This window comes from Cyprinus carpio, chromosome B25, assembly GCF_018340385.1.
Source record: "Cyprinus carpio isolate SPL01 chromosome B25, ASM1834038v1, whole genome shotgun sequence".
Lineage (NCBI taxonomy): Eukaryota > Metazoa > Chordata > Actinopteri > Cypriniformes > Cyprinidae > Cyprinus > Cyprinus carpio.
In genome coordinates, this window is record NC_056621.1 from 11,032,303 (window position 1) to 11,176,481 (window position 144,179).

Genomic DNA, 144,179 nt, shown 5'->3' on the forward strand with positions numbered 1-144,179 from the left:
ATTCAGCCAAAGAGAACTGCGACTGCAACGCATCGTCATTTTGATTACATTTGGTACTGCTTTTGACATTTTTTATTGTAATATCATTTATCTGTCTGTCATGTTTTTCTTATACTGTACAGAAATAGTTATGTTTAGGTTTAGAGGCAGGAGTGGGATTAGTGACTATAAAAATATTTGTAATGCTATATTGTTACTAAGATGGTTATTTTCCTGCATATTTCGGTCAATTGCGTTTTATATCCTTTTTTATTCGCTATAAAATGGGTTGGTTAAGGTTTGGAGGTAGGTTAAGGGTTCCAAGACTCCAAATCACTTATTGATAAAATGATAAAACTGCATCTTCTCTATAAAATTGGTAGATTTAGGTTTGGGGGCAAGTTAAGAGGTCTAAAAATTTAAATCACTGATTGATAAAATTATAAAAATGCATTGATACGAATATCTTAATGATATAAACAATACGTAAATAGTTTACGTTTTTTAGATAAAAATACGTAACTATTTGTACAAAATTGTACTAAATTGTATGTTTCAGCATTAATAAAAACATACAAAAATGTAAGTTTTGTGCTTGTAAATGTTACGTATTAATACCTACGTATAAACAATGAGACCAGGCTGGCTAATAAGATGCTCAGAGCTCACGGACGCAGAGGATTTTACTGATGCGAAAAGTAAGTTACCAAACTAATGTCGAACTTAAATTGAGCTTAAACCTACAGTAGTCCTATAAAAGCTGTATTCTACTTGTTTAGGACATCCTGCCATATTAAGAAACATAACTGAGTTTTAAAAATACAAATACTTTACCTGATTTGTATACTTCATCCGGCACTAATATGTTGTTGAAACGGAAATGGTGAGAGAATACCTGAATGACACATAAGCTAGATGAAAAATGTAATAATGTTTTGCTTCAATTAAGCCGAATGCAGCACTATACTGAGAAAATAATGAGTTTTAGTTAGCACTAGGTCTCACCTCATCTTCTTTGCTGAACTCCCTTGTTCACACACAACACCCACTTTTTGCTATTTCTGCTGAGAAAAAAAGACCATAGGTTTTTCCGGGCTCCCCCAAGGGGTTGGAGAAATTCTGTAGATGTCTATTGCCGCATTTCTAAAACAACAGCAGAGAAAAAGAATGGCTCCCCTGGCCATTCAAGTGCATTTTTCCATTTAACAAACAACAAATTATCTTAAAATAAAACCTAGCCGACTTTTACCCAAGTGCTCCACAGGCTCAAGAAAAACACAGCGGTCCAAGTGACCCTGAAAATATTTTGTTTTTCCAAAGCTTGCTATTGCATCAAAGAGATCTGACTTCAAGGTAGAACCTCTACCGACTTCATTTGTACAGCAGACTAATTGATAGCCCCAGATGATTTCCACTTGTTTGATGAATCTCTCTTGGAGTCCTCGGAGAGCATTTAAAGGAAATGAGAAATGTTACTGCTCACCCATGACAAAGGACACCGAAGTTTGAGTATGCTTGTGGAGTCTTGAGCTAACAGATTCCACTTGAAGCGGCGATTTATTGTAAACATGAGAAGACTTCTGATTAAAGTCATAAGTAATGAAACGGACAGGTCCGAAGACCATGGACGACAAATGTAACGGATGTCAATGCTGACAGAGAACACACTATCTTTGTCAAATAAATAAAAACTCTGTTAGCCACAGATGTGTGGTGAAATGAATCATCGTTCTTCTTATCAGCAAGGGGCTTTGGTGAAATGCTACGTTACATCTCTGGACGTGAATTTTCCCTTGTCTGCTTTGAAACAATGCCCCACTGTTCATGCTGATTTTTCTCACACTCACAAATATGCAGGTTAACATGATTGGTCAGTGTTTCTGATGTTAGAAATTCCTTTTGATACACAAAGTGTGTCCTAGATAGACAGGGAGGATGGTAAAGCCACTGATATTGAGGGTGAAAATTAAGAGCGCTTTTGTTTGGCGGCTTAAAAAAGGCCTTGGTCACTCCCTTAGCTTTTATCTGCTGATATGGGGTCCGTTCACAACAGTGCGGTTTGCTGACCCAAATGCCACGTGCAAAGTACCAGAAACACTGCTGCACAGGTGGCTCAGGGAGGTTCAGTACCGCTTTTTTGTGGCAGATTATCACAGAAAATACTGTTTCAATGCAATGCGTAGGAAACAGACTGTTTTAAAAGTATGGCCACAAGTAATTATGCTTTAAAATAAGACTAGACCAGAAAAGCACCATTTACATAAAATTACACTGAATTTGCATAATCAGAAGTTCATCCACAAACATTCCCCCTTGAAAAAGATTCATCTTCAAATTATACATTATATCGTGCCCTATTTTTTACAGATTTTGGTAGAGTGTATATCCATTATTTATTTATCTATCCGCTATTTAATTATTTTAACCAAGGATATAATCAACTATAATATATAATTTGGGGAAATCATGATGCTTAATATGGTGGCTATAACTCCCACTTTACAGTTCATAGAGGAAAAAAATTTACAAATTATTTTTTAACAATTTTCACTGAGGAATTGCCAGTAAAATTCACAAATAATTACAAAGAAACCGCAAGTAACATTGAATTACACATGAAATTTTGAAGTAGAAGATTGAAATAGCACTTTCTTGTAAAACTCTAATATTACTGCAAAACTCAAATAATAATTTTTTTTTTAAATATTTAGTTTTTTAGTGATTTGAGCTTATGAAGTGCAATATATGACTCTATGATTATCAGATTTTTATTCCTGAATTGAAATGGTATTGAAATATAATTTTGACAACGTAACATAGATTTTGGTCTTCACCACACTTAAAACTGTATCTGTACATGCAAGACTGCAAATAGCGTTAAAGGAATAGTTCACCCCTAAAATGTTGTTATCATTTACTCACCCTCATGTTGTTCCAAACCTGTGTAAGTTTAGTTCTTATGTTGAACACAAAAGAAGATATTTCAAAGAATTTTGAAGAGCCGAACGGTTGTTGGTCCTCATTGACTCCCATAGTAGGGAAAGAAATACTATGGATGGCAATTGGGACTATTTATTTTCAAAGAATTTTGAGTTGCATTATGGTTGTTGGTGGTCATTTTGTTGGATTCGTGAATGTAAACACACAGCAAGTAGAACGAGAAGAAACAGAGTTGGGAGAAAGAAAAAATATGTTAAAATCGCGAAAAGGTTGTGGGATTTACAGGGATACGCTAAATAGGGATGCCAGGGATCGGTATGTGGACAAAAATCGGCACTATTTTTTTGGATCAATATGAAAATCCCAACAAAGAGTGGAGCACCGACGACGAGTTGCTGCCGCACTTTTGCATTACAGATATCTTCGGCTACCTTGTTTGTTTTGTGAGCGCCTACACTTCAGAACAGTTCCGAAGCTACAAGTCATTGGAGTCTCATGTGCAGTTCACAAATGGATGGGGTAAGGAGCTGCAGATCATAAAAGCCGCCAAACAGTATACAGTAATCCGGACAAAGGTAAACTGCACTCCGTCTAGTTGCTAGTTTAGTAACCGTTAATGCTAACAACCATTCACATGTACTTTTAACTAACTTATGTGTTTCAAAAGTTTAGTTAGTAGCTGTCAACCCTCCCGTTTTTTTTCCGGGGTTCTCATGTATTTGAGCTCTTTTCCCGCTGTCTTCCCGTTGTAGTATTTTCCTGTAAAATATCCCGTTAGCCCTTCCATCGGACTGTTGTCCTGTTGCTACACAGTTGCCCTTCCAGCAAAACAGATATTTTCAAACCATCGTTTTGCTTAACGTTACTTGAAAGCAACCTTAGCGTGATATGGCCTTTTTAAGATAACAGCGTGGTTGTTGTGAGAGCAGGATTTCACACCAATGTAAGCAAAGTCACGTTAGACATAGCTTCACAATCTCGCTTAGTTAATGCAGCAGTTTTGTAGTACGAATTTTTGCTGTCAGCAGAGGGACAGCAACAGAAAGATGTAGAAATTTCCCTTATTTTCAGTGTTTACTTAAGCTATATAATTTAATATTCAGATATTATACCTCACTTGGTCTCCGTGGTCGCGCCTCCAAGCAGGAAAGCAGTGGCAAGTTAATCCATTTTTTTTTCAAAGGGCGATTATGTGTTGCGCTATTACACCCCACAATACAGCAACGGTTTACCATGGTTGAAATAGATTTTTAATTAATCAAATTAAGACACACGGCTGAGAGGGAGTATGTCTAAACACTGCGCAGTAGTCCAAGTAGCAGTAAAGGAGGCCATCAGCATGGCGGCCACGCCAAGTAATGACGTCACGACGCCCAAGCCCTGTTGTTGGTCCTCATTGACTCCCATAGTAGGGAAAGAAATACTATGGATGGCAATTGGGACTATCAATTGTTTGATTACAAGTGTTGTTGAGTAAATGTTCCCAAAATGTTCATTTTTGAGTAAACTATTCCTTTAAGGTGGCCTCCAAGTGATGACCAGAATTTTGTTTTAACTGAGGGACGTGTCCAAATCATTTTCTGTGCTAATTTACATATTGGAAATAGACTAGTGTGCCAATTTATTTATTTTTTTGTGATCTGTCTGGTTCTTTTCAAACGAAATGTCAAGTGATTCCACATATTATGAGAATAAATTCTAATATTTCAAACTGAATCATCTTAAAACTTTTTGATATGTTTTGTTATTTTATTATGATATTTCAAGTTGTTTCATATTTTAACTATTTGGTGCTACACAAGGCCTGAGGCACTGGGAGATGCTATTAAAACAACATGGTTGTGGATTTCTATCGGTGAACTGCCGATAAGGCAAAGGCTGAGAATCGTCTGAGATGAGATCGCTGAGGTGTTTAAAACACCGGCTTGCCTTTGAAAAGTCCGAACGCAGAGAAATTCAGCATTTTACGGATGTAGGAAAGCGTCCAACATTACCTAAACACGGAGAGGGTATCAGCCAGAGTGGTACCGCCAGCTGCAAGGCCATTAATTCATTCGATTTGGTATGCTCACACTGGAACAACCCTGAACATGTGGAAAGAGAAAAGAAAAACATCAAACATTTGATTTAATTAGAACTCCGAACCCCTCTGACTTACATATCATCCTGTCAAAGCACCGTTATATATTGCTCTTATACATTATGTGCTATACATACTATTGTTCTAAACGCAGGGTGATAGTTTTGGATGGGAGACATTGTGAAGTCTTTCACTCTACAAATAGCACACAATGGAACACTTATGAAGAAAGGGCTCCTTGTTTAATAAAAGCTGAGAGGTCTATATCCTAAGCACACACTATCAATCTCTGGAGATGAAATTTTTCAGTCTCCACTTAAGTTTATGGGGAGAGAAAACTTTACAGAGGCTGGCCGGGCTCCAGGAGAGAGGAGAAATTATGTCGGGACATTTCTTCAAAGATAGTATCTCTATGTTTGAGCGCCATTTCATCGGTTTAGTAGGAATCGAATACCACATCTACAAATCACTACAAAGTGCTTATCTTGAGCCAAATCATGAGCGCTGAACTGAGCAACAAGTCAACTTTGTTGCAGAAAAGGGATCAGATCTGGAAATAATAAATGCTGAGGATGGACTGGTTTGATAAAAAGTCAAAAGCGCATGTAGATGCACCAACACAAGAGGTTGTTGTGGGTGCAGTTACAGGCTCTTGTTGTGATGTTTTTGGTTCCATGACTCAGCTAGATAGCGATATCACTCTGTAGTTTGTTTGTGTACTGGTTGTTTTCGGTGGTAGGGCATGCTGTGGAGTACGTGCTACTGTCTAAGCATTATTTGAGGAGACATTCTGTCCCGTATCTTCTAATCCACAACACTATTTTTATAGTTCAGCAATTAAAAATGCTAGTTTGGCATAGAGACGCTCGCAAATCCTTTCATGCCAGATCATTTGGCAACAAACTTACAAGAGTAAAGTTACTTGAAGAGAGATGTCTCTGACTGCGTACGGGTTCATGGGCTGGTCAGGATGAGGGGCTTTCCGCAGGCAAGACTGTTTTTAGTCTTATCATTCTGCTGAAGACTTTCACTCCAATTAGCAATGAAAGCATCAGCATTCAAAACAACACAATGTGTTGGATCACTTAAATATTTTGTGATGGCTGCAAATAATTTTAAGCAAATCATTTAAATTATCTAAAATGGCTAATTATGATTAATTTGGCAGTCACCATAAAAAAAACCCTTCCAAGTTCTTATAGTCTGTGAAAATATTAAGAAAAAAATCTAGTTGTATATCTCACAATTGTGTCGTTTTTTCAAAGCAACTGGAACTTTGTAGCTTCAGTTGCAACTTAGTCTCAGTTGTGACTGTTTTTCACAACTGCGATTTATTTTAAATCTTGTAATTGTGTCTCCACTTCTCAGAATTGTGCCATTTTGTCTAACAATTGCTGTTTTATCTTGGAATTGTCAATTAATTTGTATCAATTGCGACTTTCTCCTAATTTTTATTTTAAATCCCACAATTGTCTGCTTTTCTCAGAAATGCGACTTTTATAACTCACACTTTGACATTATATCTTGCAGTTATGACTTTCTTGCAGTTGCGACTTTTTATTTCACAGTAATGACTTTATCTCGCAATTGTGACTTCATTTGTATCAATTGCGACTTTCTTTTAATTTCTTCTTCAAATCTAACAATTGTGACTTTCTTTTTTTTGTAAAGCTCACAGTTTGACAAATCTTGCACTTATGACTTTCTCGCAATTACAACTTCTCAGAATTGCAACTTTATAACACAGTTTGACATTACATCTTGCAATTATGACTTTCTCGCAGTTGCGACTTCTCACAATTGCGACTTTATTTCACAATTGTGGCTTTATCTTGCAATTGTGACTTCATTTGTATCAACTGTGACTTTCTCAATTAACTAATTTAAATCTCGCAATTGTAACTCTCAGAATTGCGACTTTAAAACTCACAGTTTGACAAATCTTGCACTAATGACTTTGGCCCAATTGCAACTTCTCAGAATTGCAACTTTATAACTCACCATTTGACATATCTTGCAGTTATGACTTCAAACCACAGTTGCAGCTTTATATCATGCAATTGTAAATTTATATCGCACATTGTGGCTTTATTAACCTAATCTCGCAATTACCTTTTTAGCTTTTTATCATGCAATTGTACATTTATATCGCACATTGTGGCTTTATTAACCTAATCTCGCAATTACCTTTTTTTAATTTTGTTTTCTGAGGCAGAAATGGGCTTCCATAACAAACCCCTCAAATCTAACCAACTTATTCATTTTCTCTTAGCCGGTCAGCAGGGTGAGCGGTTCAGTGAATGCACACTATATAAACACTCCTCAGGGACCAGAAAGTGATCCATCATTGTGCACTGCCATTGTAATGCCTCTAAGACTGATTAAGTCAAAGCCAGCTAAATCATCTGAATTCCTGCTGTGCTGTGGCCCTTGCTTTCTAGATTAAGATGAAAAGGCCTGCACATTCCTCATTTGATAATTAATGATGCAACTGTAACCCGTTTCTGACGGTTGCGTAAGAGCTCATTAGCCATTTACCTTCAATAAAACACATTTGGATGAACACATTCTTTATTAAATGTCTACAGCCTGAATGAAGCATCAACTGTTTACTTTTAGTTAAAGAGCATGCGAAAGGTGAACGTCCTCACTGAGGTCCAGAGACACAGTCTGGGTTCAAGGAAGTCGTAAAGTATATTTGTAAATGCAATATGGGTGATAACCAAAAAAAGAAAGTCTGCTTGTGGCTTTCGATTTTGTTTAGGAATGATCTAAAATTGGAGTCGGTGGCACCAATAAGGCAGAATGGAACAGATCTGAATCTATGACCTCTGAGCTCATTTTTCCTGTAATCGGACAGGTCATAAGGTTACAACAGTGGTCATTAATCTAGCAGTAGGGGATAAATACACATCTCTACTTCCCGCGGAAAATCTGACAGACTGATTTGCAGATTATATTGTGCTAAAATCAGCGAGTTAAAAAACATAGACATAAAAATCAGTCAAGTCATGCCCATTTTTTTTGTCTTTAAAGGGGAGTTTGGTTATTAGAAAAGTAAACAAGATATCCAACGTGGAGTTCCAAATGCCAAAAAAGCTTTCTTTGGAAACAAATAAGTTCTCATTATTTGACAAAGGAGCTGCCACACAAACATAAACACTCTGAAGAGTTTTGTAAACCCACTGAGTTCAGCCAAATCTAAGATATGTGTTAAAATGTGAATATTGTGTACTTAGCATTATGTGTAATAAATAAAAAAGGCAAGTGCAACCTGTCTCTTATGCCTCTACTAAAAACCAAACTAAAAATGGATAAATATTGGAGTTCAAATTAAACACATTATTTTATATACTGTCCAATCAAGATGGTTTAATTATAAATGTAACAACATTCAGTTGAAAATAAGCAAAATTATAAAGTGCAAAATAAAAGGCTGTGTTAAAAAAACGCACAGGATATGGCGTTCATGCCGTATACAGTATGTGATAGCGAGAAAGAGCAATTGAGAAGCTTAGCTCATCACTGAGGAGCAGTTAAGGGTCGCCGACTGAACGTAATGGTGCACATCATTGAAGCCTCACTGAGGGGGAGGCTCTCCGTATCTATTTTCTCTCTGGGTTACAGAAACAGTCTGCCACTTAAATATCAAAAGCAAAATGAGTGAAACAAAAAGGTCTGAAGCATTAAGCCATGAAGAAATGTTGACAAAGGTAAAATCCAAACTGCTCGCGGACAGTATTCATATTAAGCTTTTCCCCTGTGGATTACATATATACTACCATTAAAATGTTTGGGGTCAATAAAATTGAATCATTATTTTTTTTTTTTACATTAATGCTTTTATTCAGCAAGGACACGTTAAATTCTAAAACTTTTTATTCAACAAAGAATCCAGTTTTTTTGTTTTAATAATGTTACAGACAAATTGAGAATAAAACATATGACTAAGTTTTTGTTTGTGGATATGTAATATTATGCAAATTTCAATAAGCATTTTTTTTGCAAATACTTATAACCATTGATCAATTGTGATTATAAAGGCTGAAATCTTACCTTTTAGTTAAACTCACTATATCTAACTTGACTGTGAAGTTTAACCTGACAAACTTTACAAGCATATAACTTTTATGAGTTTTTTTGAGTGTAGTACTTCAACCAGGAAGACCCTAGCAATGCCCTTAGTAAGTAAGTAACCAAATACATTTGTTGCTTAATGGATCTCAGCATGTCATTCACTAGTTCTGATTTAGCACGAAGGGAGTCCGTGTCGAGGAGGAGGCTGGACTCGGAGTAGAGACCAGGGGCATGCAAGTTTTACAAGATCCCCTGGAGTGAAGAAGCGCTCTCCATCATCTGGCTGTGACATCCCACTGAGTAAGACTTATGGGCTGACACCTCAATAGGGACACGGCTAATGCAGGACGGCATGTGGGTTAAGATAGGGCTCCTGATCACCCCCCTCCCATCACAGCCGAAATGGCTCATCCTTTAAGAGGTGCACAATGGCGGCTGAACAGATATATAGGCGGGGATGACATACTCCACGTATGGGGAGTACCGTGTACCCATGTGATCGCTTCTTACCTCTTCAGAATTAAAAGCGTATGGGCCTGCCATGGTGGTCCTTGAGGGGTATAATTCAATCAAAAAAGCCGTCCGCTGAGCATTCCTATTTCTCATTGGATTTGAAGTACGACGAGAAGATTAACAACTGGTTGAAAGAGAGAGGAACAGTCAGAACTTTGCGTTTGGGCTAATTTAAGGCCATATAAATGATGTGGATGGTGAACTTTAAACTGTGCTGACCTTTGACAGTAGTGGGCAGGCTAGGATTATCTTCTTGTCTCTCAATGTGAGGTAAGATGAGAAGGCCAGAGTGGAGGTTATTCACAGCTATAGAGGGAAAACAACAGTGTACTGCCTTTAAAAAAAAAAAAAGAAAAGAAAAAAAAAAGGGGATTGAAGAAAGATGTTAATGCAATTATTCATCCACGTGTCTGGTTTGGTGCACACTTTTGTCACTTAGGGCTTTCCTATTGAAAAAGGAGATTGTGGCAGGAGATTTCTAATGGCGTTTGGATACGCTATACTGAAACAACAGAGCAAAACCAATCAGTGTAGTCCGATTCCCAAACAAATGATTCAAATAAGATGGCTCTTTTTAGTGAATTATACGAATACACAACCAGTGTTTGTTTTCCAAAAGAATGATTCTAATGAGTCTGATTCCCAAAAGAATGATTCTAATGAGTCCGATTCCCAAAAGAATGATTCTAATGAGTTGGTTCTTTTTAGTAAATTAAACAACTACAGCGCAACTACTTTAGTTTGATTCCCAAACAAATGTTGGCTCGAAAAGAGAATCAAAAACAAAGTGCAACATCAGCGCCAATGGCCATGTGGGCAATGCGTTGACATGTAGTGCCACTGCACTTCGCGTTGCCAGTTCTTTAAGTGAATCAAAAACATAAACCAATGCTCTCTAATACCCAAAATGAATGATTCATATGAGCTGGTTGTTTTTAATGAATCAAACACAAAATGCAACCACTGCAGGCTGATTCCTTAATGAATGATACTAATGAGTCAGTTCTTTTTTTTTAGTGAATTCAACAAATAGTACAGTGAAACCAGTGTAGTCAGAGTGCTGAACTATGCTATTCTATAATTATTATAAAGAGTTCTTCTTGTGATTTAAACAAATACGACACAACCAGATGATTCCTGAACAAATTACTCTAAAAGAGTTGGTTCTCTTTCATGAATTAAACAACTACATCACAGCCAGTTGGCTGATTCCTAGTCAAAAATTCTAATGAGTTGGTTCTTTAAATGATTCAAAAACATACAGTGCAACCAGTGCACTGATTCCCAAACAAATGACTCTTATGAACTGGTTCTTTTTAATTAATCAAATCCAAAGTGATTCTAATGAGTCAGTTCTTTTTAGAGAAATAAATAAATAGTACAGTGAAACCAGTGTAGTCCAATTGCTAAAACATTATTCTGAAAGCATTGGTTCTTTTTAGTGAATTAAACAACTACAGCACAATCAGGTTAGTCTGATTCCCAAACAAATGATTCAAACAAGTCAGTTCTTTAAGTGAATCAAAAACATACTTTGCAACCAGTACACTCTGATTCCCAAACACATTGTATTTATGACTCTTATGAGCTGGTTCTTTTTAGTGAATCAAAGTGCAACCAGTGTAGTAACGGTTTCTAATGAATGAGTTATTTTTAGTGAATACAACAAAAACAGTGAAACCAGTGTAGTGTTATTCCCAATCTAATGATTCTATTTAGTCACTCCAAATATTTCTCAGTCCATTTTAAGCAAAGCACAGTGACCTAAAATAGTAGCATCAACAACCCTAATAAGCAGAAGTGGGCTTGTTTGTGCTGAATGTTATTCTAAAGTTAAAGGAAGATGCAGCGGCCTAGCGGTGTGCACACAGACGGGTCAGGCTAATTTGTTGTGGCAGTCAGGACACGATGATGGAATGTGAATGTCAGCAGGCTCTGTATTTACACACGATATAAAACTGACTAGTAATTAACACTAGGGCCCTCCCGCGCTCAAGTGTAATTGACTGTTTCAAAGGACTGCCACTTCATAATCCAGTGTGTGTATTAAAATTACGCTCTCCATATTGCCCACTCCCTCTAAGGATAAGGGTCAGTACTGCTGGCACAGTGGCTGGAACGCATAAGATTTCTTTATGAGGACATTAACATTTTGACATATTAATAATGAGTAAGTGTATTAAGGTGAACCTCTGAGGGACCTTGTGCTTTCATCTGGAGGTGCGCATTTGCTTTCTGCTGGATGATTTTAGTACTAGGCAAACTGTTTTTGTGAGGCACTTAAAAGTGCTTAATTTGAGATAGAAACTCATTTGGTTTATTTTCCTAAAATATAGCTTATTAAATATTACCGCATGGGCTAATAAACCAGGTTAGTGCTGTAAGACAAAATGCAAGAAAAAATAAAAATGAAGATCTACAGATACCATTTCACTCATATTGTTTTTAATAAATAATAATAATAAATTAAAAAAAATACTCATTTGGCTCAATCCAAGTATCCACTTTCATTGTGACCAGTATCGACATATGCAACACATTTTGTCATCTGTATCGCCCTAACATGTGTCCACGTGGTCCCCACAGCCTATTTACCAAGGACATAAACTTAATGGGAGACTCATTTGCATTTGTTAATTTGGCTTGATATGTGCTAATTGATTCTTCTTACTTGTGTATTTTAATTATCTCAAGTTATAGTTGAACACAGTTTGTGTATCAAATGTAAATTAGCAATGTTTGGCCATTAAATGCCCTCTGAGGAACGAACATGCTGGTCTGGGAGTAATGAGTGTTAATTAGCTTGTGCATTGTAATTAACAGGTTTTATGTGTATCACTTACCTTGTTTAGCAATAGGTTAACATGCAGCGGATGCAAACATTTGAACCTTTAAAAAAGTCTGCAAAAATAAAGCTGCTTGAAATATTTAACATTTATTTAGCTAAATTATTTGGAAATATAGTAAGCAATTAACACAAATATCATATTCACTATCTACTCCCAAGGAGGGTTAGAAACATATCTAAGAAAAAACATTTTAAACTCTGTAACGACTTACGAACGCATGCATTTCTTGCACATATCAATCGGTTTTGAGTCTTTTTTGAGGCATTAAACCTTCAGCTGACATAAATTCCTCAATTTTTGCAATTTGGGACATTATGTCAGATTGTTTTTGTTCTTCTTTTCCTTCAGAACTAGATGCCATAGGCCGGGTCAGTTTCTCCATGCATTGGAGTTTGGGAGGAGGAACGGTAGGAGTGGAGTTTTGTCGCAGCCCATTACCCACAGAAGAAGAGGTTGGACTGCCACTCAGAGTCGAGCTGTAGGAGATAAGAACTTGATTCTCCTGCGGGAAAATAAAATGGGTAATAAAAGCACCATGGCACTATAACTTGATTTAATTCTGATGGAAGTATTGATGGAAATGAAAAGTGAAATCCAAAAGATTTGGACTACTTTGAGTAAAAAACACTGCAAACAGAGTGTTGTGTAGAATTAAATGAATAAATCAATTTAAATTCCAGACACTTCTGCAGTGGATGGGTGGCATTAGAATGAGAATTTAAACAGCTGATTAAAGCATCACAATAATCCACATGACTCCAGTCTATTAATTAACGCCTTGTGAAGCGAAAAGCTTTGATTCTGTTTGTAAGAATCAAATCCAGTGTTAATGCATTGTAACCCAATCACTGCAGAGGATCCATTGGTGAGCAAGTGATGTGACACAAAAATTTCTCCCAATCGGTTTTGATCTACATCTTTTATGGCCTGAGGGTGAGTAAATTTTGATTGATTTCATTTGAGTTATCAAGCAAAAAACTGTTGAAACCGGATACTACCATGTTATCGGGAACAACAGCCTTCAAAACGATCTCTGGTTTATTCCATATTAGCCTCTCAGCTCCTTTTGGAGATGGGTTGCATCTCTGTGATTTATACACAGAGACTTTTGTCCTGCTGTTTTCTATCAACATTTAATTGAGAAAAATGCTGCCATTTCACCCTGCTGAAAGACTTCTGGGAATGGAAGTTGTCTTTAGGCACTCAGCGTGTGCTGCAGTGCATGCCCCTTATGTTAACTCACTAGATTCTTCACTAGCCTGTGTGGAAACTTACTTTCTCTGTTAACATTTCAGAAAAAGACTGCTTTATAGCATTCCACTCTCCTTGCCGCTTGCTTGGGGTTTCCAGTCTGTCAGGAGTCTTCACCATGGCTGTGAAAATAGGATTTGAATTTTTAATTTATTGTGGTCAGATACTGAGTCTTGTTATAATAAAATACTATTACAAGACACACCTGTTTTTGGCAACTTATTCTTCATAAATATGGGAGAACAAATTGGAGAAACAAGCTCATGAAATCCAGAGGACCACAGCTCAGTTTTTAACGGTGTTGGATGTGGCATCTTTTTCCCTTTCATAAATGTGTCCCATGCAAAAGATGACTGATATCTTTTATTTCCAGGATGGTTTAAAGTGTCTACAACTGCAATGCTCTTCTGGTCAACATCTGATTGGTCATTTGCTGTTGTAGACCCAGGAGAAGAAGAAACTTGTTCTGGGTTTGTGATCTTGGCTTCTTCAGTAGAAACACCCATTTCAATCTGTTGAGATTTCAATGGTTCTGAATCATTGTTTTCATTGTTATTTTCTGATATGACCTCCACTGTGTCAACTGCAGTCGTTGAAGTGGTCTGATCAACAAGAGGCAGCTCTTTAGATTCCAGTTTGTTGACCACATTGTAGAGGCTTGTTTCAGTTGAGCTGCCCACTTGGGATACCTCCTGGCTTTGTGAATGTTCATGAATCAATTCAGGTGGAGAGAACTGATCTTTGGATTCATAAAGAAGTGTATCTGAAGTTATGGTGGCACTCGCAGTATCAAAGTTGGTTTCAGGCTCCTCATGAATGGTTTGGTGGCATGGGCTTGGTTGGGCGTCAATCATTTCTTCTGTAAAGGTCGTTTTGTCGTAAAACACAACTGTGTCTTGTGGATTTGAGTTTGAGGTTTTGTCTTCTGAAAGTCTCTCTGCAGTTGTTTGACTTTCCTTTTGTGAAACTTTGTGGAGAAATTCAGGTGCGGTCTTCTGGTGGTCTTTGACTTTGGACTGAGATGTAGCATATCCCTGGCTGTCCATGTGTTTATCTGATGTCTGGGATTCAGTCACTTCAGAAATACACAGATTCTGCTCCAGCAGTCTATCTTTCGGTTCCAAAGCCAAAGGGTTGCCGTCTACACCATAAACAGACCTGGTTTCAGGCCCTGATAGCTCAGTCAGACGACTGTCTGTGTCACTTTGGACTGGGTTTGAGGTGCATCCTTTATCATCTGTGTTGCAGACTGGCTCACTTTCACTGACACCGGTTTTTGTTTCATCACACAGCTTTGACAGATGCTTCATCATGGGATTGAGATCCTCAGGCCTTGAGTTGTTATCAGTTGAAACCGATGGTGAGACTACAGGTACTGTTCTATCTGCCTGCATTGGAATGTCAAGTTCCTTGTTGTTCTGAGAGCAGCCATCTTTTCTAGCCTTTTGAAACTTGATGCTTTCATCTGTGTGAGGAAATGAAATGCATGCATCATAAGAGAAAAATGAGAAGTAAAGGTAAGCTTTCTTGATAAAGAGACTCCAGTAACCACCTCCCTGCACTTCACATCATTCTGTATAAAAATATTAGTTATAGTGGCGCCAAGCTTGGCTGGAGAAGACAACTGTGCACTCTTTCTTACTTACCTGGAACGCCTTTATCAGGGTGACATGTTGGTTCATGGTTATCTTGAGGACTAATAAGACTCTCCTCAAGATCTTCATGGAGACTGTTCACCTTTACAAGGTTAACCTCATTAGATGTTTTACAAAGAGAATTTTCTTGATCTTTTATGGCAGTCTGTAAATAAAAAGACCCCACAGTTCAATTAGAATTCAGATCATTTAATAAATCAAATAATATTTAAAAATCATGAAGTTTAGACCTATTTATCCATGTCCAATCTACAAGCTTATTAAACAGTCACTGGTTATGAATGTATACGTAATCATCCCACCTCAGAATTATGAATTTCTTTGGCTTTATGAACGGCAGGAATAGACAGCTGTTTGTGCTCTTCTTGAAGTTGATTATATGCCTCTTTTACCGCTTGCAGCTCTTCTTTACCGGACTCCGTTGACATTTGCATTCGCAGAATCTGTGAGAACACCAATATTCACTTAAAAAAAATTCAAGATTCTCAATTCCAGATCCTTTGTTTTTGTGTGATGCTTTTCCGGAACTCATCGTCACCTCTTTTTCCCAAGCAAGTTTAGAATTTTGGTATTCATCTCTCAAGTGAGCAAAGCTGTCGTCTTTTTCTTTAGTCCTCTCTTGGTTCAATTCATGTTCTGTTTTAAAGACCTGCAATGAAATTAATTACCCAGAAAAATTTTAATGCAATAATAAATTTTTATGTGTTTGTTTAACCTAGACAGAGGATTCTAAACAGATGGAGAGGCCAATACAAATCAGTTGGCTTTTGTCATGTTAATAATGGTTTTAATCAGTGAATGACTAAGTGAATTAAATAGAGGAATGGGGGGAATAAAAGAGAAGGAGGCTGTAAACGGACATTAAACACACTTACTATTATTGAGTTGCACTTCATGTGTTGTAAATGTGCAAAAGTGATTTTCAGTTCATTCAATCAATTTTATGAGTACTTGGTGACCATTGTTTACTCCTGAATATGTATACCTTACTAAGTTTATCATTTTAAGAAAACTAAATTACAATATCTGGAAAAAGTTGACAGATTTAGCTTTTTTTGTTTTGCAAAATATTTTATTTTGTGTATAAATGTGTATAGAGTTAATTATCCTTTATTTAATTAGCTCATTTTATTTATTGTTTATTTTATCACATAATTAATATGTGAATTGTAACTGAAGCCTGTTTGTGGCTGTAACCTGTAAAAAACATAATAATAATAATAAAATGTACATATTAAAATAAAAAAATGTCAAAGTAAAAGTAGTTGCTTTTTTGTGTGTGTGTTAAGTTGAAAGTGATACTGCTGGTGGAGTTGGGTTTTGGGAAGCCTGACCTGATATTCCTCACGGAGTTTGCGAAGCTCCTGCTCTGCTCGACTCAGAGCTTCTGTCTGTCTCTGCAGCAAATTCTGACTCTGGTGGAGGGACCTCAATACCTCCTGACACACACTCACACACACACACACACACACACACACGCATAATTCATTTCATCCAAGTGTTAAGTCCGATGTTACCCTTGTTAAATGATACTAACGCACAAAAAGTTCAAGCTTTTTCTGACGGGCTTACCTGCTTCTCTGCCCTTTCTGTGGCCATTTCATTTCTCAGCTTTTTGTTAATTTCTATTTCCTAAAGACATAAAGTAAAACATTTACAGACATCCTTGTATCACCTTTTATGTTTAACAAACTTAAAGAGATTCTACCACAAGGAGTTTCTGCTGCAGCAGTTGCAACTCTTGCTCTTTTAGAACATTCTGTAAACGTTCCTCTCCAGGTTTGCAGACCGAAGACACTTTGAATGTGACCAGCTCTTTGTTGATTCTCTCCAAATCCTAAATATGAAATTAAACGGTTCAACAATTTGTGATCCAAAGATGTAGAACTTCTTTTAACTTCAAAGCAAATCAATTTACAAAGCAATAGGAGTATCGTCAATGGTACAACAATGACTTTTTTTTATACCTCTTTCAAGGCTTTAATCGAAGATTCTTGTTTTTCATTGATGGATGTGAGCTTTTTATTCATTCGCATGGCCTCTTCAACAAGAAAAAAAAAGAAGAAAAAAAAAAGATTTAAAAAAGTGCTACACAGGCTTTCTTTTAGGATTCACCTACAAATGCCAAATAATTCATGCTCAAAGAATGACAAATCGATTAATTGATTTAAAGCAAAGAAGAGTTTTTTTTTTTTTTTTAACATCAAATCTGTCCAGAGTGAATAAAGAAAAATTATGAATACCAGACTGAATGTTTTCCAGCTCTTTTAAATTAGCTGGAGAGTTTAAAGGCAAAATTTAATCAGGTTTACAGCCATGACTCAACATAAAGTTAGATTTTTTTTTTTTCACTAAGACAGACAATGTCTGTCAGTCATACCATTTTGTTCGAGTTTGTCATGGGCCTGTTTGACCATGGCACACTGTCTGGAGATGGCGGCGAAACGCCTCTCCACTTCTCCCAGCTGGTTCAGGTGGCTGTCTTTCGTTTGTGTCTGCAGCTGCAACTTTTGCTCCTGAAAAGTTTAAAAACACATTGTCCTCCCTTCTAAGAGGAATATCCCCATTCGGCCGTACAAGTAATAACAGTTCTTCTTCTCGGCAAGGGCAGACCGTGAATATATACTGCATCGGAGAGTTTGAAGACCTTTGTTTAACATCTCGGCTGAGTGCTCCTTTCTGCTAGATAAGGAGTCAACTTCCAAACATGCCTGAGGGGCTTTTATGTGAACCGCAGCCCGTTACTGTTTGATTGTCTGTATCAAACTGATTCCCCTCTGCGCCATCGAAAGGTTAAACAGAGCGAGGCTCCGATATAAAATATTTTAATAGTGGTATTTTCACAGCGGCGCTGGCGGTTCACGTGTCACGCCCTCCCTATCCGTTACTCCTGATGAGCCACTCTCCCTCTCAGTTCCTCCTCTTTAATTCTTCCCACTCCCACTTGCCTCTGTCAACAATTTATATAATTGGAAATCCTTACCAGCTCGCCTAATTTCTTCTCCGAACTGTACCTGAGCAACTGTAAGACAGTAGTAAAAGAAGAAGAAAGTGGTTTAGTGAGTTGTTTTCACTGAAAGAGCACATAGTGACCTTACTAAGAGTTGCAAAGCACAATGAACAGATTCAGTGCTGTGTGGATTGAGGATAATTGCTGAAAATCTTTACACTGAAGTAGAAATAATTTAAATGTCATTTTATTATTATTTAAATATGATATTATTATATCATATTAGTAAACATGGAAACAAAAAGGCACTTAAATAAGAGAAAAGAGTCTTCAGATATGAATTAAATTGCATTATCAAATAAAAGGGTAACAAGGGCCTTTATCGGCCAACCTACGGGTTTGATGAACCGTAGGAGAAACCATTCATCACCCGTGTGACATCATTTATCTGATAACACCAAATAGACCTACACAGACCCCCACTCAAAGGTCAGCGGTGAGATGGATTTTCCCACTGTTTTATGTATATGTCCCTAAAGCAAGAGAGAGGTATGGAAGATCTGGTCATGTAAAGGTGTGTGTTGTTATTGTATTGATCATGTGTACCTGCAGCTGTTTTAGTTCCTCTTTGAGGCTGATGATCTCTTTGTCTTTCAGCTCAGCAGCCAGCTGGTTTTTACCCTTTAAGAGGTCATTAGTCAAGCAATGATTAATTAATATATATATATATATATATATATATGTATATATATGTTTTTATATATGTTATATATATATATATATATATATATATATATATATATATATATGTATGTATATATATATATGTTATATATATATATTATATATATATATATATATATAATATATATATATATACAATAAATTAAATAAAGTTATATTTATATAATTTTTTGTTTTTTTTTTAAATAAAGTTACTGTTTTTTGTTTTTTTTTTAAATCCTGAAACTTTAAAATAAACAGCCTTTGCTCGTGTATAAACTGTTCAAATCATTATATTGTAAACAGCTTTTGTTTGTATATATATATATATAGACATGATGTATTTATATATTTATGTATGTTGAGTGTGATGTCATACCTGCTTTTTTACAGCGGCAAGTGACTCGGAATTTTCGCTCGACATTCTAGAAATCTGACTTTGTAAAGACTCCTGAAAAATAAGAAGCTGTTAATATTGACAAACTTTAGCCATATAAATGGTTTTATATATATAAATGCTCAGTCATTTCCTCACAATCAATCCCTTTCGCAAAAGTGTACAAAAAAAAAACCTCTAAGAAGGTAAAAAAAAAAAAAATAATGGGAATCTTAGGAAGTTAATTAAAAAAAAAACAGAAGTATTTTTATTATTCCTAACAAACCTTTTTCCATTCCAACTCCTGCTTCTCCAGCACAAGTTTACACATCTGCTCCTCATATCTTGTTTCAGTATCCTGCATCCAAAAATGTATATAAAACACATCAATAATTAATATAAGAAGAAGAAAGGACTATTTGCAATTAAATGATTTACATTTAATGGAAGGACATTAAATTGAATAAATGGGGTTTGAAAGTTAAAAAAAAAAACACTCAAATTAGTGGGTCATGTGAATCTTTCAGGACAGAAACTGATTGCATACTGTATGTGATTGGATGAAATCTAACAAAACAAAGGACACATAAAATGTGTTGAAAAAAAAAAAAAAAAAAAAACAGCATGCAAAGTATCACTTTAGACTAGTGTCATGCATCAGGACAATGCACTTTCAGCAGCTGGATGATCAGATTTCCTGTATCTGGCAAAACGACTGACAACATCGCAAGCTAATACAGTCATTTTAATGGAACACACTTTGCACTCTCTTAAAAGAACATGAGAAGTGACGGCATTCAGCTGAGCGTGTTTGTCTGGCAGGAAATCCTCCATCTTAACCCCGGCCCTATAAACCAGAGAACTACAAAGTGTTAGTTTAATGGCATGCCTGAGGATCACATTGATTTAATGTCTTTGTTCCTCACCAACATCATAATAACAATAAAACATGAGAGATACAATTGTTTATTTTTGCTCGTACAACCTTTAAACATGTCCAGCGTAGGGGTTTTAAGTGCTTTGCTCGAGGGTACCAGTCGTGCAAGCAAATATGTGAATTTGTCAGGTCCTGCCGCATGACCCCATTCTAATGTAAGTGTAACTTCTGCTGGATTATATCCAGATGGACAGAAAGTGCTGCTTGCTTTTTCGTCTTCTGAATGCTCATGACACTCCTCCCACAAAATTACATTCCTCAGTGTAAAAATAGAGCCATCATGCCATTCGGATTAATAGACTGACATTCCTAATATACGGAGATGCCATTTAGCAACCTTTTAGGGTGCTGATATTTGTCTGAGATTGCTCAATATGTGCACACATCTTAAGTTAAAACTAATACGAAGATTTCTCAGCCAAGAGAAACATTTGTAAGTAAACTGAGTGTCTGATCTGACACTTACAAAGTGATTCAATGTTGATAGGCCAATTTTGGCATTTCAGAAATTTCTGAGTTGAATAAAGCAGCTAATTTAGATGTTGCCATATCTCAAATTATGTTCTAACATTTGCTTTGTTGCACAATTTAAATGTTATTATTTTTGGAAATCCTGATCAGTAATTATCTATGAAAATAAAAAAGATCAGTAAAAAAATAAATATATTTAGAAAATGAAAACATACAGGAGTTATTTCTACCTGATCTGATGATTAAAAAACTTTCTTTACTGTAACCTAATGTAGCCATGTTAATTTAGTCATTTAAAAAATATTTAAAATATAATTTTATTGATTTCTGTCAGTTATCACACAATAAACATGGAGCACTATTATACATTTAATTATTTAAATTTATTTGTTTTTTACATATTGTTTTTTAAATTTTAATTTTTGTACTTACTTAATTGTATATTTTTGTGTGTTTTGTTTTGTATATTGTGTTTTTGCTATTTTGCACATTGTCCGTTTTGTATATTTGTATATTATTCTTTTTATTATCTGTGTCTTGTCTTGTCACTGTCATTCTGTGGCACTATGGAGCTTCTGTCACTAAAACAAATCACTCAAAATAAAGCTCATTATGATTCTGATTTAAATATTAATATTTTTGCCAGTTGTGAAGAAAAAACTAACTAAATACAAAATATATTTATTTATATCTGAAAAATAAATAGAGACATATTAACTAAATAAATATATATATGAATAGTAAGAAGACAAACAAGTTATTTCTACCTGAACTGACACTTAAAATATTTTCCTTACTGTATCCTAATGTAGGTAGTTTAATTCAGTCTTTTCAAATATTATTTTAAATATATAATTTCATTGCTTTCTGTCTTAGTTATACAGTAGCACTATTTAATTAAATTAATAAATACAGGGCAATGGAAAGGTGACACTGAGGTCACTGTTGCTCCTCTATGCCCTGCCTTTCTGAAACGCGTCGTTTTTTACAAAGCTTATCATTCTGAAAAGCGAGGTGTTTTCTGATTGGCCAGCTATCCATTGCATTGTGATTGGCCGAATACCTCAAGCATGTGATGGAAATGTTACGCCCCTTACCATACTGTGATGCTGTGTCCCGGCGTGACGAGACAAAACCAATAAAACCCATTACAAACGAGGCATTTGTTGCATCCAGTGGGGACATAATTACTGATTAATTACACAATATACAAAATTAGACAATTTAGTATGTGACTTATACTGTCTTTTTACGTGTTGCGTTGCGTATCGCGTCGCGTAAACATAAAACCATGTCTGCATTTGTGATCGGAGATACAACAAACAACAAGCGCTACTCTACACTGCTCAAAACTTGTGTTTGAATCATCAGTGGCAAATTCTTTAAATATGAAAACATACTTACAGGCTGTGAGTCAGAACAGCCGGCATTGTAGGCTACTCTCCTAGGTTCAGGAAACAGTCCTCTGTAAAATGTGCTGCACATATCTGAATATTTGGGTTGAACTGTTCTGGAACAGTGTTGTAAATACAACTTAACCACTGATTTCTAGTTGTGTCCTCTTTTGGAAGTTATGCACATCCTCCCACATCGTGACGTAGACATGTGGGGGCGTGTTAGAACGAGCCGTTTTAGGAGGCCGTGGATGAGTCTTAACTTTTATAAAGAATATCTCTTTGGGTTTGAGACTTTAGTCTTTGCAACTTTAGGGATCTTATCTATTCATGAACAGCTTGTTACTCCAAAGAGAAAGGAAAACTTGAAATCGCATCATATGACCCCTTTAAAAAAACAACAATGAAATAAACATCATTGTCTCCTCCAACCTTACATCTCTTGCTTTGTTTTCTCACATGAAAGGATAAAAGTAGGACCTCATACCCTGTGAATATGCAGCTCTTCGACCGCCTCCAGGAGACTTGTTTTAAATTCCAGTACTTGCAGTGAGATGGTACGCCCGTCATTCTCTTCAACAATGTTTGGGGTCTTCGGTTGGCTGAGGGCACCTTTATCTTCCATCTACAGACAAAAACAGCAAGAGTGTGTAAATCTTGTAGTTTCATTTGTATATGATTTAAAACACATCGCTCTACTTTGGAATATTTCCACTTACCAAGGAGAAAAGCTCTGTTCCAGAGTCCACACTCGACTCCATGGCACTTGGGAAGAAAAAAAAAGCATTAAATCAAACAATCTAAACAGAACCTAAAGATCCATTCAATTTTGGTATATAAAACAGCAGGCAGCAGCAATAAGATTAAATACATACATGTTTCATAAATCATTTAACTAATTTAAATGATTATAATGAAAAAAAACATTAAATCAAACAATCTAAACAGAACCTGCAGATCAAATCTAGTGTTTCTGCTTTAGAAAACTGCAGCAATATGATTTTAGCCCAATTGTAGGCTGTCTGTGGTTCCGAATCAACATCCACATTAACATAAAATTAAACCAAAGTGTGGTTATGCTTCAACCAATTTAATATCATTTAGATAATATTATAGTTTTTAGTAATATTTTTAATTTCTATTTTTGTATTTTTCCTTTTAATTTTAGTTAAAGTTCTAATTATTTTGCTGTGTGTTTTGTAATTTTTATTCATATTTTTTAGTGTTTTTAATCATTTTTATTTCAGTTTTAGTTACTACTATGGAAGCCCATTTCTGCCACAGGATAAAAAATAAAAAAGATAATTGTGACTTTGTTTCTTACAAATATATATATATTTTTTTTTGCAGTTCACAGTTAACATATCACAATTCTGTCTACCAACAGAATTGCAAGAAAAAAAAATTGTGAGACATAAACTGAGAATTGCCAGAGAAAACATTTGAATTGAGAGATAAAAATTACCGCAATTACCTTTTATGTTTTTTTTTTAATCTTGTGGCGAAAAAGCAGTCTTCCATATTTCCATATCCAATTTTGTATTTATTTATTTATTTATTTATTTATTTATTTTTTAATCGATTTGCTTTCAGTTTTACTTAACTATAATATGTAATACTGAAAAATATTTTTTTATTATTTTTATTGATATGCTTTTAGTTTTTTTATTTTGTTATAGAACTATTAGTTTTATCATACTGCATATAACAAAAACAATGCTACTACATAAATTTTGCCTCGTAAGAATATATAAGCCACAGCTATAGACAAAGTTCAAGCCGTTGCATCAAAAAAAGCATTTTAAATCCCATCTCGAACCTATCAAGGTGAAAATGGCAGCATGGTGAGAGTGTAGGCTAATAGGGGTCAGGGCCATAACACCGGATGGACAGATGGCGCTGTCATTCAGAAGGAATTATATAAGATATTTAATTTGACCTGTGCTTGGTCCGCTGTATCCCCATCTTCATGACTGACTTGGAAAGTGGGAGGTCTTCATTCTGCCTGGTGTTTTAATAGAAGAAAGGCTTTCGTCCATTTAGCCGCTGCTGATATATCAATCATGTGCAGGAATTAAATGATCCCGTTAGAATTTGCTACTATCACAAATGACCTGGAGGGCCAATGTCTGTATTCGCTTCCTCCGCTGATTCACCTCAGCAGATATTAAACAACTTTATAAGCCATGAAGGCAAAATTAAAAGGACACCATCCATAAAATGGGATAATTCCCTGTCTGCGGTATGATGTCCATATTACCGTCATAGCTGCTGATCTGTAAATGTGAATGGCAGTGTACGGGACTTCAGGTGAAGTTAGAGCAGCCATCGGATTTAACCTCTGACCTCAGCTGATCAAACATTAGTTTAGTTTACGGGGAGAAATTTGGATTTAATGTCTGAGAAGACTTTAAACCCCTAAATAAACATAACCACCATAAACACTGTTCTGAGATATTAAGTAATATTCTGTCAGGGTGAACAATGCTGGTTTACCTAAACTGAAGTAAATGAAAGCACCTTATCATAATTTTTTTAAGTCATTTTATTATTGGTAATATTTTTTAATTAAACTAGTATTTTTGCATAAGCTATTATAGTTATAACCATGGTACATTATTGTTATAGGCTGAATAGGCTATAAACATTTTTACCACTCTAAACTTACCCAGTTTAATAAGTTTGGAAGATTAAAAAAAAGCACATTTTCGAAATCCAAAATATCATATTTATATAACTGTTACAAATATTTTAGTAAGGAAAGAAAATTTAGCTAGCTAGCTAAACTATCACAACATTTATTTATTAGTAACTTAGTTGTTTTTTTTTTTTCTCATAAGTGACTTAACAGCTAAGACGAGTGTTGAAAATAGTTAAAAGAAAACTAACGATTGTTTAATAAGCATACATTTATTTAATTATTGCTTTAAACGTGCCTTGTCGACTTTTGTAGCCGCACTGACTGGATTTGATGCGGTTGAAATCCAGTCAAGGTTACGGTATATCTTAAATAATACATTCTGGGATTTCTGTGCACTTTCCTCTCAGATATCATCACTGAAGATGTTTAAAAGCAAATAGTGATTTATTATTTTTCCGAGCTCGTATTTTAAATCATGTCACTGTGTAAACCGACTCGTCCTACCTGTGTCGTCCATTCAGGCGCTAAGAAACGATGCCTTTGCTGCCACCTAGTGTCCTTTGTGCACCGATAGTAGAAAAAAACCTGCCCCGTTGACTTTTGTACCATTATACTTTTGAATATGTAACAACATATATTTACACGTTTATTGCATGGCATAGTAAAAGAGAGAAATAATTAAATAATCTAATTATTAACCATTTTATACATCCATCCCTGTCCGAAGCACATGCGTTCTGTTGGGAAATGTAGTTCTGTGCTTCAAAACATCGCTTTGGCGTCATTGAAAGTCACATCTCAAAAAACTACAAAGGAGCGTTGTGAACCGTACTTCCGTAAATACACGCATCAGGTTGTATGGATTCGTCCAGAACAGTTCGTTCAGGCTGCTATTTTGAGGCGAATTGCAGTTACATTAACAAAAAGTTTAGACGGGCGGTCGGTGCTATAACTAATCAAGGTAAGCGGAAAAAGAGTCTAATGTAATTTTTAATATTTTGGCTGAATGAATGACCGGATGTTAGAGTGCAGACAGATGTGACCGAACATCAGGCTCTCAGAGATTTGAGTAATGAGATCAGACTGGTTCTTTATGCCACAACCCACTAAACAAGATCAAAGTAGATAAGTTAGCGAGTTTATAGAAATATTTTTTTTTGTTATTGTTGTTTTGAATATGAATAATAGAGGGATGAGGCTACTAGAGAGCAATTGTTTATCCCCTTAAAAGGCACTCTAGTCTTTTCTTCCTGTTTTAAAATAAAAACAAAACAACTTCACACTCAGCTGGTTGTCAGAAAACTTTCAGTGTTGGCATTTTAGTGTGGAACTTGATAGAGCAGCTGATGCTGTAGTCTGTGTACAGATTAGTTTATTTTCTCAGCTTCTTCGTTTTCAGCAGAAGATGCCCAAGGAATCTGATGAGTCCTCCAAGCAGGAACAGAGCAAGATTGACAAGGACGGGACAGAAAACTCTGTGGAAACATCAGAAGAGATGATCCGGAAGAGGATCAGAAGAAATACTCCCAGTCCTCACAGACTCACCCCTCAGTGTAAGCAGAGAATTGATTATTTTACTTAAGAACTATATGGCAATTTTAACTCTAACAGTGTTAACATTGCATATAAAACACTCACAGCCAGTCCACCCAGGTTTGTGTCAGTGGAAGAGCTAATGGAGACAGCCAAAGGAGTCACTAATATGGCACTGGCCCATGAGATATTAATGAACAGTGCTTTTCAAGTCAAGCCTTATGAGCCAGAAGAGGGAAGGTAATAGACTCTATAAATGTTATCATGAGACTGTCATAATGTTCTCAGTGGGCTAAACATATATTTGAAATATTAATTTGTTAATTTAAATTCATTTTGTTTTTTGTTTTTGGTTTTTGTTTTAAATGGTTTGATTTGAGAATGTTTAGTAATGTTTCAGCAAATCTTTCCTGTGTACTCAGTTTGGAGAAACGGGTCAAGGAAATAATGCACAAAGCATTCTGGGATTGCCTTGAGTCACAGCTGAATGAGGACCCACCATCGTACAGCCATGCTATCACACTAGTTGGTGAAATTAAAGAGGTAAAGAAAAGAATCCAGATCTACTCATTATCATATTATGATATTGCATATTATTTAAATTTGTAAACTATCATCAGACACATGCTCATATATTTTTATAGTATTAAAATGACATTAAAACAAAATGTTAATATTAAATATATATATACACACTACCAGTTAAAAGTTTTTGAACAGTAAGTTTTTTTATTGTTTTTTAAAGAATACTCTTCTGCTCACCAAGCCTGATCTAAAATACACAAAAAAACAGCAATATTTTGATTTTTTTTTTTTACAATTTAAAATTAACTGATTTTTTACAATTTAAAATTAACTGCTTTATATTCCTGTGATCAAAGCTGAATTTTCAGCAACATTACCCCAGTCTTCAGTGTCCCATGATCCCTCAGAATTAATTCTAATATGCTGATTTGCTGCTCAAAAAACATTTATTATTATTATTATTAATAATATTTAAAACTGTTAAGTACATTTTTTTAGGATTCTTTGATTAATAGAAAGATCCAAAGATCAGCATTTATCTGAAATATAAATCTTTTGTAACATTATTCATTATACATCATACATATTTTTTTGGGTGGGGGGGATTATAGAAATAACAATGATGCTTTAAATGGATCAAGAGTGATGATAAAGACATTTATAATATTGCAAAAGATTGCTATTTCAGATAAATGCTGTTCTTTTGAACTTTCTATTCATCAAAGAAACCTGACAGAAAAATTCTACTGTTTTCAACATAATAATAATAATAATAATAATAGTATTTTGAGCAGCAAATCAGAATATTCGAATCATTTCTGAAGTATCATGTGACTGGAGTAATGATGATAAAAATTCAGCTTTGAAATCAGAGGAATAAATTACCTTTTAAAATATATTCAAATAGAAAGCAGTTATTTTACATAGTTAAAATATTTCACAAAATTACTGCTTTTGCTGTATTTTGGATCAGATAAATGCAGGCTTGGTGAGCAGAAGATAATTCTTTAAAATTCATTAAAAATCCTACTGTTCAAAAACTTTTGACCGGTAGTGTAACATATATAATTCAATCTTGATTAAATATATTAATATTATGTACTTTCTTAACATATCTGCATCTTAACATTTCCCATAACTAAAAATGTTTGAAGGTGTTCATTAGTTCCCTGTCCCCCTGTTTTTCAGACCCTGCTGTCTTTTCTGTTGCCAGGACAGAGCCGGCTGAGAGGGCAAATTAAAGAGGCCCTGGACCTCTCATTGATCCAGCAGGAGGCTGAGAACGGAGCTCTAGACATCAGTAAGCTAGCCCAGTTCATAATTGACATGATGGGCACCTTTTGCGCACCTTGCCGTGATGAAGACATCAAACATCTGCGTGAAATCACTGACATTGTGCCCCTTTTTAAGTAAGTCACTTAAACAGATCAAGGTGAAGATCACGTGACTCAAACTCCAAGTAAAATCATGCTTCTTTGCAGGTCTATATTTGCAGTGCTGGACAAGATGAAGATCGACATGGCCAACTTTGCTGTAAGCAGCCTGCGACCTCACCTCTTACAGCAGTCGGTGGAATATGAGCAGAAGAAATTCCAGGAGTTCCTACAGAAACAACCCAGTAAGAAAAATCAGTTACTTATATAGTAATTATACAAAATCAATCAATGGTATGTTATGCAGGGATAACATTGGATTAAAAAAAAATCAGGGATAAGCTTGCATTTTAGTAAATGCTAATCTCTTAAATTGAGTTATGTATTCATGTTTGCAGATGCTTTGGATTTCACAAAGAAATGGCTCCAGGACACATCAGATTATGTAACCGGTGGAGCAACATGCACACCAAACTCTGCTCAACTTCCTCTAACTATACACAATCATGCCTATTTACGCCTGTTAAAATGGGACCATGATACGGAGGCTTTTCCGGAGGTAATGTATTATTAGTGATAAGTGATGCTTTAATCTATTAATTTATTTAAAAAATGTATTATAAATGCAATTCATACATATTATACCTCTTGTTTCTAATTTCTAAATTAAAATACATTTTTTGTGGAAAAAAGACTTTAAATATTTTTTGACCGGCATATGGCCAAAATATCTTGAAACAAATGATCTGATATCATAATGAAGAATTTTAACAATTAATTATTGTTATACACATACATACACACTCAAATATATTCGAAGTGTAAGGAAAATGCATTTTATTTTACTTAATGGTTGGTATTTTCTTTTAAATGATATTTTTTCCCCTCAAAACAATATGAAAAAAAAGGAAAACAATGTGTCAATTTCTAATAACTTGCACTTGTGTTTTAAACTCTTTTTTTTTTCTTTTGTCATTGATCCCAAAACTATTCTTTTCCTCTGTTTTCTCCCTCCTGTTATCAAACAGACTCTTCTCATGGATCAGGGCAGATTTCTGGAGATGCAACAGGAGCTGGAGCAACTGGCACTTGTGGCCTCAGTCCTGCTCATAGTCTATAACAGTGCCGGCGAAGCCATTTCTGGACTCCCAGGCCTGATGGAAAGACTGAAGAAAACCATTAAGATTCTGTTAGCAGAGATGCACACTTCGTATGTTTGTAGATTACATTACATTGTGTTTTCTAAAGTCTTTACACTTCTGTAGACAAGACCATTGTACTTTTCTTTATAGGTCCTTTAAAGCAGATGAAGCCTTTGCTGCGGTTGCAGAAAAATTGTGTGTGGAGCTCAGAGGATGCTTGTTTTGGCATGGCTTTTCCCCATTTCCTTCTGACAGAGAGAACACGTTGAAAGGCCAAATTTTAGCTGTGAAGTCTGCGGACAACCCCATACGCAAGGTCATTGGTAAGCGTGCTGTAACTCAAAAAGCAGTTGGATTTTATTTAGAAGTGAAGAACGCTAATCTAAAACTCTACTTTCCCTATCAGACTCCCGAATCCAGACATACCTACTTGGCTTCCTGGAGTCAAGTGCCCTCCGGTGCGCCCCGGCTCTCCCTGGAGGTCTGACACCCATCGGCAAAGAGTTAGAGGAGATTGCTGTTAAGCTGGAACGATTGGTGACCTTCAACAAGCTAGTTTACTCTCTGTTCTACCACAAGATCCTCCAAGATATTCTGAAACAAGGGGAAAGTTTAGATGTGTAAACAAAACACCTGAAATACTTACCACTAGTGTCCCTGGCTTTCACATTCTGTAGCTATGTACAAATTAAAGTGTCTGTAAAATAGCTAATCAACCCCTTAAAGCTCACATGCTAGCACTAACAGATATTTAAGGGTTAAGAATCCTGACCTCCTCTCATTGGGTTCTATATCAGGAAATATTTATGAATGTATCAAGACATTTGAATTGCCTAAAGCTTGGATTACTTTAGGCAATAACTGATAACTGTTAGAATAGCGTACTGAAATGTAATAAAGGAGGACCTTGCAAATACTGTTATTGTGTGCAACAAAATAGAAAAGGAATACTTGCATTTTACACATTTTTTTTTTTTTTTTACATTTTATTGTGTAAGGAAGAGGATGTACAGTACAGCATTTGACTGGTGCCTTAGTTTGTGAAGTGCCACCCATATTTAAGTGCACATTTTTGTCTTTACTGCTAATTTTAGCCTACAGATTACTCCCATGTTGTTCCCATGTTCACGGGAAACTTGGAACACCAAGCATGGTCTTTTTAGAGTATTCTTGATTTTTTAAAAACAATGTTTCTGTCAACACTGAGCATGTTTTACAGAAGACAACTTCACCTCACAAGCAGCTGTATTCCCCGACAGCCCCAACTGCACATTTCTCTGTTCTGCTCTCATGAACCTCTAAGGTGTCTTATTAATACAGTATTACTAATGGTTATTTTGAATTGAATGCTGGCTCCCAATAAAAATAGTTAATGGAGGTGTGTAGAAGCATTGATTGTGCTTACGCTTTGTTTTTTTTCTTCTACTTTTTTTTTTGCAATTCATTTGGTATTATATTACATGATATTTAGTTTTGATTTATCCAGTATTAATTAGCTATCAATATTGAATCAAATAAAATTAGATAAAAGATTTTTAGATAATGTTTACAATTAAAAAAAAAAATAATTGTAATAATTAAAAAAATTGTAAGTACATGTTATTTGTTATACATACAATACTTCAGTTATTGTAATAATTAAAATATTTTAATTCTAAAAATATTATTTTATATAAAATATACTTTATATATGATGAGCTATATTTTATATTTTAATGTTATATATTTATAATATATTAAGTTTCATCTACTTACAAGTTTTAAGTTATGTTTACTAATTACTACATTGTTTTATATTTTATGAAAGATTTTTAAGTTATAAACTTACCAATTATTGTTCATCAATGTCTACAAGTTGCATTACTTTCAGATATATTGATCTATTTTATTTTACAGTTTTACAGTAAAATAAATTATAATTTTACTTAAATACTTTTTTATTTTGCAGTGTAAGTGACTTTTTATTTTGCATATTTTAATAATTTAATGTTTTACTTTTTATTTTGCATATTTTAATAATTTAATGTTTTAATTTTTATTTTGTATATTTTTTTTTTTTTTTGTTATAATATTTTTTGAGTTTTTTTTTTTTTATATATGTATTTTTATGTTATCAATTATTGTTGTAAGTTTAATTAAATTTGTTAATTAACGGTTACAAGTTACATTGCTTTCAGATATACCAATCTATTTTGTAATTATGTATAAATACAGAAAAATTTATATATATTATATAATACATTTTAAAGATAAAAATATTAGATTTAAATAATTAAAATTTTATTTTTATTACATGGAACGCAACATTTTCAGCTATTTTATGGCAAAATTATTAATTATATAGACAATATAGCAATATTTACGTGTTATAATGTTATATTGTATACAAATGTTTAATTAGCATGCAAAGATTTATTTTAATAACATTTACATATTACACTATGACATTTATTTTTGTGTTTTAGACCTGTGCTTTGTCCAAAACATTCCTCACCAGAATTTACCCACCAGAAGGGGGCACTACACCTCAGAACTGTGTCCTAGTTCCGTGGGCGTCTCGTGTGCTGTGCGGTGACTCTCCAGTCCTGTCCACGGCAGTACAGCTCCACAGCAGCAGTTCTGATTCCGCTCTCAAACTCACGGGAAGAAGCGGCGCGAGCGCATTCTCGAGCGAGCGCTCAGCTGAGAGAGCTCCAGCGAGTTGAGCTGACAGAGTTTGTCAGGAGGAAACAAACCAGGGGGACTTAAACGTCCTCGACATGACGACAAAAACCTGCCCTGACCGAAACGGATATTCTTAACTACACGCTGGACCCTGTTCGGTTCCCGTGGATGGCTTAGCAGGCGAGTTATGCGCAGTTGAAAATGAGGGAGCTTGTGTTTTTTCTCCCTCGTCGTCCAGCGAGACGACAAGATGGCAGCGCGAGCGCGTCGAGCATGTAGTGGGTGCGAATTAAACCCGAACATGTTCACAAAAAACCCGCAGTCCGACCACAGCTGCTGTCTGTGAAGGTAAGGAAGATTTGAACGAGTTGCAAATGCGTAAATAAAGTCTGATAGGTAATAGTGAAGCTATCAAATCAGGCTCGACTCCGGAGTTGTGATCGCGAGCTCGTAACTGTTGCGAAAAAAGTTGCCACGCCACACCAAAAACATTAAAGCAATGTTTTGCTGGGGCTGGTAATGTGTCCTGGTAGCTCTTGAGCTTCTGGGTTTACTAAAAAAAAAAACATAAACATTTTTTGTTCTGTCCCGCAACTTTTTTTTTAATCGTTAAATGTTCGCGTAGACTAATCTTTACCCAAATCCTGCTGCTTAAAAGCATGACTTAAAGAAGTTCAGATGTTGTTTTTAAGCATTAATCATTTGCATTGTTGGTGCTCGTGCATATGATTTGTAGGTTTTAAAATGAGGTTTTTTTCTGTTTAAACTTGCCAGTTGTTGCTCTTGTACTGTAATCAATCAAGCGAATGTTACTCAATCCTCCTAAAATGCACAGGCATGGTAATCGGTCAGCAGCTGACTTCTCCTTTCTTCTGTAACTTGACAGTATGCTGGTAAGACTCAGCAAAAGTTGTACCTAAAATATATCTAATGTACTATGCAAGTTGCATTTCCTGTCTACACATTGAAATAGAATCTCTCAAGCATTTCCTATAGAAGCTTGTTCAGAAAGATGTTTTAAACGGTTCTTTAATGTTAGAATAATGCTTATTTCATGCATATTTCCAGTAGGGAAAGTTTTGTTCGTTCCAGAACTTCATTTAGCGTTCCTATTGTCATGGAAAACCTGGAAATGTCATGGAATTTCCAGACCTGGAAGTGAATATAGATCCCCTCACTGTTATGGTCAGCTGTAAAAAATTATTTGCTTAATTTATTATTTTTTTATTTTTTATTTTTTTGGTAATATGCTAAAGAGTAAGGCATAAAAAGTTTTTACATTTTATAAAACATATATATGTAATAACATAAGTTCCCAATTGTTGTTATTATAGCATTATATTATATTATAGCAAAATATTTAAATGCTGTATTCAAAATACCCTGTATTTTTAAAATGTATTAAATTATTTTTTTCTACTTGTTTCAAATTTATTTTGTGAAATGAATAAATATCGTAATTATTTCATTATCAATTTTAAATCAAATTCAACTTAAATTACTACTGTTATAATATTATCTATAAAATATAGAAAATATATAAATGTGTTTTATTCTAGCATATTTTATAGTGAAATGGTATATTTAAATAATTAGGTAGGGCTGCACGATTACGACAAAAATAATTGTCGATTATTCCCTTGAAATTGTAATTGCGATTATTAATTACGATGATCGCAATTTACATTGAATGATGTTTATACCATTGTTTGATGCAACTGCATGCGGTATTTTTATATGAAAATAAACGAGCTGAAAACACTCTAACTGAAAAACTTTTAGTGCTTTTCTATAGTATTAAGCTTTAAATGTCAAATATACATCGGATTGGTTTCTTCTTTAAATTATAAAAAAGTAAAAATATGAATGGTATTATAATGTTATACTAAAACTAAAATTTAAAATAATGGGAAAACCCCTTAAGATGACATGTAGAAAAAAAAAAGCATCTTAAGCACTCTTAAGAATAAGATAAGTGGACTTCGAATGATTAATTTGCCCTTTGAACGATTACGTAATTGTGGCATCCATAATTGTAATAGTGCAGCCCTATAATTAGGTTATTTTTACTAGGTGTGTTAATTCTGGAAAACCCTGTTTTCAGATATATTATTATTCCTTTTTTGTGCATTTTATATGTAAAATGTATGTGTGACTTGAAAAAGAATCATGGAAGAATTATGGAATTTCATTCAACCCCATTTCAATATGCCATAGAATACGCCAAAGAAATGTTGTCACTTTTTTTTTCTTTTTTTTTTTTTAAATAAAACATGTATTACAACATAATGAAACAGGAGTATTGCAAGTTCCTCATTGATATTACTATCACTTTTCATCAGTGGGAAAATTTGTGCCTGTCAGTTCTGTAAAGTTTACTTCTCAATCATTTCCTGCCGTTAAACTTTTATAACCCAAGCAGTTGCAATATCAACAGGTGTTTTCCCTGTGCCATCCCTTGCCTAACCCCATTAGGTCTTGACATGGGAAAAGGTCAGTCACCACCTGCTTATAGCAGAAGACAGAGGCGTTTAAAAACAGTAGAGAGGCCTGTAACCCAAAACCTTTGCTGGTGCCTCCTTGCTACTGGGGGATTACACTACTATGGGACAGACCTCATAAAAACACTCCTCCAGATGGGACTGTCCTTTAAAAGCTGTTGAGTCAGTCTCTCTTTGCAAACCTAGATGTTGTTTACACAGCCAGGAATACAGACGTAATTGAAATGCATGATTTAAACCTGGAGTTTGGTATGGTGGTGTGAATGAATGAGGCCTTTTATAACGGCTCTGGAAGTGAAATCCATCGGATGTGCATTCCCCATAAAACAATGTGACATGTTTGCACCACTTTTATGTTTTATAACCTCAATATTCACTGTTATGAAATCCAACCTAGTGTGCCAGAGTGTTAGCAGGCTTATAAGTGTGTGAGAGAGTTAGTATATGGGTGTGTAAGAGCCACACCTGTCCTCGTGTCTGAACTTGTGCCATATGTTGTGCCAGCATAAGCAGGCCTAGTCTGTCTCCCATGAAACTAAGACAGCTAATCCCCATTGGTCACTTGTCTGTCTGAATCTGCTAATATGATATCACTGGTTTTATTGCACACTAGGGCTGAACGATTAATCACAACTAAAATCACAATTGCTATTTGGCTTATTAATCGAAGTGCAAATGCTGAGATTTATTAAAACAAACATATTTGTGTGTATTAGAGTGAAACGTGATGCTGTGTTAATTTATACGCATAACGGTGTTTAGTGTTTCAGTACTTTACACAATCTGTATTTCTGCAATCACTGCAGTTGCTTTGCTTATAACATGCTTTTGAAACGCAACACTCGCCAAACAGAGAGAAGTTTAGAAATGAAAAAACAAGAACCTTTTTGCTAAAATAAAAATTGAATTGTTCAGTGTTTAAAAATGAAGAAATTAAGGCATGAATATTAGTATTGCAATTTGACTGTTTTACAGTAAAGTATATTATTAGAATTTTACTTAAATACTTTTGTTTTGCAGTAATGCAGTAAAATGTATTATTTTTGCATATTTTAATCATTAAATGAAAAGAATATTCATGCCTTAACTCCATTTAAAAATGAAGAAATTAAGACATGGATATTATTGCAATTTGACAGTTTTACAGTAAAATAAATTATTATAAATTAACTTTTTTATTTTGCAGTAATGTAGTAAAATGTCTTATTTTATGCATATTTGAATCATTTATTGTTTTATATATTGATAATAATAATAACTTATTATTATTATCTGTGTTATTTATAGTTGTATAATACTATAAACTATAAATGGCATAATCATACAATTTTGGCCAAATTGAGAAGCGCTACAAACAGGCACAATAATTGTGCAGCGCTTTAAAAAAATAAATCAGATTTTATAAATCACAGTTGAAATTGCAGGTTTTTTTTTGTTTGTTTTCTGTTCCAAATCGTGCTTCCTTATGGCACACTTACAATGCTTTTGGAGCTTTCTAAATTTTCCCTTCAGGCGTTAGTGAGATCATCTTTGTTATTTGGCCTCTGTTTATTATTTGGTTTTGTTTTGATGATTGTGACTGTATAAAAATGTCAACAGCATCTGTGAAAAAATGCCTAACACAGGCTTACACTTTTGTTCCCCTCTGTCCTTTATAGGTATGGCCTCACAGGTTACGGTCTGCCCACCACATGTTTATCAACCCCAGACAAGTGCCTTTTGCAGAGCGAAGAAAATCGATCCCAGCAGCTGTGTTTACTATGAGAAGATCCCTCGCACTTACGTGGTCGGTGTGAATCTAGGCATTGCACACCCTACGGATATTATACCTTTATCGAAAATCGAAGCGTTGATTAGTGAGAGACCCTGCGTCGCACGGGACGTCTCGAAACACACTGATACAGCTCAACAGGAGCTCCTCGGAAGGGCTTCCTCGCCATACAAACGTGTGGCATCGGAGGGCGACCTTCAGTACTTCTCCAGAGAGGCTGCGGCAATTGAAGAAGAAAGTGGAGACAGTGGCCAAAACAGCCAAAGTAGTACTAGTAGAAGCAGTGGCGGTTCTCCAGAAGGGGCGGAGAAGATCGAGAGGAACGGTGGTTTGAATTTGTTTGACGGAACCCAAAGATGTGGGTTTAAATGCAAAGGGGAGGAGCTTGAGAACGGCAAGAGCATCATGCAGATAGTAGAGGAGCATTCGACTCTACCTGCCATGTTGCAAACAAACGTTGGGAGCACGGCCGCAGTAGGCGTGGCCCCGCCCGAGCAGAATGCAACCAGGACGGGAGCCGTGAGCGGGACAGGCGACGGTGACTATCAGTTGGTTCAACACGAAGTGCTGTGCTCCATGAAGCACACCTATGAAGTGTTGGAGTTCTTGGGACGTGGTACGTTCGGTCAGGTGGTCAAATGTTGGAAGCGAGGCACCAATGAGATTGTGGCAGTGAAGATACTGAAGAACCACCCATCGTACGCCCGCCAGGGCCAGATCGAGGTGGGCATCCTGGCCCGACTGAGCGGGGAGAACGCCGAGGAGCACAGCCTGGTGAGGGCTTTCGAGTGCTTCCAGCACAGAAGCCACACCTGTCTGGTGTTCGAGATGCTGGAGCAGAACCTGTATGACTTCCTCAAGCAGAACAAGTTCAGTCCGTTGCCGCTGAAGGTGATTAGGCCCATTCTGCAACAGGTGGCCACGGCGCTGAAGAAGCTCAAGAGCTTGGGCCTGATCCATGCCGATCTTAAACCGGAGAACATTATGCTGGTAGATCCCGTGAGGCAGCCCTTCTGTGTGAAAGTGATTGACTTTGGCTCTGCCAGCCATGTCTCCAAAGCTGTGTGTTCGACGTATCTACAGTCTCGCTACTACAGGTAAGCTGTGCTTTTTTGTTTCCTATAATAGGCTGACTACCGGTTGTCATATCTGTGTTTAAGCATAAATAGACTTTTGGAATTTGTGGCAAGTATAAAGATATAATTTGTGGTGTTCGTTTGGAGGAAGTTGAGCTGAGGAAGGTTTACTTAAGCCGCACTTCCTGTCAGGACAATTATGTAATTCTGTCTACAGCTTTTGTCAAAGTTTGATGGTAAGCTCACTTTGTAACCGCCATAGAGCTACACCCATAATAACTTTATGTAACTCCCAAAAAATAAATAAATAAATAAAGATGCACTTAGTTTTCGACTAGTTTGATTCCATCTCGTTTGCTTTTTTTTTTTCTAATGGGGTCAGTTCAGTCCGTGATGGCTGTACTTTGTGTCTCTGTGGGGTTGGCAGTTCTTTAGGAAGAATGTGGTTTGCTGAAGTGATTCATGGGACGTGGAAGAACATGGAAACAGTCTTAAATTAGAACATTCCAGATGTTTGTGTTTTAAGTTCTCTGTCAAACTTAATTAGAATTTTTTAACCCCAAAATTTCCCTTCATGCTTTTGGTCTATATTGCAGTAAATGGATAATTCAGCCAACCTCTTGTTGTTCTAAAGATGTATGACTTTCTTGCTTTTTCAGAAAACACAGTGCACAATACATTATGCATTATTATGCATTCAAAAGTTTGGAGTCATTAAGAATTTTTTATCTTTTTTTTAAATATTTTTATTTTTATTCAGCAAGGATGCATTAAATGATCAATTGGCACTAAATACATATATGTTATATATATAATGTTACACAGAATTTCTATTTGAAATTAATGCTGTTTTGAATGTTTGAGCTTTCTTTTAGTCAAATAATCTGAAGAAAATGTATCACAGTTTACACAAAAATATTAAGCAGTAACATTAAAAAAACATTTCTTTAGCAGCAAATCAGCATAATTAGATTTTTGAAGGATGATATGACACTGAAGACTTGAATTATGATTCTGAAAATTCAGCTTTGCATCACAGAAATAATAGAAATAGAAAATGATTTTTTGTCTGTTGGTGGAATCCAAGACAACATTAAACTCTGTAACTTTCACTTTGTGGACAAAAACACTTTTTTTAAAACATCTGAGATAAGAAGATTGTTCAAGTTTGGAACAGTGTGTGGAGGAGTAAATTATTTTATTTTTGGGTGAACTGTTCCTTTAAGACATTTTTGTCGCTTGAGATGCCTACGAATACGTTTCGAACATATTTTAAAATTGCGGTGCAGAGTAAGGTCTGTCTCTGTAAATGTGCTCTGTTCGTGGGGAAGCTATCAGCGAACAAGATAAAGAGGAACTAGGCTCTAGTTTTAAAAAGCCATTTGAACTCTTTTTACTTTGGCACAGCCACACTTTGATGCCTGCAACTGTACAAACTCACGGCCCAGGCAGGTGGCACGTGAATGTCACTTTGCACGGGAATGAGATGCACTGAGGATCATGTCTCTGCACTCAAATGAACTGTGATAACACAGATGTTTTTATAGAAGGTTATGAATTATCAATCACTCTTGCTTGTTTTTCCCTTTTTCTGGGAATTTGTTTATGGCTCTTTACATAGTGTTTTTGTTAAATCATTACATAAGTACTGAGTAATTTTAACGAACAATGTACTCAATGTGCAATTATTTTGAGTGGTTTGTAATTGCGCATTGTTTGCTATTGTAAGTAATTTGTCACAACTAATGTTTTTTAACATCATTGTAATATAAAGTGTTAACTTCATTGTTAACATCTTCCCCTTCTTTTTGTTCATAAAGTGCACATTTTGTTCTATAAACAAACATAAGTGCTTATGGTTAACTCAGTTAGTGTTCAAGTATTTTGTTAAACCTAGTATTTTTAGTTATCAAATTTGAAAGATTCTTGTATATTGTTCTGTCTTTGCATGTCAGATATTGCTGTTTTTTTCCGTAAGCCCCATGTTGTGGCCTATATCTGTAATGTTTGCATCCCAAATTGGGGAAAAAGGGCAGCGTGTGCTTCTGTTTTCCATTTGTCCCCTGTTTCTTTCAGCATGATCGATGTCACAGGAATCTATAGCTTGTTCCCAGCACAGATCTGGCTCACCTAAATTTAGGGCGGATCTTGTTGTGTTCATAGCCGCTGTGGTATGTGAGGTTGTCATGACAAGCATTTATTTTTTCATACTTGAAGCAGGCTGTGTTGAGCACGCACCCATGTGTCAGGAAGTGAAATTTTGCAGGTGTTGTCGAATAGCAGAGCTGTTTTTATATTTCAGACTGTTTTAGAACTGGTGTCTGTATGTTTGTGTGATGAGTGATATTTTAAATGAAACCTTATAATAATTTAGGCTAATCTTTTGTACAGAGATGTAGTATTTATGTTTTTAGTTCAGTAGCACAGAAGGATTTGCATTCTCATTAAACTGTTAAAAACGATTTTTGTTTATAATTTAAGCTTAATGTTCACCCCAGTCAAGTGATATTGTGTAGAAGTTCATGAAGAAATGTCAGTGTATTTTAGACATTAGTTTAGACAAATGTCGCTGAATACTGATGCTTCAAAATATTATTATTATTATTATTATTATTATTATTATTATTGTTAACAGCAGAGCCTAAATTAAAGTTTTCATATAGCTGAAAACTGAAACCAAAAATTTTGGTAATTAACTTTGTGTATGCTTCTGTATGCTGGGATATTTCAGCCATGCTTTTTACATGTTTCTTGTAGCTTATCCACATTAGCCATGTTTCCATTACCCTTCAAATTGTGCAAATTGAAAATACACCCAATGGAAATGCATCAATTTCGCAAAAACTCCCATATATCGCAAAGGTTTTTACGCTCACATGAGGGGGTTCTTCAGGCGATTCGAAAAAGAATATATCACAGAACTGCAATGGAACCAATTTATTTTCTTTGCATTTGCAGGTCATCTGGCATACCTAAAAGTCATTCTGATCATTCTTTAAAGTGACCTTTATATGCCATTTTCTATTTGCCTTTCATGCGGTGCGTAATGTAGCTGTATGTGAATGTAAACAATCTATAAAAGTTGTAAAGCCGAAAGTGCACGATAAAGTTATCTCCCAAAATAAAGAATTGACTCTGTACAACCTAAAGAGTCTTTAGTAATTCAAATCCCACGTCACTGTATAACATGTTTGCATTATTATCACCTACGCATAATTCCCTGCTCTACATTGGCTGGTCGCAAAAACAACTTGACCCTGCCCACAAACACGTAATTTTACTGATACTCTAATCTCAGGGAATTTTACACTGGATTCACTGGCAATCTCAGTATCTGTCAAAAAAAAATTGCAATTAGATATTTTCCCCATATCGCACAGTCCTAATTTCGACCTCTGATAGCAACCACTAGTCAATGTTTGTTTATACCAGCTTTGCCACTGCACAGTTCAGAAGCGTCCCAGAAGTGGCTCTCCACGCTGCTTCACAAAAGATACACACCTGTAGAAATGCTGTCATTTTGCAATGGCTTTTATTGACCCACAAATAATATAAAAAATTGCAAATATTGCAAGTTTTGTGCAAATCAGTAAGAGAAATGCAGCTATTGTGTGCATGAAATAAGCAGAAAAAAAAGCATCATCAGAGAAGTGCTAATTTAAAGTAACTGTTTTGGCCTTCCAATACTATTTTGTCCGAAACTGAAGAGTTCGGTCACATTGGAAATTGGTTTCCCAAATTTTGGTGCATCATTACTTGATAATTTTGAAGAAAAGGATATCAAGTGGTATCCCTAGTTGTAAGTCTGATTATGTACTAGTGGCCCTTTGTTAAAAAAACCACTGTGGCTCATTAATAATTCACCGTGTTGCTAAGGTCAGTGTGTGTTGAGTTCCAAAGCGAGGTACCTGCTTTGGTTTCAAGTTGCTACAGGAAAGGGTTATTAGGTGCCATGGATTTTTTTTTTTTTTATGGCCTCCTGAAGTGACTCATCCTGTTGTTTCCTTGACACCATGCTGCCTTTGTTTGGCTGAATCATAGGATTCTTTTTTTTTTCAAATCATAACCTGGAAAGGCAATGCACTTAATTTGATTTTAGTCTGCTTTAAGTGACCCAATACATTTGATGAAGCCACTTTAAGTGAAAATAATAAATTTGTAGTGTTGCAAACTTGATTTTACTCAAATCTGCTCCAGGTTTCCCCATTTAGCTCTGGGTTTTGAAACAGGCTATTTAACCACCAGAATGATAATGGTATCAAAACATTGGAAACTGTTAAAACCCAGGAAAACTGATATACACAGGGCCGTTGCATAACAAGCCGCTTGCATTTAACAGAAGGCCAAGTGACGGGACCGAGTCTGGCTGGCCTCCATGGTTTGTGTGTGCTGGTCAAATAACCAGCAGTCTGTACTCAAGAGTCCTGCACTATAAATCCTAAATTTGGGCAGGTGAGAGAGCCCCTCCTTGTGGTTTTGCTGAATTTGCATAATTTTGGAACGCTAATTAAGTGGCTGTTTTTATGTGCAAAGGGAACCTTTTTGGTACTGCTTGTAAATGTCAACTTGTTTTTCCTAGATTTTCAGATACCTTCAGGTTTTTTTTAGTTTCAAAATAAATACAACAGTAGCTGTGCCTAATTTTAGCCATTTTCGTGGTATTTCATACCCTGTAATGTGCACCTTAGCAGTTTACTTCATACCTAGAGAAGTGTGAAAGACATTGGCCTTGTTTTAAAATGCGGACTCTATCATATCTGTGCAGGCACACCCATTGAAACCAAATGACTGGTTTTGCCACCAGCCCATAATAAGCATTATGCAACACTTCTCCTCTTCTTCTTCTTTTTTGTTTGTCTGCCTTATTAGTCATAAAGTTTAAAGTCCTTACACTGGTCTCTCTGCTTTAATAAATCTGTTTTTGCTTCAGGAAGATGTGGAGTGAATCATTCAGATAAAGTGTGTTCAAATTTAAGACATTGACTTTGCCCAATGTCAACCATTTATTCTTATGCCCACACTTTTTTTTTTTTTTTTTTTTTTTTTGCATGTCTTCCCACTTAGCTTCCTTGAAGCCTCACAGTAAACAAGACTAATGGTTTGCAAATTAAGGGTGCTCCGATCAGGATTTTTGAGGCCAATCACCGATCCCAGAAAGCAGTTTCTGCCAAAAAGAACACAGATACCGATCTTTTTAAAGCCTACTTTTTATCATGTAGAATTATTTACAGTCATACTCCACTCAGGAGTTTGCTTTGACTTTGCCCAATGTCAACGATTTATTCTTATGTCCACACTTTCCCCACTTAGCTTCCTTTAATGCCTCACAGTAATCAAGACTTAAGCCTCGTACACACCGGGACGATTATTGTGCATGCTTATCGCTGACGTTTTTCGACTTGTCTTTTGTTTTCATACCCAAGTGATTTTCGCTCCCTGACATTAGATGGCGCTTAATGAAAAACAGAAATACCCCGGTACACGTCGAATCCTATTTGATCTGCAATTCCTCTCCAAACATAGTTACTGAAAATGCTGTTTCAGCATTGTGATTCTTTTTTTTACACATTACAGTAATACAATCTTCCATAGACATGTTTAAATGCAACACATTATTCAATGATTTTTACTTTTGTATTTACTTCTACATTTATATATAAAATTGCTCAAGCAAGTGGCAAAACATGAACTACTTTTCTAACATTATCACAAACATTCTAAATTAAAACTTACCATTGACAGAAACAGTCAACTTTACTGCCTTTTCTTTTGCGTTTAAATTTTTATTACAAGCACTCCTGCAGTTAATAATGAGCTTTGTTTTCCAATCCTCCATGAGTGCCATCTATTAATGCCTTGTTTATCTAAAAGTGCTCTTTTCCTTCAAACCTAGTCAAAACGCTGCATGTGTTGATTGTGAAACACAATAGAATTTAATTATGCATTTATGGTGTAATTACTACATTTTCATGTCAGTCCATTTTCATATTTAATGAAAACAATGTGCTGTCACTTTAATTCAGCGCATGCAGCAAACTCGGTGCAGAAACGATCTCTGCACTGCTGCAGACGAACCCTTTTTTCACATAAGTCTAAGCTCTTGCCCGAGACCCGCATTCATCTTCGGCCTGAAGAATGACCGTAAGTATGAATGTCTGCTTTCTGTCGGTGTGTTTTAGATCATGTGAACGCCTGGCCCCCATTTGGAACAGACTTGCACTCGCTTCAGATAGAGAAGACCTAATTGGCCAGATTCCTGGACTAATGAGCAGCCTGAAGGGTTCGGTGGTATGATGCACTTGGAAAGAGAGCAAACATCTAGTTGTTTGTGTATTCCAGGCCCTTTGATGCAGCATTCGTGCAAACTCCTCATGGCGTTAGTGGGTCGGTCAGGCTTTGTTGACTAGGTTTCAAATGCTATTTGACCTCCGACCAGATGGTAGTTACTGAACCCTAATGTGTCCGTCATGAATAGAGGCACTGTGTTTTCATACTTAGTGTTCATTCAGGATGTGTAGTCACTTGATGGCCTGATCTTGACACTTTCACATGACTGACTTTAGCGTAGCCACATGACGAGCACTGCCAGTAGCATCACTTTAGTATATAGGATCAATTTTGCTGTGTTTTTCACATAGTGATGTGTCATGCAAATTGTCCGTTGCTGGTTGCGATTAGGTCAACGGTAAATCGAAATTGAAATCAGACTGAGAAGGTTTATGTGTGGTGGTGCCAGCTGTGTTTTAAGAGCCTGGAATCAGTTTCTGCACTTTGATCCATTTGTCAGATCATCTTATGTCGTGGTCTGTTTATCATCCACTCGAGGATGAAACCTGATCGCACGCCGCTTCCTGTAACAGCTTTCCGTTGCTTTCCGACATTTTGAATTGGGACAGGGTAGGTTACAGGTGTGAAGCCTTATACCTTCCTTGGTTTGTTTTACATGCCTTCTGGTATAAGGTTCCCATTTCATCTGTAGAAGCTCCTGGCTCGCTTACCAAACTTCAGAGCTTACGGCATCAAAAGTTTATGCGTGCGATTGCAGTCTCATATCACCTTAGTCACTTCTAGATCCAGTCCTACTGAAAACCTTTAGATGAAAGGCTGTTTTTTTTTCTTTAGGAGTAAGTAGGGGTGGGAGATGTGGAAAAAATATCATATCACAATGATTTTTTAAAAATGTCACCATTCATGATTTTATCATGATTCTTTGTCATGTGGGTTTTACTATTTTGCAAGTTGTCTGAGCATTACAGCCAAACTAATTTCCCTATTATAAAGACAGCCTTTCAAGGTAACAAAAAAAAAGAATGGCAGATATTTAGGCCAAAGAGGGTGAATATTAAAAACTTTGTTCTTATTTTTAATAACAAAGATAAAAGACTGACAAAGATACTCATTACAACTACACATAATATACAAATAAAACAAACAGTGCTTTATTTTCAGGTACAATAGGAGCATTCAAGAAATTGAATGAACAAATATAAAAATGAAATGCTATATAAACTGATTCCTAAAGCAACTGTATTAAATTTCTTCAGAAATGAGCATTGAGTGATTTTTCTCTTTGTGTTTTGTTGTTTTATTAATGTTAAAGGAATAGTTCGCCCAAAAATAAAAATTCTGTCAGCTGTCTGTCAGTTGTCATAGTGTTTTATTTTATACCACCATTTACTCACTCAAAAGTTGTTTTAAACCTGAATAAGTTTGTTTGTTCTGCTGAACATATACGCTATTCTGAGGAACGTGGAAAACCAAACAGTTGCTGGTACACAGTGACTTCCATAGTATTTTTTACTACAATCAAATTTAGTGTGGACCAGCAACTGTTTGGTTACCAACATTCTTCAAAATATCTTCTTTTGTGTTCAGCACAAGAAAGAAATTAATACAGGTTTGGGACAATGTGACAGTGAGTAAATTACGACAGAAATGAAATTTTAGGGTGAGCTATCCCTAATGACAGTCGACTGCATGTTTAATAGTCCTACTGTCTCTTTAAGACCTGCACACATCTAATATACAGGCACGTATATGTTTTTCTCTCAACTGTTTACTTTCATTTTAGACATAACCAACATGTACCAACGTCTTTATGTAAACCTTGTGTGTTTTGACAGTATTAGCGCAAAAGATAACTTAGTTCAATAATCAGGCACTGTTTGACAGGCTTTGAGGCTTCGAATGAAACATTTAAAAGCACATGCAAATAATGAGAGAGTAACTCCTGTGAGAGTAACTCTACGGCTGAGTTAACACTGATGTGAATGCATGTGGCGTTGTACAGTATATGACGGAGGCGCCAGAACTGCAGCTGATATAATGTGCGCTGTAGCACGATACTACGATATTTCTTCAAAAGCAGATCTTGGAGACATTTTTATCGTCCACGATCAAAAATCGTCATATCGCACACCCCTAGGAGTAAGCTAAAAGAATATACTGAATATGTGCCTGCAGAATTCCAAAAAGTCCCTTAGATTTGTAAAATACTAAAAACGCTTTGTACGTTACACATTCTCTTATTGAAAATTTTGACTTGATTTGAATTTGCTTTCAACTATCAACATAAGTGCAGCACTCTTTAACACCAAGTTAAAATTGCACTGGAATCAGGACAGAATAAAAAAAAAAAAACTACAGATTGTCAGCCGAATCATTAGATGTTAAAGGGATAGTTCACCCAAAAATGAATATTCTGTCATTAATTACTCACCCTCATGTTGTTCTAAACCCTTAAGACCTCCGTTCATCTTCGGGACACAAATTAAGATATTTTTGATAAATTCTGAGAGCTCTCTGACCCTCCCATAAATGGCAATGTTACGAGCTACAAGATTACTTTTTATACAGAAAGAAAACAAAAATAACAACTTTATTAAACAATTAACCTCGTCCATGTCACCCTAGCGGCATTTTTCAGAGTATCCACTGGACGTAAACAGCATATGCTGTTCTGTGTCATCTGTGCCACGCGGATACGTTGTTTTCATTCAAATCAAAGCGTAAACAGCGTAGAAAACGTATCCACGTGGCACAGCTGACACAGAACACCATACGCCGTTTACGTTCAGTGGATACACTTTAAAAAGTCATGATAAACTCGTTATTTTTGTTTTCTTTGTGTACAAATAGTAATCTCGTAGCTTCATAAAATTACGGTTGAACCCCTGATGTCACATGGATTATTTTACAGATCTCCTTGCTACGTTTCTGGACCTTGATCGCGGTAATTACATTGCTGTCTATGGGAGGGTCAGAGAGGAGCAGCGCCAAATGCCCAATGTCAAATCACCAAGTTAGTCTGGTGCGTAGATCCAAAAAAAAAAAACCGATCCAACAGAAATTAAGAGCCGCACGCGGTTATATGCCGGGCTTACACCTCCTCAAAAAATCTTTTATTCAATGCTTCATCAGAGGCCATAAAAACAAGTGCAAAAAGTGTACAAAGGTGTAAGCCCAGGGCAGTCAAGGCCCAATGGTTAGAGAATCAGACCTGTAACCCAAAGGTTGCGGGTTTGAGTCTCAGGTCCAGCAGGAATTGTTTGTGGGGGGAGTGAATAACCCTCTCTACCCTCAATACCACGACTGGAGTACCTTTTCTTTTTACCCCAACTCTGCTCCCCTCTGCTCCCCTGCCCACTGCCCACTGCTATCTTAATTTTTGTTTCTTAATTTGTGTTGAGGTGTTGAAGGTTTGTATTAAAGTTTTGGTGAGTAATTAATGACAGAATTTTCATTTTTGGATGAACTATCCCTTTAAGGAGTTTTAATTTTTTGATGAAGTTTCATTTTTTGGCTTTGTTTTATTGGGTATGTTCAAAATTAATAATTATATTTTATTTTTTATTTTTATGGTGTTGATTAGTGAGATCAGGTCTTTATAGAGGATTATTTTCAGCTCCGTCTAATGTACATTGATTCCGTTGAAGCCGGCCAGACTGTCTGCATTTCTCAGCATTTCCAGCAGGAACTAAAATGATCCAGCGTTGAAAAGGCTTTGTTTATTGCTCTGGTGCCTCTACATAACGCTCCATGCAAACAACACTTCCATCTCTAAAGAGCTTGAAGAAATAGAGCCTAATTTTTTTTTTTTAAAGAACCTGGTTTGATTACCTAGCAAAAGTATTGGTTGCTCCACCTGAAACAATTGTTATTTTAATATAATTGAGATGCGATTATAGCTTTATTAACATTTTGATTGTCATTTTTTTGTTTTCATTTTTCAAATCTCTACATAGTTATTTTATTTCAGTTACAGTTATTTTAGTTAAGAGTAGAAGTTTAAAGTAGAAGTTAAACTATATCGGCTAAGCACAAACACACATAGGCCTACATTCTACTGTTCTTAACTTTTAGTTGTTTTTAAGAACAATTAATTTAAAAACAGTGATTTCTTATTTAATTTATATAACAATATTTCACACCTGCTCATAATGATTCATGAGTATAAGCACATTTTATATTTTCAGCCACATGGTTTTTATTTCTTTAGTGAATCATTTCCAAAAACTGACTCAGTTACTCATTGTAAACATTTTGCTAGGTTCAATATGTTTTGATGTTGCTGTTTATTACTACACTTTGGTATAAACTGCTGTGTCCTCTTGTTTGAGCTTCACATTTCACCCATTCTCATAACCTAAACCCTCTGATAGGAATCTGTTTTGCTGTGACCTCAGGAATGCCTAGCTTCCATCCTTTAAAAAAAAAGGTTTGGTTGGTGCTATAAACCCTAAACCCTGTTCTAGAATTGCCCTGATTGCGAGGTCCCACAGAATGTGGTTTTCTAGCCAATGTGTTCTCATTGTACACTCTGTTTCTAGAACTACTGGGCGGCGCACGAGCCAGACTTTAGCTATGAGTGGTATGTTGTACCCTTTGGGCGTTAGCCGGGGAAAAACATTAGCCTGTCTGTATGTTTTGCAACACACAACTGTGTTATGGTTGGAAATGGGAATCAAGGGACTTGCTTTAGTGCTAGGAAAAAAAAAACTATTAATGATGCACTCATAAAAATAAATGTTCCAAAAGGGGGTTTTCACAGTGATGCCATAGAAGAACCATTTTGGGTTCCCCAAAGTACCTTTCACTAAACAGTATAAAGAACATTTCACTAATCTAAAAAAAAAACTATTTTCTACTAAAAAAAATACCTGTGCAATTAAAAGGTTCCGTTGATGTTCGAGATCCTTAATGGAACTGTAGATGCCAATAAAGAACCTTTAGTTTTAAGAGTGTAGCTAGCCCTTCTTCAGGACACATTCTACTAAAACTGGGAAACGAATTGTGGGTGTTGTCTGACAGATATTGAAAAGGGGTGTCAGAGGTGTTGCCTGACAGATTTGCAGCTGACAATCGCGTTTCATGTTACTTTGCGTGTTTTTTAAAGTCCAGTACGTTACAGGATGTCATAACGGCTCGGGTTGTGTTACTCAACCTAAACTTCATTTCAGATTTCTCAAACCCCCGTGATATATGTACCTTTTTGCAAAAGGACCCGTGGCCCTCACGGAAAAGGTTTGCATGACTTGTAGGGGAAGTCCGAATAACTGCACTCTGCAGTAGGAGATTAGATAAGCAGTGTTTGGGTGGGATTTGTTTACCGAGAGCTCTCTGACTGGACGCTGAGCAGGAGGGGCGGAAAAAACCCAGTGACCCATGTCTTCTCGTTCTCGTTCACAGAAGCCGCTGTTAATGAAAGGCTTTAAAACTGTTTCACTCTTGGCAGGCACGTGTGAATCATCATCTGCGGCTACGTGTTCATATTCAGCTCTCTCCGGGCGGTTGACTACGTGCCAGAGAGAGTCTAATGTCTTCGCCCCTTTTGTGAGCAACACAAGACGTTAAAAACCCTGGGGTTAGGCTGGGATGATCAGCTGGTGGCGGATTTCTGGAGCTCCCACACCCTCACATGCTGCCTGTTTGCAGTGAGAGACTGCTGACAGTGTTTTTTTTTTACACAGCTGATCTCCCTAATCTCACGTCCCCTGACACGTTCCGCATTCTTTTTTTTTTTTTAACATCCCCCAGCTGAAATCCCATTCTGATCGTCTCACTTTCCAGACAATGTGCCTTACACTTGTTTTTTGAACAGCTGCAGAGCTCCGTTGGCCTTCAGAAAGGTTATTTTGTGGTCAGGGCTCGTCGTCCCAGTAGCCGCTTTAGTCTGCGGCTGCTCTAGGCTTTCCGGCTGCAGCTTGAACCTGATGACTTGGGCCCCCCTCCTTCCCATTCCGCCGACCTCACAGGAAATAACTGATGCTGGACAGGGGTTCAAATTTAGCATGGCTTTGCTTGTCAAACACTGACTTATTGGTTCGTACTGACTCAGAAAATGGCCTTTTAACATGTGGCCACCGTTAGCACTGCTGGTATATTCCACCTTTTAGTCTTTCTTTTGGTCTTTAAAACATGATCTCAGTGGAGTCATTAGTAATGATGTTGCCTTTTAACATGTGGCATTCTTTTATTAATGTATTAAGTTATTATTTGGTGGCCTATTATAATTTGGCTATTATTATCAAATTGCTCCGCTATTTCACTTCAGCATCGCACTTCACATGCGTGCAAATGAGGATCAGAGTCTCCAACCGCAAACACAGATGTACATCATCTGCTGATATAAGGTATTTCATTGTACTTTAACAAGTAATCTGAACGGCCTATATATGTGCAATATTGTAACTGAGCCCCCACTATCTGACTTCAGTACCACATGTTAGAAAGCATCTCATTCTTGTTTCTGTGGCGGTGCACACAGTTTAAAACACCAAATAGTTATGTAATAGCCTATGACAAGTACAGAGAGTCTCTCTTGCCCCACCCACCCATGCATGATAATATCATGTTTTGGCAATGACGATATGAAAAATGACCATAATGCCCAAAGCTAGTTGGTGATATGACCAAAATCTTATATTTTGATTCACGGTAACGATACATATCTCAACATAGTTATTTTTGCTTTAAATAAGTGAAAGTGAAAAAATGACATGACATACAGCCAAGTATGGTGACCCATACTCAGAATTCTTGCTCTGCTTTTAACCCATCCAAAGTGCACACACACAGCAGTGAACACACAAACCCCGGGAACACACACCCGGAGCAGTGGGCAGCCATTTATGCTGCGGCACCTGGGGAGCAGTTGGGGGGTCGGTGCCTTGCTCAAGGGCACCTCAGTCATGGTATTGAGGGTGGAGAGAGCGCTGTACATTCACTCCCCCCACCTACAGTTCCTGCCGGCCCGAGACTCGAACTTGCAACCTTTGGATAACAAGTCCGACTCGCTAACCATTAGGCCCAGACTTCCCTGTGGGAAGGTCTTTATGATATAAATTTTTGATGCCATAGAAATTTCATAATTCTTGTCACCAGTATCAATATCACAAAAAACTAATACTAAACTAATCTAATAATTTTTTTTTTTTTAAATCTCACGGAAGGCAAGTAAAAAGTCAGCAATTAAATAAGAATAAGAAACTAATTTCAAACAATAGAAAAAAAAAAAACTACAGGAAAACCCAAGAAATGCTACATACATTGAATAAAGTAGGCCTAATCAAATGTATATAAACATTGTGTGTTCTTCATGGAGTAGATTAAAAGTATATTTCTTATTACAAAAGTTACAAAAGTGATTCAGTCAAGAGCAGTGAGCATTTCCTGCAGTAAAACTATGATAAAAACAGACAATATGAAAATGTTGCCTATTGCCCAACACTAGTATTTATCCGTTCGAGGCTTGTAAAGCAGCAATAATAACCCTGTTCAATATTCCAGCACACTATGATCACCGTCTTCATGTGCGGACGCCTCTTTGACAGCACTCAGAAACAGTATCTCGTGCATATAGTGAAATTAGTTCTCTTTCGCTGCTGCTTGCATTTCAACTGCTTAAAATCACTTGTTTTTTTAACTGCTATGATTAAAAAACTTGCAAACGATAAGTTTTCATGACCATGTTATGTTAGCAGTGTTATGTTAGCATGTTACCGTGATCGAGATGACAGTCCAAAATCTATACCGGTTAACTAATTTCTACCGGTTTATGGTGTCTACCAAAATATCGCCTGCCACTAAATCTTATCTAATAATATTGTTGGCTGGTCCAAAACAAATCTGATTGTTGGAGAGATCGGGACTATTAAATCTGTATTCCTTCCAAAATAACCCTGTCCATCAGTATCATGACTGTTGTAACAGTAGGAGCTGTTTATCGCAGTCAGGTCTGCCTTCTTTCACTGAAATGAAAATTATTTTCTAGAATTGAATTCATCATAATAGGCATTTATCATCATTATCATGTTGCCAGGGATGTCTGTATTTAATGAAATAACATGTCACCATCTTGACATTTACTCAATAACTCATGTTCTTAATTATTTGTATGTGTGTAGTTGTGTGAAAATAGAAATAACGAGAATAACGTCACACTGTTTGTTAGTTTGTCCACGCTGTTCTTGGCTGCTGTTCACAAATTGAGCTTTGCACTGAAATAAGCGCTATGAAATCTAATCTTACTCCAGGGGAAAGGCTTGAACATTTGAAGTCTGGCCTGGAGTCAAGCAAACATTACACGGGTGCAAATGCCGCCTCTAAATAGTCTTAACAGTGACTCTCTTTGTTTGAGTTGGGAAGTCCAGACCTGCCGTGTTTTGTCATCATTCTTTTTGACCTGATTTCTGTAATTTCCCCTGATTCTTTCACCTGAAATGTGACTTCCTGCTGACTGTGGGCTCATGGGAATTTTTTTTTCTAAGATTTGCCAAACCACAATGATGTAAATAGCATTCTTAAACCTGAGTAAAATTTTCTAGAGGAAATCTATTGTGGTTACAATATAATTTGGCAGTATGCAAAACTAACATGTTAGTGTTTAGGGACTGGCCTAAAAGCCTCTCGTCCTTCAATGCCCCTTGCTATTGGGTTTCTCTGTGCAGCCGAACCTGTGGTATTATGTTTAACTTATGTTAGGCTTTGGATTTAGTCTGTTTGCCCATCGCTATGCTGGAGGTTTATTGTGGTTTAGTCCGTAAGATCTTGTGCAGAATATAGAGCACTCAGTTCTTTCTGTCACTGTGCCACACATACTCATGTTTGTACTGTCAGTTAAGCCATACTGTTACCAGGGCAGAAAATAACCTCTCGTGCCACGGTTTTAATAACCACAGACCTTGAAACAGTTGTAGTTCTGTGAAAACAACAAATGTCTGTAGAGTTCTTATGAGTATGTTCTCATGTTCTATGTTGTGGCGTATTCTCTATACTGTATATAAGGGATGCACGATATTGGATTTTTGCCGATATGCCAATAATTTTCTACTCATTTTGCCCAATAGCCGATGCCGATATTGATATAATTATTTTTAATTTTGGTTAGTTTTTAAGAATAACTTATTTGTTAGAATTAAATAGACAATACATTTCTTTAATAATGACAGTGCATTGAAGATTTGAAAATAACTATAAATACACTATATATTAATCACTGCAATTTTTTTTTGTTTTGTTTTTTCAGAAAGATGCCATGGTAACCTTAACATTTTATTTTATGATTTAACATTTGTAAATGGTCTAAAGCAAAAGAGTTGTAAAAAATTGTAAAAAAAAAAAAATTCAGAAAGTTAATGATTAAATCAATGTGTGCATGTGTATATATTTAAATTATTTAATTATATATATGTAAATTAATTAAAGTGTCATGTTTGTGATTTTTTTTTTTTTTTTTTTTTTTTTTTTTTTTTGTGTTCATGTAAGCTATAGCCTCTGACCTTTTAAATCAAAACATACCCATGATTTATGGCATCGATTACTGCTTAATTTAATCATAAGCGCAATCTAAATATTATTTGTGCATTTTGCTTTCATTTTAAAAATGAAAACACTCTCAAAACACAATTTCATACAAGTAGCATTTTTTTTAACAATGCAGCAAACATTTTTAAATATCTTAAAAAATACTTTATTGTCTTTAAAGCGTTAACATATATTTTTTTTCTTTTGTTTAGTAGCCTATAATTTGGCCAAAATCTAGAAAAGATGATGCTGTATTGGCTGTGACTAACCACAGCGGGTTAAGATACCAGATCTCTTCCGGGTCTTTTTTTTTTTTTTTTTTTTTTTAATGGAAAACGCTGTATTATTATTATTATTATTATTATTATTATTATTATTATTATTATTATTATTATTATTATTATTATTATTATTATTATAGGCAAAGAAAGGTTTTTTTTTTTAAATAAAGTTATTTATATTTTTTATATATATATATATATATATATATATTATTTTGGACTTGGAACGCAGGAACAGAAACATAAAAAATATCGGTTTGCTTGGAATGAAACCGATTGGATTTTTTTTTTTTCATTTTCAAGCCCTGATGTGTGTGTGTGTGTGTGTGTGTGTGTGTGTATATATATATATATATATATATATATATTATTTTTTTTTATTTTTTTTTGTAAAGCAGTCCCAGCCACGATAGCTGCACAAACACACCTAGCCTTGCACCGTGTAGACCATCCCAGCACTGTTTTGTTTGTTTGACTCTGTTATGACTTCTGTTATAATGTGTCATTCTGTGTGTGCAAATAATGGGTTGAGCTGCTTAAAATGAATCACAGCATTTGCGGCTGCAACACCTTTGACTAGGAAGACAAAAAAATGCAATAAAGTAAAACCTGTAACTTCATTTTAAAGCCCTGATTTTAAAAGGCAGTGCCACATAGCCAAGCCATTAGTGAATTATTCACAGCAGCTTTTGTTACCGCATAAGTAAGGTACTGTTGGTAGTTACAGCCGCTAACTACTGACCTGACATGACATATTCTGGTATCAATAGCTGACTGTTTTAACTGTGTATCCTTTAGGTGCTACATGTGTGACAAGCTTGGACATACAGCAGAGCGTTAGTGCCTGAGGAGTTTTCTCTGTAGTTGATTATTAATGTTGACCGTTGTTGTGGAGTTTTTTTGGTGTTTAGATCCGTCCTCATCTGTCGCTAGGCAGCCAGCATTTTCCCTCCGGTTGTCACGGTAGCAGATGTGTATGGGCCCGCTGACGTCAAAGCTTAGATCCAACGGCAGACTTGTGCTGCATCAGACCAGGAATGTTGCGTCATTAGGCTCAGGTTCATATCAGTATGGATGCAAAGCATGACTCTTGAGCTTAAGTGTGCATGAGATGAGTCTTACTCAGGTTTCACAAACCTGAAATACTGTGTCATAAAATCATGTTTAAAGGTGACATTCCTAAAAATCAGAATTTTTCATGTTTAAGTGCTATAATCGGGTCTCCGATGCATCTACCAACCCAGAAAACATGAAAAAAACAACCCAGTATTTTTTTTTTTTTTTTTTTTTTGTGTGTGTGTATGAAGTAAGAAAAATCACAAGTGCTTTGAAAAACAATTTTTTCTTCAATATGCGACTAAATAACATGATCCAGGGATCAACGCTAAGGATTTTTTTCCACTGGCCCAGCCAACATTTTCACTTGCCCTGCCACAAAAAATAAAATAGCTGCTGTTATCATTGTTTTTGATCTGTTATCTTGTATTCTAATAAATAAGCTTATATACCAATTAAATTTTACAAATCATTAGCCAAAAATAAACATAAATATAAAGTTTATACATTATTAAAGACAAGTGATAGCCAGTAAATAAGAACAAGTGAACAAATAACGGCCGTTTACAACCTAATTATAATAATAACGTAATATTTCCACACAAATGGCATTTGGGAAAATGATTGCAGTGCAGTTTGTGTGCAAGAGTTCTCCAGAGCTTTCATTATGAAGTGTCTACTGCTTTTCAATCAACAGCTTGTTGTCAAGGTAACCACTCCATTAGTTCTCATCCCTTTGTGATAATGTGTTCCAGGGCTCCAGAGATCATCCTGGGCTTACCCTTCTGTGAGGCTATAGACATGTGGTCACTGGGCTGCGTCATCGCTGAGCTCTTCTTGGGCTGGCCGCTTTATCCAGGAGCGCTGGAGTATGACCAGGTAAGTTCAGCCAGTGATCTCGGATAATGACTCAATTTGTTGCGTCCGGGCAACACTAATGGGGGGCATTTTGGAGGATGACATCATTTGCTTTTTTCAGTGGAAGTCTTTGTGTTAAGTTTATTGGGTAGTATTTTCAAGCTTCAGTAAGAGTAGAGCATGGTATTTAACTAACTAATTTTTCCATCAAAAACGGCATAATATATATATTAAAAAAACATTGCAGACTATGCAGTGGATTAGTTTTATTTATTTATTAGGTATATCTCAGTGGCTGTATGGCTCAATGCTTAAAGTGAATATATTCAGAAAACATGAAAGATGACTCGAACACATTAAAAATGTGTGAGTGCGTTTACAGTCATGGACCAGTGTTGCTGATAAACCAGAAGTCTGAGGTGCTGGCGCTTATGACAGTAGCAAAACTAGCTGGCTGTGTAAGAATAGGGTGGTTTGGGTTTGCTGACCACAAACCCCCGAGCCGCCTGTCCGTGCCAGCTATGAGTCCAGTTCCACTCCACACAGCAGAATGTATTTATAACCGAAAGCCCTGCTCACACACACACACACACACACACCTTCTCTCTGCACTATCAGCAGGTTCTCACTTCAGCGCACTCTCTGTGTTTTTGCAGCGCTTTGGCAACACGATCATGTCACTATAACACCCCTAAGATGCCATAAACACTGCTTGTTTAACACGGCCGTGTTGAGCCTCAGCGCTTGTAAAAGGAGAGGTGGCGTCATTGTCGAGAGAGGAAGAGACGGAGAGGAATGAGAGCAAGCAGCCAAAGAGGGCTTTGTAGTGGCTTGTGTTTTCACTGGTAGAGGCCCACTGTGACACAGTCTTTCTGAGAAGCAACAGATGCACGCTTGAAGGCGAACGTCAGCAGAGTTCACTGTCCAGTAATACTTGGTTTGCAAAGGCAACAAGAACAATGGTGTTTTTACATGCATTGATGGGGTTGAACTGCTCCTGCCTTTCCTAAAAAGACAGCGCTGCGGTTAACCAAATACTGTTTAATGCCTTTGTCATGTTATTTGCATTATGAGGTCATATTTATAAAAGGATGCTATGGCAAACAAATCACAACACTAAAGCAGCAGAGTTATTTTTTGTTCATAATTTAAGGCATAGGTAGTTAAAGGGAGTAATGTGGTGTAATGGTTAAAGATCTGAGGTGATAACCTGTTACTATGAACTAAGGTCGAGTTAGACAAGTTATTGAAATCTATTTAAATGAAAACCCAGGCTGTCTTAAGGTCATTGATCATTTCTGGAAATGCGTTTTCAGCATTTTGTTGATTAATTAGTCAATACTGAGAGCAATATTTGTCCCTGGAATTGATTTTTACAGACACTTTTTTTCTCTAACTGTAAACATACTTTGTGATGTTTATTTCTTTAAATCCTTTTTTAAATGCTTTTTTTTGTCTATTTATTTGTACTTTTTTAAATCAATGATTTGAAACTAATTCTCGGTGAGCTGTTATGGCTGATATAAAGCCCTGTGATTTCCGCAATGTGGTAAATGCAGGCTTGAATTGTGGAATCCAGTCATAAAAATGGTATTTACTAGGGCTGGGTTTTGACACAAATTTCACAAATCGATTAATTTCTCATTCACAAGCTTGCAATTCGATTCGATTACTGATTCGATTCAATATCGATTATTTTGGCTACTTATCAGGTACAGTACATGGCAAATTTTCTCAAGGAAAATAAAATCTCTCAATTAATGCTGTAAAATATAGGCTACACGAGTCAGTTGGTACTACATTATAATATTGAAGGTTAAAATTGACTGATTTGTGGTACAACTGCTAAAATTACACTTAATGAAGTTGGTAAAATAATAAAGCTACAATTACATATAATTTTTTTAAATTTAAACATTTAAAATGATGACTGTCATAAAAACTTGAAAATTATTCAAAACATAAATTAAAGTTTATTAAAGTATAAAAATTGAAGGTTAAAATTGACTGATTTGTGGTACAACTGCTAAAAATGTTATATGGTGCATATATTTAGCAAAATGCTTAAGTTTCCTATAGCATGTGAAGACAGCAGAGAAGCATCTCGCTCAGCACAGTGGAGTGTATCGTTTTGTTAATTTTGTGGTTTATTATTTTGAGTCGTATGGGTCGCAGTAACATTTCAGGATAGTTTTTGTTACTTTAAGTGGCATTTGCCCTGATTCATGGTTCATTTCTGACCCAGTCATTTGCTTCCATTTAAACACGGCATTTCCTGACTAAGGTCAGCTGTGCCCTTGAGCGAGACACTTAAACCTAAGTTGCTATATGGAAGCTGTCCATGTAATGCGGTGTACTATAAATCGATCTGGATTAAAAAACAGCAGCCAAATGGTAAAGAACATGTTGGCTTGCCTGTTCGGTGTGAGAGGATTGACATCTGTTGTGGGCAGAAAGAGTGGCCAACATCTTGACTTGGCATGTTAACAAAGGCTTGAGTAGCAGCAGACTCCATACTGCGCTCTGTATTAAGAGTGAAACACTGATCGTTCCATCATGAAACACTACTTAGAGCTTGAAATAACAACTGAAGTTATTTGCTTATTTTTATCTCTTTTGTTGTGCGTTTTTTGCTGATTCATGTTGATTGCTATCACTGTGTGGTTTGTAGCTTCTTGAAACCTTTTTTTCCATCCTGAAGATGCACAATCACAGGTGATGTCAATTAATATTTGATGCCTACAAATAAATTCAAGCCATTTTTATCTTAAGTGAGCACTATTATTATGGTGCGAAATATACTTGTCAAGACAAAATACCTTTCTGAACGGTTCATTGGTATTTTGGCACAGTTTGCCTGCTGCATACCACTTTTATGGACCTGCCTATTCTAGACCAGTCTTATCTCATATTACTTCCTCTTGCAATAGTGGAAAAGTACCATATGCGCGTTTTTCATCTTGTTGTAATGCTTCGTGAATCAATCAAGAGATTCTTGTCAAGAACGCAGAGATGGATTTAGCTTTCCTTATCAGAAATGACAATTTTGAGATCCACTAATGCTATAAATGTTTCCGCAGATTCGTTACATCTCTCAAACTCAAGGGTTGCCTGGAGAGCAGCTTCTGAACGTGGGGACGAAGACGGCCCGATTCTTCTGCAAGGAGTCCAATTCACCATACGCCACCTGGAGACTGAAGGCAAGGGTCCATTTATCATCCACTTAACCAGACATTGCTGTCATAAATGTACAGCATAGCTCTCTGGATCGAGTTACTATCTGCTCTGCATAAAGTTTTGATGTAAAGTTTATGTAATGACTTTTAATGCACTTCCTGTTTCTGCAGACGACTGAAGAACATGAGACCGAAACGGGACTGAAGTCCAAGGAGGCCAGGAAGTACATTTTCAGCTGTCTAGATGACATTGGACATGTACGTTTTTGCTTGCAAATGCTTGTTATACATTATCATGAGGGGAAAAAAAAGAGAAATTGAGGAGTTACTATTATTATTATTATTATTATTATTATTATTATTATTATTATTATTATTAATAATACTTTATGTTATGGTTAATAATAATATACATCAATAATATTAACAACACTTTTACAGCATTATTATATTGAATAATAACTATTCTAATTAAGTAATATATGATTAAATAATTATATTCTAGTTTATTTTTATTAATGTTGCTTTTTTTATTTATAAGTATCCATTTTATTATTTAGAACAATGATAAATTATATGCAATACTGTAATATTATTAATTATATTATATAATTATATAGGAATTACAATATTGTATTATATTGTATGAATATATAAAATAATTAATGATGTGTTTTGTTATTATATTAATGTTTTATAAATATGCTATATTATTATTTAAATAATAGTAATAATAATAATTGTTTTTGTTGTTGTTATTATTAATGCTATAAATGATGGTTATTAATAATAATATACTGTAACAACACTTATCATTATATAGAATAATGATACTAATATAAATATTATGATTAAATTATATTATATTTTAGTTAATACTATTATTGTTATTTTTATTATACATGTAATTTCTATTAATAATAATATTAATCATAATTTATATACAATAATGTAATGAACATATATAATGAATGATATGTAGTTGTAGTAGTATTACATATATACCATATATACAATTATATAAAAATAATAATAGTAGTAAAAAAATATATAATAATAATAATAATTATTATTTTTTGTATTCATTTATCAGGTGAATCTAATGCTCAACATGGAGGGCTGTGACCAGTTGGCGGAGAAAGCTGACAGGAGAGAATTCGTGGACCTGCTAAAGATGATGCTGATGATTGATGCTGATCAGAGAATCGCCCCTTCAGATGCACTTACCCACCCTTTTGTCACTATGCAGCACCTGATGGATTTCCCCCATTGCAACCAGTATGTCCAGACTTTTTTAATGCCAGTTTCACTGCCTGTTTTCTCTATTATGTGTGGTCATTCTCAAGGAATGTGTCTCCAACAGTGTCCAGTCTTGTTTCCACATCATGGACGTGTGTCACTCAAGAACCAGCATGTACGATACTCTCAACCGCAACAAAGCACCCCCACTTATGAAGCCTGTGACGCTTCCAAGTGCTCCAAATATCACTGTCGCCTTCAACAAAATGCCATCTGTCCACTCTCAGGTAAAAGCGCACACTCTGAAAAGACTTGGGCTTTAAGTGCAAACAAGAAGACGACAGATTGTTCCTCTATTTGATCTATTTACCTTTCCGCTTTAGACCCTGGCACCTTCTGCTCCACCTGTGGTGCATCCAGGAATTCCCATCCAGACAGGAAGCGCCCAGTTTGGGTGTAACGAGTCCTTTCAGCAGGCACTCATTCTATGCCCTCCTGCTCTTCAAGGTAGTAGAAAGAACATCACAGTGGGATGTGCATTATAATTTGAACTAGAGATGCATGATTTGGATTGCAATTTTTTAAAAAATCTTGTAATTGCAATTTAAAATGTGATTTAAAAAAAAGTTTGTTGTACTACTTTTTTTAGGGCTGCACAATTTTGCCTAAGACTTTGTGATTATATAAATCAGTGATTATGTTTCTAAAAATCTAGTTATTGTGACTTTAAAAAACTTTGTTGTAGGGCTGCACAATTTGGCCTAAAAAAGTTTGGATTATGTAAGTCAATATGATTATAAAATAATCATGATTATGATAAAAAATAATTTTCCTGTAAAAAAATAATTGTTATTATTATTAATATTATTATTACTACTACTGTTACTGCTAAATTAAAATATTAAACAAAATAAATTTTACTTTTTAGTAATTTTTGGTAATAATAGTTAACTAAAAAAAAAATCCTTTATTTAAGAAAAATAATACTAATATAGTAATAATTTTACAGTACAAATATTTATGGCTCTTTATTTTCAAACATTAAACCTTTAAGCTCTTGACATCTGCCAGTTTATAAATGCTTATATGATTATAGAAGAATCAATATGATTTTAAAATAATGATCATATTAATTGTACTGTAAAATAAAATAACAATTAATGTTAATTTACTGTTGTTATTATTATTATTATTATTGCTAAAAAAATACAGTATTTAAGAAAACAATACTAATATAATAGTTTTATTTTACAGTACAACCATAGAGCTTTTATAGTGGAAACAGTTGGGAGATCTTAAAACTTCTCTTTTGTGGACAACAGTCGGTTTATAAAGTACATGCATGTTGCATTCTTAAATTCATGTTATAACTCACATTTCACTGCTGGTTAGATATGCTCTATATAATTGTGTATGTGACGAATAAAAATCTTGAATTTTAAATCTTATAAGTGGCATATCCATATTGCAAATTTAGAATTTATTTAAATTAGTTTTGCAGCCCTGATTTGAATTGAGCATTACTATTGATTTTCAATGTAATAAATATTGTGTGGAGCTGATTTGGTTGTTTAACTCTACAGGAATCCCTTCAAACCCAAATCAGCCAGCAGGATATTCGGTTAGAATGGAGAACACTCTTCCTCTGGTGACCCAAGCCCCAGCTATCCAGTCTTTACCCATGAGACCAGGAGTTATAGCACAAGTAAGTCCTCATTTCACAAGATGACATGGAAAAATAATGGAAAACAGCCGAGGGTTGTTATCCACGTTTTGATATAAAACTCGAAGCCAGATACATTACAAAGGTTTACCATTGTCCTTTTTTGACCTTTCAGCAGCCGTGGTCCAACAGAACTCCACAGATCCTGGTGCCAGCTTGGCAGCAGGTCCCGCCACCTGCTACGAGCTTGGCATCCGATACAGTTGTTGGACCGCAGAGGCGAGGAGACTGGGGGTGAGAAGATCAAGAAGGAGCCACACCTCAAATAACATGTGCTGACACCACCGCATTTCGGTGACCTAAAATGTGTTGTTTTTTTTGGTCTGTTAAAGGAAAGTGCGGCCACACAGCAGTCATTACAGTTCAGTGATGCCCCAGCCTATTGTTCCCAACCAAATGGCTGTGTCAGCCCATCAGCCTATAAACATTGGCATTGCTCATGTGGTCTGGCCTCAGCCTGCTTCTAACAAGAGGAACAAACCCAGTCAGAACAGGTGAGCAACAGCCTACAGTCATTGGCAGGGCCTCGAAACCTCTCCATTTGAACCTTATTATACTCTTGTTAGGCAGCTCATTTGGGTTTTTACTCTGTTTCACCGAAAGGCAAAGTTGAGCTGATTATTATCATTTGTGCTGCTTTTTAGGAGTATGAATGTTTCATACTACACGGACACACAGCCCTCAGTGTGTCCGTCACCAAAGATGGCGGGCAGGTTGGTGAGTGCGGTGCCACAGCCGAGATCTTCTGACAGAGAGGTGCATTCCCAGGTGAAACCGGAAGCGGAGCAGGTGCAGGAGGAGGGTTGCTGTAAGGCGGTGGTGGCCAATCAGCAGCGAGAGTCTGTTATTATCAGAGAGTCGCCCAGCCCAGCAGTAAGCGTCATTAGCATAAGCAGTGGCACAGATGAAGAGGAACAAGCACAGAGGTGCTCCCTTAACAAGTGAGTTGAACATTCATTATGTTAATGAATGAAATAAAAAATACAGTAATATTGTAAAAAATGTTATTATTATTCAAAATAACTTTTCTATTATAATATATTATAGGTGATAATAAGGTGATTTATTCCCGTAATGGCAAAGCTGAATCTTCAGCATCATTACTCTAGTCTTCAGTGTCACATGGTCCTTCAGAAATCATTCTGATTTGCTGATCAAGAAACATTTCTTATTATTATTAATGTTGTAGTGTTGTCAAAAGACCCAGTCATTACCAAGTCAGTACTAAAAAAACGAAAATGTTACGGAAGCAGTTTTTTTTTTAAGTACGTTTTTTTTCTGCAAACAGCAGCATAACGTACTTGATAACATCAGTCAGCTCACCTTGGCTACTTCAATTTTCCTGACTGTATATTTATAATAAAACTAAATAGGATATCAAATACCACTGTCTCCTTTCGTTTTCATTTAAACATAATAATAGCCGCAGAAATGTACTTATAGTTCAGGGAAATGTGTATATATACAGCCTACATTACGATGAAACTAAATATTATATCAGTTGCCTCTTTTTATTTTCATTTTAACATATAGATAAATTGAATAAACACCAAAGATTACCTAGATTTACCCAAAACAAATGATATTTTATGTTTAACCACTAAAGAGACATCAGAGCCAGCGGCACATATCAGAAGGTCTAGTAGCCTAGTTTTGGATGATCTGGGATGATAATTTATCAGTGGGATTAGGTTGATCGCGTGGAGCTGACCGTCTCCGAAATCAGCGGAACACATTTTTAAATAGGCGATACCTTTATAAATAAACCGCAGATTTGAGTTTTAAACAACTACCTTCTCGTCCGGAAATACTTTTAAAACTACATTTCATGACACAATAACAGTAATATTTTGAAAATTATCCAAATAAATGGTGGTTGAAATCACAATGCTGCGTGAACTCAACCATCAGCATGTTAGCCAATCGCCGCGCCCCACCCCCGAAAGTTCCGGACCTTTGAAAAGTACTACCTCGCGAGCAGGGACTTTCTGGGGTGCATTTTATTTTTTACCCGGAACTTTATTTATATACTGGTTCCTGTGGTGGAAACACACTGAGTACCAACCAAAAGTCCCTAGTTCCTGGGTAAAGTTACAGCGGTGGAAACGCGGCTTTAGTTGTTATTCTTGGCTTTAAAATTCAAAATCCCTTTACAATTAAATATGTACACAATTTGGATTAAATGAACGTATATTCAATTTTTTTAATTAGCATGTTTTTGTGTTTTGCTTTGGTACTGAAATTGGCACAGAGAACCGTGGATTTTCACTGGTATTGGTACTGAATATCGAGATACACTGTGATACATTTTTTAACACAAATAAAAAGTTCAAATTAAGGCCCTATGAAATCCATTTTATTAATTTTTTTCCAAATAAAGAACTCTTGAAGTACTCTTAAAGGTGCAGTAGCACCCTCTTTAATTCCGAGGCTCAGTGAGAGGGGAAATGTATGACTTTTTGACCAAGTATATTTCAGGGAAATAAACAATTTGCTAAAAAAAAATAAAAAATACTGTCAGCTGTGGACTAAAATTTCAGATTCTGTTAAGCTCGCATACATATGGCTCTCATAGCTAATTTGAGTTGCGTGTGTTCTTTTACTTGTGAGGTGTAAGTGCGGTGTGTGGTGTGTGGAATGGATAGGTTATCTTGGAGTGGGTGTGTTGTGTTTCAGCAGTCCTGATAGCAGTCTGAGCACCAGCTCCTCAGCCTCGGCACAATCCAGCCCCTCACCATGCAAAAGACCCAGCAGGTGCAGTATTTCATTTTAACAAATTTTAGAACCGTGAGGTTGAGTCTACATGTATTTTGATGTGGTTTGTTTTGTTCTGTGACTTATTGCAGTATATCAGAAGATGACGGCCATGAAAGTGGGTGTGAAACAGTAGACGGCTCACCCCCTTCAGACTCCTCCCTAGGGCCCCACGACAGCCCCTTTCCTGAAAGACGCTTCCTGACCAATCAGAACCAGAATCAGAAACCCCAGGCCAGGCGTGGGCACCCCAACACAGTGCTGAATAAACCTGCGGTGAGGACTGTGGTGGTGCCGCCCATGAGAGTGCTGAACAATAACCATCATCCCAACAATGAGCAGCTCACAGTCGGCACAGGTATGGAAGAATAAGTCCAGTTGTAGGTTATCGGAAACATCTGAAAGGTTCTAATGGAAGTTAAGCAGTTGTTGGTGCTTCAAAGTTTTCTTAAAATAACATTCTGGTCTTGATAGAGGCTTGAGTAGTCTTTCATAAATAATTCTTATATGCTGTTTTGGTGTTCAAGAAACATTTATCATCATCAATGTTGAAAACAGTTATGTTGCTTAATATTAAGGTGGATAATACAGTATTTCTGATACATTTTTTTTTTTTTTTTCAAGATTTTGATGAATAGAAAGTTCAAAAGAACAGTGTTTATTTTAAATAGAAATTAGAGCTGGATGATATGACCTAAAATCAAAATTGAACACTACCTAAATTACATTTAATGAACAATTCTTTTATTTATTTTTTATATTTTTCCCCTCATAGTTCATTAAAGGTTTGTACTGTAAATATACTCTGCTATTAAAGGGTATTTTTTCTAATGAAAGTGTGCATTTCTTATCTTTTTTTTTTTAAATAATTGAAGGAAACACACTATTTATGGTTTTTTGTTGAATATTTTGAACAATTGAAATCAAATTTAATGTAAACCCTAACCCTAATTTAATGTATCCTTGCCAAATAATAGTTTTAATTTCTTTTTATAATAGTATTAATTTCTTATCCTTATTATATATTTTAATGGATTAACATGACATGAGTTTGAAGTATAAATTTAAAAACTAGTGCTTTCTTCCCCTTTTTTTTGATAGAACATATTTAAGTGTCACAGCTATATTTTCAAAAACGTGTATCCTAGTGTGATGCTATGCTAAATGGATCAAATGACTTTCTTTGCCATTGGACCACAAAAAAAAAAAAACTGTTTGAAGAGCTAAACTACTTTTGTCAAACCCAGAATGTTCCTTTAATGTCTTGTGCGGGTTAATGTACAACTGTTTCATGAAACACTATTTGCATTTCATTTACATCCACAGCTTAGATTTTACATAGCTACATAGTGAAAACATAAACTTGACTTGCTTCATCCTGTAGCTTTTGACAGTTGCTGCTCGTTCAGATCTAGTTTTGTGAAACTGTTGTTTTTGTTCTATGCAGACTGGTTTCTCTAAATGGAATTTTCCCCCCAGTCTCAAATTGGGCCATTAATACAAAGTTCCTTCTGCACAACCAATTTTTTTAGTGTGGTCACAGCCAATGTCTACTTTACAGGTCATAGAAGAGAAACAGGAAGTTGTCACAGAGGCTATCGCAGGTGATTATGGGTATAGCGTGCACTGCGACCCAGTGTCTTGTGCGCGGCATCCCAGTGTTGAGTGAGACCCTTTCGGTTTGAGCTTCCTCTCCCATACCTGATCTCTTCATTCCCGTCTTCATTTTTACTCTGCGTGTTGACTGCCCTAAATTTATTTACTTTTTTGTGGAAGATATTTCCCTGGCCTCCCCCTTTCGTACCAAAGCATATCTGTCCTGTTTCCTACGTGGAGCCAATGCTTTGTTTTCGACGCATGCTATGAAAGAAATATTGCTGGAGCGGTAAACTCTTTCAGATGCTTCTCATGGCACTTTACCCAGGCAACATGTTTGTTTTGGGGTGTCCATGGAAAGTTTGAGGAGAGTTTATGTTTTAGATACATTGCTATCTAAGTTTGTTTTATAAGTTTTTCAACCTCGCAGTTCATACCTGTTGGTTTTGGTGTTTAATTCATTTTCTTTTGAACAGAACGTCAGTGAATACTGGCAGCTGATTCAGTTCGTACAAGCTGCAGTTCTTGTGCCAAACTGCAAATGTTAATTTATATAAGCTGAAGCTTTGCATTTAAGTTTAATCATCTTTCTTAGGCGTTTTATTTAATGATCATTCACTTTTTGTTTTTTTCTACTTTCTTCAGTCTTAGAATCCTCCTGCCAGTCCAGAGGTCGCTGCGGCCCAGGACGACTGAGCCACCTTTCCACACCCACGCTGCCCCGCCAGCAGAAACTGAGCTCTTCATTCCAGCCACAGCCGCCAGGCTTTGGCCAGGTATGTCATTTTGCCTTTTCTCTGTAGTACTGTCCAAATTGTAAATGTAGATAAATGGTCTGTGCTTCATTCTGAAAGTATGAAAAAAAAAACAAGATGTACAGTAAGATGTGCCGAAAATATTGGTGACTCACCCTGCATTACACACATTTATGTCCAGTCAAATGCTTTAGAATGAGAATGTCCCCCTCACTAATACCACCTGCAACCAACTAGCTAGTAGCAATACATAGATTATGGTGTAAACTAAAGGCTATTGGTCTATTAAAAAAAGAAAGGAAAAAAAAAGAATGAAAAAAAATGAAATGTCACCCTATTATTTTTGTAAATGCATTTTTTAGATTTAGGGTTTTTTTTTTTTTTTTTGATTGTTTTAGTCCCATTCTGTTAACACTTAGATGTCCATCAAAAGAAAAAGAAAAGATTTGTCGCTACTTCCAAATTATTGTGATTTTAAATAGGAAGTACGTTGAGACTAGGCAGTTCATAAGGTCTTTCGATTGCTATATAAAGGATTAGTTCACTTCCAGAATAAACATTTCAAGTATTTACTCATCCTTCATGTCATCCAAGATGTTCATGTCTTTCTTTCTTCAGTCAAAAAGACATTAAGGTTTTTGAGGAAAACATTCCAGGATTTTTCTCCATATAGTGGACTTCAGTGAGAGCCAGTGGGTTGCAAAGGTCCAAATTGCAGTTTCAATGCAGCTTCAAAGGGCTCTACATGATCCCAGATGAGGAATGAGGGTCCTATATAGCAAAAAGATTGGTCATTTTCTAAAAAAGAAAAATGTATATACCTTTTAAACACAAATGCTCGTATTGCATAAGGTTGACCTCTCGCTTTACATAGTCACGTTAGAAAGGTCATGCATGAAAAAAAAAAACTGATCCAGTGTTTACAAAGATTGTTTCGCTAAATAAGACCCTTATTCCTCGGCTGGGATCGTGTAGAGCCTTTTAAAGCTGCACTGAAACTGCAATTTGGCTCCCACTGAAGTTCACTATATTTAGTTCACTAAATTTTCCTCAAAAAACTAAAAAAAATTTACATAAAGACATAAACATCTTGGCTGACATGGGGGTGACATCCTTTAAATTGTTGGAACGAAAATTACATTGTTTTGTTTCTTCCTACTTAGGTCCAGCATTACGGGTCGTGCCACAAGGAGTGGAACGGCAACTATCGGCAGCCGCGCCGGCCACAGGCCTTCATCCCGCCCACAGTGCACGGCCCCACCTTCCCACTTCCCCACGGCAGCCCCACACACTTGGCCGGTCACCCGCCACCTCCCGCCCTCCTCTCCTATCCGCCTTCCGCGCCCATGGCCCACCTCTTGCCTTCGCCGTGCCCACCGCCGGGCTCTCGGCCCATCTTGCAGCCCGCCTACAGCCTGGTGCACCACCAGGGCATCAGCGTGGGCATCAACCACAGGCTGCTGCCCTCCCCCACCCTGCTCCCGCAGGGCCAGTTCAAAGCCCTCTTTCCCCCGCACTCCTATGTGGCGTCACCCGTCTACGCAGGCTTCCCCCTCAGCCCCAGCAAACTCAGTCAGTACCCATACATCTGAACTGGAGCCCACGGCAGCTGCGCACGCGCAGCCGGCACTGAGCCGCCACATCTTTCTTTTCTTATGAAGTTTGACATGTGATGATGATGCAAATCGAGCTTTATAGATATCATGGAGAATAAAACAAACAAATGCGTAAGTGAGCGAGTGGACACAAAACACAAAAACTCACTTTTAATGTGTTTTTGCACATTTGATAAATCCCTAGTCGCGAGACCCTTGGCGGAGGGATCCCCTATGCTATTTTTCGATATTGCCTTCTGACGTGTGTATTAGACTCTCGTTCAAGCCATTGCTGTCTCCAGTGTGTGTGCGGGTCCCTCTTGTGGAGACCTGGTGTTACCTGTCCGTATTTTCCCGTAGCTCCTCAGTGTTAAGTCTCCTTTAGACCGGTGTTGAAAAGGTTCCGTCACTCTGCATGTCTCTGCATGGGCAAAAACCAATGTTGGACTTCAAAAAAGGGCGGGGGGGGAGCCTGCAAACCGTCGCTTTTCACCCTCTGTGTATGTGTTGTACGACTTGCTGCATTGAATCCATTGGGGTTCAATAAACAGTGCCTTAAAATACATGTTGTTGCAAGTTACCCCGAGTCCCACATGCAGTCACGCGTGTACCGGACTGCAGCACTTGAAAAACTTTCAATCGTTCTTTGTGATTTTTATATTAGGGCTGTTTCATACCGTAGATATTTGGTTTTTCGTGCTTGGTACATTAGCGCGTTCGTTGGCTTACAGTACATAATCTCTACATTGGTGTCGTTTCCACTTCATCTCTTGGGGTTGCGACAGGAGTTTTTGTTCGGAAAGCCGATTGGGTGTTGATCCACACACGGCTTAATGGGTCTCATGTCAATAAAATTCTCGTTATTCGCGCTAAGATTAGGCTCATGATTTGCCCTTTAGAACAGGTGAAATGTTTTGACGCCTTAGATGATTTGCGCATTATTCGGAAGCGAAACAGTCCTTTACGCGTGGTATTTACAGTGAGATGTATTGCGCTGAGTTTGATTCTTCGAGATAACGTGCTTCGCCGTAGCAGAGGCCGATGAACTATGTATAGAAACGTTTGAGTACTTTCATATTTGATAATCTGTTTCTACTCTAATAGTATTTACACTGTTTAATGAAACTGCAATACAATCCATAGTTTTCGGGGTGTGTTTTTCGTTTCCTTTCCATCGATTCTATGTTATTTTTAGACTTAGAAGTGTTATCGGTGTTGGATTTGTATCAGCAGATAGCTCTTTGATGATATTGTATGGTTTCATGTTTGCTTTGTGCAGAATTATTCAGTATTGAGTATCCAACTGTAAAGTCTGTCATTGCTGGCGTATTCAGTGCTTTATAAGACGAGAGTTGATCGTGTGCAATTTTCTTCATAGATGCATGTGACCAGATTGGAGTGTTTTGTATTCCCGCTCTCACCATTTAATTGCTTTTTTGACGCTGGCTGTTTTGATTTCAAACATTCCGTCAGGGAGAAATAGCTTTTTTTTTTCTGTGTGAATTTTTTTATTTTTTTTGTTTTTTATTAGATTTGAGTTTTTCCATTATAGGTGCATCCTTTCATTATGCTTTCGCTACACCAAAGACAGTAATTAATTTCTTAAGCAGAGTAGCTACTGTTTTAGAGTAGACCTCGAACGTAGTGTAGCTGAGGCCGTATTTAACAGAAAAATCTATGTAAAAATGTTGAGGTTGATGTTTAGCTTTTTCGGGCAAGTTATGACTTTGTTTCATTTATTCTTGAATGTATCATAGATAAGCTGCTATATACTGATTGCCACTTCATAATAGCTGTGAAATTAGATGATTAACTTTGTTCTTAGCCTTCTTATTTTTATATATGTCTAATTACCTTGAAATAGAAGTGAGATGATTTTTTTTTTTCTTTTCCGTTTTTGTTCGTTTTTGGGTTTTACCGTACTGACTGGCATCAGAAGCATTTTAATGCCTCTCTCTGTTTTGCTTTCTTTTTTTGAAGTGTCATTGTAACTACTGTATTGCAAGTAATGGAGATTTTTGGGGTTTTGTGTGCGTGGGTTTGTGTTCTTTTACGTTTCGTTTGCATCAGTGTTTGTTATCTTGGGGCTAATCTTACGTATTAGATGCATATTGATGTATATCTATCTTAGTACGTATATTTGCATTTTGTTAAAGCATAGCTTGCAGGATAGATTTAACTTTTTATTGTAAGTATCAATATAAATTCTATATTCAACGACCCATTTCAGACTATTAATTTCAGTAATGCTATTAGCACTTTCGATAAGCAAGCCAAAATTTCGGGTTTGGGCAGAAGTCTCATTTGGGCGTCTCATCTCAGTAACTACAGTGCTTAGAATTTTTGTTTTTATTTAATTTCCCCCCTTGTTATTGTAATTGTACATGAAATACACACATGAAGTTGTATCAGGTATATTAATGTGTTTAGAAATGATAAAACAATACAAAATGCATGTTTTCCTTGTTTTAAAGCCACTAAAGCATTTTTTGGGGGCGATTATTATATGGGTGTGTTGGTTCTTGCACCGGTCCCTGCTCTTTAAAGCGAGCGACACTGCGTTTAGTGCCTTTGAAATGTGCTTCAGACCTTTATATCCCTTTTACAAACACTGCCTGCCAGCCTCTTCCTCTCTTTCACGCTCCCTCGGACGGCGTGACCGAGGAGTGAAAGCGTAACTGCAGTGTTTGATAGTCGTAACCTGATAACCAATAGCGAGTGTAACTTGATAGTCATGCAATGCAGTAAACACCTTTAAGGTCGAAAAATGGAGGTTTGTTTCTCAAAATTGTGAAAAGGAAATCCAATCATGCTTGATTAATCTATTTTTATGACCAATGACAAAAACAATAATGAAATGATATCAGGGATTGTTGTTATTGTTATGCTGACTAAACACCCAAGACACGGTTTTCTCGTATTTGGGGAGCTATACATGATACACTGTGAATGTAAGCCACCATTTGTCAAGTAGAATGAACATTGCCCTTTGTTATCAGAGTTTATTGCTTTAGCGGAGCTGACTTCATGAAGATACAGTCCAAAAAGTGGTGTGGCTTTTCACATTATGTCCCTATATTTTCTATTTAGCATGTAGCACTAGAGACGAGTACTAAATCGCTACTCATACGCACATTATATGAATTCATTGCATTAATTCACTGCTAGTAAACATTTCAGAGGTGTTTTCATTGTAACAAGGTCTACCAAACCTAATCTAATGAGAGAGAATCCGAGGACTGAGGGATCTGCAAACTAAAGTTGAAAAGTCTTTGAAGCTCCCAAACCAAACCGATTCATGGTTGTTTTCTTTGATTCGTGTTTTTAGACGTTCTTGTACAGTTCATTCAGGGTCCTGTATTTGTCATATGAGCTACTGTGTTACACTTGCCGGAAGATTTGGGTTGGATTGCTTTAGATCTATTTTGAACTCTTCTGCAGATTCTATTTTAGTAAAAGTTAAATCTCACTGCAAGTTATCGGTAATATTTAGACTTAAGAGCAAACAGACTTGATTTACTAAATCTGAGCTGTTACTGTGTTCATATTTGTACTTTATTTTTGTGGCTTTCTGATTTCTGTTTGCTTTTGATTTCTATGCTACATTAGTTTGCCATGTAGCCACTGCACTGTGCAATATTCACTATATGAGGACTGGGAAAGCTTTTTTGTTTTCGTTTTTCCTTTTATTTTTTGGATGTAATGTCTCTTACAGTTTGCGGTCGTATTTCTCTCTAGTTCTCAGTGATTTATATGTGACCAAGCCTTATGTACTTTGTCACAAAAAGCGGGTTTTCCTGGTGACTGTTGGTGAGTGTCAAATTAAAGAAATTATGGTGTATTGTCAAAATTCACTTTGAATTAAAATATATATTGCTGCGGGCACACACTGTTTGTTTGTCTTTTTTTCACAACTTATTTGAGAACATTTTTAAACTTAATGGATATTTGTTTATAGATATGTTCATTTCAATTCTTATCACACAAAACACAAGGGTTTTATTTTCTGCACATTGTATGTATGTTGTTGTCTATTATATTTACATTAGATTTTATTTTTGTTTTAATTAAAATTAAAGCACAAATAATATGCTATTAGAAAACCATACTTGACAAAGGACCAAAAAACAAAACGAACTGGACATGAGTTGAAATTGACGAAATTGCGCCATCACGTGGATGTAATCTTTATGACGTCTGATATTGGTGCTTCCGGTTGTTATGTAACAGACACTTACCATATTGAGCACACAAGGACATTTATTCTGCTAAAACCTCTCTGATAAGTAGACATATTTTAATACCCGGATATGTATATGAAAATCACTTGATTTAAAGAGCAGTTTCAGGTCAATTCATGCTGCAGTTTCACTCAATTTATGGTTTACTTTTATATTTAAAGCATTTTAACTGCACTATTTACCTATATATATAATGAGAAACCACTAAAAACTGGTCATTTTAAGATGGTATCAACTTTAAATTTTTGTCTCATAAACACCTTGTGGCTAAATTAAGTTAAGGGTATAGCAACATAAAATATTACATTAATGATTACTTTAGTTTATGAGCCACACGATTTTTAATATCCTAATTTCTGGCATAGCAAAAAGTGTAATAAAATGTGTACAATCATAAAGAATTTCATAGAATGACCCATAATAACATGCTGTATGATGTCGAGGGACAGATCCAGGTTTTTATTGGGCACCAGTCATCCTCACGCAAACCCAGCAGAGGTCGTCTTCCTCTCGTGCATCAGTCCTTATAATAACGCGCCTCATCACCAGTTCGCCTGCATACGCTGGCTTGGACACACGATATTTTTTCCCAATCAAAAGCAGCCGATTTTCCGTCGCAGCATCATTGATATAATAGCGGGATTATAGGATTGACGCTGCTGAAGATGCGTTTGATGAAGCGCGCTAGACAAGCCGGTCCTGTAACGCGCGCGTGATTGATGTGGTGGTCACGGTTGCTTCTGAATGCGCTTTACAGACGCATCGCCTTTAAAGTTTCAATGCTGACATAGAGCAGAAAAACAGTGGAGAGAAGACCTCAGTTTAAGGAACTGGAAAGGATAGATCAAATGTCTTTTTCGGGACCTTTCGGCCTATTGCTGAATTTATCTCTAGCCAGATGGCCCCAAGAAATGCGCGTAACAATTTCTACATTTTGGGCTCCGGTAGCGGGAATGGCAACGCTGGAACCCAAGGCATGTCGGAATGGATAGGCTTGTCCTTGTGCCGAAAATGTGTTGACTTGAACGGAGTGTGGACCAGGTGTCTGATATCTGTTGGAATTACACTGCTTCTGGTGCCGTCCATATTTGCCATAGACGGTGAGATATATATATATATTATTTATTTGTTATTTTGTTGACAACCTGTTTGAGTGTCCAGATATCAAACCTTTCCAAAAAAAAGAAAAAAAGGTTATTTTGTTTGTTTAATTTTTGAAACTGTACGTTCGAATTTGAAAAACAAATCGAATCATTGTTTGGAGGTTCTAATTGTTAAACGCAATGCGGAATATAAACTGGCACTCTTGTGAATACGTTCTTTAATGATTCATCTAGATTAAAGACAGACCGTATATGTGTGTGTTTAGGTATTAAACGCTTGTGTGTTTGTTTTGTCTGCTATATGTTTTGTTCCCTGTGGCTGTTTGCGAGCAAAACAACAGAAACAAACCGACAGCAGAACCTCTCAGACAAAAACAAGATGCAGGTAGCCCTCCGTCAGTCTGAAGCACTTGTGTATAAACAGCATGTGACGTCTGTTAGGGGCGATCGGTGCTGCAGTGCTGGGCTCTCTGTGCTCGCTGCTCGGATATATTTTTATTATTCATTTTCAGTTCTTGCTGATTTTGCGCACTCGCAAAAATCACCAAGTGGCGGAGGGAACACGGAAAAGTAGCTGAGGTGAAGGAATTTGGAGGATTTGATTGATCTCAGTGACTCGTTTTCTGTTATATCGATTCGCTATATGAACAACCGATTCGAAAAATATATAAATAATCACCAGTCTATGCCGGGTTCGTTAAAATCGCTTACAAACAATATAGGATATTTTGTTCATCCACTTAGGTACCATGAACGAGATGTTTTGCTTATTGATTTCATTAACAGACTACATGTTTTGTTCAATCAATTAATTAACGAACTAATGTTAGATGCAGCTCAAAACTTTAATTCGTTCAGGGAAGGGGGCGTATTCGTTCAGTAGGGCCAACCAATGAAATACTCCTTTACAGTCCGAACTCGAATTCTATTGGCTCCACCTATTGTCAGTCTTCGAGTATTCGAAAATAAGTCATGTTCTACTTCCCTTTTTACATTCGTTTTCATTTCTTAGTCTAAACTGCTAAGCGTGAGTATCAATGTACAGTAAGTACCACAGTGAGTACTAGCGAGGGATGCTTTACAGGGGTAGTTCACCCAAAAATGAAAATTATATCATTAATTATTCACCCTCATGTCTTGCCAAACCCATAAGACATTCGTTCATCCTCAGAACACAAATTAAGATATTTTTGATGAAATCTGTGAGCTCTCTGACTCTCCCATAGACAGCAAGGGTACTACCACGGTCAAGGCACAGAAACATAGTAAGAACATCATTAAAATAGTCCATGTGTCATCTGTAGTTCAACTGTAACTTTGAGAATCTACAAGAATACTTTTTGTGTGCAAAGAAAACAAAAATAACGACTTTATTCAACAATTCGGCAACTCCTCCGCTTCACCCCGGTGCCATTCTGGAGAGTATCACGATGCATGCACATGCTTTGATCTAAATGTAAACAACGTATGCGTGTGGCGCTGCTGACACAGAACATGCATGCACTGCACTGTTTACGTTCTGATCAAAGCACGTGCATACGTTGTTTAACAATGTTCTTGCTACGTTTCTGGGCCTTGAATTTGGTAGTAGCCTTGCTGTCTATGAAGGGACAGAGAGCTCTCGGATTTCATCAAAAATATCTTAATTTGTTTCCCGAAGATGAGCAAAGGTCTTACGGGTTTGGAATGACATGAGGGTGAGTAATTAATGATATAATTTTCATTTTTGGGTGAACTACCCCTTTAGGTTTTTTTTTTGTTTTTTTTTCCATTTTTTTTTCAGAATGGGCAAACGTGAGTAACTACCCCTTTAGGTTTTTTTTTTGTTTTTTTTTTCCACTCAGAGTGGCACAGTTCTGGGGGGAAAATGATGTCACATCCACGATTTAGAATGGATTGCTTTCATATTCTACTTTGTGTTAAATAACATAGTCACTAAACTCTTTAATGCTGCTGTGTGGGTGTTTCCAACACAAGGGCTGAACGAGTCATGGCAAATTTGACATCATTCTCTCTTTTGACCACCATAATGTATCTCTATATTTTTTCCCCTTTTTAGAAAAGTCATAAAAGCACTGTTAAGGATTTTGTCTTTCTTACCGGATAAAATGAGAACACAAAAAGTATATTTTTTATGGTTTCTAATTCACCATTATAAAAGTTCACCCAATAAGATGACTTTCACTTCTCAGAACCCTAAAAAGTGTTAAAAGCATCCATTTACAAAACAAGTGAATACATGGCCATGAAATATTTGAGCTATTGAATTATTTTATTATCTTACTTTTAGAAACTGCGGAGAGACAGAACATCAGCACACAGCCAGTAGAAAACATTTGTTTAGCTAACCAATCAAAAGCAAGTATTCTAAAGAACTGTGTAATAATAAGATACAATTGATTTTCAGTCGATGTCGGTGACCGTAGCAAAGTAAGTCCATGTTGTTGGGCGTCTGCTGACATATCAATTGTTGTATCTATTCCTAATATCCCTGACCTTTGACCCCATTCCTCCTCAAAATGATACTCAAGTATAGACATTTCTAGTGGTACATTAATACGGTACTTACAACCCCATTCATTTCTCTACTAATGAAAAGCATTGCAATATATCAGTAGCCTTTGCCTGAGGACCAGAAGAGCATTTAACCAAAAAATGATTTCATTTGTGCAAACAAGTTCAGCGTTGATTATGTGAACTAACTAACTCCAGGCATGACGTCTTTTTCTCGAAACAGCACAGTATCAAAAAGGCAGATTAGATTTCTAAAGCTAGAATTACAAGATAAATACATTTCTAAAGCTAGAATTACACCAGATTAGTTTTATTCGGGCACACAGACATGCATGGGTCTGGACCATAGGCTTAATACACAGAGGTAAAGAGCCTATGCCTTTTCATTCATAAAACCGCCATTGTCCTTTTGGCTTTGAGCTGGGTCTATGGCGTATGGCCAGACACACTTGTGGCTTGCTGAGGATGAGGCATCTCTCCTCAATGCCCCTACAGTGATGCTCCCGCTAGTCAACAGGAGCCTGCTGTGCTATGTTGCCATGGGAACTGTTCTACATTTTTTTTTAACCGGAGTGGAAAGAGTGAGTGTATTACCAGAATGACAGTGATGTACTGCTCCGTTTGATTTTCAAAGGCCTTTTTGTGGCCTCAGACCTGCAGTGACTGGATTCAGCAATTAGTTGAACAGAACTAAACTGGATTCATGCTTTAATTGACTATTTTGTGGGGATGTTTTGTCACCTGTCAGTTGAAAGGTTGTGTGTAACGGGGAACCAAAGCCAAGTTTTAATGGAGTAGGCATAGTGTTTTTCCCCTGTGGTCTGAGTGTAATTATTATAGCGGGTCTCTCAGTGCTTCTTAAGAAATCTATGGTGGTTTTGTTCAGTAACTCGCATTTGAAGACACAGACCAGTCAATCTGATCCTCTCAAAATGTTTGAAGCATCACTGCAAAACCCATCTGTTCACCCTCAAGAGGAGAACTGCATTATAAAAAAAAAAGCATGCAATGACAACAGCGGGAGTCTTTGATTCACAGCCATGTTTTGTTCAAATGACTGAGAACAAAGGGAGAGCTCTTTACATTGTTAATACTGCCATTAATATGATTTGCAACATAAAAGACTTTAGGTATAAAAAAAAAGACATTGCTGTGAAATATTAATATGCTTAAAGACAAGGTTGGCACAATATTATTTCGTATTAACTAGGCCTGTCAAATCGATTATAAAATGTAATCAGATTAATTACATTATATACTAAATAATTATTTTAAAGGTATTGCATATTAATATTTGCAGAGAAACCATATGAAGATAGTTTCAGGACTGTACATTATTGTCATAGAGGACATTAATGGCTTTAGAAATGCATTTTTCTTTAACTAAGGCTGTAATAATCTACAGTTTGACAATGTATGTTAAGCTATTTGGATTTAATAATAAGTATGATACTATTAATAATAGTGCTGTCAAATGATTAATCACAACCAAAATAAAAGTTTTTGTCTGCATAATATATGTGTGTGTTCTGTGTATATTTATTATGTATACATAATACACACACATACAGTATATATTTTGAAAATATTTACATGTCTATATTTATATTCATATAATTTATAAGTAAATGTATTTAATATATAAACATAACCTATTTTTCTGAAATATATACATGCATGTATGTGTGTTTATATATACTTAATAAATATACACAGCACACATACATATATTATGTAAACAAAAACCTTTATTTTGGATGTGATTCATCGCGATTAATCGTTTGACAGCACTAATTAATAATAATTAAAATAATATTTTAATTATTATTATTAATATAAACCACTTTTAATAAGCAAATAATATAAATAATAATTTATCGAAATAATGTAAAAAAAATAATACAAAATAACTAATAAAAAAATTAATTCATATTCTAAACACACAGCATTTTTCAATGGCTAAGGCTGTAAATATCGACAAAATTATGGAAAGTGTAATTTAAGCATTATGGGATTTAATTAATTGTAGATGTTTAATACAATGAATAATGAATTAACAAAAAATTTAATTATTAACAGTAATAGAAATACTAACAATAATAATAATAATAATAATAATAATATTTTTATTCAATATAAATTAATAAATAATATAATAATAATTCATTATTTGAACACACCTCCATTCAGACTGTTGAAGGAATATCGATACAGTGCTGCCTTTCCATTATTTCTCAGTGTCTTCTTAAATTCGCAGTGTGGCCACACAGATGTCAAATAGTCAGTGAATAGTATCAGTGAAGGTGTAAAACCTAAATAAAGAGCATGATTTTATTACTCTAAGCCTTTTGGCTTGTGCTTCAACCATCCATTTTGGTTGTCTTTACACACTCCATAGAATTACATTAGAGCCAGAATAAGCTTTGTTAGCAGCAGGATTCTTTCCAGAGGGTCAGCGTCTGCCAGGAAAAAGATGCTGCACACCACAACTTTTTCAACAAAGTGTTGAAGTGTTGAAATGCTAAAATATCGCATTTTAACAACTAGACGTGAGGCACCTCAAACTGAAGCACAATTACAGTTTCCAGTAGGACAGAAGTCGGTCCTTTAATATGTATTTCTCTCAGTTTAATTACTGCCACTAGAGTCCTGAACCAGTTCATTATCTGCTGATGTCGGCTATGACCAAAGCAGCTGATCTGCTTCCCTGACTGACCGTTTTCACAGCTGACATGTTCTCATTTCCGATGATTCCATGCTTCATTAGCGAAACAGTCAGTGTGAAAGTTGATTATGTTGAGTCTGATGAGTTCTGATGTGTTTGCTATTTTTCAAAATGTTTTTTTTGTGTGTTGTGCTCTCTCTGTTTTTAAATATATAAAAGGTTTTTTTTTTTTGTTTTTCTTTCTTATTTGGCTAACTTCACAGGGGGCGCTTACCAAAATCTAAAATACTCCTAAGCTTGAAATGTTTGTTTCGACTCACTCACTATATTCCTCTGTCAATTGCGTTGTGAATGCAAATATATGGTGCTTGGTTAGCTGTGTGGTTGTTTATTTTTTTGCTTGTGATTTTTATCGGGGTTCGTTTGTATTTGTAATAATTATTTGTTTATTATTTCCTCTTTTTTTGTAACAATTTTTTGTTGATTGTGGGCTCTTCTATAACAATATATACTCAAAATTTTTGGATGATCAGTACAGATCCTCTTGACATTAGCCGTATATACTCAAAAGGTGCATGCCTGGGACAATTGCTATAATAATTGTTGCAGTTATGAGTATACTCAAAAGGTGCATGCCTGACAAGCCGTTCATCTCAGGTTTCCCACCACCTCTTCTGTCTTATGATTCGACCTGTGGATTCAGGATGTTTGGAGCAAAAATGGTTAGAGATTGTTTTCCTTGGCAGTTTATTGGGTAATTCTTCATAATATGAAAAATGGAGTACCCAGATTGCTTGATAATGTGGTTGTACTTTTTTGTTAGTATGACTCAGACTGAAGTGTAGGCCTAGACTACCGTAGATAGTCTAGCATACTTTATTTTGAATTCTCATTGACGGTAACTCGGTATAAACTAGGTATGATAATGGCACCTGACAGCATTTATTCCATTACTTTGTTATGATTTGCATTTGCTTTGCAGTTTTCTGGGGTTATTTGTATGTAACGGTGTAATATAAAGGTACAATATTATATTGTGACATTTGGAATGGGATTTGGAATTGTTGCAAGCCAGATTCAAACTTGCAGTATTTGATCTGACATTTATTGCATGACGTAATTATTTTCTGTTGGATGATATATGGGTTCCATATTATCTGATAGCATTTTAGTGCCACTAAATGCTGTCAAAAATGAATAAATAAATAAATAAATGTAAGATTACGAGAATGAAGTCATATTGTGAGATTGAGTCAAAATTACTTGATTCTCAAAACATTATGACTGTAATCTTGTTTTGTTATGTTTATTATCATTATATGATGCTTAAATTCACTTGTTGAATTTTTTTATTTATTTTACATTTAAACAAAATGGTAGAATTTAATATCTAGTCTATATTCAATAATAATTTTACTTAGACAAAATATTATATTTTAATACATAATACATATTTTAAAAGATTTTACCATCATCCATTTATCGGTTGGCAGCCTTAACATAAAAAAATAATTATCGGCCAGAAAAATATTGATCCCTAATGTTTTGTATTAATTATACAGCTTCTTGCTTTATGACAGCGCTCTTGTTTGTCACTTGCCTATGAGGACATCTGCTATAACACAAGCCAGTCATTTTCAGGTCACGTGCATCGAGTTAATACTTAGATCCAGCCATCTGATGCCAACCATCTCCCTAAAAGTGTTCCTTTGCCAGGAGCGATGACAAACAAATATGTTTTATTTAATCTGTTTTGTTAATGAATGAACAGATTATGATGTCCATTATCCATGCCATAAACCAAAGAGTTATCGTTTTGCTCCCATCACTTTTATCTATTTCGCTTAGATCAAGGGATTGATGCTGACCCCTGCCAGATTAATACACAGTTCGGAGAGCCTGTAATGAAATTGTGTGCCAGCTCACACCTGAAAATCTCCTCAGGCTTATGAAACAAGGTTTATGGTGGGGAGGGGCTAATCTGGTTTGTGGGCAAGAAAAAGGGGCTTTACGGGGTCAATAGTTGCATAAATCGAGACATCTCTTGTTTTATGGTGCTTTTTGTATAGTGGCAGATGTTGGTAATTAAATTTTTGTTTTGTAGCTTTTATACTGGACTCGGTTTTTTTTTTTTTTCAGAAGTACTTCAAAGCTCCAGACAGGCTCAGCTGTTCACGTTTCGGTGTCTGATGTCTGTCTGTCTTTTGGGCCTGATCAAAAGCTGCGTCCTTGTTTTACTCTGCTGTTAATTTACACGGAACTCATAACTGTGGCCTCGTTTGACTCTAGAGGTGTTTGAAAGCTAGTCAAAATGTCGTTCCAGAAAACATGCGGGAAAACTGGAGCAAATATCCAAACTAATTAGGCATGTACATTCATATAATTCTCTCTATGCTTGTCGAATCGCTTGCATAATTACATCAGACGGCCGTCTTTGTTCTTGTTGATAGAATCGCCACATTCGATTTCGTTCCTACTCTTAGATATATTTAATTGCTAAACTGTTGCCTTCGTAGCTTGAAAGAAGAAAGGAAGTACTGCGCTTTATGTTCACACCTGGAATTTCACACATGACAGTGCTCATTAGATGAGAACAAGGAGAAGGGAGCTTTATGCATAATGAGCTCTGTCCTTGTCGGACCTCTGACGTCATCGGCTTTACCCTAATAAAAATCCCTTGGGGAAAATGATGCCATGTAAAAGGAATGGGATTATCTATTTTTGCCTTCAGAGAAGGCTGATGTTATGTGGCCATGTCATGTTTACTATGCTAAAGCCCATAATATTTAGTGGAATTTGTGTGCAGAATGCATATTTCGAGGACTCTCGCTTGCTCTGCTCCGTTCCCTCGGGCTCAGATTGGCTTGAACATAAGAGATGGTCTGGAAAACTGGGAAAGAGACTGAGGGGCCAATTCACTAAACAGCTGCGCTACTTTTCTGTGCTGCATTACAGCACCAAAACCTGCATCTATATTCACTAACCAGCCGCAATCCAGTATAACTAGGTGCTAAATGCACTGAAATAACACTTTGTTGTGAGTGTTCAAATTTAAAGGATTAGTTCACTCCAGAATTAAGATTTCCTGATAATTTACTCATTCAAGATGTTCATGTCTTTCTTTCTTCAGTCGAAAAGAAATGAAGGTTTTTGTAGAAAACATTCTAGGATTTTTCTCCATAAAGTGGACTTCAATGGGGATCAGCGGGCTGACGGTCCAAATTGCAGCTTCAGAGGGCTCTACACAAATCCAGCCGAGAAATAAGGGGCTTATCTAGCAAAACGATTGGTCATTTTCTAAAAAAAATAAAATAATAAAATTATATACTTTTTAACCACAAATGCTCATCTTGCTCTGCAATGCGACCCAGTGTTTACAAAGTGAACATGCAAAGAAAGACAAATGCCCTTTGGGATTACATAAAGAGACTTCTTCGGTTTATTTAATAACATAAATTTCATGGTTTCATACCTAAATTTAAAAGTACATTTTGAAACTTGTTTTTTTACAAACATAAGTTGCTACATAAAGATTATAACAGTTGTTTGGTTTGTTACTGGTATAGCTCACCCAAAAATGAAAGTCCTGTCATCATTTACTCTTCCTCAAGTTGTTTCAGCCCTGTATAAGTTTATTTCTTCTGTTGAACACAAAAGGAGATATTTTGAGAAAAAAAGGTTGATGTTCTCCATTGATTTCTATAGTATTTTTTTCCATGGTCAGTGGGGACCATCACCTGTTTGGTTACTCATTTTCTACAAAATATCTTCTTTTGAGTTCATCGGATAAAAGAAACTCATACAGGTTTGGAATAACTTGAGGGTGAGTAAATGATGACAGAATTTTCCCTTTTGGGTGAGTAGTAGTGGTGGTTATTTTTAGTAACTTATTTAACAATTTGCATTTAAAAAAGCACACTGGCACTAAAATAACAAAGCATGCGTGAAATGATGCTAGCAGTAGCTGCTATTCATTCTTCGCAAACTCCCCCTGAGAGAGCGAGACACTCATTCAGTTTTAATGGGGTTTGCAATAACCTTCCTTGCTCTTGAGACTCTGGAGTCAAGTGCGTCATAGGTGTCCTGCACGAGCTCCTGAATATTCCAACACCTTCCAGAAGGGAATATAGAATCTTTTCCACTCTGTGTAAAATTTATATCACTTCCAGTCAATGCCAGAGCTGAAACTAACTAATTCTGACAGTTGTGTAATGCAGTGAGAGGCTGGGAAAAGTAAAACAAACATGGAAAAGCATCAGTTGAGCCCGCAGGTTTGCGCAGGAGGCTGAGGAGACACATGCCGTTGCAAGAATTGGTGGGAAAATAGCATGAGGGCTTGCAGTATTTCACTTTTGTTGTGTTGGCATGATGAACGCTAATTTCATCTTGAGTCATTGCATGCATATTGTTTTGGTTTATGTTGGTCTTGCACTCCATTATATGTTTGAATTTTGAAATAGTAGATGATGCAGTATTTCCGACTACATTATCAGTCTTTTTTAACCCTCCGGCGGAGAATATGATTAGTGTAAGTCAGTGCCCCCCCCCCAGACTCGACGGGGACTAGATGACCTACCCAGAGCTCTGCAAGGAAGTCACATGACCCCCTTCATCCAATCAGCAGCAGCTCGGTGATGCTTACACAGATGTGTGATGGTGTTTGCCTCATCAGTTAGAGAGGCTGGAAGGGTACAGGCTGTTATTTTAATCAGATCTGTGTTTGTATCTTCGTCAATAATTCATGTCATCATCCTTTCAGCTAAACGAAGCCACAGCTTTTATGATTACAGCAGCTCAATGGCTCACTTTTCAGGATTGTGATATAAGCAGGGGAGGAACCGGTGACATTATTTTAAGCACATTTCCTACCCAGTTTACATTCATTTACTGTGCGGGAAAAAAACAATGATATATGGTTTAATTTATGCTGGTTTAAATGTAAAAATCATTGTATTTCAGTCATTTTTACAGTAATTCTGTGTTGAAATGTGCATGTAAGTAATGTCACATTTCATTTGGTTGTTTTTATACAAAAACCTTATTTATAGATGGATAATATTTATTTATGGCAACATAACTTCATTCTGAAAATAATTGAGGATGGATTGAAGATTCCTGCTCAAGTGAAAGAGGATTCAATCTTGATTATTTGGTTGGCATCTCATTTCTTTCTAATAGAATATACTTATGAAGATATACAATATGATATTATCTCTGTTTTGGCCTTTTTGCTACTTTTTCAACATGACAGTTGAAAAAAGACAGGATATGATGGCAAAATCAAAAATACAGAAAATACAGTAAATCATAAATTGTCACGAAACAAACTCCATCTTCAACAGCATTATCTAGAGCCATTGATTTACTGTTATAGATTTTGGAAAATATTTAGATTTTATATATATATATATATATATATATATATATATATATATATATATATATATATATATATATATATATATATTTTTTTTTTTTATATTTAAAGTTTTGGTAATTGTATTGAGTGTTTTTATTTTCATGAAGCTTTTATTTTTCTTTCAGTTTTTATTTGTTATTTTATTGCATTAAGTATTTTTTTATATTTTATAAAATATAGTAATTTATTTATTTTAATTTTTTTTTCTTTTATTGCTAGTATAAATTTTTTTTTTTTTTATTTCACACTCATATGTTGCTATTTTTTCAGTGACACATAATAGAATTTTTGAAGGATCATGATGCAGCAAAAACACCAAAAGCAGTATAACAGTGATCTATATGGCTAGTGCACTTTATTTAAAGTATTCTGAAGCTGTACTATAGCTTTGTGTTAGGACAAGACCAATATTTATGTTACAATGATTCCCCCTTTTTGTATATATCAAGAGCTCTCTAACAATCCTTCAAATCTTTCATGTTCCACAGAAAACTAATAGCACATGGGCTTGAAATGACATAAGGGGGAAAAAAAACGTATGATTTTTGGGGGGTTAACTATGCTTATAAATGTAAAATCAGGAGTTAAATACAGTATGTTAAATTTAATATTACACACAGGTTATAAATTAGTGTTATTTAGTGATGTTTAACAGACATTGATGCAGAGATCGGCCATGCCATGTTGCTTTTATACACAGGACCAGATGCTTAGCCAGCGCTTGAATTATTCAAAGATGGGCTGTGCTCTGCAGCACTTACCAATCCCTGTGTTCTCAGCAGGTGTGCCGCCGTATATCAACTCTAAAAACACATATAGCCATCAGCAGAAGGATAAACTTTAATACAGCTCAAATCTCAAATCTGCTTGCCACTGCTGTTACCTCAGCTCCCGCCAAGAGCACACTGTTCCCTGTCTCTCAGATTTATCCCCTGCCTCATCTAAAAACAGTGATGGTGTTGGTGTGTGTGGGATGTGCGTGTCCGCCATGCCCCTAATTTCCTTGCTCACAGCATTTTAAAATACACTGAAGGATGTGGGTTGTTGCTTAGTTTAAGGAAGGCCCTAAGGTGATGTTTTTGCACCGGCTGTTCATATATTATGATGCACCTTTTTCCTTTGCCTTAAGAAAAAAGGAAGACAGAACTGGGGTTTCATGCTTGAAAGGGATAGTTCAAATGAAAACGAAATTTGTGTCAATCAACCTTAAACCCGTTGTCAGGTGTCTGAAGCAAGAACTTTCAGGAATAGAATCTGAATGTAAACAAGAATACCCAAAGCAAATGTGCTGTGTTGTCTTAATTTAGTCTGGCCTTATCCAGCCCTGCCCTGCTGAGAGTAGTTTGTTGAAATGGGAGTCAATTGTTTCTTTTTATATTTCCTTACTGGCAGCTCTTCATGGTTTAGTCGCTACAAGCCACTCTCATTATAGCCACATTTTAAGATACAGTATGTGCTATGCCCTGTACATAATTAATTTACAATTACTTAGTGGAAGAATTGGTGTTTTGAACATTGTGATTAATAAATATGGTGCTAAAAATGAATCAGTCTCCACTGAAAAAGTACCATGGTATGCTAAAGTACCATGGTACCATGGTTTTACTACCTGACACCATCATTGGCAATCCATGGTATATACATTTTGAAAGTTGAAAAACAGAAACCAGGTGTTTTTGAAGAGTAAGAGAAGACCTTGCTTGCAAATTTGGTGCATTTTTCTCCACTTAAATGTTTTATGTATCTGAGCAGTTCGGAAATGAAATGTCCGATGTGTGGCACTAAAAGGTCAATGCTGTATCACATTTGAAAATGATGTACAGTGCCACTCACATTAAACCCTACACTAAACCTAACCAATAGTGTTAACAAAGGCAAAAGTGTAATAAAAAAGCATTTGCTGTTACAATCATGCCATTTAAGCTTTCTTCTTCAAGTTCAAGTGTTTCTCGCTCCTCGATGTACTGTAATGCTGTACCAGGTGTGCTGCCGAGCAAGTTTACTATGATGTTGTTTATATGATGCAAATGTGTAGATACCTTAGTTTACACATCTTGAGGTCATAAAATAGTATTGTGCGATAAGCCGCGTGAAAATAAATCAATTATATAGTTACTTCAGTAATCTAATTACTGGTGTTCATTTTAGCTGGAAACTGCAGTGAATTGTATGTATCTATATGCTTTAGGATTTTGTGGCACATTTTTTTCCAATGAGACTTTTTATTGAGCCATGATATCATCACTGTACATGATACTAATGCCGAAAAATTTCCACAGCTGAAACGTTTGTACGTTGTCTGCGGTAAGTGTGTCATAATTTTGATATGCAATGCTTAAAGTGCTTTCTCTCCTGAGGGTTGATGGGTGTCCGTTTGGATGACATCCCATTCCATGTCAAAGCATTTAATCTGCATCATTGCACACAGACGCCCTAATCTGCTTTGCTGTAAAATTTTATGATGTTGAAAAATGTGAAATATACTACAGGTTTAGAGAAATGTGATTTATAAAAAAAACCAAAATCCTCTTTGCAAGTTATATTTATTTTTAGTACTATCAAGAAAGTGTTTAGATTTATGATGTCTGTCATCATTTACTCAATCATCCTTACTCGAACAATGTCATTGTTGCTTTCATGCAATAACAGTGATTGGGGACTGGAGATTTCAGGCTTAAAAAGGACCCAAAAGCATAAATGTATTATAAAAACATTATATATGTAGTCAATGTGATTCATGTGTCATATTCCATGTATTCTGAGGCCATAGACAGGTTTTGAACAGACCTCAAGAACCATATCAGTCTGATTTTGTTAACGAATCAATCATCAGTTTTGTGAATTGGATCAAAGGGTTCATTGAAAATATCTGACTCAAAAGAACAATTCATTCACAAACTAGACATCACAACTGATTTGTTCACAAATTGGACATTGTTATCACTTTTCAGGGAAACTCAGTCTGTTTTTCACAAAAACTTCAGAAGACCTGGAATATAGTGCATGAGTCATACAGTATGTTTGCTTTTATGATATTTTGTGGTTCTTTTTTTGTAATTTCTGAGCTTGACAGCCTCGGTTCTCATTCCTTTCGTTGTGCTGGAAAACAAATGGCCAGGATATTCTACGAAAAAAGCATCTGTTATATTCATATTGGCTTGAAATGGAATTTTTGCAATAAATATCCCTTTAAATATTTACTTTATGATAAACAGATGTAATGCCGTTGCCTTCGTGATGCCACAACAAGATGCAACAAAAGCAGATGGGAACTATGAATAGACTACGGACGTGGATCTGTCCTGCTGGAATAGTGTGACTCCATGCTTCGGTTCCCCATATACTCCCTCATGAGCTTCAATGGCTTTGGCCTGTTACCCATCAGCCCCCTTCACCACCTGTCCTCATAATGGAGAAGGTCCATGTCTCTCTAGCCCACTGATCTCCAGTTACATCAAAGCTGGACAACGGCTTGGACAACATGTCCTTAATTTTTAACACTTGACGTCATTGATTAGAAAGCTCCCATATATAGAACAATATGCAGTGGCAGTGGGACCCGTTTGAGACCAGGTCACGCACTTGGGGACTGTGATGGATGAAGCTATCTTGGCATCTATCGTCCTGTCTTCCAATCAACTTGCTCTGTTCTGCCTGGCAGTAGAGTTTGATTGGCTCAGCTCACTGACCCAAGTCACATGACCCATTATGGGGTACTTAAATCTTCTCAGGCCGGCAACAAGCGTACTTAAGTGTCTAGAGCTTTCAGAGTTCATTGCTATCCCGTTCACAGGAAGTGCAGTCATTAGGACGATTGGATGGATGTACAGCCAGAGCCCCCTTCACACGACATCTCATCTTCTCTCTAGCTGCCTGTTAATCAGGACAATCCCATATGTTCTAACTGTCAGAGCAGGTGGCTATCTGTTGGAGAATAGGAATTCAACGTGACCTCTTACAGTATCTGCACACACACACATTCTGCAGAAAATCAGAGTTAATTAGTACATCTTGTTTTCTTGGAAAAAGATCATAATAATACCCAGTCAAACGTTCTTGATTTTGTTCTTGCAATATAGTGTGGAATCTAACCATCCATCCATCTTTATGATAGACATTTTGTGTAATTATGGATAGATCACCAGATTACATTTAAATGTTAGATATAATAGTAAAACTGATAGTATAGAAAAGTATAGTGTATTAGATCTATCTATCTATCTATGTAAGTTGCAATATTATGTTTATGTTGTTTGTGACTAATCTCATATAGGATGTGTTTGGCAGAGATAATTAATCTGTTAGGAAAGCACTGAAGCTTTAGGCTGCTCACTAGGAGCACAGTAAGAGAGTGAGAAAGAGACCAAGAGAGCTCGCAGCACCCAAGAAACCCTGCACATTTCTAATTTGGTCAGCTAAAGGATTTATGATTAATGTCCTCAAGTCACTATATTGTATGACTCTGGCCACGTTATGTTCCCCAAGATAAAAATAAAGTAAAGAGCTGTAAAGGTCGATTAATCACGTTATTAATCATCTCAAATCGACTTGCCAACAGTCGTGGATGGCAATCGAGAGAAGGGCTGCTGTGATTTTCTTTTCTGAAACGTTAAGCAAGCTAAATAATTCAAAGCTACCCAAGAGAGTAATGTTAATGTAAAGGGACTTAAAGTAAGTGCATTAAAAATATTCTTTACTTGCCTTCACTATACATGCACACTTTTGCATTGCAAAAAAAAAAAATTATAATAATAATCTCAATCAGCAATTTTGTATTTTTACAGTACATTTTAATACAAGATACATGAACTGAATTTTAACATTTTACTGTAAAACTTGTTTCCAGGGAACATATTTCAAATTAAGTAGTTTCTTTGTTGTAAACATAAAACTAAATCAGTTTTGTATTACATTTACAATTACAATTACTGTTTTATAATTATAATTACTGAAAATACTTTTCTTATAAATGTACTTTTCAAAAAACAAGCAAGGAACATCAATGAATGAGTTTAGAAAAAATAGCTAGATTAAATATTAAATAAGCGTTAAATTCATCCAAAATTGCTGTTAGGAAAATTTTGATGGCTATACTATATGTTCTATACATTTTTATATGTTTTTAAAACAATATGCATTTATCTTTTATAGAGATAATAATACTTGTTTTTTTTTTTTTAATAATCTTGAATTAAGTTTAAAATATTTTTCTAAATGTATCTTGTATGAAAATATTTGTATTGTTAAAAAAAAAAGAAAAGAAAAGGACAAAAGTGTTGTGCTTTTAGTTTATCAAGATGCTAACGACAAACTCGATTGAAATTGTGAATTGAGTCTTCGGTGCATAAAACGTGTTTCAAAATTAGTCACTTAAAATATTCCAAGTCCACAATGCTCCCTTAAAAGACACCTTATGTAGGCAGCGAGGCAGCCTGCTAGGTTTGTTTCCCCATCATTTTTCTTTGTCTCAAATACCTTGAGAGCAATTTAATACAGCGCATTATCATTAATGCTGATTAAATAACAGTGCGTGTCATTAGGTTTGCAAGCTTAATGCAGCTGCCTCTAATGCCATCAAGTATGAAATCATACACTTATTTTTTAGATTTCCTCTAGTGCATTTCCTCCTATAAGACAAAGACAGTAAATGTTTATGATTTTGCACCATAACATCTCTTTTTTCATTACCAGATGAAGCAAGACTCGAGGCGTCAGGACAACCCCTCAGTCCTTCCCAGGTTCCCACCGGAGCGCCAAACATCACAGTCTCTTCATCGCTGCTGGAGGACGAAGACTTCGCCTCGCAGTTCCACTCCCCACCAGCGAGGGCAGAAAGCACAAGGGAGCAGCCTGTGTTCGCCTCAGTGCAGACCCTGCAGGTTGCAGAGACACAGCCTAAGGCGCTGGTGCATTCTCTGCCCTCCCCACCCGGCAACAGTGACAATCGCACCAATCAAAAGTCCCCTGGGGAGCTGGCCGTCAGAGTGCCAAATCCACCGTCCCCGGCACATAAAATCAACAGTGTCTTGACCACTAGCTCAGGTACTGCTAGATTGTGAGCTTTTGAATCAATGCTGTGTACAGAAATCAAGAAGTGGTGTATTTAAAGGAGTTTCTTTTCAGGGACTTTGCTGATTTGATGTTGTCGTCATCCTTTCTTCACCATTCGTTCATCACCATCATCATCATTTTCAAGGTCATCGTGTTTGTTGTTATCGTAATCATCACCATCAACATTTTTTACAATAATATCTTTAAAGTCAACATGAGATTGCATTCACATCCCATTTTATTTGCGCAACGTGACATATTTCTGAGTAAAAAAGTGAAAAAATTTAAGACTTTTTAGGATTTGATAGATATAATATGATATTATTGGTTAATATTCTTTTTTTAAAGAAATTAATACTTTTATTCAGCAAGGATGATTCAATTGTTTAAAAAACATGACAGTAAAAATATTTATATGTTTCTATTAATTTTAAGTTATTTAAAAATCCTGAACAAAAAATATATCACCGTTTCCACAAAATTATTAAGCAGCACAGCTGTTTTTAACATTGATAATTATAATAATAAGAAATGTCTCTTGAGCAGCAAATCAGCATATTAGAATGATTTCTGAAGGATCATATGACACTTTTTTTTACTGTATTTTTGATCAAATAAAGACAAACATGGTGAGCATTACCAGCCCTTTTTGATAGGAATGCACGATAAATATCAGCATGATAATAATGCGCATCTTGTCAGTAAAGCCGGTTCTGTAATCAGCTGTAAATCTCTACATGTACGTTCTTTCACATGGAGCAACATTTACTACACAGAGCCGTTGTTCACTGACAAGCTACACAAAACATGCGCAAAATATGATCGTGGTTTTGCGCAGCTTATTTATCGTGATTGTTGTTTTGCGCAGCATATTTATCGTGCATCCCTATTTTTAGAACAGTGGTGTTATTTTAGTATCATTGAGATACTATTAAAGTTTTTAGTAATACTTTGAATCAGTTTTTATTTTTATATTTGTCATATATTTTAATAAATATATTTTGTATATTTTCTGTTTTTATTTTAGTTGTGTTAAATTTTAAGTAATTTTGTTGTGCTTTGCCATTTTAAGTAGTTATTTATATTTTCTGTGTAGTTTAACATTTTTTTTATTGCAGTTGAATTATTTTAGGTTATACTAAATTCATACTAAAAGCATCCCTCTGAAATAAAATGTTTTCTTTTTTTCTTTTATTTTTTGATTATTATAACCCTGATTGGGTGAACTTTGATTTCATGTTGACATTAAAGCCGAAGTGTGTAATTTTTGCACATCCCAACTATCCCCACAACTTTTACTCTCACTGAATCTGTTCATCTGATCAGTGCAAGATTGATCATTATCTTCAGTTTTATTCGGTTTGATGACACTAGTGGTGCAAAAATTACACACTTCAATAAGTCCCGCTACTGCATAATCCCCAAGAGTTACATCCGTCCTCTCCCACATGTCCTATGTGTCATTCTTCACCATCAGCGAGCATTCATGTGTGTCCTCGATCTCACTTCCTGCTCCTGAGGTGACTCACTCAAACGTTCTCTGCTTTCAGACGAGACTCTTAGTGAATTCCCCAGGAACCCTGATCTTCCCACCGCCCCGGGATCCTCTTTTATGATTGTGGCAGAGACAGATGCTGCACTCTCTGACAATGTGACAACTTCGGTCTCAATTTCCGCTTTTAACGGCACCTCTCCTGAAAGAGCTGAAAACGCTTCATCCGGCGCTTCAGCAAGCAGCAACTCCCACACTGTGACCAGCGACAGTCTGCAGCTCACCACAGTGACCACCACGACTGTCACGCCCTTGACTGTGACATCGACGACTGTGACTCTGCCCACTGCCGTCGTTGTGGCGAAAGAGGTCGCGACCACCGTGCCGACCACGACAGCCACCCAGACCACAACAACCGAGACGGAACCACCGACGACAGCCACCACTACCACTACGACAACAACTACCACCACCACCACAAAAGTAGCACCAACAACCACCAAAACACCCACAACCACTTTAGCAACCACGACAACGACAACCCCTCGTCAAACCACCGCTGTATCTACCTCTGGAAGTACCACGACTAAACCGAGCAGCCCTCCAACTGACAGTTCACCTTTGACCTGTAATGTGACCGAGAGATTATGGGTGAAAACAGGTGAGCCCTGTTTACTCTATTAGCACGTCTATTAGCACTGGTTTTAGCGATAATTCGCTAAAGGAATTAGGCAATTTTAGTTGATTTAGTTACAGTTGCACCAATAATCAGCAAATTTAGCAGGTTATTGAGCGGAATTGTAGATTGCGTTGAAATATTGTTGAACTGATAGTATTGGTAATAAAACCTAAACAGTGTTTGTGGGAAAAAATTATTAGGTTATAAGGAAAACCCAATCAGGACACCAATGTTTCCAAGTTACCCCAATTTTGCTTTGCATGTATATGTTTTTGGGGTTTGTTGCATTTGTTTGCCTAGCCTAAAATATTTCAGTCTTTTCGATTAGAATTTAATTGTAATTATTTATTTATTTTTTGGTTCGCAGTGTTTTGTGCATGTAAGCACACTTAGTCAGATGTTAAGCCAAGACTAAAATATTTCAGTTTTTGAAATTAGATTTTAGTTGTATTTTTTAGTTGAACATCTATGAAATGATAAATATACATTAAAGTAACAAATCTATTTTGACATTTAAATTATGCTCAGCTTATTACAACAGAGCCATATGACAAAACCAATGTACAAATACACATATCTACTTAATCTAGTGAAAGACTTTATTATGCAAATAATATTACCATACGCAGTAATTTTACTCCTCCTCTCCCACATTCTACAGTGACGGCATATGCACTGCAGTGAAGCCAACATATGTTCACTGTAAACAGACATGTTTATAGGCATGGCTGTCCCACTTGGGATCTGAGCTGCTTTGAGATGCTTAGAAAATCATGACTTTCATATGTGTTGTATTTATTCCCCCCAGTGTTGTCCATCCAGATGCGACGAAATCGCCTAGAAGCTGGAATGAGACAGGACCTGTCTAAAGGTATCACGCAGGCACTTCAGAGAGCCTTCAACGACAGCAACATCCGTGTTCAGGTTGGTGGTTTTGCATTGTTTTTTGAGCCAAAAGCCACTACACAGTTATAAAACTTCAAAGGTTTGGGGTTGGTAAGATTTTTCAATGTTTTTGAAAGAAGTCAGAAGGATTTAATGCATAATTTAAAAATAATTAGCATGCTAGTATGCACAGTGTACAGACTATACACTGCAGCAATAATAAAAATGGTTGTATGCTTATCCAAACCCTTCTCTCTCTTCCATTGCAAGAACAACATGAAATAAGAAATGCTAAATAAATAAAGAACTAATCAGAATAGTTGGTTGCCATTGGAAACACGGTAAAATAGTCTTTAAACAGTAGACTCAAGATAAGCACAGTGCTTTGACCACAGTCCTCTGGGACCTTATCACTGTTGCATCATGGGAATTGTAGTTTAGCAGAGGACAATGTGGTGGGAGGCTGCGTGGGAGGTGTTTCCTGTTTATGTTCAGTGTGCAGCTCATTGAATGTGATTGTGTAGAACATCTCCCTGTTTTCAAGGGCTGAGAAAGGATCGTCTTATGAAACACTTGGTTCGAAGCCTAAGGAGCATTCGCACGTCTGTCCGTCAGAAAGGCACGTCCAAAAATAGCACAGCGCTGGTACCTCATATGCTGCAAATAAAAAATCGATATCATGGCAACAGCAGAGACAATGTGCTGAGGGGAGCACAGTTGCCTAAACAGAGATTTAAAGGAACAGTTTGCTAAAAATGTTAATTCTGTCATCATTTAATCACCCTCATATCATTCCAAACCTGTATGACTCTCTTAAGTTTAAGTTGTTAGTCATACAAGTCATATGGGTTTGAGTCTTAGTAAATGATGACCGAATTTTCATTTTTGGGTGTACTGTCTCTTTAATTGCGAATGACCACTGAAAAGGTTGTTATTAGCATTTGAAGAGTGACTGTCTGTGTCTATTAAGCTCTGTACCGAATGACTCAATCTGTCTCTATTTTCGTCCATTTCACTCAATGTGTAATTTTTTTCCCTCCTCTTTCTCCTCCTCCTCGTCAACTGTCCGTCAGATCAGAGGTTCTGTATGATTACAGACCCTGGAGGTGATCTGCAGGAGACGACACAATCACTATCTACACATGAACAGGGGGAAAGAGAGAGAGAGAGAGAGAGAGAGTGTTTGTGTTGGAGTTAAAAGAGAGAGATGGTCAGTCAGCTTGGCTCAATATGATGAAATTTATTCATGTGGGATTTGTATTAGCATTTGCCTCAAGCGCTTAACAATAAACAAAGCCAGTAAGAGCATTTGTGCGAATATAGCACTATAAATAAAAACAGCATATGATTTTAGTAAGGCATATTTGAACATCTAAAAACTTGTTAAAATATTGATACTGTGTACATTGTTTACAAACACAGTAATATTTAATTTTAATTTATCCATGCATCATGGGAGATTTTTTGTGTTTTTTTTTTCCACAATGTGTCATTTCCTTCACGTCTCAGTTGCTGTATTGTGTTTCATAGCATTCTGTGATGGAAATTATATTTTTTTGAGTAAAATGACTGATTCCTTTGTATTGCTAAGACTAATTTAATAGCTTGCATTTTGTGTGTCCTTAATACACACAATTAAATAATATTTGTTAAAATTACAGTTTGACTGGAAATGGCACAATAGAAATATTATATCATTTTGGAAAATGTAATTATTCTCTCAAAGTAAATATCAAAACTAATCATGCCATTATTTGTTTAGATTACTATAGTTTAAAATGTAATAATTAGTAGTTTTTTTATGACAGATTTTCATATTTTAAGACAGAAAGTTTTTGTGAGAACAAAACAAAATCTGAAAGTTGAAAAAAAAATCTGCAATTTATTTAATATATTTATTAAACATTAGAATTTCAATTATCAATAATATTATGAATACATTATTAATAATTAATGAATTTATTATTTTGTTTCCTTTATTTACTCAATTTGTAATTTTTTTATTTGTTTACATTTTATATACCGGTATGTAATTTATTTTTTATGTTTTTGAATAAAGTCTCTTATGTTCACCCCGTCTGCATTTATTTTATCAAACTGAAATGTTGTGAAATATTGTTACAATTATTATTGCATATTATTATTATTATTATTATTATTATTTGTTCTAATAAATTTTAAAATGTCATTTATTCCTGTAATGGCAAAACCACCATTACTTCTTCATTACAGTCTTCAGTGTCCACACAATCCTTCAGAAATCAATTTATTTACACTAGAAATCTTTTGCAACATTATAAATGTCTCGAGTTTTGATTGATTTAATGTATTCTTGCTGAATAAGAGTATTAATTTGTAAAAATCTTGCTGACCCCAGACTTTCGAATGGTAGTGTTCTAGTTAAAATTGTATTTGTCACACCACAGGACCATTTGAAAAGAACTTGCCAAAGAGCTGATAAAGATTGGTGAAAAAATACATTGTGTCAGATGTCCATTACCATATATCCATGTCATTTTACATGATCTATGTTCTTTCTAGTTGGAAAGAGATATCTGCACGCCTTCTAATGTGACTGTGGGCTACTACGTCTTGAGAGGGAAGTCTGTGTTGGTGGCCTCTGTTGTGATGGACACATTAGTTTCCTATGGCTTTGACAAGCTACTGAATGACATCAGAGAGTATGTTCCCGTGGTGTTGGCCATCCCCAATCCTGTGGCCCCATGGTTGCCCAGCCTAGGCATCCACCTGCAACTCAAAACGGGTATGATTCTTTTCCAACTGAAGTTTATTGGAAAATCTGACTGGAAATGATTTATCTGACAAGTTTTATGCTTGAGCACCTTTGTTTACCCTTTTTTGCATTACATATCCAACCAGTCTTAATCCCACCATCATTTATTGTTAATGAAATTGCATTTTACGCAGTTGAAACTTGGTAACTGGAATGTGGGATCTGTTTTTGTTTAACAGTTTGTTGTTTTCCTACATATAGTTCTCAGGTTTGTTGGGCCAATGGACAACATCAAGTCTTGCGGCTTCATCCAAATGATGGAGCAACGATTGGAAAATGTGTTTGCTGAGGCGCAGGAGAAAGTGGAGGACTCTTATGGGACTCTTTCTGTTGAGGTATTTTTTCAATTGAACTTGAAAACAAAGTTTGATAAATGGCTTATCTTCAGAGGTCTGATAACGCCGTTCCTCTGAGGACTCGTCTGTTGGATTTGGATTTATAGTTTGTTTGTGTTTTCGGACAGATTCTGAACACGTATCAAACTGGGAATTCGTTGGCAGTCACTCTTGTGTATGTGGTGTGGAACGGTAGCACTCCGTTGAACGGTACTGTGTCCAGCGGTCTCCTTAACCAGCTCACTGCCGAGCTGGTGGGCTACTTTCTCTTCTTCCCCCCTCTGATCATCGCTGAGCGTAAGTTTCAGCTCGTGTTTACCGCTTGATGTTACATTGACTTGCTGCACTGCTGGTGTTTACATGTTAGTGCACATTAAAATGGTAGTTCATGTTTATTTCTGTTTGAATCCATGAGTTTGTTTTCCTTGAGGCAGAGATCTTCAGTTTTGGTTGATCTAAAAGACATTTTCCAAGGATGCATAACATTTTCCTTTTTTGGATGGGCAGTGCATTTAGCAAATTTGCATAGTGCAAATTTTTGGGAAGTTGACTTGTTTTTCTGTGTAACTTGCTATACTCCATTTAAAATTATTTTAAAGGGATAGTTCACCCAAAAATGAAAATTCTGTCATTAATTACTCACTCTCATGTCGTTCCAAACCCGTAAGGTCTCCGTTTATCCTCAGAACACAAATTAAGATATTCTTGATGAAATGCGAGAGCTTTCTGACCCTCCATAGACAGCAAGGGAACTACTACGGTCAAGGCACGGAAACGTAGTAAGGACATCGTTAAAATAGTCCATGTGTAATTAATGACAGAATTTTCATTTTTGGGTGAACTATCCCTTTAAACAGCTATTTTTCCCTGTTTTTTAAAATGATGATGATGATTAATATTATTATAGTTATTATTATTATTATTATTTGATATCAGTACTGTGATAAAAAGTCTTGCCTTAAAAGTCCAGATGTGCTTTAAATGAAATCATGTAGATATAAATGAAATATCATGGAGATTCACAATAATATGTGAATAATAATTATAATAAATAAAATTATTAATATAATATATAATAATTAATAACACATTACAAATGTATGTATTGAATAGTACAATAGACAGGAAATTCAATATTTTTAATTCAGTTTTCTTGTGATACATAATCAATTATTAATTTGTAATATATAATTATAAAAACAATATATTATATAATTAATGCAATATTTTTATATTGCATTAAAATAAATATTTATGTATTTAATGGATATTATGTTGACATTCAATATTCGCTTTTTTATTCAAGTTTTTTTTTTTGTAATTTAAGTAAAATGTAATTTTAACAAATATAACAAAGAAACAAAATGTCTGTGCCATGGATAAGAAAACATATTTTGTAAAATATACATGCTAAAAAGCATACTTTTATTGCATTTAAAAAAAAAAATAATAATAATAATTGATCAGCTCATTTTATGCATTAGACTGTTAACAATAACTAAGGATATCAATAAAAAAAATAACATTTATCCTTACTTATGTATGAGTATGATGTATGACAGACTTCAGTTTTTCCCAGAATGGTCTTCTAATAAGCATCTGTCTGTCTTTCCCTCTCTTTTCACAGCTCTAGAGTACCACAACCTTAACACTTCAGTAGCAACCCGAGATTACTGGGTAATCACAGGTAATTACCTCAACAGTTCAGCTGCTAACCAGCACCCAGACAGCTATTTGCCAGCATGTGTTACGTGATTAAGTCTAGCTAATGTTTTTCCCTGCTTCTTTTAAACACGTCTTCTTCCTTGAGGAGAGCTATTGATGTATTATTTAGCTTCCTCCATCAAATGATTTGAGATCACATCAGAATATCGAGTGTGAAAATTTCATTTCTAGCTTTAAGTTCTTGCACTCAATGTTCTTTCTGTTGCCTTAGCTAGCTCTTCCTCCCCCTTCTTTCCCCGTTCATCCTTTTTTATCATTGTCAGGAGAACGAATCCTTTTACCAAGGTCAATTCTATAGTAATTGCAGTTTTTTAGACTTAAAATGTAAGAAAGGTATGTTCTCCTTGTCACCTTGCTTCATCACTCTCTGTCGTTCTCTCTCTCTCCGCAGTAATTCAGGATGTTGACAGCTCTTCTCTTGAGGGGAGTTATCAGAGCTTTGCTAGTCTAATGGAGCAGCGGCTGGCAGAGCTCTTTCTGGTTGCCAGTCGACGCGGCCTCCGCTTCAGGAGAGCCACAACTGTGGGCGATTACACCGTCCAGGTGTGCCATCAGTTTGTTCTTTGCTCATTTTTCTTGTCCTGAGAAAATGGACTAAATATTTTGATGACTCATCCTGCACTACACAGGTTATTTGTCCAGTCAAATGCTCTAGAATGAGAAAGCCCCGCCCCCAATAGAACCTGCAACAAATTAGCAAGTGGTCAAATGTGTTCATGGCTGCGACATACTGTAAAAAAAAGCTTATTTATTATTTAAAACAGTGGATGGGGACCATGTTACTCACTTGGAACGCAAAGAAGTTAGCCAATCATAAAATAGGTCATTTTCATATAAACATCTGTTTTGGCACAAGAAAGTTCTGCATGGAATTCAAGTGAAAAAATGTATAGAGTATGGCCTATTTAAAACTGAAAATTGGTGTCATGTCCAATTCAATTGAAGGTTTAGAGTTTCTAAAGTTTATTTTGGAAATATCAAACATGAACTCAGGGTGTTTTCCTCATACAGATGGTCAGCATTCGGCGGCTGTCTGGTCCTAAAAACCCAGCTGAAATGACCTACTACATACAAGTAGATGGCTCTCCCATAACTGGCAGTGCTGCAGCTAAGACCCTCAACACGGTGGACTCTCAGACCATGGCTCTCACTCTGGGCTACTTCGTCCAAGTTCAAGCAGAGCGTATGTATATAATACACTACTGAACTACTGTTTATGTTTAAGGTGTCAAAAGTGATTAGTACATTATAGTTTATGTTTTGTTATGTTATGTTATGACAGAACATTTTCTGTACATTTTTGCCATATGCACATAAACTGACAGTCACCACTTACAAGCTACTACTAAATATTTTAGAAACTTAATTGTTTGTAAAGTTGCTTTCAACGATTTGTATCGTAAAAAGCACTATACAAATAAACTTGAATTTAATTAAATTATGTTAGCGGTGCTTGCTAATGCTCATTCCTACGGTTGGTGTTTTGACCCCTAATCAGAACTATTAAATTCAGTGTGCAAGTCAGTCACACACCATTTTATCTCTATTTGTGTTACTGAAATTTGTTGTTTTTTGTATGGTATAGTTTTTGTTATTTTTTATATGTACAGTTTTAATCAGCTGTTTTTGTAAGCTTGTTTTGAAAGCATGTTTCCACTATAGATAAAAATTTAAATGGTAATTTCAACTTTTATATCACGATTCTGACTTTTGTTTTAATCAGCTGGATATGAAAGCACTCACTTTTTTTACACTCCTGGATAAAAATCTCTAATCTCCGGAATTTCAACTTTTCGCAATTATTTTTCTCGCAATTCCAAGTTTAAATCTTGCAATTCTGACTTTTTCCTCTGAATTCTGTGTTTACATCTCACAATTCATTTTTTATTAAATTGGTTAATGTGAATGTTTTATCATGAAAAAAGTTATAATTTTGATTTTTATTTTTTTTAGTATTTTTTGGTTTCAAGCTTCCATATCTGGACTAAATAATTAAGTTTTTATTTTTGTTATTGTGTTGAGGACAAATTATACTTTAATTTTTAACGTACGTAAGGATATAAGTTAGGGCTGGGCGATAATCGATCACGATATTTTTTTTTTTAAATCAGTCGATATCAATAATTATCACGATAAATGTCAAATCTTAATTTATTTCAAGTTTGTAGTGAGCTCGCACTGCGCTGCCGTTTAAACTTTGATCCGAGGGAATTAATGGTCCGTGTGGCACCGTTCGCTCGGTTTTGCTCCGCTTTTGGTGCATAAACATTATCAAACATTTATCGAACTCTTCATATCATTTAAAATTATATTGCGATAATTATCGTTATCGATTTATTGCCCAGCCCTAATATAAGTATAGTGCGTATAGTATGCATGTATCTTAGTTTACATAAGAGTAAGCTACATAAGAGATACATTTAAATAAGATAAGTTAAAAAAGTTTAAATAAGAGATAGCTACAACTCTAATTTAAACAAATACAAAGGCAGTTTTGTTGGTTATAACTTCTGGAAAGAATAGTGCAGACACTGAACCACTGAAGGATGGAAGTTTTTGAAGTGCACATGTTGACTACCTATATTTGCGCATGTTATTGAATGAAATATACAGTCCTACGTTCGGCTGCACACATTCTCTAAGTGCTCATGTCAAAATTGAATTATACTTTGGACGCCATTTTTGGAGATCAAAAATCTCAGGCTTGGCAAGTAAGTATCTAGCTAGCCTTGCCTTGCCATTAACTTAGCATCAAATTTGGCACCACTTGCATTTATGGCAGAAAAAGTGAAAATCTTTATTAATGCAAGAACAGACGACTGAAATTTTTTATCAGAGAAACTCTGTGGAAATGAACCGAAAATTCGACTTTGACTTAATAAGGAACCAAAAAAAGTGAGCATGATAATGCTGACTTATTTTTCCAAATGGGTATATAGATATCTCACACCATGCTAGAGAAACCGCAGGGGATTTGGGTGTAGAGAGTTTACACAAGTTTACTGAGCTCTCAACTGGGGCGTCGAGCCCAGTTTGTCTGCCGGAGATGAGCAAAGCCCCAGTTTTGTATGAATAATACACAATCAGACCCAGCAGTGGGGGTTTAATCTCCCAGATAAGAGCTACAGCCGAAAGACAGATTCAGCTCATTAGGAGCTAACCACAGACAGTAGGAGACAGAGGGGAGTTGGATTACTGTAAGAGAGTGTGCTGGAGACGCAAGTGGCAGAAATCATGTGCAGACATTGTGAATGAATCTATTGATTTACAGTCTATGTTTGTGATTGTGTTTGTGTGTAAACAGCGGTGGTCAAGAGTCTGCCTAGTAACCTCTGGATACTGGCGGTCCTGATTCCTGTATCGCTGGTGATGGTTGTGGTGTTTATGGCGGTTGTTGTCATATGCAGGAGAAACCGAACCGTATTCAAGACCAGCGCGTTTCGCAATTTTCATCCCCGCACCAAGGTAGGCTACTTCAAACCACGACTTTTCAAATAAACACATCACTGTCTTGTCCAAATGTGGACGGTTATGTCAGCATCATATTAATAAATCCATTTAACATAACTTTATAAGAAAGTCCAGTGACAATTGGTCTCATTCACTATTAACTGGAATAGAGACATACCAATATTAATATTCTGACTGACAAAGATAAAATGATAGTTACTTAAATATATGACACATATTATTTTCTCTGAAAAGCTTAGAACCATTTTATAAATAAAACATGTTTAAATTATTTTTATAGAATTTTATATATTAATTTCATGAACAATTTAAAAGAATGTTCATGATTTTTATTTTTTATTATTTAATTTCCAATAATTTCTAGTTAGATTTCATTGTTTATTTTAATTCATATTCATTAATAATTATAACCTGAAATATATTTTTCAATATATATTTCATGTTATAATTATTAATTAACATTAATTATATTTATTAAATGTGTGTGTGTGTGTGTGTGTGTGTGTGTGTGTGTGTGTGTGTGTGTGTGTGTGTGTGTGTGTGTGTGTGTGTTAATTACATAAAAACTATAAATACATTTTGTATTTAAGTTATTTCTATTTTTTATTTTATTATTATTTTCGATTTACAAAGGTATTCATTTATTACACTTAAATTTAAGTATATTTATCAAAACACAAAAAATATATTTTTATATTTTTATAATTTATTAATTTAATATTTGTTAATGTTATATTAATCCATGTTTACAAATAGAAAATAATAACTGTATTTTATTGAAAATAAAAACTCTAATAAGAACCGTAAGTTATAACCGATAACATTCATGAGCACAAAAAGAAAATGTTACCACATAAAATTTCTGTTTGATTCATATGTGGATTTGTTTTTTTCTTCTTTGCAATATTAATGAATCAGGATTATTTTAAATGAGGGAATGAGACCCATTGTTGTGTCATACTGATGATGTTTTCTCAGTTTGACAACTAATAAAATTTCCTGCTTTCCTTTATGCTATTCACAAAATCCTTTTATTATTTTATTTTACATCTGAATATGTTGCTGGACATAAGCTTATGGAATGGTGGCTTGTTCCTCAAACATTCAGTGTTGTCACGACACATGATATGTGCTGTTTAAACCTTGGAATGACACATTTCACTTTAACGCCACCAAAATATCCCTCCAATTGTGTCTTCACTACTTTTCCTGTCCAGACCTCATATCGAAGAGATGGGAGTTATCACCACCAGGTATTTCTGGCTTGTGCATGGTGCTTTGCTGCATGTTTGTAGTCCACACATCCTTCTTGTTGACTGTGCTTGTGGGAAATCTGTCCTCCGGGAGAAGAGGGAAACAGAAGGTTATCTATCCTCCATGTAATCGATGTGCTGCTCAGGAAGATCTAGTGCACTGAGAATATCTTTGATCTGCACAGCACAAATATCTCCTTTCTTGTACCTCCATTGGAGATTGCAGGACGATGACTAATAACAGATTGGGGAGGATTTTAAGTATTGCCATAGTATTTACTGCAATTACGATTTCTTTGTCAATTTGGCATTCAAACAGATCCAGACCAAATGCAGGTTAAGAAACTAGGCCACCCCGAGCTGAGCGATATGCCAAGGTTACATATATGCATAATTAGGTGAAGTTTAAATAGATTGCAAGGACTTTTCATCTAAAAAGGGATACATTGAATGACCCAACAGGAAGGAGCTATAGGATCTGCTATATGTGCTCATGTGTAGAGGGAAGTTTTCATAGCAGATCATACGAGTTTGCAGACCATTAAGATTTTTTTCAAAGAAATTAATACTTTTATTCAGCAAGGATGCGTTAAATTGATCAAAACTGACAGTAAAGTCATTTACAGTTACAAATATTAACTGTACTTTCTATTTCTCAAAGAATCTTGATTGAATGTATCACAATTTCCACAAAAAATATCAAACTGATAAAAAACATTTATTGATTGGCAAATCAGCATATTAGAATGATTTCTAAAGGATCGAATGACATTGAAGACTCAGCTTTGCATCAGAGGAATAAATTTAATTTCAAAATATATAAAAATAGAAAATAGTTACTTTAAATTGTAATCATTTTCACAATTTTACTGTTTTTACTGTATTTTTGATCAAATAAATGCAGCCTTGGTGAGCAAAAGAGACTTTCTTTGTTGTGTGGAACTCAAATATATAGCAGAATATCTAAGCTGCTCTTTCTGTATAATGATAGTGAATGGTGAGCGAAGTTATCAAGCAAAATATTCAATGAATAACATCTTAAATTCAGTCTGTGTCTCACGCAAAGTTATCAAATGGCTTCAAAAGACTTGATATGTGATGCACAATTTATATAAACTGCTTTTATGATGTTTTTATAGGGCTTTTTGTCCTTTTAGGAGCTTGACAACACATGACCTCCATCCAGTTTAATTGTATGCAAAAGAGCAGCTTTGACATTCTGCTAAACTTCTGTTTTTGTGTACCACCGAAGAAACTAAGTTAAATGGGTATGAAACATGAGGGTAAGCCTTTTCTGAGTGAACTATCCCTGTAGTATAACTGCATTGTTTTTAGTAATGAAGTAAAACAATATGCAAATCAATTGTAATTATGATAATCGTCTCTTTGATCATACTCCCTCTTAGCCGTGTTCTCTGATCTGAAAACATTCCCTACTCCGTCCAATTAAGACGTCCTTTCAGGAACATGATTTTGCCTATGCACGGTAATTTGCGGATCAGTGTATAAAGCGTTCCGGTTTCACACAAGAGCATCCCATGTTAGCATAAGGGAATTGGAGAAGGTGTGTGAATGTTCACTGGATGATCGGAATGGGAATAAAGTCATATAAGGATTTCAGATGCTGACACTGATGATTCGTCAGGCTCAGACGTGATCAATTCTGTGTGCACGCATGCATGCTTTTTGCTTCAAAGATGTGTTTGAACAGTCCTTATGTGTTTCCCCAGCTTGTTTGCACAGTTCACATCCCGTGCAAGACTTACAACCTGGATTCTATGCTTAAATCAAATTGAACTTGGATTAAACTAAGATTTATATAAGGGGTCTGTGGACTGCCACGACCCGCGTCAGCCAGTGAAAGACTCTGGCTCCTCTCAAATACAGTCGGAGGGAGCGCGAGTGAATTATAGTTCAGCTGAGCATGTGAGTTATATTTGAGTGGGATTTGACCTTATTCAAGGTCAGCGTCCGATAGGATAGAGAATGCTCAGGAAGATGATACTAAAATTAAAATTCTGCTTTTCACAGAAGTTTATACTTTTCTTTTTTGTTTCTTTTTGGTGTAACATTTTCGCTACATAAATGTATTATTTAATTTTTAAATTTTTTTTAGTTAATTTTTTTTTGTATATATAATTAACAAAAAATAGTATGTGTGTGTGTGTGTGTGTGTGTGTGTGTGTGTGTGTGAGAAATAAAAATGTAAGTAAATAAATAACTAAAAATTTATAAATGTAATATTACATTTAAGCTGTTATTCATCAAATATTTTGCTTGAAATATATATATATATTAATATTAAATTTAAGCTGTTATTCATCAAATATTTTGCTTGAAATATATATATATATAATAGTAATATTATTGTATAATTTATATATATTGTAAATATATTATAACATTTTTAATTTTAATTGATGGTATATATAATTAACAAAATATTATATATATACATTTATAAATTCAATTGATGGTATATATAATTAACAAAATATTATATATTATATATTATATAATTAACAAAATATTATATATATAAATTGTTTAAATAAGTAAATGTAAATTAATAAATATCATATATATAAATTGTTTTTATTTTTAAATTATTAAATTTTTTTAAATAATTTTAATGTTGGTTATGTATAATTTATCAGCCATAACATGAAAATAATTATCAGCTTGTTGCATTGGCCAGAATTTTAATATTATACATTCAACATAATTATTTTTGCGATTCTGCGTGATGACACAAGGTGTAGAAATTATACACCTCCCTAATAGATCTTGTAAATGTGGCAACAGCATGTGCAAAGCGCAACCTATCATGAATTATTAATCGAATTAATCACACATTTTCCACATTTACATGATAACAGCGATGCCCTGTGACACTTTTTTAAGATCCAACAGGCACCCTGCCTCCGTGCGCCCAGTTCTGCAGGAGATTGATCCATAATTCATTAAAACGAGGGCTTCATAGCTCTTCCATTTTAAATATCCCATGGCAGCTTGATGCCTCGTATGCGGGCTCTATGAAATATAGTTAGAGTTAAAGTACCTTCCGCCCATGGATAAATTAGGATGGCCGGCATTCCTTTGCTGATTGAAATAAAATGCCCAATGCTGCATTGTGTAACTCTTACTTTCTTCTCCCCCGTCCAACCACGGCACATCATTTCCTGTCCAGCCCGTGCAGGGTTTCGACTACGCCAAGCAGCACATGGGCCGGCCAGGTGAGGAGGCTCTCACTGTCACCAAGGAAACACTCGTCCTGTCCCTCCCGGTACGGGACGCCCCCCTTACACAAGACAGGGTGGCGGCATTACAAGATGGTACGGCCTCAAAAAGACCCCAGTCGACAGAGATGCATCTCAGGTGAGTGCTTTTATTATAGAACAAAGGAAGTATGTGCATATTTTTAGTCGTACCAAATGGAATAAGCTAGTATGATAGTATATCGCTCAACTCTCTATAGAACACTAAAGCCTTTAAAGCCTGAGCATCATAAATGTTTTAAAAGCCATCCAACCCGATATGACCACACAGTTCTATTTCTTATCTTCTTCCACTGAAAAATCAAGTCCTCCTCAAGTATGACGAATAATTACCACTGAGCAGATTGAGCTCTTGACTTGACTAGACGCAGCAGGGACAATGAGAACCGTGGAGGGAAGAACAAAGTACTCTGTGTGACATATTTTTAGAATCAAAATCAAGAAAGACAGACACTTATCACCAATGCCAACATCTGCCTGCTGCATACTTTATTTTATTTGAAACATGTTTTTTCCCTCTGATCTTTTTTATTTGCATGCATGTATATCTGTAATGGATTAGTAATTGTGCAAGATCAAATGACCTTTTCCGTTATCTAATGTTCAAAGTCAAACTTTAAATATGCTAATAATTTAATAATGTAAATCTTTCGGAACTCTTTAGCTAATCAGATTTTTTTTTTTTTTTAAACAAGTCTCTATGCACACCAAAGCTAAATTTATTTCATGTAACATAACCGTAAAAACAGTAATATTGTTAAATATTATTTACAATATAAAAGAACAGTTTTTGATTTCACTATATTAAAAAATAGAATTTACTCTAATGGCAAGTTGAATTTTCAGCATCATTACACATGATCCTTCAGAAATAATTCTAATATGCTGATTTGCTGCTCAATAAATGTTTTTATTATTATCAGTGTTGAAAATGGTTGTGCTGCTAAATATTTTTGTGGAAACCATGATATTTCAGGATTTTTTGGTGAATAGAAAGTTTAAAACAACAGCATTTATCTTTTTTAACATTATAAATGTCTTTACTGTCAGTTTTGATCAAGTTAATGCCTGAATAAAAGTATGATCGTACAGACCTTTTTGAATGGTAATATAGAATTTGTGAATAATTTAAAACTTTATTTAATTTTTGGTGTATTCATTTTTATATATTAGGACAAAATATTGTAGAATTTTAATATTGATGCTTTGAAATATATAATCATTGCCTTTCTTATGATAGATCAAAATGACCTGAAAAATTAGTAGCTGACAAATGCCTAATTTATCCCATATATATATATATATAATTGAAATACGACCCAAACTATAAACCCAAGCAAGTCATTATGCAAATTTTCAGTGATACTTTGATACTTTGTCTATATAAGACTTGCTTGGGTTTATTGTTTGGGTCGTATTTCAATTTTGCATGTCAAAAATGGTGTTATGTAACACAAGTGGCCAGTCAGTGCTGTTTATTTGGGACCAAAGCCATAACTCATATGTATATATTATATATTCAGACTATCACGTGTCTCATCTAGGTTGTATCGAACAAGCAAAAAATGTAAAGGACAGATCAAATCATAAAGTTTTCACTGGATTTAAAGCACTTGATTCTTTAGATTAATTTTTTAGTGTTTTATTCTTTGTATTCCGAGAAATGTCTTTCTTCACAAAGAGCGAAACCTCCCAAGGTCCTTTCCTGATCCTGCATAAAAATGCATGAAATGTATCAGTGTTCAGTTTGCACGATGCTTTCGTCGCAAAAGCAGCCCTTCAAGGTCATTAAACCCCGCATCTCACCACCCCGCATCTCTAGGTTACTTAACCGCTCTCTGCGGGCCGTGGGATCGTAAATATGCCTTTGCGTCGTACGTGGGACAATGCGACAGAGCAAAAAGCACTGATCCTTGAAATGGTTGCAGTGTGGCTTAGCATTCCTCTCCCTCTCATTGTTTCTCCTTCTCTTGCTCTTTCTCTATTAACATCTGCGCTTATTAGTTGGAATACAAATGTATTCTGCCGTTTGTTATCTCTCCTGAGTGGCTCGATTAAAAGGAAATGAGCCTGCAGAGAGCAGGGCTGGGGAAATAATTATTTGGAAAAGCAAATGCGGTAAATACACGTGCATTTAAACCTTGCAGAGACAGACAGAGATGCATGCAGAGAAGCTAAGTACACTCACAGCTACAGAATCATGTATGATTCAGTGTGCCCATAGGCAGCTTGGGCGACGCTCGACCTAGAAGACATGTGCGTGTGTTGGTGCGGCGGTGGCGGTTGCAAGTCCAGCGGGGCTGGGTGTTATGTGCATGGCAGATTGTTGGCACGCATGCCTGAGAGATTAGCAGATTTAATGTAATATTCATATTTTGTTGACTGTGCCTGATTACCTTCTTCTAAGAGAGAGATGGGTTGCGGCTGAAGCTTTTATTTTGATGTGAAAATGAAATAGTCCTTGTTTCTGTAATTATAGGTAATTGCTTTTATGGTTCTCTGAGCTTTATGGATGTTATAATCTACAATTAAAGTATAAAATCAATATAGAACCCCATTTTGAGCTCACTTTATTTCTGTTTTTCTGAGTAAAACAGATTTACTGAGAATTCCATACATGAATTCATATATGAATATAAATGTATTATGTTATTGTGAACAACTAATTTGTTTGCATTATATATATAATGCAAATCCAATGAGTTTTATAGATATATATATATATATATAATATATATATATATATATATATATATATATATAAATATATATATATATATATGCATATCTATATATATATATAAATATATAAATGAGTTTATATATATATATATATATATATAGCTTTATCTAAGCTTTTGGAGAAATTAATAAATGAACAATTAAAATCTTTTCTGGAAATAAATAATATTCTTTCTCCTTTTTCAGTGTGGATTTAGAAAGCAGCATAGTACTGTCACTGCTGCTTTGAAAGTGTTTAGAGACATTATTGATGCCTTAGATTGCAAAAAATATGTTCAGCTCTTTTTCTTGACTTATCAAAGGCTTTTCACACAGTTGATCATGGCATACTCCTAAATAGACTCTCCATTGTTGGTCTCTCTGAAAATGTCATTAAATGGTTCAGAGTGAACACAGTGTGTGCTTTTAAAAGACTGTGCTTCATCTATTTTGTCACTTTCCAAAGGTGTCCCTCAGGGGTCTGTTCTGGGACCTATTTTATTTTCCTTGTATGTAAATAATTTATTTATGACACATTGTTGCACAAGCCAATCAGAGAAAAGCTTATTGACATCTCCAGGTTGTATTAGAAAACGTTTTTATTGTTTTTACTGTATTTTTTTATTTGCGCGAATGGTGAGAAAAACATCCTGTGAGTAATCTAGAGCAAGTAATGCTGTGTGCATACCAAAAGTGAAGCAAATATTTGCATAATTTTTTTTTTTCACATCACTCAGGTGAATAAAAACAAAAACAAAAAAATGTTTTCTAATACAACCGGATGTGTCAATAAGCTTTTCTCTGATCGGCTTGGGAGACAACACGGCATGTGATGTTTCCGCTCGAGTTGAAATGTTTCAACTTACGTAGAAGACACGATTGAGGTCAATATCACGACAAACGCATCACCTGGCGCAAATTCGCATCTTTGCAAATCTTTGTGAGTAGATGTAATATTCTCAATGCAAATAATTAGATTTGCTTTTTGTTTACACACCATTAGTTATATGCCATAAACAAATGGTCTGTAGATTTCCTTTGTTCTAGCAAGTCAGTGTTAATGTGATATGCTTGCCAACAATCTTTCCAGTAGTGATGTGTTAGAACTCTCGCCGGCACATGATGTGCATTCTGATATGTGGTCTGTGGCTCATTGTGGTTGTTATTCCAGAGTAGTATTCGTCCTGTTGTTGAACATTTGTTTAAATGGCACAAAACATGATGAGTGGATGCTCACCCTACGGTGATGTCTGCTAAATGACACCACTGCAATTTAATGCAGGTTAACAGAGGCCAGAGGGCCCTGCAAGGCAACTGTTAACCCTGCATCATACTGCATGCAGCAAACTAACCATTGCCTCTGTTGCCATGGCTACCCGCAGCAGGTTGCCAAGCGAGGACGGCTCTGTTTCGAGCAATGAATCTGGAAAGCTGAACACGGGCAGAAGCTCCACAGCTCGGAGATCAACGGCACAAAAAGCACCCAAAGAAGAGCAGCACACGAGAAATGGTGAGAAAGAAACAAGATAAAAGGAGCGACACAATTCACATGCCTTATGATCATAACCCATTTATGAAGCCCATAATTACAATCAGGAATGCCTGATCTAGTTAATTGGTTTTTTTTTTTTTTTTTCTTCATAAAAACATTTTTCATTTTCTGAAGTCAGTATATTTGTCTTGTTTTCCAAAAAAAAAAATAAAATATATATATATATTTATATATATATATATATATATATATATATATATATATATATATATATATATTTATATATATATATATTTTATTTATTTATTTATTTATTTATTTATACAATTAAAAATATTAAATTTACATTAAAAGTAAAAGTGCATAAGATATGTTTGGATATTTTAAGAAACATTAAGATTACAAATTTAATTTAATAATGAAAATAATATTTATAACTCATGAGAACTTAAATGCTAAACATTTGTACAATTAGAAACATTTGTAAGTATTAAAAATTATTATATTATATTATATTATATTATATTATATTATATTATATTATATTATATTATATATTATATTATTGTGGGAACTGTGATACATTCATTGATGAATAGAATAAACAGCATTTACTTGAAATATAAATATTTGTAAACATTCTCAGTTATTTTCTGTCACTTTTGATCAATTTAATCATCCTTGCTGAATAAATGTATTGATTTCTTTTGTATATATTATATTATATTATATTATATTATATTATATTATATTATATTATATTATATTATATTATATTATATTATATTAATAGTAAATTGTGTAAAATTTTTGCTAAAAACAAAATGTTTTGCCACTAGTGTAAGAAAATTAAATAAAAAATCTTTATATTTATAATAAATATTACAACAATATAAATAAATAGAACTTTAAAAAACTGGATTTGTTTTGAAAAGAAAAAACTTTATTGAAATACTAGAATAATAAAATGTGAATAAAATCTAAATATTGAGAAAATTGCCTTTAAAGTTGTCCAAATGAAGTTCTTAGCAATGCATAATATTATTATATATATCAAAAGTAAGTTTTGATATATTTATGGTAGGAATTTTATTAAATATCTTCAAGGAACATGATCTTTACTTAATATCCTAATGATTTTTGGCATAAAAGAAAAATCGACAATTCTGACCCATACAATGTATTATTGGCTATTGCTACAATGTGACTTATGACTGGTTTTGTGCTCCAGGGTCACAAATATTAAGAAACATCAGTCCTGTAATTGCATATGTAACAAGTATTTAGTTCTCATAAATGTTTTATGAGGGTATTGAAAGCCTTAAAAACAACGATACAGTAATATTATTCTCATACAATTTTTTTTAATACAAGAGCTTTGCCATCCAAGATATCTCACACACCATTAAACTCCCAAACTCATAAATAAGTGATTGCTCAGTATATTGTGCACCAGTGGCTAGTGTCAGACTCTGTTTTGAGTATTTACAGCTGCTCTCTTTGCTGATCCCCTTTTTACCCTCCTACTGTAATTTTATGACTGCACGAGTCCTGTGTCTGTTTGCAGACCATTATGACTCTCTAACTGGCTCTCTACGCCTCATCACCATCAAGCCTATGGCTGCCCCACTCAACTATTCCTATCCTGACTCCTCCAATCACAGCCAAGACTCTGTCATCCTGAATGGAGAGGTGAGCTCGCTGTCACTTAGAGATGGGCCACCTCATTAAGAGGCTTTATTGTTGATTTATTTTTACCTGTTTTGAGTATTAATATGCTTTATTGTTGATTTATTTTTAAGTGTTTTTATTGTTTGTTTGTTTTTTGGTGTTTTTCGTTCTTGTGAGTCGCACAAAATTGGAGTTAATAAATAACATCAGATTTTCACCTGCAGGTCAACATGGGGCTGAAGCAGAAGTCGGACATCGAGCATTACCGGAATAAGCTGAGGTTAAAAGCTAAAAGGAAAGGTTACAGTGACGGGCCGGTCACTAGCAGCAGCGGCAGTGGCAGCAGCCACATGTACAGCCATCGAGACCGGATGAGGCGAGAGAACGCTTCCCTGGACCTGGAAGATCTGAGGGGGCCGAAGGAGGACAGGAAACCCTCCACTTACGTAAAGTACCGCAGGAGGTAGGCGGAGATTAAATCCATGCTCTCAGTCATCCCAAAATATTTTGAGGAAAAGAAGCCAATTGCATTTTCCTAGATACAGGATAAAAAAAGAAAAATGAAAAGTGGAATTGATTCAGATACAGTGTATATGTGCTAAAATCATGGGGCGAGTTTATGGGGCAAAATAATCTAATATAATTTAATCTAATATACTATAATAAATTGTAATGTAATATAATTTAATATATATAATGTAATATTTATTGTAAATATAAAGAATTTTTTTTTTTTTTTTTTTTTTTTTTGCAAAACTTTTTGTTTTTAGGAAAAATGTGACACAAATTAGTATTAATATAATATAATATTGTTGATAGTTTTGTTTATTTACATGCAGTTCATTAAAAAAACATAAGTAAATGTAAGCAATTATTTTTTACTTTTTTTTTAAATGTTGCTAAATATATTTAGCATACTTTGTTTTATTATTTTATATTAATTATTTTGTTCTTAACTTATTAATTCATATATAATTCTTTTGATTGTGAAGGAAGTTTCTTATGCTTACCAAGGCTGCATTTGTTGGATCCAAAATATAGTAAAAATAGCAATATTGTGAAATTTCAGTTAATTTACAATTTACAATAACCTTTTTCTATTTGAATATATTTTCAAATGTAATTTATTCCTGTGATGCAGTTGAATTTTCAGCATCATTACTCCAATCCTTTTTTTTCCATGATTGTTTGATAAACAGAAAGTTCCAAAAGTATATTTTAATTAAATAGAAAATGTTTGTAACATTGTAAATGTCTTTACTCTAATTAATTTTTGATCAATTTAATACATGTTTGCAGAATAAATGTATTAATTTCTTTAAAGAATAATCAGACCAACTCATACTTTTGAACAGTTATGTATACATATAAGTTTTTCTACAATGTGTGTGCCTTTGCATAATTCGTTTTTATTGAATTGTGTACTAAAATAACAGTTCATGCAAATAAACAACCCCATTTATTCTTAGTGAAGGCTCCCTATGGCATGAATAAAGAGCTCTTCAATGAGCTCTTCTCCAGTGTTTGGAAATCAATATTTCATTGTGTTTAAGAATAAAAATAAACCACAGTGTAAAATTAACCAAGACTGTAATAACCATGTTGATTCGTAAGACAATACTGAACTTTTCAACCATTCTCTCAACAGTGACTCCCACAGGGAACCTGCATACTGGAGCAGACAGTCTCTGAACACCCCGAGCCCTGTAGAGACAGAGATGGACATGCTGGTCATGAGGGAGAGATCTGGGAGGGGCATCCGTAACAGCGGCTACGATGTAAGCGCTGCTAGCCTCTTGACTTAACCCCAAGTCCCTGATATAAAGTCTTGTGCTGTAGTCTTTCCACAAGCTGCACGTCATTCACAGTTCAGGGAGCCGGCAGAGATTCTTTTTGCTTTAGTAATGACTCTCAGCTCAAGTTTGCTTTGAGGCTTAAATGAAGGCGATTACCTTTAGCTTTAACTTTAAACCCAGTTTATGTCGGTAAAGAGCTTGAGATGATGGTAGCCGGTGCTCCAACCCTGAATTTTGTCCACGTCATCATGAAACAGCAGAATGTCATTGAATGTAATATTAAACATAATATATATATTTTCAGTATACACACAGTATACACAGTACACACACACACCTATATTATGTAAACAAACTTTTATTTTGGATGCAAATATAAATATCTGACTGTAAATAATCATGTGGCAAAAGAAATAGCAATAGAAAACATTTATAAACCAAAAAAAAATTATATATATAAAAATATAATTTTCATTGTTTTTATTTTTATCACTATAATTTCTGTGGTAGTAACTGGTAAAATATTTAGCTTTTATTTGCATATTTATCTACATTTTTATGAATAAAATATTTTTGAAATATGTTAAACATTTTTAACAAATAGCAAATACTTTATTGACATGTTAATTATTTATTTATAAATGTAATTATCTTTTTTTTTTTTTTCAATTAGTATATTGATTTATTTTTTTCTTAATATAATTGGAAATTTTTTTATAATTGGTTGATTAGTTTTTTTAAAATTGTTAGGTGATGTTTAAGTGTATTTTCATTTGATGTTTAAGTGAAAGATGTTATTTTTTTTCTATATTAGTAATTAATATAATATTTTGTTTCATAGCTTTAGATTGGAAATGTGATACTGGATAATAGCTGTGATTGTGCTGAGCTTTTGAAGTGTTGAATTTTCAGAGTATTTGCAATGCAGTTGACCTACAAAAGTATCAAAAAAAAAAGTTTTTAAAAATCTTAATTAAAACTGGAAATGAATGGAAAGTTCAGCACTTTGAAACATCTCAACCTGAAAAGTTTTAACAAGAAATGAGTAGATTATTTAACTAGTTATTTGATGTCTCATCACTGAACCCACCTCAGGGTGAGCCCGAGCCATTTGAAGAGACAGATGTGGACCGCCTTCTGAGTTCCTTGGGTTTCGGCGGTGGTCACCAGGTCAAAGGCCACTCCGACTCATCCACCCTGAGCTCGCAGCCCTCGATCGATGAAGTGAGGCAGCAGATGCACCTCCTCTTGGACAACGCCTTTGGTTTGGCCTCTGCTGAGCCAACTTCGAGCAACCACCACCACCACCATCACCACCACCCTCACAGTCCGTACAACCCCAACCATGGTAGTCCTTACCTGGACGGAGTTACCAGTGCACCTGGGACTATGAACCACCCCAGTGGAGCTCTACAGCGCGGCTCCTCCTTTGGGCCGGATATGCACCAGTGTAGCCTCCCCAAACCAGTGAGTGCCAGTCTTCAACGCCACTCATGTTTGCAGATCGATTCTTTGTATTTTGGGCATATAGGGTGATATGTTGATATATGTCACCATATAAGTATTTTGAAGGTTCACTGGTGATTGTGCTTGGCTCTGCAGGGGTTCAGGTTTACCCAGCTGCCTGATATGGGTTTGGGTTCCCCGCCACCCCTCATCCCTCCAAGAGGTGGAGCCCCACCTGGTACTTCACTTAGATGGTGAGAGAAACCTCAAAATACACATTTATACTCATATTTGGATCTTGCATTATATTATATTTTATTATATAATATTATATTATATTGATAGCATTGTTTAAGTGCATGCTACAAAATCAAGCATAAAATTTTATAAAAAAAAAAAACTAAACTAAAACATATTTTATTTCTGTGTTGTATTGTTTTTTTTTTTTTTTTTTTATATTATATTATATTATATTATATTATATTATATTATATATTGATAGCATTAAGTACATGCTACAAAATCAAGCATAACATTTATTTAAAAATATATAACTACATTTAAATATATATTTTATTTTTATTTTTGTTTTATATTATAAATTATATATATATATATCATATAACTACATTTAAATATATATTTTATTTTTATTTTTGTATATATTTTATTTTTATTTTTGTTTTATATTATAAATTATATATATATATATCATTTGCACACATTGGTGCAAAATAATTTTTCATTTGGCCCACAAAATAATTTTTCGTATTTTAATTATATAGATTTATCATTTTATGGAGTATTTTATATTAATTATATACTTCTCTAAAATGGTGAGAGAGACCTTAAAATACACATTCATACTCATATTTGGATTTTTGTACATTTTGTTTTGTTGTGTTTAGCGTGTTTTCGTATCATATCTACCTAAAAGGTACATGATATATGTATCCTTTTATGGCAGGCCAAATGTGTCGGTGATCATTTGGAGAAAAAAATGATAAATCAAATTTAGAAAGGAACTAATCAATTAAGAAAAATGAACATTTAGCATGTAGATAAATTAAGAATCATTGATCCTCAATTTGAACAAATTAAAAATGCATTTATTAGTCATATTGTAATGAGGAATTAAAAGAATTATTTTCTATATTTATTCAGCAATATTTTTAATTTAGTAATTAGTAAAATATTTAGTTTGCTTGTTTATCTAAAATTTTAAATATATATAAATAATAATTGTGAATAAAATGTGAATAATTATGATATATTGATTGACTTTTTTTTTAATTATATCTATTGATTTAACCTTTTTAATTAATTTTCGCTTTATCAGTTTCTCTGATGATCATTAATTGTCATTTTGCGCTTTAGAGGTAGATTTGGTAGAAATACATTTCCAGCTGATGTTTATGAACATTTACGCTAGTGTCCTAACTACAAGGATTTTTGCACATTTTTCCCCCTTCTGACAGTGTCATAACACATAGCATTACAACATCACATTGCCAGTGTTATTGAGAGGAGCCTCATGTATATTTAAATGAGTTTTTTCCTCTGAGATGCTGTGGCTGGCATGCATTAAAGGTGCTTTGCATGGTGTCAGTGCTGCTGACTGCATTGAGGTGTTTTATGCGGCTCTGAGGCGATGCTGGCCAGCGTTGCCCCCTGGTGGTTTGATCACATTATAACAAGACTGCTTCATCTCTTCTTGTAGCTCCACACCAGACACCAGCCTGAAGCCTAGGGTCTCTGAGGCCTCAGAGATGAGTCAGCACAATGGCACCCCCTACCTGCCAATCAACCGAGCTCCTTTCCCTGCTGTCACTGTCGACGAGTCTATGACAAGCTACTCAGGTCAGTGTGTTTTGGTAAAGATTATTATGAGACCACATTTTGAATCAATTTTGGAGATTTTTGGTTTCCAAAGATGTCAGAAAACATTTGTATCTGCATTCCAATGTTTACAGGAAACCCAATGACAGCAGTATATGCCATATCTGCCAACCGGCCCGGCTACTCGGACTACTTCGTCCTGTCTCCACCGTCCTCCTACCGAAGCCCGTCTTGGATGTCCTACCCTCCAGAGCCAGAGGACCTTCCACATCAGTGGAATGACACGGTAAAGGCAAGCTCTGTTTCTGTATACAGTTCCTCCAGCGTGACTAACCCTCCGATGACTCCTCACACATCTCTGGTATTGTGACCTCATTTCCTTCACATCTTGTTATTGTCCTCAAAGAATCAACAACCAACCTTTACTCATCTGGATTGTCTCTGTGGCGTTATCTTAAAAGAAAATGACATTTACTTTTGAAAATGTCTTACAGAACCAGTGTCACCTGGAGACCATCTGCTGAATTGGAGTCCTTTCTGATGTTGAGCAGACACAGTAATTTACCAGGGTACTGTGGTGTTTTAGATTATTAGCCATATACACAGCCACATGAACTGATTATAAATAAAAAATATTTTAAATTTATTGGAAAATTATAAAAAACAATAATTGGATACACTACCTACATGGTATATATATATAATATCTATATATATATATATATATATATATATATATATATATATATATATAGTCGTCAGTGTCCGGATCCTTTAGGAAATCATTAAAATATGCTGATTTGGAGCTCAGTTAAAGGATTATTGTTGGTGCTCAATTAATAATGGTTAATTAATTAATTAATAATCAGTGCTGGAAACAATTTTTGCTGCTTAATATTTTTGTGTAGTCCCTGATAGAGGATTTTTTTTTTATAAATATAAATTTTAAAAACCATCATTCATTTGAAATAGAAATCTTTTTCAACATATAATCACTTTTAATTGTTTTAATTTTCCTTTAATTTAATTGTTAATGTAATGCATCCTTGCTGAATAAAAGTGTTTTTGTTGTTGTTGTTGTTGTTGTTTTAATCATACCAGACTTTTTCAATATTGATAATTATAATAAATGTTTATTGAGCACCAACTCAGCATATAAGAATGATTTCTGAAGAATCATGTGACACTGAAGACTGGAGTAATTATGCTGAAAAATCAGCTTAATTGTTTTTTAAATGTTAATTAATATTTCTCTTTTAAATTAAGTAAATAAATAATAAATTAAATTATAATTGTAAATTAATGATTAATTTAATTCTTAATTATAAAATAAATGATTAAAGATTTTACACTATAATTATTTTTGACCTTTTTAAAAATTATATAATCAAATACTTGTCCATACAAGGCAATATATAAAAAAATGAAATTCTGTTGTTGTTGTTAATTTTAGTTTTTTTTACTCACTCTCATATTGAGACCTGTATTTTGGAATAGGTTTGGGATGAAATGAGGATGCACTGTTCCTTTAAGAATCTGCTATGTGGTTGTATCTTTCAGGGTTTGAACCACCAAAAAGAATCGTCGCCTACTCTGAAATTTCGGATTCAGCGGCCCCAACCGACCACGATGCTCGGCCGAATGGCCAGACCCACAAGCCACAAACTCACCTGCCAGCCTAAGCGAGATGCAGCACCCGTTATTAATCAACGTCTACAGTGAGGGTAAATCACCACAACTACCAACAGGTCGCCTCACTGGCCAAAACTGTGTTTTCTTAAAGCTTTTTCAAACTAAGAAGTGTTGTATCTAATGCAGGTGGTTTTATGTGTGTTTTAAACACCCAAGTTACTAATAACAAAAAACTAAAATGTGTTTTTTTCCGTCTTGGGCTTTCCTTGCTTCATCGATGCCTATCTGTGTCTTTTGCTCTCATTCATGCATTTTTTTAAAGAAACGGATATTATTGCAGGCGATTCTTTTCGTGCACTCCGTATAGCTTACGTAAAAAAACAACGATGACGATGAATGATAAAAAAAGACATCAAACATTTGGAGGGATGCGACATCCTGTACTGTATTTACTGTAGTCACAATGCAAAAAAAAAATTATATATATATATATATATATATATATATATATATATATATATATATATATATATATATATATATATTTATATATTTATATATAAATAATAGTATAAGCTTTTTCTTTTTTTAAAAATGCCATAGTTTATGCTGTAATAAAGTGTTTCACAATGCACAACTGTTCATGAAAGGCATGAAACGTTTAGGTTTGACGTGGGAAGATAGCCATAAAGGTTTAGTGGACAAAGAGATTGATAAATGATGGATAGATGAAGGGATTCATATTTTTACTAGCCTTTTTGTAACTACTGAAAGAGTAACTATAACTACATATTTTATTGTCTTATAAAAGGTACCAAAACACACACACACACACACACACACACACACACACACACACACATATATATATATATATATATATATAATATGAAATAAAATATGCAGCATACACCAAAATTGACTTGAAATGTGATTTAGAATATATTGATCATATAAAATCTAATTAAAACTGTAGTATACTATCTTAATAAGACATTAATTCAATATAACTAAGCAAGTACAGTGTTACAGAAGTAAGATTGGCATGTGCTCTTAAGAGAATGAGTCTAATGCATGTAGTCTGGACATATGATTCATAAGGGCTTTGTATGTCAAGTAAGTCCCATATTTTCTTTGGGCAGTTATTGGATGGAAATCTATTGTAAAAAGGTTAGTCACAGCAGAAGTATCCCATTAAATAGACGCTACCTTTCAGTGTACTTTACAAACCTTTCCTTGTTTTGGTTAAGGCCCATTTGCAGAATGAATCAAGGTACATAATCGGATTTTGAAAAATACATAATGTGTTGTGTAAATTATTACAAATGCCACTACCATTTGATTTGTGTTTAAATAAATGTTGTCCTTTCTGTTTAACTTCGGTGGTGCAGGGGATGTGCAAATATCTATCATGTAATTGTTCCTTTTTAAAGCATTTTCTTTTCATATTTTTATATCAACTGAATTACCCTTTTTTGGCCAACAATGGAGGACATTATGCTAAAAACTGTAAGATATTGTGCTTCAAATGTAAAAAAGAAAAAAAAAATTGCCTCGTTGTGAACCTATGTGAGAAAATTGTGTAATATTCATTGTGTACATCATCATAACAAATAAGATGTTGACTTCTTTTCCTACTTATACAACACTAAACAACTCCATATTTGCCAGATGTACTGTATAGTTTCCTTTGTTCCTGTAAAAAAAAAAAAGATTCGCTTTAAACGTGCTACTTGTTATTTGAATTTTTTTCTGATTATTTTATTTAGCATAACATGTAAAATAACCATCATTATAGTGGTTTAACGCTTTGAAGGACTCATTTTTTGTGGGTTACACACTGAATAAAATCTAATAAAAACTAAGAAACATTTGATCGTTTAAAAAAAATGATAAAATGGCTTAATATCGTGTGTAGAGTCTTATTTTTTTTTTTGCCTGTAAACAATACGTATGACCTTGACAGCCTAGCTTTGTTTAGCGTTTCATATCCTGTGCACGAGAGGGCAGCACTCCCCCTTTATTTTAGCTCTTCCTCCGCTACAAAATCATTCCTGGCATTGATGGAGCGGCTTTTATTCACTTTGTAAAATCCATTATGTCCCCTAATTCTAGTTTAAGCACATTTCGAGCCGTATTTCCAGCTTTGGATATTAAAGTGCCGTCTCTTGTTTTTATCCCCTTCCCTTGAGGGGATCCATTCACTCCCATCTCTACCTGCCAAGGTGTCTTTCATTCATCGGCCTGACTTGTGGACTGTCCGGGAGGGCAGGCTGTCAGACCGGCTGAGGTGAGTTTCTCTAACGACAAGAGCAGCCTGTCCACTTCGATCTCGTCTGTGGCCCTTTATCTGTGACAGCGAAGCCATTCAGAGCAGCATGAGTAACATCAATCACCGCAGGGACGAGGCTCGGCTCTCCACATGTCTGGCAGCATTTAAACTGCTAATCACTGTTCTCCTTATACTACAGTAAATGGATTTTTGGTCATAATTCACGCCAAACTACTTACATTATGACTATAGGCGAGCATTTAGTTTAATGGTGACCAAAGAACACTACTCAGGTAGCAAAAACTACTAATTAGAGACTATTTCTAAACCAGGGTGAATGAGGGTGATGTTGGACACCTTTGCACTTCAAACCTGCAATTTATTGTCAGCCCTTAAGACCAACAATCAAAAAGTTTTTTTTTTTCTTTTCTAGATCTATTACTTAGAAAACTTTGTAAATGCTATGTGTGTGTGTGATAAATATTACATTTAATTATAGCCTATGTTTGCCATGTCAAAGTGATTAAGGCATATTTATGAATTTCACACACACACATATGTATATACATAAATTAAACTATTATTTATCTAGAAACGTTTTTGAAAATAATGATTATGATGTGTACACTTACAGTACACTTTTTATTTGATGGCTATGCCACATGATATTTTCATTATTTTTAAATATGTCTTGAAAATTGTATAAATATTTCCCAAAACTTTATTAAACTAACATTAATTTATTTATAGGAACTAAATGTTATAAAATATTTGTCTTTACTCATATATATTTGTAATAAATTTCCTTAAATATGTTTAAAAATATATTTATGTAATACCAATATATATATTTAGCCATTTTTGTATATTTTTGAATCTATATTTTAAAAGTATAAATCATGTATATACTTTTTAAAAGTATTTCAAATATATTTTGCCCACCATACATTTCAATCCAAGAAAATACATTCCTGTCACATTTCATGAAAAAACTATCTGTTGTCTGTAACATGTAAACACATTTGATCAAAAATAAATAATGAATAAAACCTAAATGTAGATTACTGTAAGATTGTAAATTTATTTTTGTGTCCCCAAAATATATTTTGGTATATGACCAGTAATTTTCCATTTCAAAATTATATATTTAATTAAGCTTAACCATTAAGATTATATATTTAGCATATATTTAAAATATATTTTTGTCCAGAAAAAAATATATATGTATACTGTATATTGTTTTGCTATATAGGTATTATGGACAGACTTGTACATCATTAACCCTTATGCAGTTTACTGTAATTGTCACGTCATCTTTTTCTCACTGATCCTTTGGCTTGTCAAAGATGTTTGGCCTTAGAGCCAGAGCAGCAACTTTACCTTAGGCTTGGGCTACTTGCACTGTTGTAAAGGATGTAAATAAGCGTTTGGAGCCCTTTCAAGCTCTGCTGGCTCAGCTCGTTTGGACTGCCTAGGAGGCCTGGTGTAATAAGAGATGTTTAATCGCCTCTTTTAGTAATTAATGTGCAATCACTGAAAGGCAAACAAATGGGAATTGCACAGCACTCAGCAAATGATCAGAGTGGAGGGTATCAGCCACTCGGAGGATTTACATTTCCACCGAGAGAGAGAGAGAAAACACAGCTTAAGTGAACTAAATATGGTTAAAGCTAAAGTGATTCTCATTTAAGAAAGCCATAAAGTGACAATGCGAATGCAAGCATGCATTTTTAACAAGTTTGGGAAAGTAAAAAATGATAAAAAAAAAAAGAAAAAAAAAAAGTGGGTCCTCGAGGCATCACGGGGCTCTTGGATTACAGAGAGAATGTAGGTAGGCGAAGCAGTGATATTATTAACTGAAGATGTTTACATTTTAAATATGCCAGGAGGATATTTGCATATTTATCTCAAGCGGCTTAATTTTGCACTGTCCGTGTATTTCCTGCATCGCAGCTCTTTACACTGGTTAAAGCATAACAGCAAATGCTCATTTTGTGTTATGGTCCCTGTGGTTTATTACAGCTCTTTTGAATATTTAATAAACATGGCACTATTTTGGATGCATTTAATCTATTCACGTTAGAATCTAGCATTTGCAAAAGCCAAAGACTTATTTTTCTAAAATTTTAACTCGTATGAGCAGCTATGGGATATGCAAATGCAAATATTCAAGATCTGAATTAATTTTGGATTTTGCATATAGAGTATGACTTGAACTGCATTAGGTAACCTTAAAAAAAAGTCCAAATCCATCCTGGAATATTAAAAAAAAATTAAGAGCTTTAAAGCTGCTGTAAATGATTTTTGTGCCACTAGCATGATCAAATCCATATATTTGATCATTATATATTTATATAATGTGTGTGTGTATATATATATATATATATATATATATATATACACACACACACACACACAAAACAAACTGAAGGACTCAGGGAAGTTGTGATAACAATCCAGCAGTGATACTAATGCTGCACTGCTCTGGTGAAGGTGGCAGCTGCGTGTGATAAGGAGCTTACTGGATGACTGTCTGAGTAATTAATAGTTGGAGAGGGTGAATCTATGTTTCAGCTGCCCCACGTCGGCTCTTTGTAGACTAAGAACAATGACCCTCACCACCCAAACGCCTTCTCAGTAAGACAGAAGACTGCTGCAGTACCCTTTAAGTTCTTTGTATCCTTTGCAACACTGAACTGTGTGCTTGACAACCATTCTATAAATATACTGAATGCAGCATTGTTACCATTAGCTACAGACCACAGAAGAGCAAACCGTGTTTTTTTTTTTTTTTTCATTTGATAACTGTTTTAGTGTTTATATATGTGTGTATATATATATTTATTTTTTTGTACAACTTACTTCATGTAGTTTCACAACATGCCCTATTATTGTTGTCACTGTATTATTGCTCAATGCGTATTCTTTGTAGAAATAACCAATAGCTTTTTTTTAAGGTAAACTATTGATGTACCACTAGTGGCACCCAAAAGAACTGTAAAACCAGTGATTAATTAATATTATAAAACGGTTAATTCTATTCCTCGAATCTGATTTTCTCAAAGTCATTTAAGTGGGTATTCTATAGTCCTTGGTTTTAATCACGATACAGCATGGCTATGACCGCTTCACCCAACGGTTTTGTGTATCACTGAGCAACACCCTTAGCAACATAAACAATCAATAATATAGCATTAAAACTGTTCCGTGTCTTATGTATTACGGCAAAATTAAATGCTTGTTGTTTATTTAATGAAGCATGCATCTTTCATCTTTAATTTTGAGACCTCGCCGCATTCTCTTGACGTTTACTGTTGCTGTCAGGAACTATTTTTAGCGGAAGGACAGCATTTAACGAACTTGCTTCAAAAAAGTACAATTTCAATACATATATATTTTTATGGTTTTAATATTTTTTATTGTGTGGTAACCGTTTTATTGGAGGGATAGGGTTTTAGAGGGTTTGATGTATTGTGAATAAATCACGGTAGAAGGGCGTTGTTAGGCACGACGCAGCACGGCCTCTCGTACCTTATTGGTTACATAGAGTTTGATGTCGGTTCTGGAGGTAGAAACCTGTTAATTTTCTCCATAGAGAAATAGGTTTTTAACAATAACCTACAAACCATCAAAGACCATCCTTTTGTGAGATACAAGGTTGTTAATCGATTGCATATGCTTTTGTTGAAGCCATCTGCTTTATTATTTTGGCTTATTTTGTGGTGAAAAACTGCATTTCCCATGACGCTGTACAGAAATCTTCTCCAATCGAAAGAATTGTGCCAAGTCACATATTTAAACTATGCTGTCAGGATACTTAAAGTTATAGTTCACCCAAAAATTTAAATTCTGTCATTAATTACTCACCCTCATGTCATGCCAAACCCCTAAGATCTTCATTCATCTTCTGAACACAAATTAAGATATTTTTGATGATTCCCGAGAGCTTTCTGACCCTGCATAGACAGCAACGCAACTGACATGTTCATGGCCCAGAAAGGTAGTAAGGACATCATTAAAATAGTCCATGTGACATCAGTAGTTCAACCTTTAATTTATAAAGCTACATGAATACTTTTTGTGTGCAAAGAAAGCAAAGATAATGACTTTGTTCAACCATTTTTCTCTTCCGTTTCTGTCTCCACCACAATTCACAAGAGTCAAGACTAACAGAGTGCAGTTCCATTTGTTTCCAGTAGTGGTGCAGAAATAAAACACTTCTCGTTTCAGGTAAACACACGTCGTTGATGTTCAAAATACACCTGCTCAAAAATAAGTATTCACCGAGGTATAAGTATGACAAGAACCGCAAATATTATGTGCTATTTAGGTGTTACAAGTGAGGTAAACACTGCTCTTGACAGACACTGTTTCTTTCACGTAGGTGTTTTGGGTGAGTCATTTTCTAGCGCTAGGCTCGACTAGAAAAAGCAAGATGTCAGCTGAGCCAATGAACATTCTGATGCACTGACTAAGAAAATAACTTGGGGTTTTAGCAGAATGTTTGTGAATCAAATTTAATGAAGCAATATTTTGGATTTGAACGCCAAGGATGCTGAGTAAGTGCTCTTGGTTGAGTCATGGTGCGAAAATGTCTCATTAGTGGGACGGAAACAGAAAATCTTGAATTAATGAACTTGTTGGTCTTCTGCAATTTCTGTCTGAACTCCATTCGGCATCTCCATCGCAATCGTCACGTTTTTACACCGGCGATACTAGCACTAAGCTTGGATAGATGACTTGTTTGGCCAGAAGCAATACCATTTGGATTCTCTCCGAGGGCACATTATCAAAGTCTCATCTACTAATAAGATGGCAAGGCTATAATTATAGCTCAATATACCTGGCAGAGCTACGGCTCTGATTAAATTGTTGAAGGGCAAAATGAGAGCCTGAAAGAGGGAATGAGGTAGAGGCATTGAGGGAGGTGGAAAGATGGTAAAAAGGTCTTCAAATGATAAAATTGTGCATAGACTGTTCCCTAAGCTGAGTTTTCTTATTCTGATTGACATCTGTTTCATGAATTAGGAATTGTTTTGTGTCCTGCGGGGATCGATGTTTACTTTGCATTTGATTAGATGTGTATTTTTGTTTGCTCTTAGAGGATGGTTATCATAGCTGATTTTGACTAGTTCGTGCCTTTCTGTGGGATCACCTAAATCACCCAATCTTAGAAATGCAGTTTCATCCGCGGCGGAACATTTGATTATTCGCGCCTCCGCTTTCTGTAATTTACATAAACATTTGCTCGTGTGCAGACTTATGCGCCTCACAGTCACAGTGAAACCTAAATAAATTGTAGAGAAAAGTAGGTAGAAAACATTCAATCATTTTTCTGTCATAATATTCGGTTCTTTTATTTGTTTAACTTTTATTTTCTGACAAAGCGAAATACTCTATTGCTATGCTCGTGTAAGGCAATGACTCCTTTCATTTGCATACCCGTTACTGATTGGCCGTGTCTGCCTTATGCAAATGAGCCCTGGTGAAGGGGGTTGCAGCGTGCCGTACCGTTCAGAACACTAGTGCAGCATCAGCAGTCTGACAGATGCTCAGTCTGCTGTTTTCTCTTATCTGTCCGCTCACACTGTCCTGAACACCTTATTTAAACACAATTACTCTACACTAAGGGGAGACACAGCAGCCCACACAGAGTACTTTTGTTTTCTGTAGCAAGCAGATAGCTTTTTTTTCCCTTTTTTTTCTGACAGGACAGCATTGTATTAAGTAGAAATGATTATTTAAGGGTTATTTGAGGTGAGTGGGAGTAATTGTGAAAAGTGTACCCTTAACCTTTGAGATTTTGCTTCTAAAGGCATTCTATCAGTAATTACCTGTGTTAATTAAATTTATAGTTTAATAGAGTCGGGTACAGTTACTTTAAGAAACTAGAAATACTCCCAGGCCCATGTTAACATGCATATGCTAACATACCTGTAATGGTGGTAGATGACACTAATTTCCGCTGATCTAGTTGCTTTTTAAAATATATATATATATATATATATATTGCTTCAAAATGAGGCAGATATATTTCTGCATCTCTGCAGACGTTGTGTATTTATTGATGATAATACAAATTAATTTTTTTAAAGCCTTAACCACTTTCTGTAAACTATTTATTTTTTTTTTTTTTGGAATAAGTAAGAACTGCATATTAGCATACTACTCTTATTACTTATACATTGTAAATTATGCGAACAGTATGCTACATCAGTTCATAAGTGCTACATTAGTGTTTTAGTGTTTTAATTTGAGTTAAAGTTTTGTCACTTTTATTACAGTATGTGCTTTTGTAATTTTTATTAGGTTTGTTTGTTTTTTATTCAGTTAGTTTGCTATGTGGCAATTTTATATTTTATTTCAGATTTAATTCAGTTGGCGAAAACAATTTTTGATTTGACAATAATAACACTGGTATGGATCTGGATCAAGATGCAAAATAATTTTTTCCCCCTTTATGTCACTCATTGACTGTAACATGCTATATTTAAAAATATTAATCATGATTCAGCATGGACTAAACGGTATGCTATAGTATTTTTGCATAGCTCTTGATTGTTTGATGCATCTGAAATTACATCTCATTCCCAATAGGGGCGCTGTGTGTCATTTCATCTTAGGAGAGACGGCTTGTCAAGATGTAATAGTTTAGAAAGACTCACAGATCCACTTTTCCCTCCCATGATGCATCATGGTACCAAATATCCTTTTCTTCCCAACTGAATGATACAGCATGACAGCCATTTTTGCCTTATCTGGCTGATTGTCAAGTGTGAATCGATTTTCAGCGGAGGCTATTTTCTGTGACTGTAATTCTGTCACAATTTCCATTTTCTGTGCGTCTTCTCTTTTTTGAGGAGTTAAATGAAAGCGCTGTGTCTCTTTTGCCGCTGTCTCTCTTTTAATACTATTGTGAAAGGAAGGGTTTTAACAATGAGGCTGATAGCTGAATGTATTGTGTCTTTCAGCACTGGGGAATGTCGTTTCACAGCCTCTCTCCCGACCTCTTATTCTGTCTTCCATTCTCTCTGCCTTTCTCTCTTATTCTCCCTCTCTCTCACCTTTAGGAAACAATAGATTCACTGCATGTCCCTGTGGCTGACTGTCCCCTGCCCACACACATTTTCTATCCATCTGTCACTACATTTTCCTACCTCTTCATCTATCTCTCGGTCCATCTATCGACTGTGACTGCCAGTGGGATAGTGTGTGTGTGTGTGAGCATGTGTGTGTGTTTTAGGCTCACCACCTTATGACCAGCTGCAACCTGCTTCACTGTCAAGCTTTTCTGAGTCTGAATGTTTTGTGCTATTCTTAGCCTTATCTCTTATCTTGCACATATTTTGAGCCCCCCACCACGGGGCTTTTCACTAGGCAACCAAAAACTTTTCCCTGGCTGACTTTTAGATATCCACTTACTTGGATGTTAACAGGGCTTTATAGGCAGGTGCCATGGAGACACTTGATTTTTTTAAAATATGTTTTTTGAATATTGTTCACTGACAAAATGCTCATTAACCATTGCTGAATCTAATTGTGAGGCTTTCTGTAGCATTATAGAAATGTTTTATCAGGTATGTGCCTAAAATTGTATGCCATGCATGTCTTCTCAGTTTGCTTCTTCTGAATTACTGGTTTTATTTGAGTCAGAAATATTAGGAACAAATATTTCTTATTTAATACCATGCACTGACTCTTTTTGTTCACATGGATCTCTCTCCTGTGAAATTGTTTGTGGACATACTTAACGAATGTGCCATGTTTTTGAATATAATAGAAAAATATAGACTGGATCTTGGTTCTATCAATCGGTTGTTAACTGGATGGGGGTTGGGGGGGGGGGGGTTTGGGGTCAGTTTTGGTCTCTTGGTCTAAATGGTTTGTCAACGTTTTTAAACCGATAATTAATTTAGAAACGTCCTCACTTCCATTCTTTGCCATTCATTCTCATCGGCTGACTTGATCCCTCCCTCTACATCAATTTCACCTTCTCAAAGACATCATGGTCCCATGACTAACATTAGTGTAAACTGGCTTTTCATCCAGCCATACCAGTCATGGGGCGCTGGCGATTCCAGGCATGTTTCTCATTAGTTCTCAGTCTGGAATCATGTGACAGGGCAATCAAGCCTCCGTCATGGCTGTCCACTGGGATCTAGACATGTACTGGATCTCTGCGACCTCCATGGCACACCACTCTTGTGTAGTACAACCACTGTACCCCATCCCCCCTGTTCTCAAGTCACATTAAACTCAGTGTGGCTGGGCAGGGAACTGAGTGATCGTTTTCTTGACACAGTGCTAATAACAATTACTGGACAAAAACTGCTTACACTAGATGTAACCACAGGGTAAGCTGCAACAGGAACAACCTCAAGTGGGCAATGGAGAAATTAAAAAAAAAGAAGAGTAAATTATGCCCTAAAATGAGGTCTTAAACCTTTATTTCTCTCTCTTTCTTTTGCTCTTTCTGTATGTTGCAACAAAGTGAAATGAATGGTTCTTGTTATGCAAAAATATATTAACCCACTGAAGTCTGCAGGCAACTGTGGCTCAACCACTTTTTTCGACTTGTGACTAGATGTTTTAAAAACAACTGGCATAGAAATAGACAACCAGATATTGACAACTTCTTGTGTCTTTTCTGGGGATTACTCTAAAGAAAACTTGGCAACTGGGATTTCTCAATTTGTAGTTCATTGGGGACTTGCTATTATAGTATTTTTATTTGAGTATTTTGTTTCGTTTTTGTCATTTTTATTTGTTTTTTTTTATTATTTCAATTTCTCTTTATTTAAGTCTATTTTTTAGCTTTAGTACTTCAATATTTATATTTTTTATCAACACACTCAGAAAAAAAGGTACAAATGCTGTGACTGGGGCAGTACCTTTTCAATAGGTACATTTTTGTACCTTTTAGGTACTAATATGAACACTTTAGGTACTAATATGTACCTTTAAGGTACCAATATGGACTCTCTAGGTACAAAGGTGTGCCTTTTGAAAAGGTACCGCCCTAGTGACAACTTTTGTACCTTTTTTTTTCTGAAAGTGCATAGCATGTCGTTTCTTTACATTTGACCAACATTCTATTTCACATGAGTTCCAGAGTTGAATCTATGTGAGAAAATTCATACTTGGTTAACAGTTTAGCTCAATCTGACAAAAGAAAACTAGAGCAGTGTTGATTTACAGTGTTGTGCTGTGAGGTGCTAGATATGTGTCCTTCTGCAAGCGTAGAGGGGCCACGGTAACATACATCCTGTTTCAGGATTCAGTAAAGTCGTCCTCCTTTTCTATCTCCAGAAACCTAGTGACAGTGGGAGTTTAGATTATATCTTTCTGTCTATCTGTCTGTCTGAATACTTTGCGAGGAGGCAGACAAACATATAGGGCATAATACACTGTATAACACTCAATATTCCATGCAGTGAGCTTGTATATGGCACATGTTAGCATACATACAGAAACTTGTATGCAGCGTACTATACTGTTCAAAGAAACTGATTTCATGGAAGGACTAAAATCATATTGGCTGATTGTCACAATATCAACCAGTGCTTTCCGATTAAACCCTGAAAACTCTGGCCACCAGATCCACAGCAGGACTTATCCAGTATGTGAGAAAGTTTATTTTGGCAGATGCGTGTAAGAATAAAACGCAGCATCTTACTCTTCTCTCGTGTTTAGTTAATATTGGTTGGGAGGAAAAAGGATGTGGACTGTAATCCAATGTTTATAGAAACACTAAGAGTTGTTTGTGTGTTGCTTTAGCTCCCTTGTGCACTTTTGAAATTTTCCGTTCAAAAACAACCCACCAAACCTCATTAAAGCAGCAGACGAGAACTGATGCAACTGGCAGGTCTTTTGTGGTGTTGCATTCAAATGTCAGCAAGGTTCTGCATCATGGGACAAATGCATTAAACCTTTTAGTAAAACACAGAAGTAATCAAAAGTGAAGCTACAGCTAAGCTTAAAAGGAGATACGGTATGTAATTATATATTCAGATTCTAGATGTGATCAAGATTTGCACTTGCGTTGTATTTAATATAGTCTATAAGTTTTGTTTTTGGTTCTGTTCAATTTGTGATTGCAGATAATGGGTGATTTGCTCGGATGCTTTATAACCAGGATTGCAGTCCATGCTCTGGAGCTACAATTCAGTAGGCTAATTAGCAAATGAAGAGACAGCATGACAGTCTTATAACACAAAATTGCCCCTATTTCCTGACAATCTCACTGTAATTTAGGTAAAGAATACCAAATTGTTGTTGTTTCAGCTGAGAGAGGGCTAGTGATGATACACGGCTCTTGTTTCAAAACCGCAACATGTACCTGGGACAAAACAACCCTAAATGATGATCACTAAAATTACCATGTTATGACATCTCTGTGTTCTGGAGACTGAGGTTTGTGTGCTTTTAAGACTGCAGAATGGACCATTATATGTTTAGATTGCCTTATTGACTCATGTCTGGTCCAAATCCCTTTTTGAGGCTCCTAAATGCGTGTCCTTGTATTCTGAACTTGCAGGTATAGACAACTGAAATTATTACTTTCAGTTCTTATTTATATATATATATATATATATATATATATATATATATATATATATTATATATATATATATATATATATTATATATATATATATATATATATTATGCATTAATTCATTCAGTTAAATACATTTATTTATTAAATTAATTTAGTTATTGAATCTTTTTATTTTTATGAATACATTTATTTAGAATTTTTTAATTATTTTGTTTATTCTTATTCATTTTATGTATTAATGTATTAATTTCCTTGTCTTTTATTAATACATTTATTAATTCTCTTTTATTCGTTTTTCTTTTATGTAATAATACATTTATTTTATTCAACAATTGTATTAATTCAGTTATTCATACATTTTTATTGAAATTTTTTTTGTATTTTATTTATGCATTTATTATATTCCCAATTTTTATTCATTTTATTCATTCATTTTTATTTTACATTTTTTGTATTTTATTAATACATTTATTCATCAGTTTTATTATTTATCCATTTTACTTTAGTAATTTTGTATTTTTAAGTATTTTATAAGTAAATTTGTTTTATTCATTTATGTATTTATTCAGTTTATTTTGTTAATTCATTTTTATTTTATGTATTATATTAATGCATTTCATTTATTGATTCATTTATTCATTCTATTTTATTCAGTATTACTTTAATACATTTATTTTATTAAGTTATTCAATTATTTTTTTCATTCATTTTTATTTTAATATGTATTTTATTGTGTTCATCAGTTTGACTGTGATTTATTTACATTTATTAATTATTTAATAATTCAGCTTATATTAATATTTCAATTGACGCTTGACATTTCCCACATCCTGTTTTGGCAGGAACTGGCTTTGTAGTTTGTGTGTGATTAACATCTTGTGATTCTGAGTCCAAACCAAACACTTTTACAGCCTCCTGCACCCCCTTGCTCTGAGTGTCAGGGCTAAAGCGCTAAAATGGAGAAAAATGCACCTTACCCTCATATTGAACACATAAATCATCAGAGCATGGAGGCCTTGACTGCTGTTTCCTTTCCCTTTAATGGATCCCTCGTTCCACACCTCTTCTCCTTCAGCTGAGGATCAGTAAAGATTCAGTCAGCTGGGTGTGAAAAACACCCTGGGAGATAATCATTATCTAGATCATCCTAGTTCCCAGATGCTCTGAGTAAATTGGTATGTTCTGTGTTTTTAGCTCATACATTTTCATGCTATCCTTAGGATGTTACAAAATATATGCTAGTTTTTCCAGGGAGGAAAAATATTTCTGTGAAACACACAAGTATAATGCATATTTCATAGGGTCAAGTGGCTTTACTGACTATTGTATATGAAACAGTCAAACTCTTCTGAATATATATATATATATATATATATATATATATATAATAATGTATATTTCATATGTTTATGTATATATATATATAGTATAGGAGAGAGAGAGAGAGAGATAGTTGGGAACACATGAGTTTGTTGTGTCTTAGTTTGCCACTATAAATTAAAACTAATACCCCAGTCTTTGAGTTTATAATGTGTCAATCAAATGTCTTTTGAATGTAGGCTTAATCTTACAGCCGTCTCTCCTCCAGTCATTTCAAATCGTTGTTTACAGCATGACGGATGTATTGTTGCCTAAACGGTGAGATACAGATATTCAGCCTTGCAGAAATAATATAGCAACTCACGCATTGATTATGTTACCTGTGATCTTGTGATTTGATAAGAAACACACTGGAAACAATTAGATCCAGTGGAAATAGAAAAATGGACAAGTTTGGTTTCCGAACGTCTCCTGAATTTTGATGTTTTCATGCTTTCAGCAGCTAGTAATTTGCAAGGCATTGCAGCACAGTTGCGACACAGCCTGTTGTTGCATGCGAAGCCATATTTCATGTAGTCTTGGTCATATTTTTTTTGGTAGTAGTAGCAGTAGTTGTAGTTTTATTCATGGTTTTGGAGGATGATTATGTCATACAGACTGTGCTAGCATAACCAGCATTTAGTTTTTACCAATGGCTGATGAATTTGCTAAAAAAAATGCTGTTTTCTGATATTCTTGATATTCCTGATATTGTTGTTTATTATTATTATTTATTTTTATTTTGATGGCTACTTTTTTATTGTTAAATGGATAGTTCACCCAAAAATAAAAATTCTGTCATTAAATACTCACCCTCATATCGATCCAAACCCGTAAGACCACCTGTAGGAACACAAATAAGGATATTTTTAATGAAATCCGAGAGCTTTCTGACCCTGCATAGTATTGATCATGGTTTGTTTGTCTATGTGATATATCGGGGTAATGAATATGCACGGTATTGTTATCGTGGGCACTTCTAAATACCGAGAATAATTATATATTACAAATTATTCCGAATTTGGAATGCATTTTAAGAATATTTTTCCCATCAGCTGGTCAAAATGCACAACACCGCTGTATGCTGCTTTAAAGACGCGTGTGTGCTCTGATGTAAACAAGCACGCATGAGAAGCACGTGGAGGAACACGTGAGAGACGAGCTGAATGAAAGCACATTCACACTCTGACAGCAGATGGCGCTAAACTGCAGAAAATGCAGCCCTTACCCTGGAAACCCCATAAATAAAAGCAGCTGCTACTTTCTAAACATTTAAATAATATAAAATAATATTTATATATTTCCATAACATTTTTCCATTTTAATCTGGACTACAACATGTCCTAGATATTGTTTGAAAGTGTTTTGATTCTTTTTTGTTTATTCACACTTTACATTAGGGCTTCTTTAGTTAACAAACTGCCAGTTAAAAATTCTTCTGAACATTCATTAATCTTAGGTATTGCAATATTTAATAACACATTGTTAAATTCGAAAGTTGCAACTTTGCTATTAAATGAGCTAACATAAGCTAAGACTTGAATTTTTTAACAAAGATTAATAACTAATGTTAACTAATGAGGTCTTATTGTAAAGTGGTACCTATGGGTCTTTAAAGTTATTTTGCACTTTAATTTATTTTAAATATATTTTTTGTATTGCTTTATTGTATTCAAATGTTTAGTTATTTTTGTTATAAAAAAAGTTATTTAACCTGTTATACTGTATTATGACCACTTTTTTTAAAACTTAATTTCAATACCGTAATAATATCGCATACCGTGACAAAACATTATCAATTAATCGCAACAAGAAAATTTGATACCGGCATATCCCTACTGCATAGACAGCATTGTAACTACCTCGTTCAAGGCCCAAAAAGGTATAGTAGTAAGGACATCGTTAAAACAGTCCATGTGACATCAGTGGTTGAACCGTAATTTTATGAAGCTACACAAATACTTTAAAACTGACACGGAAGAGAAGAAATTGTAGAATAAAGTTGTTATTTTTTGTTTTCTTTGTGCAAAAAAAACACGTGGTAGTTGTGTTGCAGTCTATGGAGGGTCAGAAAGCTTTCAAATTCATCCAAAATATCTTCATTTGTGTTCTGAAGATGAGTGAAGGTCTTACAGGTTTGGAACGACATGAGGCTGAGTAATTAATGACAGAGTTTTCATTTTTGGGAGAACAAACCCTCATGCTGTGTTCTGGTCTTTTTGAACTGAGAGGTTTTCTTTTTCCTGAAAATGTTAGTTAATGTTATCGCATTGGACTAAAACCTACTGACTTTGCTCACACAGGGTATAGCAACTTCCCCAAATTATCACTTATCAAATCTTTTAATAATTTTTTTTAACTTTTCTACCCCAATTTGTTAAATGTGTGGTGTTCCTGGTGAAGAATGTCTGGCCTACAAATAATTGCTTATACATTTCTCGTTATGCTATATTGTCACCAAATGTTTCATTTATTATTTTTATCAACCTGTATTCTTTTAGTCAGCACAGGTTTTGTATTTCTTTATGGAACGGATTGATCATAGACCTCATTGATCTTCACGTATGCACATCAGTTTTTGAGTGAATATTGCAAAAATTATCCACAAATAATGTTATTTTTTTTTTTTTCATTCAAAAACTGAGGTCCATTAGTTCAAATCAGTAATGTCTATGATCAGTCAGTTCCAAAAAGACATACAAAACATGCAAATTGAACAAAAATAAGATGGCAGAATTTGGTGACAAAATCCAAGATTTGTTGACAGTCTAGTATAATGAGAAATTTGCAGGCAATTCTGAAAAGGACAGTCATTTTTGGACTGGGAACACCAACATAAGTATGGATGATTGTATAGTTATTTACATTCGTCATTGTTTTCCCCTGTTGACAGAACAGTCCTGTGCCCCATTTTTGGGTTATGAACCCCTGGCTGAGTGACAGTGATAAAGTATAACCACATATTTCTACTTCTGTGCAAAACAACACTCAAACATCTCACTTCGGCTAATGATCAGCATATAAAGACACACAAAGCCTTGCAGGGAATGACAGGTCAGCCTTACACCTGAAGTCCCTGCGGAGGCTTTGACGGGGACACTGTGCAATCAGAAAGCCCTGAACTCAATGCCAACACATACTGGTGCGAATTGGCTGACACCGCACCATCCAACGGTTTCAGATGCTGCAGATCATTAAAATGATGATGGATATCACAGTGAAGGGCATATACGGCACCGCTATCCAAGCTCAGTGATTTATTCACAAAGTTGATAAGCACACTTTCAATCTGCTGTCACACTAAAGTTGAATCACCTAATGTGAAATTGAAATAAGCACACTGAATATATCAGAGTTGCAGCGAATGACATTACTATGAAACAGGAAATAAAATAATTGGCAAGAACAAGTGAATTTCAACCCGCAAAACTCAAAGCTTCATAGAAATATTCAATTTAACCCACACAATATGTCTTAACATCAGTAGGCGATAAAATTCCCCATTCTGTGACAGTTTTATTCCATATCTTGAACTAAATTGGATTCTGCAGGAATGTATTGGAAGGTTATAAGGAGCAATCTGAAATCCCTTTAAGGCTGTTTTGTTTTTCTTGGTGTTTTTCTTTCTTTTTAAATCTTACTCGCTCCAATATTCCTTCTACAAGGGGAAGCACTTGAGATATCAGTAAAGAGACTGCTATGCACTGGGTATCTCCAAGGTACAGTTCAATAAAGTTTCATTTTTGTGTTTCATTTTGTAAGAAGCCAAGGGCTACGCAGAACATCAGCTTGACGGCGGCAGAATCTGTTGGTGTGAAACACAGTTACAAAAATAAGGAAAGAAGTGACTCATAACACATTGTGGTAAAATTATATTTCACAGCAGTGTTGCAAAACTCATATCCCGTGCCAGATGTCACTAGCCTGCAGTTTGTCTTCCGGAAAAGTCTTGTTGGTAGAATTTGGAGATTTGTAGGGCACCTAAGCGTGAGGTTTCCACTTGTAAGCTATAAACTACAGACAAATTACCCCGCATTTCATCATCAAGTGATAGAAGACGTTCGACATAAATCTGACAAATAGCTTCCAAGCTCAGATTCATCAAAAACAAGCTTCGTAAGGTGCTTTGTAAGGTTTTTCAATTATTTGATGATGAATATGTTCAAAATAAAGACCTTGGAAGTGTAATGTTGTTTGTGAATTAACCTAGAGGCACAATGATGGTGGAAATGAAATGGCCTAAAGCTAAACCCCTTTGGTGGAAATTGGAAAAGCCTTGCGAATGAAATGAACCTGAACTTTGCGTAATTCATCTCCTTTTGCTTGAAGCTAGTCTATGTCTTTGTGTTGAAACAAATTGTCTTTCAGTGTCATGCAAAATAAATGGTGCAAGGCAAAGAGGCTGTATAAAGTAAATAGCTTTTATGTGGAGATAAGTTTTTGTGTTTGGTATTTTTTTGTGATATATTACCAGTATGTGTTTGTTTGAAGTGACTATGTGTATAATTTAAAAATGATTTGAAATAGCAACTGATAAATTTATTAGATTAGAGTTAGATTAGATTTAATTGATTTCCTGTCATTTTCAAATTACAAATGACAAAATATAAAATAAAAAACAGCAAGTAACATTAAATTAAACAATAATTAATATACAGTGTATATATATATTTACAACTTCAGAAAAATAACTTTTAAGATCTCCAAGAGTCTAGGCACTTTGGAAGTCTTTGATTCAAATCTAATTTGATTTAAATCTAAATTAGAACAAATTTAAATTACATTTAAAATTAAATTACAAAATTATTTTCTGTTTATTTTCATTTACTAAATGTAAAAAATTAATTGTAATCAAAATTCAAAAGTAATTGATAATGTAAAGTCCTCAAAGGTCTTGTTCTTTCCTCAGCTGAAATGTCTTTTCAAATGAACCTCAAGATGCTCTTTAGATCATTCAAAAAAAAACAAAAACAATGGAAACTCTTATTATTAAACATTCTAAATAGAATAATTTTTTCTAGTGATCTCAAAGTCTGTTGTTTTAAGATGCAGAATAAAATTCCTGGTTGATTCTTATCATATGAGAAGTAATGTCAAATTTAGACTCTTTGTCAGAAACAACTGTGTCAGAACTTTGGCTGTTTCTTTAAAAATTCTAGTCCTTTCTAAAAACAATGTATGGAAGTGTTTTGTCTGGTTTGCGTCAGTCAGACGCAACTTTACAGGCTACGGGCATGTTAAGCGTACCTAAGGTATGTAAACAAATGCTCAGCTTGTGGGACTTCAGTTCAGCTCGTATCTTCACAGACTTACAACTGTTGCATTCAGCTGCTGTCCATGTGTAGGTGTTTATGTGTGCATTTGCACATGTATTGGCTTTGCCAAGTAGACAAAAAGTGATCTTTATTTTAAATGCCTTTTATAGCTTTTGGTGTCCCATTGATCTCTTTTCAGAAACTAATGTATACATTTTTATTATTGAACAGTAATTATTGTTTATGTGGTTACATCGATAAAGCTCCTATCACCAGCTTATTCCCAAACAGAAAGACCGAAATCTCACAGTATGACTCATATCTCCAGAGAAACAGTTTTCTTGGACACAGAAGTCCAACAGAGGTGTGTAGAAAGTGATAACATTTAAATTCTCTCTGTGACTTATCAAAAATCATTATCTCTGAAGTTTTGGAAAGGTCAGTGGTGAAAGAAAACAGACGATGTGGATTCAAACAGAGATAAAAGATGAAAACAATCTTCTTTCCATCTGTGGGAAGGAACTAAGATCTAGTTTATTAAGCTTTGGATGAGGCATAATGTCTTTTGACTTAAAGTGCCATGAGTTTTCAGTTTACGGTAATAATCTTTATAAAAACTAATTATGCAAAAAGAAAACTATTATAAACGGTCTGATTATTTTCTTGGTTGGTTAAATTTGGTTCTCTGTAATCAAATTGTGCATAAGAATAAGGATCCAAGTTGAGTCCGGTTCCTGCAACAATTTGCAAATTGGCTTTATTCAGTGCTAGAGCTTGTGCAAATTGAATCAAGCTTCATTTGATTGTGCAAAACTTATGTTAAACATAATTGTAGTGTTACAGCGAATCCGTTGTTGCGCTTCAAGTGACATTTACGCAATGTAAGCCATTTGTCAAGACGTCACAACTCCAGCAAGTACAGTAATGTGTATGTAATAGTGATTTAAGCAGCTGTACCCACAAGTCTTTCAAAGTGAGATGCATGCTAATGCAGATTTATGAAGGGCGCAGCGTCCGTTCTGCGATTAGGGATATAATGATTTCATACAGCCAAGCCAGGACGCCTGTCATGACGAGAAACTGGCTACCAATTATTCATAATTAGATCCCTGTACTCACAGTGTAGTATTGGAAATCATTGTGGCTTTCTGTTGTTGTTTTCTTTCAGCCAACCTGAAGTTGAGTGAAATTGGCATTGCAACCCTTAAAAGAATATTATTTTTGGTGATTTAACAAAGCAAGTTTGTTTTCGCTCAAGTAGATACTCTTGCACGTCAGAACAGACGGAGAACATTACATACATCATGCTTTAATTGCAAGAAGATACCACAGAGGAGGATTTGTATAGATGGTGCACAGATATTTTTGGTTAAAACTGTCTTCCTCAGCAAATACTTCTGTTATGAATGTGTCTGCTGGACAGCGGGATTAAAAGACAGAATTAGATAAAAAGCCAATAGTCTTATGCTTTCCAGGGATAATAAAAATCAAGCATGTGCGTAAACCTCAAGATAATTCACTTACTGGCCTTAAAAGGATTGTTCACTTGTAAATGGGAATTCTGTTATCATTTACTCACCCTTGTGTCATTCCCAACAAATGTATGACCTTCTTTTAGCAAAGCAATTAAAGTACATGGGGCCAAACACTATTAAGCTTCAGAACATTACCATAAAACTGATGCAAAATGTATAATCAGGCCGTCATTTTTGAAAAATAATCCCAGACCGAACCCCTGGAGCTTTTATTAAGCTATAATATATAAAGATGTAATGTTTTAATTTAAAATTATTTTTAAAACTTAACTGTTACAATGTACAAATCAATCAGTTTAGCAACAAGACGAACACCCAACCCGATCTCACACCAGTTCGTACATATTTTACTAGTTGGCTAATTTGTATGAATTCGTACAACCTCACACTAATTTTTATGTTTTGTGAAAAATCTTACGCATTTTCCAAGTTGGCAAATTTGTAGTATTCATACAAATGACCACCCCGACCCTTAACCTACCCCTCACAGAAATCATACAAAATTGTACAAGTGAGGTCATACGAATTAGCCACATTGTAAAATACATACAAATTGGTTGTGAGATAGTGAACAACACAATAATATTACAGTAACATTAATGCTGAAGTGTTTCTCACTATAATCACTAACTGAGACATAAGATGGCAGTTACATTTGAAATAAACAAGAAAGGAAGTTAGCATTGTGATTAAAAGAGATGTGTAACAAGCGCCGGTTTCAATTTCAGTCTGATATACAGTATTTCTTTGAACAAAAGCAAATATTATTAGCAGCCTTGGTTCCCAATGTATTTTTCCCATATAGAGATAAGAAGTCTGAATTGAATCTAAAGTCATGATTCAAACCAACCAGCTATGAGCTGAATCACTACATTGCAAACTTTGATTTGAAAAAATATAAAACTGTGGCAAAAAGACAAAGGGTTTTACTTAACAGCTTTATTGAAGAAAAGAATTACAGTCCCATAAAGAATTTTGAATTATGTAATTCACTTAAAAACAATGGATAAATGTAAAACTATTAATGTAAATATGTTGATTGTGTACATAGAACCTATTGTATAGTTTTCATTTGATGTATAGTTAGAGAGCATTGGGAGACTGATTCAATTGTGTGCTTTTTGTGTGATTTGCTAGTCTCAATTCCATAGATGCTTTAATGCAAGTCTCCAAGGTTAGCAGAAAAGCATAATACTGCAGTATACACAACTCTGACAGAAATGTAAGCTGTGTAGGCTGTAATGTGATTGGGTATGAAGACACGCGTGATACAAGTTGACCGTTACACCTTCTCCAATTTTAGAACCGTGAACCTTGATATCTCCCAGTAATTAGATAATCTCTCACAATTGCCTGATTGGTGGAGATTTCTCTGAATGGGTTCATATAAATTCTTTCACACAATTTTTTGTTTAAATAATGCAGAATTTAAATTTAATAATTAAGTTTAAAGCACACTGCATGATTTTCGGCTGTCCCAGACATCGTGAAATAATCTTGCCAATATTTGTGATTGCGGGTCCTAATCGGTGGTCCTGTGTCATACAGTGAGAGATGTTCAAAGATGGCCGTTGTCACGGTCTTGCAACCAAAGAAAGCCTACGATCATTTTCGGACAATGTAAGAAATGCAGCATGATCATTGCACAGTGTGCTTACTGCTACGATCCACATTTACTGATCAACCAATAAAAATGAGACATGAAATCAATGCGAGATGGCACTAAACATAAAACTGCTTAACTCAAGCTCTTATGCCTTCCTCTTTCTCCGCTTCCACTTTTTTTCAGCACACATAAAAACTCTGTTTACCACTAGCACATGCTGATGAAATTTTATTCTTCTATAGTAACGTGCGTTGTAGCATACAAGTCAGTAGTTGTCATCATCGTAGGTTTTATACGAGTGTATTGGTCTAGTTTTTTTGATCAGTGTAGAAAAGTGTTAGATGAGTTTATTTTATAGGTTTTGTAAAGTGTTGCATTGTGTGTTGTTATTAATAGCCTTAACTGACAGATATACCATCAATTAACAACCTCGAAGTGCACAGTAGTTCCCTTATGGAGATAATTAATTGAATATTTACTTCCAGAATCCAATTATTGCACTCAGTTGCTGTAGTAAGTATATGACTGCTGAATGCTGCAAATATCATAACCAAGTATTCCAGAGAGCTGTGTAATGAATATTATCAACTAAATATAAGAAAGTAAGTAATTTGGGTTTGGAATGACATGAGAGTGAAATTCCCACTTTCTCTGGAAATAAATGTCTCTTTCTCCCTTCCAATTAGGTGGAGGAGGAGCCTTTCCTTTTCTCCACTTGTCCATATTTCCATGTGAAGAGATGGCTGGAACAAATCCCATTCTTGTGGTTCAGTTGATTTGTTCCTCTAATGGTGTCTGTGCCGGGTCAAAGGGTTGGTGGCAGGTTGACACATCACCCACCCTGTGTGTGTGTGTGATAGTGAGTTAGCCTCCTCACCTGTCTCTAAGTGCGGGCTCATTTCTCAGCTTGATGTTTGAGAGTTATCTATTCCAAGCCAGTCAATCCGACCAGAGAATAGAAGGTGGATGTCAGGGGGTCCGTAGTTTAGTGTCGAAGAAGCAGACACTTTAGGCTATACTGCCACAGTTTGAAAAGATAATGATTTTTACTGTGCTAGCATCCATTGGGAAATTACTGGCAGTGCCAAAAAGGAGGCGGAGAAAAGAACAAACATGGAAAGGAAGAGCGAAAAGTTCCAGGTTGCTGGGATTTTTTGTTTCGGAGCCCCAGGGCAGGACAGTTCCACTGTAAGATGTCCATTTTCTTCATAACCCACTGTAATGCGAGAAAGAAAATGCAGGAAATGCAGCTTCATTAGCATGCCAGTCTTTGTGCAGTCTAAATTGACCTAAAACCTTTTCTCCACCTACATCCTTTGACTGACATTTAATTCCAAGACGCTCGGTTATTGCAGCTGGGCAGATGCAAATTCTAAACTGGTTTTGTTTCCATGGCAATTGAGTGTACATAGCTGTGATGAATATTCTGAAGCACAATGGAGGGATGAGCAAATTGACCCTGAGTAAACAAATCAGACTCCTTCTCACAGCCAATAGAAAAGGAGCGGAGGAAGTGCAGCATAAGCAACTTGGAAAAGATGTGGTGGGCCTTTATGTTATAGGTGAATGAAGGGGCAACATAAATATTCACTCTCCAGGTAAAACTTTTAGTGAGTGGTTGTGTCTAAAATGTATAGAAAAGAGATTCTTTAAATTAATACTGTTGTTTTTGGTCAAATAGAAACACATTTACATTTTTGCAACAGATTTTGGAGGTGGAACTGCAGTATAATGATTACACTTATGGTTTTATTCAAAGCAGCTAATTTTCAAGATATAGATGTGTCTCCAAAAAAGACACAAAAGCATAATAAAGTCTCAAAACAACTCACACTTTATTCCAAGTCTTCTTCTGAAATATGCGTTGTTGTTTTTATTAAATCACATCAACAAGATTTCATTAGAGAACCAGCGATGTCTGGTTCATGAGCAAATCATGAGTGTGTGTGTGTGTGTGTGTGTGTGTGTGTGTGTGTGTGTGTGTGTGTGTTTGCAGTAATTTACAACATTCAACAGTTGGCTTCTTCCAAATAGTGTATCTGTAGAATTTGTGATGCACATGCTAATTATATTTAACATGTCCATGGTTTTCACACAGTATTTTCCACAGAAATGTGAAATTAAATGGACATAACTTAATAGTTGCAGATAGACTGAGAGACTTGTTGTTAAATTCGCCAATAAAAAATCCACTAGAAATCCACTCCTCAGCTCAAAATGTCTTTTCATAAACTTTAAAATGAGTACAGCTACAAAAATAAGCTGCAAACTTTAATAATAAAAGTTATATCAGTTATATCAGAACACATGGCAAGCTTCATGTGCTATTGGCCCCAAGTGTACGCTTTTGTCCGAGTGCCAGTATACAGTATGTACTATGGGAAATGGGAGTTCATTATCTGGATCCATTCTGTCCCCACACTAGAAACTAAATCTCCACAATTGCCAGTGTGCCACATGTGTATACCATCCTATAAAGCCTTTGTCTGATTGTTTAGTGGTTTATACAGCATCTGCAAAGGTGCAATCCACAGCGGCCACAGAAGCAATGACTGTTATTCCAGAAATTGGATTCAGAGATGACAAAATGTGTTTATACTGACACAAAATAAGCTTGCGGTCAACGCAGAGTCATTGTGACGGTGTGGAGGCACTCATTCCAAGCTCCTCGTAACACTTGCAATTTAAAACTTCTGATTGTGAAACATAAACAGCTTGAGCAGAACACAGTGTTCTTCTGTTAAATCATCAGCAAAGATTTATTTAACTTTACACAATGCTGGAGAACAGACTGTGTCTTCTTGTCACATGATTGTATTTGCTGCAAGAACT

At 35.4% G+C, this 144,179-nt stretch overlaps 4 protein-coding genes across 8 annotated transcripts; 3 read left to right on the plus strand and 1 right to left on the minus strand.

The window, feature by feature from the left end:
* Positions 1-11,984: 11,984 nt before the first annotated feature.
* On the minus strand, positions 11,985-25,390 carry LOC109087425. The gene is made up of 18 exons (XM_042752831.1): positions 25,341-25,390; positions 22,915-22,960; positions 22,683-22,820; positions 19,680-19,751; positions 19,397-19,468; positions 18,901-18,975; positions 18,328-18,366; positions 17,725-17,860; positions 17,312-17,391; positions 17,053-17,181; positions 16,917-16,976; positions 16,679-16,783; positions 15,883-15,993; positions 15,647-15,787; positions 15,336-15,489; positions 13,895-15,154; positions 13,714-13,811; positions 11,985-12,940 (listed from the first exon to the last, which is right to left on the minus strand). The coding sequence occupies exons 2-18, from the start codon at positions 22,954-22,956 to the stop codon at positions 12,674-12,676; spliced, it is 2,979 nt and encodes a 992-aa protein (XP_042608765.1). The 5' UTR covers positions 22,957-22,960; positions 25,341-25,390; the 3' UTR covers positions 11,985-12,673.
* A 251-nt stretch (positions 25,391-25,641) lies between these two features.
* tcp11l1 (t-complex 11, testis-specific-like 1) lies at positions 25,642-30,800 on the plus strand. 2 transcript variants are annotated; one of them, XM_042753286.1, is made up of 10 exons: positions 25,642-25,797; positions 26,236-26,389; positions 26,477-26,609; positions 26,792-26,912; positions 28,083-28,303; positions 28,376-28,512; positions 28,666-28,826; positions 29,296-29,477; positions 29,560-29,732; positions 29,816-30,800. In XM_042753286.1, exons 2-10 carry the CDS (start codon positions 26,242-26,244, stop codon positions 30,031-30,033), a joined length of 1,494 nt encoding a protein of 497 aa, XP_042609220.1. In that variant the 5' UTR covers positions 25,642-25,797; positions 26,236-26,241; the 3' UTR covers positions 30,034-30,800. The 2 variants fall into 2 exon arrangements, with proteins under 2 accessions (XP_042609220.1, XP_042609221.1); XM_042753287.1 differs by having other exon boundaries at positions 25,644-25,797; positions 26,239-26,389.
* A 5,432-nt stretch (positions 30,801-36,232) lies between these two features.
* Positions 36,233-72,143, plus strand: hipk3a (homeodomain interacting protein kinase 3a). Its single transcript, XM_042752650.1, has 15 exons — positions 36,233-37,442; positions 55,318-55,441; positions 58,501-58,620; positions 58,768-58,854; positions 59,690-59,874; positions 59,960-60,122; positions 60,219-60,342; positions 61,419-61,540; positions 61,674-61,792; positions 61,891-62,052; positions 62,203-62,499; positions 64,169-64,312; positions 64,405-64,670; positions 66,554-66,684; positions 67,827-72,143. The coding sequence occupies exons 1-15, from the start codon at positions 36,235-36,237 to the stop codon at positions 68,253-68,255; spliced, it is 3,681 nt and encodes a 1,226-aa protein (XP_042608584.1). The 5' UTR covers positions 36,233-36,234; the 3' UTR covers positions 68,256-72,143.
* Positions 72,144-72,980: 837 nt separating this feature from the next.
* Positions 72,981-120,666, plus strand: kiaa1549la (KIAA1549-like a). 4 transcript variants are annotated; one of them, XM_042752647.1, is made up of 23 exons: positions 72,981-73,599; positions 89,892-90,242; positions 91,802-92,404; positions 93,231-93,346; positions 95,849-96,071; positions 96,303-96,436; positions 96,565-96,733; positions 98,064-98,123; positions 98,553-98,704; positions 99,173-99,344; positions 101,466-101,626; positions 102,850-102,885; positions 106,076-106,263; positions 110,270-110,394; positions 111,944-112,068; positions 112,272-112,510; positions 113,696-113,825; positions 114,939-115,310; positions 115,446-115,543; positions 117,010-117,149; positions 117,263-117,420; positions 117,623-117,697; positions 118,689-120,666. In XM_042752647.1, exons 1-22 carry the CDS (start codon positions 73,398-73,400, stop codon positions 117,650-117,652), a joined length of 3,984 nt encoding a protein of 1,327 aa, XP_042608581.1. In that variant the 5' UTR covers positions 72,981-73,397; the 3' UTR covers positions 117,653-117,697; positions 118,689-120,666. The 4 variants fall into 4 exon arrangements, with proteins under 4 accessions (XP_042608581.1, XP_042608582.1, XP_042608583.1 ...); XM_042752648.1 differs by having other exon boundaries at positions 72,982-73,599; positions 110,267-110,394; positions 117,263-117,414; XM_042752646.1 differs by having other exon boundaries at positions 72,983-73,599; positions 110,267-110,394.
* Positions 120,667-144,179: the final 23,513 nt, after the last annotated feature.

What these genes read in the sequence shown, in the direction of transcription:
- kiaa1549la (XM_042752646.1), top strand. Translation starts at nt 73,398, where the DNA reads ATGGCCCCAAGAAATGCGCGTAACAATTTCTACATTTTGGGCTCCGGT. An exon ending in CCACCTGCAACTCAAAACGG is followed by an intron (nt 96,072 to 96,302) that starts GTATGATTCTTT and finishes TCCTACATATAG; the next exon opens with TTCTCAGGTTTGTTGGGCCA. An exon ending in CCCTCTGATCATCGCTGAGC is followed by an intron (nt 96,734 to 98,063) that starts GTAAGTTTCAGC and finishes CTCTTTTCACAG; the next exon opens with CTCTAGAGTACCACAACCTT.
- hipk3a (XM_042752650.1), top strand. Translation starts at nt 36,235, where the DNA reads ATGGCCTCACAGGTTACGGTCTGCCCACCACATGTTTATCAACCCCAG. An exon ending in GACCAGGAGTTATAGCACAA is followed by an intron (nt 61,541 to 61,673) that starts GTAAGTCCTCAT and finishes TTGACCTTTCAG; the next exon opens with CAGCCGTGGTCCAACAGAAC. An exon ending in AACAAACCCAGTCAGAACAG is followed by an intron (nt 62,053 to 62,202) that starts GTGAGCAACAGC and finishes GCTGCTTTTTAG; the next exon opens with GAGTATGAATGTTTCATACT.
- tcp11l1 (XM_042753286.1), top strand. Translation starts at nt 26,242, where the DNA reads ATGCCCAAGGAATCTGATGAGTCCTCCAAGCAGGAACAGAGCAAGATT. An exon ending in TCACAGACTCACCCCTCAGT is followed by an intron (nt 26,390 to 26,476) that starts GTAAGCAGAGAA and finishes AAACACTCACAG; the next exon opens with CCAGTCCACCCAGGTTTGTG. An exon ending in TTAGCAGAGATGCACACTTC is followed by an intron (nt 29,478 to 29,559) that starts GTATGTTTGTAG and finishes TTTTCTTTATAG; the next exon opens with GTCCTTTAAAGCAGATGAAG.
- LOC109087425 (XM_042752831.1), bottom strand. Translation starts at nt 22,956, where the DNA reads ATGGAGTCGAGTGTGGACTCTGGAACAGAGCTTTTCTCCTTG. An exon ending in AGAAGAAATTAGGCGAGCTG is followed by an intron (nt 17,861 to 18,327) that starts GTAAGGATTTCC and finishes TAAACTTTTCAG; the next exon opens with GAGCAAAAGTTGCAGCTGCA. An exon ending in CCCTGATAAAGGCGTTCCAG is followed by an intron (nt 15,155 to 15,335) that starts GTAAGTAAGAAA and finishes TTCCTCACACAG; the next exon opens with ATGAAAGCATCAAGTTTCAA.